At 38.2% G+C, this 136,782-nt stretch overlaps 1 protein-coding gene and 1 pseudogene across 4 annotated transcripts; one reads left to right on the top strand and one right to left on the bottom strand.

The window, feature by feature from the left end:
* Positions 1-4,259: 4,259 nt before the first annotated feature.
* LOC116636101 (charged multivesicular body protein 3) lies at positions 4,260-114,752 on the top strand. 4 transcript variants are annotated; one of them, XM_032410514.1, is made up of 7 exons: positions 4,260-5,004; positions 7,350-7,489; positions 76,376-76,436; positions 94,685-94,864; positions 109,471-109,592; positions 112,288-112,402; positions 113,526-114,752. In XM_032410514.1, the coding sequence occupies exons 1-7, from the start codon at positions 4,779-4,781 to the stop codon at positions 113,669-113,671; spliced, it is 990 nt and encodes a 329-aa protein (XP_032266405.1). In that variant the 5' UTR covers positions 4,260-4,778; the 3' UTR covers positions 113,672-114,752. The 4 variants fall into 4 exon arrangements, with proteins under 4 accessions (XP_032266405.1, XP_032266401.1, XP_032266402.1 ...); XM_032410513.1 differs by lacking the exons at positions 4,260-5,004; positions 7,350-7,489 and adding an exon at positions 53,152-53,308 and having other exon boundaries at positions 113,526-114,136; XM_032410511.1 differs by lacking the exons at positions 4,260-5,004; positions 7,350-7,489; positions 76,376-76,436 and adding an exon at positions 53,118-53,308.
* On the bottom strand, positions 74,645-75,151 carry LOC116636103 (annotated as a pseudogene).
* Positions 114,753-136,782: the final 22,030 nt, after the last annotated feature.

Consider the following 136,782-nt stretch of genomic DNA (forward strand, 5'->3'; position numbering starts at 1 on the left):
CACAAAAATAAAAGGCACAGCACGGGGGATATAGTCAATGATATTATAATAGTGTTGTATGGTGACAGATGGTACCTACACTTGTGGTGAGCACAGCATAACGTATAGAGAAGCTGAATTACTATGTTGAATACCTGAACCTAATGTAACATTATGTGTCAACTATACTCAAATACAAAAATTTTTTTAATTTTTTTTTTAAGATTTTATTTATTTATTTGAGAGAGAGAGAGCACAAGCCGGGTGAGGGGCAAAGGGAGAAGCAGACTCCCGGCTGAGCCAGGAGCCCGATACGGGGCTCGATCCTGGGACTCTGGGATCATGACCTGAGCCAAAGGCAGATGCTTAACTGACTGAGCCACCCAGGTGTCCCTCAAATACAAAATTTTAAAAAATAAATGAAAGTTATAAAAGAAAACAAATTATGATATATATTGAATTGAAACCTTTAAAGCCAGGAACTAGCTTCTATTTTTTTTTCTGTATTTTCATTTGTGCCTCTCAATAGAGTCTGCACTTTATATTGCTTTAGAGAATTTGTATCTGTATTTTTCTTGTATTTCTGCTATTAGGTCTACAAGAGGCCTACATTTTTTTAAATTTAAAAATTTTTTTTTTTTTAGATTTTATTTATTTATTTATTTGACAGAGAGAGCGCACGCACAAGCAGAGAGAACAGCAGTGGGAGAGGGAGAAGCAGACTCTCCGCAGAGCAGGGAGCCCAACGCCAGGCTCGATCCCAGGACCCAGGGATCATGACTTAAGCTGAAGGCAGACGCTTAACCGACTGAGCCACCCTGGTGCCCCTTTTTTTTCATTTTTAAAAAATACTCAATTTTGGAAAGTTTCCCCTACTAGACTTCAAATAACCTGGCAACAAGGTCCTGTTTGACTTCATCCATGCACATGTCTCAGTAACAAAGCTCAGTGACTTGCTCATAAATACTGCTTGAATAAAGGAATGAATGCAAAATACCTACCTACATACATACAAGCAATATGTCTGTTTCAAAGCACTTTTTACCTCCACTGCCTCATTTAATCCTTACAACTGCTTTACGGGATAAATACACCATCCTATTTTACAGATGATAAAAATGAGGTTTAGACAGATCTTGTGACTTTCTAACAAGGTGATACAGCTAGTAGATACTAGGCGACACTGGACCAGGCCCACTAATAATGGTTCCCATGCTCTTGCCACAATATCAAATGATAAGGATTTAAGTCATTCCACAAACAGAACCTGAGATGCAAAATCAAGAACTCAGGTTAATAGTCTGGCTGTTAGAGAAACAGATTATGAAAACCAATGAATAATTCAAACATCCTTTTGTCAGACTGGTCTTTGAACAGAAATTATAATTAGTCTGCCCAGTTAGGCATCGTGGAAACTGAAATCACCCTCATGGAAGGACAGCCCACCCTCCCTTGGAGTCTCAGAGGATGAATCCCTGCTGCAAATCTCCAGACCAAGGAAGCAGTCCTAGTGGTTGTTTTATTTTTCAAAACATATCTTAAAGTTATAAAAACAATGCGTGATTATTTCAGAAAAAAATAATGAAATAGAGATAAAACACAAAATTAAAAAATTTCAATTATCTAAATCCCATCACCTAAAAATGAACACAGCTTACATTTCAGTGTATATATCTCTACCTTTGTCTAACACTGACACAAAAAAATAGGATCATATGATGCAAACTTCTTAGTAACCTGCTTTTCTCCCCCAAACACTCTATTTTGGGCATAGGTTCATGTCTACAGCCATTTGTCTATATGGTTCTTTTAGTAGCTGCTTAGTAGCTCACCATTTAGATTACTGTATTTGACTAATCTTCTGTCACTAGATATTTGGGTTGCTTGTTCTTTCTCTTTTTTTCTATTATTAACAATTAATAATTTTTTTTCCATTATTTCTTTCTATTTTTTTGTTCTATTCTTCTTCTTCTACAGCAACAACAAAACTCTGCACACACATCTCTGCGCACATGTCCAATTATTTCCTCAGGATAACTTCCCTGAAGTGAGATTACTGGGCCAAAGAGCATGTATTCAGGGTGCCTTCTAACTCCTATTGTAAATTGCCCTCCTGAAAAGTTGTACATCCTATTGATAAAGGATGTAAATGCCTGTACCAATGTATCCCACCAACCCTGTGCATTTTTTGATCAGTGCTGTTACCTTTTCTAAGAGTTTAACCAGGAGGGACCAAGGCAAGCGGGTTGAGATCGGAGGCAGTTGAAACAAAAAGAAATGCCAAAAGAGTTCTTTAATTCCTTCTTTGGAGCCCCTCCCACACTCTGGTACTTTTCCAGTTTGAAACTCTAGCCTGGATGGTTCCATCCTCAGCTAACAGCCCAACTTTCCCCACCTGTCCCTCTTTTATATTATTTGATTAGGGGTCAGTCTCTCTTTACTAGTGAGCACATTGCTTTGAGATGAGGGTTCACCTTATATGTCAAGGTTTGGACAGCAACATTGCCCAGTAACAGGGTCACCTTGACATGCCTAAGGATTCCGAAATTTCAGAAACAACCTTGTTAGAATGAACTGTTTAATACAATCTCCCACACTGATCTGCCAGCCATGGAAACAAGGCCACACTGAGGCTGGTTAAGACACAGGATCAGAGGCCTAGAGCTGGTTGTACATTCCTACACCTCCTCCTTTGATTCTTCCTCCCTGCTCCCTGGGCCCATCCCCTCCTAAGTCCTCCTCCACTAGCTGGTCACTGAAATGCCTTTGTGTGCTTTATTTTAAAGGGGTGCCATTCTGAAGTTACATTCTCATGGTCCATTCTTTGCTTTCCATTTCTCATTTGCTCCATGATGGAGGATCACATCTCCATTCTTCCTAACCCCCACCCCCACCCCCCCACACCCAGTTCAGGACATTTGACAGCTTTGCACAATGACTAACGTTTCTCTTGTAATTCCTGGGTCTTTTTTTTCCTCATCAAGGGAGCTGGTAGAAGCCAGCCTCCTCAGTTTAATTATGCAACCCTTTTCTCCCTCACGACTGGCAGAGTTCGGCAGAAAGAGTATGCTCCACTGAGGTTAAATGCAAAACTGGATAGTGCATAGTCACCCACATTACTCACTTTATGTATCTTCCTGTTGCTGGCACTGGCCACACTCAGGGAGGGTAACAAAAGAAAAGACATGTAAACTTTGTACAGGGACATATCAATAGCAACCTTTGTCCTGGAAACTCACCGCCTCAATACCTGGCTTTTAACACCCCTAACAGTGAAGAGGGGGAGGAAAAATTATAACAGGCGGGACAAGTGGGCCTAGTTCTAACTCCCGTTTCGGCCAAACCTCCTCCAATACACGTTGTGCACAAACTACATTCTCACCGAGAAACGGAAAATCATTGTTTTCTACCCGCTCAAACGAGTGCCCCAATTTTTCCAATTCACCAGAACCTAGCATAAACGTACTCATCTAGTTTTACCGATTTTAAGAGGATCACTAACTGCCCTATTTGTACGAAAAATACACAGAAAGTGACAGTCCAAAGTCCAACCCTTAGCCAAAATCATGTACTAAACATCTTCAGGGCAAAAGGAAAGAGAGCGGAGAAGACACCGGAGAAGCAACTTTGGGAGCTGTTCCGAAGCCCAGCCAAGGTTGGGGCGCCGCACTGCTTTCCAGCCCCCTGGCTTAGCCGCCTCCTTCGCCCTCCGCACCCACTTCTCCGGGTCGAGCGCTCCATCTTGGCCCCGCCCCGGCCCCGCCCGAGGCCCCGCCCCGCCGCCGACGTCAGTTGTTATGTCTCGGGCCGGGCAGGGGCCCCAGCTGGTCCTCTGCTCCCGAGGCGACTGTCGCGGCCTCGCGAGGTGGCTGGGGCGTTGGGGACGGCGGCCGAGACCCGCGCCGCCCATCTGAGCGGGGCGGGCGCTCCGTGGCTAGGAAGCCGCCCCGGGGCCGCCGAGGGAGCCGTCTCGGGCCTATTTTTCCTTTTCTTCTTCAGGACCGTCGGCCCGCGCGCCCTGTTTCTCTCTGCAGAGACCGCGACGCCCCCTCCCGGGCCGGGCCGCGGTGCCCGCCCGCCTGAAAGGCGCCGCCCGCCGGCCTGAGAGAACCTGGAGCCGCCGTCGCCGTGCCCGCCGCGCCTCTCGCGGAGCCTGGGCGGCCCGCGGGGCCTGGGGCCTGGGCGCCGGGCGCGGCGCTGCGGCGGCCGCTCCTCCCCGCGCTGGGCCCGGGGCCTGGCCGGGCCGAGCGCCGCGCCCTTCTGACCGGCCGCCGGCCGCCGCCGGCCGGCCCCAACCGCCTCCCCGGCTCGCCGCCCCTCCGGCCCCGGCCTCCCGCCAGGACCCAGCTTCCTTTGTGGATCTGAATGATTTTGGGGGGCCTCCTCCCTCCCTCTTGAGATTACGGTGCTGGAAGGCCGGCCCGCCACCTCGGTCAGTGCCCCCCGCCCGGGTAACGTCCCTCGTTTTGTTCCTCCCCGCCGGCCCTCCCCCGCCCCGCTCCTTTCGGTGTTCGACTGATGGGTTTTTTTAGTTTTTTCCCCTTTATTTTTCTCGTCTCCTGACTGGAAGGCCCCGCGCGAGGCTCTGCGCCCGGGCCCCTCCTCGTCTTTTCCTCACCCTCGCACAAATAGCCAACCCCCCAGCCCCCCGGCCGGCGATGGCGCGACAGTGAGGGCGGCGAGGCCGGACCACGCTGGGACAGTGCCCGCGCCCCGGCGGGCGTGAGCACACACTCCCCCGCTCTGCGCCCCTTTTTCGTCTTCCGAGCTCTCTGAGAAGAGAGAAGACGCAGGGGAAGATGTGGCTGAAGCTCTTCTTCCTGCTCCTCTATTTTCTGGTCCTGTTCGTCCTGGCCAGGTTTTTTGAGGCCATTGTGTGGTATGAAACTGGCATCTTTGCCACCCAGCTGGTGGATCCGGTGGCGCTGAGCTTCAAGAAGCTGAAGACCATTCTGGAGTGCCGGGGGCTGGGATATTCAGGGCTGCCCGAGAAAAAGGATGTCCGGGAGCTGGTGGAAAAGTCAGGCGAGTATCGGGCGCCCCTGGGGTCGCCTCCACCCGGTGGAGGGGGCGACTTGTACTTCCTCGTACTTGGTGGTTCTTCCAGAAGGGTTAAGCAGACTACTCCGAGAGCTGTCCAGGTTTTCTTGAAAAAAAAAAAAAAAAAATGAATCCCAGTTTTGAGAAGGGGGCTGGAATTATTTGCACGGGTGTTGCTGTATCTTTTTAAGGTGTGTTTGTTTTTTAAATAACATATAAGTGCAGCTTCTTAGCATTGTTTACTAAGAAACAATTTTTTAAAAAATAGGGAATGTCAGCCGGTTACAGACAAACTGGAAAGCACTTTTTGTCGGTTGAAATTCACAGGGATATAAGAAAAGGAAAACCCCAAAACGTTGTCTGTAGATAGCAGTATTTGTCACGATAGTAATCATAGCGTAATAACAGGAGGGGGAAATATTGGAATTCTTAATATTAAAGAGGAATTTAGGGCTAAGATTTAAATTTTAAATCATGAGTTTAAATATAGAGAAAGTGTAAACTGTACAGCATTAGCTTTTCATACTTCAAGTTTGGTGAAAATAAAGTGAATATGTTTTGTGAATGCGTATCTTGTTTTGTTTTGGAAGAGTTTATATTTCTTTCAGCGTTTTAAAAAAATCCTTACGTCTTGGATGTAAACTTTTCTTTTTCCTATTAGAAGTCACAGATACAGCTGCATCAGCTTAAGTGGTTTGAGAAATAGAATGGAAATAGTGCTAAGAGAATATTTATTTAACATCTTAAGCAGTGCATTGTCAGTGACTGTTGGTTTGGGGGTAGGATTGAATAAGAAATATGGTTAATTTTTTCACCCCTGGACAAAATATATCTTTGTTTAGGTAAATGTCCTAGAAGGGGAATGTACTGTAACTTGAGAAAGACATTCTGGGTTTCTGTAGGAAGCAGTTGAAACTGATGGTTATCTTTTTTGTTTCAAATATATCTGCTGTGTCTTTTACAAGACAGTTTTTTTTTCCTTATTTAGTACCCTATAGCCATTGTTGTAGGATAGAAGAGAATACTAACTCCAGAGGACTTTAGCACTACATATTTGCCAACCTTGAGGGTTATCAAATTTGTATCTCACTACGGGGGTAGAGGAGGGAACCCTCTGTAGATGCGATGCTTTTTTTAAGAGAAGACATAAAATCCATTTTTTTTCTTGCCTCTTGTTTACTGACTGGTTTATGGTGACTTACTTCTACCACAGGGGTGGGGGATGGGAAATGAAGTAAAGATCTCTAGTAAATGAATTTTTTAGGTTTAGAAGTATCTTAACTGCCAAAGCTAAATCATTTCTCATGGTAAAAAAAAATTTAACAACACTTTTTTCTTTTGACTTTTATTTAGTGTTGCTTCCTTTGGGCCTAAAAATACTTGTCGCTTCGGGTGTACAAGGAATGCACATATCATTTAAAGAATACACATAGCCCACAAAAGTATGACTCAGATCACACATTTTATGGCAGAGAAGTCTTGGTATAGCAATTTAACTTTATAATTTAAATATTCGTTGTGAATGATTTTGCTGCTGTCATGCTTGTTTTCACATTTAAGGCAAAAATTAAAATAATTTGACATTAGTGTTTACTTTTTATTTGATGATACAAGCTCTCAATTTACACAGTAAATTTGAGTATGAATGTGGAGTTTTTTTTCTTATAGGTAATCTTTTGTATCTAACCTTCAAGTCTTATAAACCTTATTGCTATTTTAAGCAGGTGGTAATGGCAAATTCTGTAAACCCATTTCTAAATCTTGTAAGTCAGAAGTATATAAATCATACTGTTTAAAAATTATTTGAAGCCCGGCATGTTATACACAAAACTAAATAATACTGTGATGGCTTTTTGGACTTACCAGGAAATTAAGTAATTTCCTAACAAATTATGTGATGACTCCACTAGAATATAAGCTCCATGAGAAGGTGGATTTTTGTCTGTTCATTTTTGCCTGACACGTAGTAGGTTTTTATGATATTTTTACTGAGTGAATCTTAAATGGGTAGGTATATTCAGGTTCTACTTTACTTTTCTATAGACTGAAATAGAAGTACTGTGACATGATTTTTAACAGTGTAAAATGGAATTAATCATTGAAGTTAGGAATGTAGAATTTTTTTTTTTTAAGATTTTATTCATTTGAGAGAGAGAGAGAGCACAAGCAGGGGGAGAGGCAGAGGGAGAGAGAGAAGCAGACTCCCTACTGACCTGGAGCTCATGACCTGAGCCCAAGGCAGATGCTTAACCCAGATCTGAGCCACCCAGGAACCCTGAGAATGTAGAATTTTTGAAATCTTACTAGTGTTATTTTTTTCCTTTCTTCAGGTGACTTGATGGAAGGTGAGCTCTATTCTGCACTCAAGGAAGAAGAAGCATCTGAATCCATTTCTAGTACCAATTTCAGTGGTGAAATGCACTTCTATGAGCTTGTAGAAGACACAAAAGATGGCATCTGGCTGGTTCAGGTATCAGAAACAGTGACAGAAGTGAAATTATTTTTACCAGACTAGTATTCACCAGCTAGTGACACTTCTGTGTACTTGTGTCATGTTTCTTAAACATAACTAGTCCTCATAGGGAGGCTCCAGTGTCCTCTGAAAGAGGTTTTGCAGACCAAGGAAAATGAACAGTGAAGAGAGGGGGAAAGGAAGCTTTGGGGAAAGAGAGTTGACAAATCCATTGTAGTTGCTGGATCTTCATTAAAGTTAAGAAACACGGATATATTCCTTTTGTTGAGCGATTTGCACTGTTTCAGTTTTGGTTAACCAGTTTTTAATTCAGTGATCCAAATGATTTTTGTATCTAAAGGAAGAACCCTGAAATAGAAGTAAGAAAATCCTGCTATTAGGGAAGTAGCCAACTTTGTGACTATAGAGGACGAGATATTGTGGGGAGTGGTGGGGAGTGCTCATTACTCTGCTTATGAAATTGGTGAAATGATAATTTTAAACCCTAAACTCTTGTGATATCAAAACTGTGAAAATTAATTAGCATATTAGAGTTGTAGAGCTATGAAAGGCCTAAAAAATAGTCTTTTATGCTTCGCAAAGTGTGCTTTATGTACCACTGATGGTAATTGAGTGGGCACACATTATCATTTAAGGATTTTAATGCAAATTAGAAAATTCAATATTATATTGAACATGTAATTTCATAAATATGATTTAGGGCAAGGCTAAAGTTATTTAAATTGTTAAAAATATAAGATCACTTAAAGTAAAATATCAAGTAAATTAACAGCATGATTTTGGCTAACATTATGATTATTGAATCAGGATCAAATCCCAGGACCCCGATTTCTTGTCCAGTACTCTTGTCATTTCACACTGGGGTTAGCTGTTTGATTCAGGGTATAAAAATCAAAATTGCTTCTTTGTATTTCTTTCTGAGGACAATGATGTCAAAATATGGTAGAAAAAGCTAGGAGTTCAGAGAACTTAGATGCAGATCTGGTCCTGTCATAGATTTGCAATGTAATTATGGATAGACAGATTTTCTGTTGTACCTGGCCTCAAATAAAACATATACATCTAAAGAGGATGGAATAATACTGTGGTCCACGGAGCTAAAGATTAAAGAGTTGAGGTTTGGGAATTCTTCGGGTGATTACATTAGCTATTCATCACTTTCCTTTACATGCAGTCTTCCTATTGTGTTTGACCTTTTACCTGCCAAGTAATCTAAGTCTGTAATTTTTAAATTCAGCAAAGGGAGAACCTGGGAGGTTATGGGTATAGTCTATACATTATCCATCAAATTCTACTTTATTTCTCTGTGAATTAATTGGTATTAGAAAATAAACTAGCATCTCCAAAGCTTTAATTTATAAGTAAATAGTTATTCCATTTCCTTTCCCAGATATTTATATCTGATGGTCTGATCAAGAAAGACTTGTTGGCTTTGATAATTTTTAGTTTTATTTACTGAGGTTGAGTTGAATAGCCTGTCCCATTTACCTGTGTTCTCTGTTTAAATGTTTGTCCATACATTGAATGATCCCATAGAGATGAATAATAAATAGATGCTGAACACCTTCCAAACTTGGAAAAGCCATTTCAAAAGTCTAAGTATATTCTTTTGGTATATAGGATTCTACCTATAGATAATTAACACATTCTGGTTCACTAATTAACATATATTCTAGGCTTATAAATGATATACTGTTCATTAATTTTTTTTTTTTTTTAAGACTTTTTAAAAAAAGATTTTATTTGAGAGACAGGACATGCACAAGCAGGGGAGGCGGGGCAGAGGGAATGGGAGAAGCAGACTCCCAGCTGAGCAGGGAACCTGATGTGGGGCTCGTTCCCAGGACCCTGAGATCATGACCTGAGCCCAAGGCAGATGCTTAATCGACTGAGCCACCCAGGTGCCCCCACTGGGGTTCACCTGGGTGGCTCAGTCGGTTAAGCCTCTGACTCTGGGTTTTGGTTCAGGTTATAATCTCGCAGTTGTGGGATCAAGCCCCTCATGCGAACGTGGAGCCTGCTTCAGATTCTCTCTCCCTCTCCTCCTCTGCCCCTTCCTCTGCTCTCTCACTCTCTCTCTCAAATAATAAAATCTAAAAAAATAATAAAGATAAACATGGATTAAACTCTGTTAATAGGTGACAAAATTCAAATAGTTTATTTAGCAGTTAGTTGTATGCCAGGCCCTGGAGATAGACTAGGAACATACACCAGGCTAAGTCCTTGCTCTCTCAGGCAGCTCACATTCCAGTTGAGAGAGGTATGCAATAAATAAGTAAATATTTAATATAGCATCAAGTTAGTAAAAAATGCTAAGAAGAAAAATAAGGAGACAGAGAGTGGCAAAAAATTCTGATAAGGGGACCCTTGAATGAAATGAAGAACAAATAATGAATGATAGTGAATGTTAGCATTATAAATTCTAATCACTAAATTATTTTCCTCTGAAAATATTAAATAAGCCTCACAAGGTATTAGTAGTTGAAAAATGACTCCTAAGAAAAATGGAATGTATGTGGTTTTCCATGTGTTCGTGGTAGTAGGACATACATTTAATTTTTCCAGTGACCTTCAGGATTTGTACTGATCGCCAGTGTCTGGCTTGTGTCTCTTGGAGCCAGTCGCTTACATCTGTCAGATGGCTGGCTTGGGTTAGAAGAACAATCTCTGGCAGGACAACTGAGAAGATTGAGATTGAAACCCTGTCTTCGGGCATTCTGAAGTCACCAGCTAAGCTAAACAGCACAGACAGTGGTGTAAGCACTTAAAAGAGGGCTGTTGGTTTTTTGTTTTTAAATTGAAAATGTCTGTTAGAAACAAGATTAAGTATTCTCTCGGTTGCTTGTCATTCTTTCAGCTTAGGTCATACTTATCTAATCTCTTTTGAAGGATAACTTTTAAAATTCTGTTCTTAGTAATTTGAATTATCATTCTTTTCTATTTATTTTAAAAGAAGCTGACTAATTTCAGCTTGCTCTGTCATTTTTTTTTTAAATTTTTGATTATGCATAGATCCCGGCCAGTTCAATCCTCTTCAGATTGCCTTTATTTTAGGTATCCTGTGTAAGAAATATTTAAGCACATCAGAATTCTTTCTTTTTCTCCCATTTTTCTAATATCACTCCTTACTCCTATGAATTATGGTTTTCTTTTGTATTTATTGAGAAAAAAATGTAGTTAGATGGCATATAGTTGATAATTAGCACTTTAGGCTTCATAAATCATGTCACTGAAAGGATGTCTGGATTTACTTATTTAGAGAAAATGTGACTTTAATAAATGGGTATATGACATAGCTGTTCCATCACATGATCAGCTCATTATTTTTCTGGAATGGATTGGTAATCTAGGTTGATTTTCTTTTTTGGTGACACCAATGTGGAATGGTGATACTACATGAGAAAAATTGAATTTGTACAGTTTATTTAATTCATCCTATATTTCTTATAATTTCTATCTTCTGTGCAATTCACACTTTTATTTTCTGCATGATACATGTTAATGGCCTTTTTATCTTTCTCCCAATTGTTTTAAGATGTATTAATGCTCATAAATTATCCTTACATTGAACCAGAGTATTAGGATGCTCCTTTTCATGTCAAGTTTTTCCATGTCTATCCTATATTCTCTGTAATATGAGGTGAAAAGAACTAATTTTAGTTTTCCAGGCAGCAACACATATGGGACATCTTTATCATCAATATACTATGTAACCCATGGAACAACTGAGTCCTCTTTTTTTCCTAACAGTTCTTTCTAACATTCTAAGTTTTCCTGCTTTGTTCCTAACCTCAGCTCATATCTCTCATCAGTTATTTATCTTTTGGTGTTCTGGATTCTTTGGTTTTACCACCACCCAATCTTCTGAGCATCACAAATTGAAGACGGTTATTTTTTTTTTCTCTCTCTCTTCAGAAAACTCTTAGAGAGGCAGATGGAACAATGGCTAGGCTTCTGAAATGGAAAAGTTAGCACGCTCTTTGGGTTTTATGGGTTCATCCTTGTCTTAACATTTCTATTTTTCCTTTTTGACCTTGTTCAACGAAGGACTGTGGTATTTGTTCCCTACTGTCTTTATCCCCATCATAAGGAATTTACCGTCACTGGAATTGAGGTAGCGGTGAAAAGCATCATGTGATTTAAAGTAAAGCTTTGGGTCAATATTTACTGAAGTATTATGTTACTATATTTCCTGTTTGGCTAAAAAGAGTTAATCTTAAAGAGCTATCTTAAAACTTGTTTAGCTTTGTTCTAGACAATAGTTCTGTCCCGGGAGATTCTAACCTATTTATTCCTTTCTTGACACTACTCTGAAGATGAAATACATGGCAAGCCATTTTATCATTTATTTTGTACGGTGAAAAACTTTTATTTCTGTTTATTCATAAAGAAAGCTAGTGGGGATACCAAGGAAATAATTAAATGCCATTGAATTTTGTTTCTGTCAATTACTTGTCCTCACTTTTAATGATTTTATACAATTTGCATATATTTATTTAAGTTGGTCTGTGATTTTGAAAGTAGAAACTCCCCATTAATAATGAAATATTGGGGGATGCCTGGGTGGCTCAGCCAGTTAAGTGTCTGCTTTTGGCTCAGGTCCTGATCCCAGTGTCCTAGGATTGAGTCCTGCATTGGGCTCCTTGCTCAGCGGGAAGCCTGCTTCTCCCTCCCCCACTCCCCCTGCTTGTGCTCTATCTCCCTCTCTCTCTTTCTCTGACAAATAAATAAATAAAATCTTGGGGAAAAAATAATGAAATACTGAGAGCTGCAGAAAATATCATAGCCCAGCACTCCTGTTCTATGGAGTTTTGTTATTTAATTTAGCCTAGATTTATATGGCAGATGTTCTGATTAGTAATAAAACCCACCTCTAAAAATTAGGCAAAAGTATATGTTTTTTTTTCTTATACCAATGTAACACCTATAATACATGTGGAAGGGAATAGACAATAATCTGAGGCCTAGTTTTTCTTTGTAAGTTTAACTGGACTACACAAGGTTGACATCAGAAAATATGGGCACTTAGCATCACACACTATCCGACACAGTTCCATGCGTGATGTGCTGGAGCCAGCTCATACTGCTTCATGAAGGGTGATTGTTAACATCTCTTCCCAGCTCCATGTTTAGAGATAACATGTTGGATGAGGCGCCTGGTTGGCTCAGTCGGTTAAGTGTATGCCTTCAGCTCAGGTCATGATCCCAGGGTCCTGGGATCGAGCCCCATGTCGGGCTCCCTGCTCAGCGGGGAGTCTGCTTCTCCCTCTCCCTCTGCCTGCCGCTCTCCTGCTTGTGCCCTCTCTCTCTCTCTCTCTCTCTCTGTCAAATAAATAAATAAATAAATAAAAAAGATAACACGTTGGTAACTTGAAATCACCATATGGTAGTATTTATACCAAGGAAATCAGCAAGTAATAGAAATAAGACGTCCCTTTTTCTTTTGGAGAGCTAGTTGTTAAACCTCTACCCAGCAAACCACTGGTTCCATCCATTCATCTAACCATCTAACAAATATTTATTGAAATCTAATGTGTGCCAACTGAACCTTAGGATTAGCACTGAGGGCACAAAGATGAATAACCTATAGCCTATGCCTTAAGACAGCTTATAGTATGGTTTACTAAAATGTGTAGACCAGTAAAAATCTTAGTATATGATTATCTTTCAGCTGAGTTAGATGGCCCGTGATGGTGCTAGCATCTTGAGAGATCCTAAAGAACTCTCTTAGATAGTGAAGTGGGACCTAGGAAAATTGTGGTAGTTTTTTTCTGGAAAAAGTATATTTTTAAATTTGTTGAATTGAAAGTCCTTATGTCTGACCGGGGTCAAGAACATTAATATGCGGGGCGCCTGGGTGGCTCAGTCGTTAAGTGTCTGCCTTCGGCTCAGGTCATGATCTCAGGGTCCTGGGATCGAGCCCCGCATCAGGCTCCCTGCTCCGCGGGAAGCCTGCTTCTCCCTTTCCCACTCCCCCTGCTTGTGTTCCCTCTCTCGCTGTGTCTCTCTCTGTCAAATAAATGAATAAAACTTAAAAAAAAAAAATCTGTTTAAAAAAAAAAAGAACATTAATATGCAATTGCATAGCAAGGTACTATTTATGCTAATGTTTGTCCGGAAAGTATTCCAGATGATAGGTTGCTAGGGAAGGGACTTATAACAGATACCAAAAACTTGGTGGCTTTAGAGAACTTGTATAGTCAGAAGTAGAAGAATGAAGTTACTAAGCTGTAAAAAGCTGAAATAGTTTAGTTAAAGGTAAATATTTAATGAGTACCCAAATGATTTAGGCACTATACTAGCTGCAGGAAATGCAATGGTGAGCAAGTGTAGGGATGCCAGTTAGAGAGGCAGATACCAGGGAAGGGGGGGGGGAAGATTCCTTCACTTCCAGCTTATGCTGCCAACTCTGTTCCAGACTTGGAACTTGGGCTGTACTTTCATCTAGTTTTTTTCTAGTCTCTGAAAATATTCCCCACAGAGAACACAATATCTTTCCTGAACTGCCGAGGAGTATGTCTCTGCTTTTAATAAGACCAGCAATGTGAGTGCCTCTCAGAATCATCGTGCATACTTTTAGATATGAGCTGTAAGTTGGGAACTCTTACTGGTGTGACACAGTAGTAATAGGCTTAGAGTATTTGATTGTGCCATGTGACTCAGCCAGATGGGTTATTTTGTGAAAATACTAGATTTTTAGTAGTGGTTTAATTCAGCCTCTACAAAATTTAATTTATGCTAAACCTTAAGTTGAATAATAGAACTATATAGGGCATTGAACAGAGCAATTTCTAATTGCGTAAATATAACTTCAGAGTCAAATAAAATGCTTTCATGCAATGAATGCCTAGGGGAGTTTTCATTTTTGTGAGGCTCTCTGTGTTAGGGATCATTAAACTCTTCAAAAGCAGGCGTGGGTACAGCTTGAATAAATAAGGCCCTGGGGTTAAACATTGTCATGTACCTGCTCGGATGTCCTACCTCTGATCACAAACTTATGTTTTCTGTGCTGTAACCAGCAGTGCCTGCCAAGGACCCCCTCTCATTCCTACTTCCTTTCCTGGCATTGGAGCTCTTGTAAGTCTGAAAGATACCTGTAAAGTGGTCAGGATATTCACTGAAAGATGCCCCTAGACTTAGGGCCATACCTTACATTGATTAAAACAACCTCTTAATTAACCCCTTGATGCAATGTCATTATAAACACTGACCTGAAATGTTTGGGTTATTTGCAGCCTTGATCAGGAAATGGGAGTGAAAAGAAGTTCTTTAAGAATTCTTTTAAAAAGTAGGGAGTATGGTGGTATGATTGCACAGAGACTTCTTAAACCTTCTCTAATCTGAAAAATAAGTCAAGATTTCTTTGATTACTTGATGGAAACAAGAACTACCATATTGACTCTTGAGTAGTAGGGGGAAAAAGAAAAGAAATGCTTGCCCTGCTTTTTCTTCCTGATTATTCAGATAAAATATATCCAACCCTTTTGGACCATGGAAAAATGAGAGCTAAGGACTTAGTGGGTAACGTAACTGGCGTGAACCTCCTCAGAAAGAGCTTTCATATCCTCAGATTGCCCTCTTCCTGGTTACCTCCACCATCTGAGCATTTGAATAAATAATTCGTGTCTCCCTCAATAAGGTCCTTATTTTCACTAAAAAGCACACAATGAATCATGGAACACTACATCAAAAACTAATGATGTAATGTATGGTGATTAACATAACATAATAAAATAAAAATTTTTTTAAAAAGCACATCAAAACCATTTGTTTAATGCTTTCAATTGTGTATGCGTTTATGTATTTATGAAGCATCAGAGTTCTTACAAAATGTTACATGTAGCATGTATGTCTCTATAGATGTGGGGATGATGGTAGCAATGGTATATGGCAGGGGTTAGTGGACATAAAGTGAATTTCAAGTCATTTGTCACCACCACATGCTCTCTTTCTGCTATCCTTGAAATTTATTAGGCTTCCCAGCAGAGGGGCCACAATGAGGTAGCTATACCACTCTTGTGTCTCCCAGGGGTACATATTGGCACTCATTTCACACACACACCTGGGATTTCATTTCCTGGAGGCTTTGTGAACATGAAAATGGCCCTTCTTCCCAGAAAGGACCCCAGAGTATAGTGTTGTAATTTTGAATAGATAACATCAGTTACATAGCCTTTGTGAAAATAAACTTGGCCTATATACCCTAGGTTTAAAATAAATCAAACAGATGGTTTCATGAAGACTTTAGACATTTTGGCTTTCCTTTAAGTTCCCATTTAGTTGTTTTTGTGTTTTTGTTTTTAACATATAATTTTGTTTTTTACTGGTATGTCTGTTGAAGTCCTGCCTTCATTCAGAGCAGAACGATTAGGGAATAAAAGGAAAAGGTGTTAACGATTAGAAAGGCTAAGAAGCCATGACACATTTTGAAGGTTAACTTACAGTTTTCCTTTTTCCTTTTATTTTTTAAAAAATCTTTTACTTCTCCCAATCTTGGTTGTGTTTGAAAGCTATTTGCAAGTTTGAAGTAGAAGTTCAAGAGTGTAGAATTCATTATGGTAACTTTTTTTTTATATGTTAGATCCTTTTCATGATTGTTAAGAAAAAGCCTTTGAAGTAAGAGTATTCATTTAGTTAAAGCATAGTTTAATAGAAAACATATGTTTGACTCTTGGCTCCATAATTATATTTTTAAAAAGTGAAATTTGAACTCATTGAACCCACATGTGATAATTTCTAGGAAGCTTTATTTACATTATTGTTTAAAATTTTTGGAGCATAGAAATGCCTCCAAAGGCCATTTTCTTCCTGTGTAACTTATTTCTAGAGAATAGGCCTACAGGGTGGAGAATGTGGCTAGCTTTTTAATATGGTTTTGATTCCCCTCGATGTAACTGCCACAGAGTGTGGAAATTTAATGCACTGTATTCAGTGTTTTAAGCCTTTTCAGTTGGGCAGTTGTTCCTTCTACGAGAATTGCAGTGGTAATATAACTGGGAACAGAATCTTTTTGCAAAAGATAAAGATGTATTATAGATAATAACTGGTTGGTTTGACTTCATTTTAGGTAATTAAAGTTTCTGTTTGTTTGTTTTTTTCTGGGCAAATAGGTCATAGCAAATGACAGAAGTCCCTTGGTTGGTAAAATCCACTGGGAGAAAATGGTGAAAAAGGTGTCAAGATTTGGAATACGAACAGGCACTTTTAATTGTTCCAGTGACCCCAGGTGAGTTGATTAGGCAATTCTTAGAATTTGAGTTCTGACCAGAATTGTTTTAACTAATGAAGATAATGATATTAGAAGCCTATTTGAACTGAAAGCTAATTATGTTTAGCACACTGTTAGTTACACAGGTGCTTGATTAATAGTTTTTGATAGATAAACTGGCAGTTACTTACTTTCCTTCTGAGATGACTTTCTCTCTCTATCCCATTCTTCTATATTCTTTCTAGTGGGGGTGACTCTTGAGTATGTCTTTAGTCCTTTTGGTTTCAATTTTCTTCCCAAAAAGACTGTAGCACATTTATAGCTTTGTACTGATTGAAATCTTTTGTCATAATTCTGACCTGTAGTTTGCATGAGGACACTCATTTCCATCTGCCCTACCCCTAGATGTGTCCTTTTCTGTAAACCCAATGTCCAAATTCAGATTTCATTCTTTTTTTCTTTAATCAGACAGATACCCTTTCTACCTTTCCTTTTTCTGTTCTTTACTGTTGTGTTTTGTTTTGTTTTCCCATTTTCTCAGACAATCCTTGCAGGCATTTCTCTTTTCTTTTGTCATCTCCAGTATTTCATCTGTTGTGTTATTTCTTGTTTCATTATTAAGTTATTTCTTTGAAATGCTTTTTATTTCAACTTCTAGTGCCATCAAGTTTTAACTTACATACATTCATTCATTTAATTACTCTTTCAGCAAATAGTTCATAAAAGATTAGCATGTACAGCATGTTCTGTTTAGTGCTGAGGAGGGGGCATATGATGTATATGTAGAAAACCTCACAACATTAGGTAGTTTCTAAGGCAAGAAATACACCTGACTTATCTATGTGCCTTATATGTGGCCCCAATGGGAAGCCCATTAGTGGTAGAAAGCCCTCCTAAACTGTTAAACATCAGATTTTCCTTTCTTCTTTAAGCCCATGTTTGCTTTATTTTACCTCAAGATTGTTTTGCTGGTATTATAGGGTGTGATCCACACCCTAAGGTGTAGAATCCCCTAAGAGTTGGAGATAAGAAGGAAAGTTCTTGTATCTACTAACTCACAGTCTCCTCATCTACCCACAAAATTCACATTCTCTTCACCATAAAATCTTGATCATATTCTAATGCCTTTTGTTGAAATGTCCAAAACAGCCTTAGTGTTAATGTTCTAATGAAAAGGAAATCGTTGTTATTTTTGTCCTTTGTTTATCAAAGACAATTGCATTTGGTGTGATCCCATCATTCCCAAATAGACTCGGAGTGAAAGATCTTTCTCTCCCTTACTAGTGATTGCAATATCAGAACAAATGATAATGCCAATATTTTGATTTTTTTTTCAGGTAATGCCAAAAGTCAGTATCACTATTTTTTTGAAAAATATTCAGAATTGATTTTGTAAAAAATCTGTGAACTAATTAATACATTTCAATACTGTAACTTATAAATATATTAGAAAATATCAAGTAAAAATAAATTTACAAAACATAAAGGTTAAACACATATTACAGTCTAATATAAATTGTTACATAACATTAAGAATTCAAAAATAAACTAAGCAAAACAGAAAATGATAATCTATTAACATGAAAAACTAAAGGAAATAGTAGTGTTTGACTTCTTTTGGTGTAATCTTATAAAGCAAGATGCATCAGAAGTATCATAATTGAGTCTAGCAGATTTTAATGCAAATTTTTCTAGCTTTTCTTTGGAAAAACTCTGAGTCTATACCAGCTGAAGAATGGTAAAGAGATACATATAAGCAACTGCCATTTATTTTCCTCTAAATCCTTCATCTTCAAATAATCTCACCTTTTATTTATGATGGAACGGTCATTTTTTAGCAAATTTTGATTTTTTTTGTTGATTGCAGCTATTATTTTTTGTTACTAAAACACTTTTAGGGGCGCCTGGGTGGCTCAGTCAGTTAAGCATCTGACTTGTGATTTCTGCTCAGGTCATGATCTCATGGATCATGAGATCGAGCCCTGGGTTAGGCTCTGTGCTAAACGCAGAGCCTGCTTGGGATTCTCTGCCTCTCCCTCTCCTCCTTCTCCTCCCTCTGCTTACGCATGTATGGTCTCTCTCTCTCTCTCTCTCTCAAGTAAATAAATAAAATCTTTTTAAAAAACACTTTTACTTCACCTTCATTTTCATCACAAAGGTGAAGATTTTGATGCATAGTTACTCATATCAGTTTCAATATCATCATATTCATGTTTCCTTTTATTGGGAAGGTCTTACAACTAAAGTAAGAACTATTCTTGCCATAGCAGCTGTGCTTAGTCAGGATCATTTTTTTTCTTCTTTTGAGGATTTTGGAGATATAGAAGAACAAAATAGATACAGAAAAGTGTGTTCAGAATGTCAATGCAGGGGCTCCTGGGTGGCTCAGTTGGTTAAGTGTCCAACTGTTGATCTCAGTTCAGGTCTTGATCTCAGGGTTGTGAGTTCAAGCCCTGCATTGGGCTCCATGTTGGGTATGGAGCCTACTTTAAAAAAAAAAAAAAAAAAAAAGAAAAAAGGAATGTCAATGCAGGGTGTAACTGGGCAGGGAATAGTGTTTTTCAGCAAGTGTTTTAATCGTATGTTGAATAATTGAGTCATCATCTTGATTTCACATTTTTAGAAACACCAGACTCTCTACTCCACTGTTTATATTGCTTTCTTTACCAGAGTTCCTTCTCTGGGGTGGCCTCTGGGCAGCCTCCTCCGATGTGCTGGTCACATTGTACAGCAGTACTTTCCTGACTTGGTTAGCTCCCCTAAGAATATTCAGGACCACCACCTCTGGGCAGCACCTGACTCTGTTGGGCAACAGTTTTAATTTCTTTCCCCGCATACTCAGCTTGCCTGGCCCTAATTTCTCTCATTCCCCAACCAAGCAATATAGCTTACAGGGCTAAAAAGCCCTCTGGTATGTCTATTCTCTTTCTTTTCTTTGAGAAAGTAGAAAACATGGTGGGATGTGTATTTAAGGAATTAGAGAGGTGGGGGATAGTAAAGAGCAGATGGAAAACATTGTAATTGCAGGAGCTGAGTGGCAAGTGGGTCAGGAGGGCTTATGGTGAGAGTAAAAGGGTAGAGGGCCCGTGGAATAAACAGAGAAGGGAAAGTGAAGGGGAGATTGGAGAGCAGGCCTGGAAGGCCAACGAGGCCAATAACCTCTGAAGAAACCACATTACGTAAACAGAAGTACTAAGGTTTCTTTTTAAGTACTGAATGTCACACAAGAAACTGGAGTAACAAACTCACTAAACATGTTTTCTATCATTTTTAGTCTTCAAATTCTCTGAGATCTCAAAAGGTTTAGGTTATTTTCATGGTATTACCAGTGTGGAAGGTTAAACCTTAAAGCTATCACCTAACTGTAAACTGAAAAGAAAGCACATGATACATTTGTTTTCTTACATGAAGAAAAGTATGCACTAAGACCCTCTTTGCCTGTTTTACACAGTAAAGTTTTCTGTTAGAAAGATTGGCATTTAATTTACGGCACAACTCAGAAGCCAATATTCTCTGAGGTAGTTATAGAAAGATAAAAGAATGATCAAGAGTAGAAATGTGTCATCACAAGTATCATATGAAGTTTAAAAATTAAAGCTACTTAAAGAAATTTAAGGTGTAAATAAGGCAATTATCTATTTGACTTGTTGCTTTTGGGGGTGGAGGGTAAAAATAGAATTCATGTCAATGAGTTATTACTTTGCATTATACAAATACAGTGTTAAGGGTTTAAAGATACTGTCTTTGTAGGAATTCATAATTCTCAAACCATTTCACTTAAAGCAATATTGATATTAGTGGAATCTACGCTGTTAAGGAAGCAAATCAACTCAGCAAGAAGCTGAATCATGGTCTGTGATTCCGAGTCACCCAGATAGTTTCTCAGAGTTGTTACTAACTTTGTCTTTATGACATAACATGCTATCTTGATTTATCTGAAGTTACATCACAAAATTCCTGAGATACAACTAATTGTATTATCATTATAAAGCCATATGACCTATGTTGAGACTTTCAATCTGATCATATAAATGTGTAATGTGCTTATTTAAATAAAATATAGTCCATGCTGGGACACCTGGCTGGCTCAGTCAGAGGAACATGCGACTCTTGATCTTGGGGTTGTGAATTCAAGCCCCACATTGGGTGTAGAGATTACTTGAAATAAATAAAACTTAAAATATGTATTTATACACACACAAAAACACACACACACACACACAATCCATGTTTACTAAGTAAAGCATAACACTTAGGATTTTATGATTTTTATATTTTGAATAGCAAAATAAGAAATTGAACATTTGTTACCATCCATTTACAAATCTGTAACGAACAAAATGTGCCTGCATGGTAGATTTTCTTTTTTCCATCTTTATTGAGGTAAATTTATTGAGGTAAATTTACATATCATAAAACTCCACATGGTAGGTTTTTGGAAAAAAAATACTTTTTTAAAAAAAGGGAAATGTTGCACTTACAATCTCTCCACTGTCATACAACAACTTTTTATTTTTCAGTATTTCATTTCTCATCTAGTTTTTTAGGGGGAGAGTGATGTCACAAATAATATAGCAAGAACTTGTCCATTTCCAAAAGGATTGGAGTCATGACCACACTGGTTAAATCTAAATAAATGGGGGCATCTGGGTGGCTCAGTCTGTTAAGCGTCTGCCTTCAGCTCATGATCCCGGGTCCTGGGATCGAGCCCCGCATCAGGCTGCCTGCTCAGTGGAGAGCCTGCTTCTCCCTCTGCCTCTCACCCCGCTCATGCTCTCTCTTGCTCTTGCTCTCTCTCTCAAGTGAATAAATAAAATCTTTTTAAAAAAAATCTAAACAAATGATTGAATTTTAAATTCTTCTATACTTACCTACCCTCTAACTGAATCTCTTCTTAATCTGAAAACTTACTTTGTTTCATCTGTATTAAATACTCTTCTTCATGATCTTCATTAAGGAGATGAAAGAATACAAATAAGTATGGGACTTGCTCTTTCTTAGGTGAGCTTTTGTATGGATTACTTTGTAACCGTGCCTGTGTGCATCAGGTATTGGGTAGGTGCTTGGGTTAATAAATGGGTACAGCATGGCACCTACGCTCAAGGTACTTGCATTCAAGTCAGGGACTCAGCATGTAGGATAATCTATTCTCTCTTCTTTGCCCATTTGAATCTAACCACCTTCAAGACCTCATTCAGTTCCCAAACCTTTCAGGAAATCTTCACCAGCTCAAACTCTCAGTGATATTCCTTTTTTTTGAACTTCTTTTTTGTTATTTAGTAATTAATATATATGGTTTTATACTTCTGTTTTGTTTCCTTAATAGGATTTTAAATTCCTTGTGAGCAGGAATTATTTTCTTTCTTTTGGATCTTATAAGCACATAATGAAGTAGTAGGTACATAATAGATGCTGAAGTATTTGCTGATTTCCTTGACTAAAGCCTTTTCTTTAAAAAAAAAAAAAGACAGAGATATGAAACAAAACTACAAAAAGAGAGCTTGCTTTTGTTCTTGTACGACTGCCAGGTATTGGTATTACTTTTGATTATTTGGAGGTTATTTGGTTTTGAGGAGAGAGTATCTTTCAGTGCCAAAGAAATTTGTTAGGGGGAAACAAATTGTGCAACAGTGAAGATGAGCAAGCTAGCTCATCCATGAGCCTACCTTTTACTTACAGTTTACTCTCTTACAGATACTGCAGGAGAAGAGGCTGGGTACGATCCACACTCATTATGTCTGTCCCACAAACGAGCACTTCTAAAGGGAAAGTCATGCTTAAAGAATATAGTGGACGCAAAATTGAAGTAGAACACATTTTTAAGTGGATAACTGCTCATGCAGCTTCTCGGATCAAAACCATTTATAATGCTGAACATTTGAAAGAAGAATGGAATAAAAGTGATCAGTATTGGGTAAAAATATACCTATTTGCAAACCTTGACCAACCCCCAGCTTTCTTCTCTGCACTAAGTATAAAGTTTACCGGAAGAGTTGAGTTTATTTTTGTTAATGTGGAAAATTGGGACAACAAGAGTTACATGACAGATATTGGTGTATATAACATGCCATCATACATTCTTAGAACTCCTGAAGGAATTTACAGATACGGAAACCACACAGGTGAATTTATATCCCTTCAGGCCATGGATTCATTTTTGCGCTCATTGCAACCTGAAGTAAATGATCTGTTTGTTTTGAGCTTGGTTCTAGTTAATCTTATGGCTTGGATGGACTTATTTATCACACAAGGAGCAACCATAAAGCGATTTGTGGTTCTCATAAGCACTTTAGGGACATATAATTCTCTATTAATTATTTCCTGGCTACCTGTGTTGGGCTTTTTACAGCTCCCTTACTTAGATAGCTTTTATGAATATAGCTTAAAATTGTTGCGATATTCCAATACAACCACACTGGCTTCATGGGTAAGGGCAGACTGGATGTTCTATTCTTCACACCCGGCCCTGTTTCTCAGTACGTACCTTGGACATGGTTTACTAATCGATTACTTTGAGAAGAAGAGACGGCGCAACAACAACAATGATGAAGTCAATGCCAATAACTTAGAATGGTTATCAAGTCTGTGGGACTGGTACACCAGCTACCTCTTCCACCCGATTGCTTCTTTTCAGAACTTTCCTGTAGAATCTGATTGGGACGAAGACCCTGACTTATTCTTGGAGCGGTTAGCTTTCCCTGACCTTTGGCTTCACCCTCTGATACCAACTGATTATATAAAAAATTTGCCAATGTGGCGATTTAAATGTCTTGGAGTCCAGTCTGAAGAGGAAATGTCGGAGGGTTCTCAAGATATTGAAAATGACTCAGACAGCGAGAGCACAGACACTTTTAGCAGTGAAAAGGAAGTATTTGAAGATAAACAAAGCATAGTTCACAATTCTCCAGGAAGAGCAAGTCACTGTGATGCTGAGGCTTGTTCATGTGCCAATAAATATTGTCAGACCAGCCCATATGAAAGGAAGGGGAGGTCATATGGATCATATAATGCTAATGAAGATATGGAACCTGATTGGTTAGCTTGGCCTGCTGATATGCTGCACTGTACTGAATGTGTTGTTTGCCTAGAGAATTTTGAAAATGGATGTTTGCTAATGGGGTTGCCTTGTGGTCATGTGTTCCATCAGAATTGCATTGTGATGTGGTTGGCTGGGGGCCGACACTGTTGCCCTGTTTGCCGGTGGCCTTCTTATAAAAAAAAGCAGCCATATGCACAACACCAGCTCTTGTCAAGTGATGTCCCATCTTAACCATGTGCAATTTGTCCTTTATAAGCTTTGAGTATCTTACAGCTTGCCTTTTTAATGTTAGTCACAATGTTTTTGTGGTTTGAAGTTTAGTTTAATGTTAGTGCAGTGACAGGAAATACACATTATGCTAATGTTGATAATTACTTGGTTGCCTTGTGTGTCAATTGAATGCATACTTAATTGTAAAAATTTTTATTTACAACATGGGAAATTCAGAAGTTAATGTTTTTTGTAAGCACAAAAGAAGTATGATAGAAATTTATCCTAGCAAGACTTTACGAGGTAGGATCAAATTCTAATGGAATTGAGGCAGTTTCTTATCCTAAATGTTTCCTCCCTTTTTACAATCTCTGTCCAGCACCTCTTGGTTAAATAATGTATGCTCTGAGACATGAAATTAAAACAGACCTATGAAATAAATTATTTTAAAACCAGACGATTACAGCTTTTCCAATGTTAAATTGTTTTTGATGAGGTGACTGAATGCTATAGGTGTTTTGCTGGTTTGTTAATTTCACAGGTAAGTCAAATGGAATCCTTGACTCATGAGGAAAAACAAAAAGATAAATTATGTTGCTTATACTAGTCAGAGGTGACATTAGTCAGCCTCTTAGCTTGGTTAGCGTTGATGGGAAGGAATTTCATGGTGGGCTCTTTTTTTTAAGTATTAAGTCGTTTATGAGTAGTATATTAATCTAAGTAAAATCAACTATACCATATTAGCCACATGTTGATTACTTATGTTTTTCCTAACTTTGATTTTGAAAAATTAAAAAACTACAGAAAAATTGGAAGCAGTACAGTGAACATCCATTTCTCTAATTCACCAAGTGTTGATATTTTGTTACCTTTGCTTTATCTTCTCTATGTGTATATTTATCTTTTTTCTTTTCTCTGGTTTGTTTTTTGTTTGTTTGTTGCTGATCCCTTTGAAAATAAATTTTAGTCACCCTGATTCTTCTTTACCACTGAATATATCACCATGTATCTCCTAAGAACAAGAACTTCTTTTTACATAACCACCATACCATTATCACACCCAAGAAATTTATTAACATTGACTCAGTAATATTTAATATCCAATCCCTTCTTCCCACTTGCTTCCAAAATATCCTCTATATGTTTTCATTTTATTTTTATTGTGAACCTCAGGCAAGGTTCATGCATTGGGTTTGGGCTTCTTCCTTTCATCCTTCTCTCTAAAAGCAGTTCCCTGCCTTTTTTTTTTTTTTTTTAAGTCTTTCCTGATAAATTTTTGAAGAGTACAGGCTAGTTGGCTTATAGAATGTTCTACATTCTGGATTTGTCTGTTTCCTCATGATTAGATTTAAATTAATATTGCCTGGGTGGTATCTACCTCCCGTTTGTATGACATCAGAAGACATTTTGTATCAGTTTGTCCCATCATTGGTGAAGCTAAATTTGGTTAAAGTAATATCTTTCCATTGTAAGATACTTTTTCACTTAAGAGGGAACCTGTGAGGCCATGTGAATATCCAGTTTTTTTTTTAATTTTTATTCCAGTATAGTTAACATTCAGTGTTATGTTAGTAACCCAATGGTTTTAACATCCACTGATGATTATTAGTCTAAATCAGTTATTAAATAGGAGTTGTACCATGGCGATTTTCTTTTTTTTTTCTTCTTCTTTTTTTTTTAAGAATGGTTGATTTAGAGACTGAGCGTGGGGGCAGGGATGGGGTGGGGTCAGTAGGGGCAGAGGGAGAGGGAGAGAGGGAATCTCAAGCAGACTCCCCGCTGAGCGTGGAGCCTGACTCAGGGCTCAGTCCCACGACCCTGAGATCATGACCTGAGCTGAAATCAAGAGTCAGATGCTCAACCGACTGAGCCACCCAGGCGCCCCATAACGTGGGGATTCTCTAATTGCATCCTTCATTCTACATTTTTTAGCTGGCATTTGTGTGTGTGTGTGTGTGTGTGTGTTTGTGTGTGAAGAACAGCTATGTTTCCATTTTTCTTTCTCACATACTTTGAATATTACTGGACTTACTGTCTTTTTATATTCAATGTGTTAAAATTCATTATTCTTTTTGATTCCTGAATCCCAAATTTGGTAAGTGGGAGCCCCTCTAGGCTCTTCTGTGCTATTGATATATCCCTTTCAATCTTGAAGCGCTTGCTTTTTGACACAAGGTGTTCCAAGCTCACTTTGTATTTTCTCTGGCCCAGCACTGTGATCAGGTCTGAGTTTCATGGTGCACTTTTAAAATCTTTTCTTGACTGCCTCCCAAAATGGTAAGAAAATATAATTTTCTTACTCTGAATTACTGCTGGGTTACTAGCAGAAACTTTCTTTTTTTTTGTTTCATGGTAGACGGAGCCTCATTTTCATACATTAATGAAAATATTAAGGACCAGCTATTAATATTTGAGAGCTCTTTTAAATTTTTAAATAAAAATGCAAACACTGCTCCTTGTGCTTTTAATTTTCCTTTTGAAAAAAGGTAATCATGTCCTAGAGTTCTGCCGTTGGTTCACTGCTCTTTCATGTTTTCAGTGGATGTCCCCAGTCTACATGGCCAAAGTCCCCTCCCCAGGTCTCCAGTTTTATATTCAGCCATCTGCTGAACAGCTTCTCCTGGGTGCATTTCAGTACTTAGTAAAACAGCTTTTCATTTTCTCCCCTAGCCCCAGTCCTCTTAGGGTCCTGATTTCAGTCAATGGGTCATAGACCCATAATATTGTCCCATTATGAAATGTACACAAAAGTATAGACATTTTAAAAGACAATTAAAATTTCTCCATCCTAGGGCACACACATCACACTTTGGAGACTACTACCCTAGAAGATAACCCACAATCTCCTTACAACCAGCTTTCAAGGCCCTTCATAATCTTCCTGGGTGACTTCTTAGAGACATCATCACACTCTGGACTGCTTATCTCTCCAGGCCCATGCTCTAGTTTTTCTCAGCTTGGTGCTCTCACCTCTACCTAGTGTTCTCATCCCTTCTCTGGTTTGTCTGGCTAGATCCCACTTCATCCAGAAATTCTACACCCTCCTACCCATCTTTTCCTTCCCCACCAGGCTTATAAGGAGACAAAGATATCTATACTGAAAGCTCAGGCAGCTGTCATCTTACTCAAGTGAGCAAACTTAGTATCACCAACAATGGAGCAGATTGATATGTGCCCTTCTTCTAATCTTAGTGATATCTTGCCCTTTCTTGATACATGCCCTTCTTACATCCCACTGATACCTTGCACACGTCTGTCATACTTAACTGCATTGTATTGAAACCATGCATGTGCGTCTTTTGGGTGAACTACTTTTTTTTTTTTTTTAAAGATTTTATTTATTTATTTAATTGACAGAGAGAGCGTGAGGGGGAACACAAGTAGGGGGAGTGGGAGAGGGAGAAGCAGGCTTCCAGCTGAGCAGGGAGCCCGATGCGGGGCTCAATCCCAGGACCCTGGGATCATGACCCGAGCCGAAGGCAGTCGCTTAACCAACTGAGCCACCCAGGCACCCCATTGGGTGAACTACTTTAAGGTAGCACCTGTGCACTAGTCATCTAAATATCCACAGTGCAGGGCATAAAATAGATATACATTTTGAATGTTAGAAACCTAGTAAAAATAATACAATGAAATTGGGGAGGAAATAATTGCCAGAGGGTCAGGTCTCCAGGGAAGTTTGACTCATCCCTTAATTGTTAAGCATAGCAAATAATACTTTTGTCAGATTTTCCTGGAGGTGGAGAATTGAAGGAAATATTCAAGGTTGACAGACTCTAAACTTGAACTGTGTTTAAAAAGAAAGTTCGAATTCGTAGAGCAACCTATTGAATTTAATGAACTAAATTTTCCAAGTATGTGGGCTTTGTAGTTACTGAACGCTGGTTAACTGTAATAGTAGGATACATGATTGTGTTCTGTTCAAAAGTTTTTCTACAGTCTTCTCTCATGTTTTTGTGTAAGTCTTTCTTTAAGGATAAGAGATCCCTGAGGGCAGGATTAATGCTATAATCTACTGTTACATCCTTAACATATTAGACCCAGAGTCAACATTCAGTAAGTAATTATTGGCTTGAATTTTAAAAATCTATTTTAATTTTGCCCTTTACCAAACTTTTTACCACCCATCTAATGTAGGTAGAAAAGATAAATTATATTTTTAGTACCCATTAGTACTGACAAAGACCTCGGTATTTATGGCCTGCTCCAAGACAAAAATATTATTATTATTATTATTATTTTATTATTTTTGTGTGTGTAGTCCCATACCTCTTTTCATCTCCAGATTATTTGGGAGCCTGGAAGATTATTCATGTAGTCTTTCTCTTTGCTCCCACGTTTTTTCCCCTTGACCATTTTATTATTACTTAAAACTATCCAAGGGACAGGGGCGCCTGGGTGGCTCAGTCATTAGGCATCTGCCTTCGGCTCAGGTCATGATCCCAGAGTCCTGAGATCAAGCCCCGCATCGGGTTCCCTGCTCAGCGGGAAGCCTGCTTCTCCCTCTCCTACTCCCGCTGCTTCTGTTCCCTCTCTCGCTGTGTCTCTCTCTGTCAAATAAGTAAATAAAATCTTTAAAAAAAAAAAAAAACTATCCAAGGGACAAAAGGTAGCAGAAGTGTTGGGTCCTTTTTGCTATTGGATTTGATTAAAATTTAGAGAAGAAAGAATGGAAATTTAATTGTTAAAATGACATTTTGAATCATCTTTTAACCATTCTATTCTTGTTCTTGTTGCCAAAATTTAAGTATACTGATTAATGTTCAATTTAGGCAATCTCTTTGCTTAATTTTTTGTGCCATCTTCTCACCCAAAGTTTTTATTGATTCGTATATAATAAATCATCCCTGTGCAACAGGTGGACAAGAAGGAATCCCCACTTAATAGGTGATCGAAATTCAGGACAACCAAGGTAGTTAAAGGTATGACTAGGACACAGCTTCCAAATCTGAACGTCTTCAGGGCCCAGTGAAATAGGCTTAAGGAGGAGTGGTGGGGGTAACAGTGTGTTTGCTCCACCTAAACGTACCCAAATACTTTCTTAAAAGATGACGTCAGCAAGTCAAAGCTGTGGTGGATTCTTTAAAACCTCTGGATAAGATTCTATCTTGTTCAAGTCTCTCTACCATATTTTCACTTAGAAATAAGTGCATTTGTGGAAAAGACAATAGGAATAGTCTTTTGTCAAAATTACATTATCCTTTATGCTGATGCTAAATGGTGTACTTGTTACTGTCAAGTTCTCTTAGTTTATGTGATGATGGAATGATAGGTTCTTTATATTATACGCTGAACAAATGGTGCTTGAATATTCTCATTTATAGTCTGTTTTAAAACACACTCTTAGAATTGACAATACCTAACTGAATTTATAACATATTTACCTAATAAGAACAAAAATAAGCTTAAAAGTAGAGAGGCACCCAAACAGATGTCAAAGGTCAGGTACTACCTGAGGGTTTTCTTTTTTTGTTTGTTTGTTTTTTAATTTATTTTTTCCAACTTTATTGAGATAAAATTGACATATAATATTGTGTAAGTTTAAGGTGTACAATGTGTTGACTTGATAGATATATATTGCAGTTTGATGACCATGGTAGCATTAGCTAATACCTCCATCACATCACATGATTTGTAATAACATTTAAGATCCACTCTCTTAGCAACTTTCAAGTAAATAAATACAATATTTTAACTTTAATCACAATGCTGTGCATTAGATCCCCAAAACTTACTCATCTTCTCACTGGAAGTTTATACTCTTTGACAAACATCTCCCCATTTCCCCCACCCTCCAGTCCCTGGTAACCACCCTTCTACTTTCTGTTACTATGAGTTTGGCTTTTTTGGTCTTTTTTTTTTTTTTTTTTGTAGATTCCGCATATAAGTGATATCGTATGGTTTTTGTCTTTGTCTAACTTACTTAGCATAATGCCCTCAAGACCCATCCATGTTGTCAATGATGGCAAGATTTCCTTGTTTCTTGTGGCTGAATAATATTCCATTGCATATATGTGGTATATACAATGCGGTGGTACAAATACAGTGGAATATATACCATATTTTTATCCATATATCTGTTGATGGACACTTAGTGTTTTCTTATAAGCATCTACTGAATGAATGAAGAATCACACAGATGCTTACTCAGAATTTATTCTTACTTTACATAGAACTTGAATGAGCTTGGTGATTTAGCTTCCCAATCTATAGAATAGAAACTACACAGAGAGTTTGAAGTAAGAGGTAGATCCTATTAGAGGCAGGGCAGGCAAAGAAGTCATAGTTACAGTAGTTTGACAGTTAGAGGTAAAAGGTATTAAGAAAAAAAAAAAAAAAGACCCAAACACAAAACAGTAGTTTGTGGCCAGTAAGTACAGTGTCTCCTGAGAGAATATCACTATCTTACCAACCGATTTTGTGTTCGTCCAGAAAAACATTTTACCAGTGCCATTTGCACAAGAAGTCAGAAAAATTCATTTTATTATATTCAAAATAGTTTTAAAACTATTAAATTTTAAAATGTTCTGAAACCTTAAAACGTTTCAACAAAGTAAAAAGTTTCTGTTTCCTGGAAAACCCATTTAGGGAGATGGGGTGGGAAAGAGAGAAATCTTGTTCCTTGCCTCCCTTATAAAAGGTTAACTCCTGGCAGTCTCACCAATTATCCATAACATGCTGCCAGTTCTAGAATAGAAAGATGATGTTCATGTACAATGTATATTTAGTCACCCTCACTACTGTTGGTAAAATTCTATGAGCTCTTCTCATTTGGGAATGTACTTTGAGACCATCACATATTTGTTGATAAAGCAGGGTCTGGTGATATATTTCCACATGGGTAACTTATTTGGGGTTTTATGAAGTCCTTTCACAAAAACAAAGTAGTTGGGTTTCAGGCCAGCAAAACAGAAGTTAGAATTCTGGTATTTTCAGGGCTGCTTTTGTCTTTATTGTTTAAATGCTCCCCATTTAGTTTTACTTAATTCCTGAGTCAAGTGGCTAAAACAGTAGGTTTCTGGAACAAAATGCCTCAAGCTGACTCCCAGCTTTGTTGCCAGAGGCTTGGGTAAGAGACCCCTCTTGCCAAACACAGCAATATTTTGGGCTTTTAAAGCAGTATTGTTCAAATTATTTGTTAGTATCAACATGGTGGACGGTGACCAAACTTGATGTATATTGCTTTGCTTTAAAAGCACTTTATCTTGTCTGATGAGAAGGAAAAAAGAAAGAAGTGTGTCATTCTTAACAGTTTTCCTGTTTGTTTTCCTGTTTAAAATAATATAATCTGAGTGTCAGAAGCAAATGTGTTTTGTCCAATCTTCTGCCTTAATTTAGGTTGTGGATGTCCCTGTCATGAATAAATTGGCACACTCATCATCTAACAAAAGGCATGCTACATTTGCAAAAACCTACAAACAGTCCACCTGCCAGGATTCACAGAAAATCATGCAGTTACCTGGCAATATAGCCATAACAGGTGCTGAATGCCCAGATTTGGATACATCCCACGTCACCATGGGAAGAAGAATGAAATCAGGAGTTCATCTGTTAAAAAAAAGCTAGTTCTAATATAACCTCACTCTGAAATATAATATGATATCTACATCTATTCATCAAAATGGCACATATTTAACCATGATTTTTACTTAGAGGGAAACCTGTGAACTGTAAGGTATTAAAGCCCAGCCTCATGAGTTCAGCGACCAACTCATCCAGTTACCCTGAATTATCTCCAAAACAGGGAACAGGGGAGACATGAGATCAGCTTTTTTCTACTTCCACTGAGCACATTCTCTGCTGTTACTGAATCAGGGCAGATCTACACAGACTACTGTATTTTCATGACTGGGGAATGGTTGAGAGGTAAAAGACCGCTTACGGCATAATATGCACCAGACTGGGTTATATAGAAATTGGAGAAAGGACCCGTCATTTCAGAGTTTTCTGACAGCTAAAAAAGACTACAGGAATTAATTCAGTTATATTCCTTTAATGCTAAGGAGGAATATATGTAATTAACCCATTCTGGGAAAATACATGCATTTTATTTAGAATCTGGTAATCAGACCTAGAGTTTATTCAAACAGCTTGGAGTTCTTGGTCCAGGAGAATGTGGTGTTAGCTATAAGATGCTTGTTTATCTGAGAATTAGTACATAGTTTGAGCGCGGGACTAGTGTTTCTGAAATAATATTCCCAAATGGTGAACCATAGGTAGAAATCAAAAAAGGCTTTTGATGTCTCATAACTTTATTGATTATCTAAAAAAGGGAGAAGTAGGACAAGAGAAGGATGGAACAAATGGACAGTACCTTCTCCATCTATTCCTTCTTTAACCACTTCCAGTCATTCAGGGAAAATACATTCCTTTCTCCATTTAGTTAAAGTTTTTACTGAAAGGCAATACATCTCCATAAAAGTATATAAATATTAAATGTGCAGGTTATTAATTTCTCATAAACTCAACACTCACATAACCCATCACCCATATCAAGAAACAGAGTAACTGTCACATCGTAGAAACCTTCCCTGGTTTCCTCCTTGTCACGACTTTCACCATCCTTCCCAAATTTAATCTCTATGACAACTTCTTAAATCCTGGGGTAGTTTTGCTTATTCTTGAATGATATGTGAATGGAATCCTATAGTATGTTGTATTTTGTGTATAGCTTCTTTCATTTAAAATTGTATTTGTGAGTGTAATCTCTTATGTATAGCAGTACTTCGTTCATTTTCATTACTGCATAGTGTTCTATCATCTGAACATACCACAGTTTATCCATTCTATCAAAATAGACATTTAGCTTGTGCTCGCTTCGGCAGCACATATACTAAAATAGACATTTAGCTTATTTCCAGTTTCTGACCATTGCAAATAGAACCGCTATGAGCATTCTTGTATGTGACTTCGGTTCACATTTTTGTTGAGGGTAGAATTTCTGAATTAGTATGCCTATGTTCAGTTTTGGTAGACACTGGCAGTTTTCTAAAGTAGTTGTATCAATTTGTATCCTCCCCAGCAGTATATGAGAGTCCCAGTTGTTCTACATTCTTGCTAAAATTTGACGTTATAATTTTTTTCATTTCTGAAATTCTGGTGGGTGTATAGAGATATTTGTTTGTGATTTTAATTTGCCTTTCTCCAACAACTAATGAGGCTGAGACCCTTGTCCTATGTTTACTGGCCATTTGAATTACCTCTTTTGTGAAATCTTTTGCCCATTTTTCTATTGGGTTGCTGTTTGTCTTTTTTTGTTGAATTATAGGAGTTCCTCATATATTCTGGATATAAGTCCTTTGTCAAATATATGTATTGCAGATATTTTCTCTCAGTCTGTGTCTTTCCTTTTGGGAAGAAGAGAGGGATTTTTTTAAACTGTTGTGTTTTTTTTTTAAGACTTTATTTATTTATTTGAGAGAGAGCAAGTGCGTGAGCAAGGAGGAGGGGCAGAGGGAGAGGGAGAAGCAGGCTCCCTGCTAAGCAGGGTTGCAGGGCTCGATCCTAGGACGCTGAGATCATGACCTGAGCCAAAGGCAGACGCTTAACCAACTGAGCTACCCAGGTGCCCATAAACCATTTTTTTCCTCAGAAAATTTTAATCCCAGGGGTGCCTGGGTGGCTCAGTCGGTTAGACATCCAACTCTTGGTCTCAGCTCAGGTCTTGATCTTGGGTTTGTGAGTTCAAGCCCCGTGTTGGGCTTCATGCGGGGCATGGAGCCTACTAAAAAAAATTTTTTTTAAATCACATGCAAAAGTGGAGAGATTCATACAATGAATTCCCATGTAGCCAATTTCAACAAGTCTCAACTCCTGGCCAATCAATTTCAGCTATTATCCCCAATAAAATCACTCTCTTGCATTGCCCTAATCTCTCCTTTTGTTTTCATTATTAACCTTTTAGGCCTTTATTTCTTTATTCAACATTCATTTGTTTATTATTCACATATATTTGGATTAATTCCAGTTGAATTTTTTTTAAAGATTTTATTTATTTGAGAGAGCACGAGCAAGCACGGTGGTGGTGAGAGGGTGGAGCAAAGGGAGAGGGACAAGCGAATTCCACGCTAAGCATGGAGCCCCACGAGGGGCTCGATCCCACAACTCCGAAATCATGACCTGAGCAGAAATCACGAGTCCGGGACTTAACTGTCTGAGCCACCCACACAACCCCAGTTGAATTAATAATTAATGAATGCATTTTTGTGCTTATAGTACCTGTGCTTTCTGCATATGGTGACTTTATTGACCACTCCCTCCTTGAAATTCCTTTCCCTCAGTTTGGGAACTACTGAGGTAGTTCTTTGGTACTACTCTACCTGGTTTTCCTCCTACTTCTTTGATCCTTTTTAAAAAATAATTTCCTTCCTGGGATCTTCCTCCCTTGCTTTTTCAGAGTTATTGTTCCTCTAGAGTTCTGTTCCAGTTCTCAATTCATTTGGATGATTTCATCAATACTCATGTCCTTGACTCCTACTTATATGCTGATGGCTTCTGAATCCACATCTCCAGTTCAGAACACTCTATTCAATACCAGGTCCCTTTATAGAGCTATCTGCTGGGCATTTCACTTGGATGACCCATAAGCATCCATGGTAGACTTGCTGACTATTGTTCTCCCCCTACCCTGCTATCTATTCTCCCATTCTTCTGTTACACTAGAATTTTAGCTGAATAAAGTCCCAGCTATCAACCATATTTCTCAGCCCACATTGTAGTTAGGTGTGACCAATGTGACTAAATCTTGACAGTACGATGTAAGCAAAAGTGATACGTGCCACTTTGGGATCTTGACTTAAAACATTGGGTATATGTTTTATCACTTTCTCTTCTCTACTTCCAGCCTGCCAGATAATGGTGATAACTGATGCAACCTTAGAAGTTGGGTGAAATAAGTGCACAGAAATGCCTTACCAGCCTGGATCCCTGAATGACCTCAAACAGAGCTACCTGGCTATGGAGATTACTAGACTCTTCCACAAAACAAACTTCCATTTAATTTAAGTCATTGCATTTTGAGGCCTCTCTATGATAGCAGATTAACCTTTAACTATGACAACATGTCAATCACATCGTATCCAAAATTTGCTGATTATCCTTTCACCTAAATATCCTATGTCTATAGGTCCATTATGAATAAAAGCTCCTGCAGTTACCTAGTCAGTGTTCCTGTCTCAACCAGTTTTCCTAAATGCAGTTCCTACTACTTCTTAAAATAACTCTGGATTTCTACTTCTGACCATGATGGAGTAACTGGTACTGGACTGGTCTTCTTGCCATAACTATAAGTCCAGACAAAAATACATGAGCAATTATTTTCAGGAAGTGGACAACAGGCAATATAAGGCTGAGATTGCTGAGAGGAGGGAAACTGACAGGGAAAAACCCCATGATTACTCAGCTCTCTGCCTAGGGCAATTTCTTGACTGCAGTACACAGAATTCAAGTCCAAACAAAGCACAGTGAGAAGTTCCACTGAGATTCAACTATGATGTTGTATGTATCTACAGTTCATTTTTTGTATTGCTGTATTAATTAGTATATTATTATATGAATATATCATAATTTATATATTCATTTGATTGCTGATGGACATTTGTTTCCAGTTTTTGCCATTATGAATAAAGCTGCTTTGAATATTATACATGTCTTTTAACGGACAAACACTTATGTTGAGTATATAATAAAGGATGGAATTGTTATATCATAAAGTTAACACATATAGTTAGCTTTAGTAGCTACTGCTGAAGAATTTTCCAAACTAGTTGTAACAACGTATACTCTAACCAGCAGTATATGAGTCCCCATATTTTTTCCAGCACTTGATATTGTCAGTGCTTTTAATATTAACCATTCTTGTGGGGATGTAGTAGTATTTACTTATGGTTTTAATTTTTATCTCTCCGATGAATCATGAAGTGGATCATCTTTTCATATTCTCAATAGCAATTTGAAGGTTCTCTCTTGTGAAGTGTCTATTCAGGTATTTTGCTCATTAAAAAATTGGGGTGGGCCTATTGTTATTAATATGAAAAAGTCCTTTATATATACTAGATATGAGTGTTTTTATTTTGAAAATATAAAGCAGTTTTTGGTTTCCCTTTTCACCCTCATCTTTTGATGAATAAAAGTTCTTAATGTTAAAGAAGTCCAATTTAATGACTGTTTTATAGCTGTTTAAAATTTGTGTTCTGTTTAAGTCATCTTTGCCTACCCCAAAGTCGTGAAGATATATTCCTATGTTTTGTTCTAGCAGCTTTGCTTTTTTACCTATCATATTTTAGTCTATGCTCCATCTCAAATGAATTTAGTGTGAGGTAGGGATCAAAGTTCTTTTTTTTTTTCTTATTGGTATCTAAATTGACCTTGTGGAATTTAATGGAAAGAATATCATTTTCTCCACTGAATTGTGGTGGTATTTGTTATAAACCAGGTTCTGCTACTGGATTCTCTATTCTGTTCCATTAGTCTCTATAATAATTTCACACCAACACCACACAACATTAGTTATTAGAATTTTATAATACTGTTGATATCAGGTAGCATAAATCTTCCAATGTTAGTATTTTGCATTTCCAAATAAAATTTTCAAATTAGCTTATCAAAATTCACCTCAGAAAACCCTTCTAGGTGTTGGGATTGCATTAAATCTATAGGTCACTTTAGTGGTGAATTGATGTCTTTCCAGTACTGAGTTCCATTTCATGAATATGGTATATCTCTCCATTTATTTAGATATTCTTTAATTTCTATAAGCAGTGTTTTGTAGTTGTCTATAAAGGAGTTTTGTATATTTTCATTCAATTTATTCCTAATTGATTGACTTTTATGACATTATCAATAATAGTGTCATTTTATTTATTTTATTTTAAGTTTATTTATTTTATTTTTAAGTTTTTATTTAAATTCCAGTTAGTTAACATACAGTATGTTAGCTTCAGGTGTATAATTTAGTGATTCAACACTTACATACAACACCTGGTGCTCATCACAAGTGCACTCCTTAATCCCCATCACCTATTTAACCCAACCCCCCACTGACCTCCCCTCCGGTAACCATCAGTGTGCTCTCTATAGTTAAGAGTTGGTTTGCCTCTCTCTCTTTTTTTTCCCTATGCTCATTTGTTTTTCTTAAATTCCACATGTGAATGAAGTCATATGGTATTTGTCTTTTTCTGACTTATTTTATTTAGCATAATACTCTCTTGCTCTATCCACATCATTGTGAATGGCAAGATTTCATTCTTTTTTATGGCTAAGTAATATTCCGTTGTATTTATATACCACATCTTCTTTATCCATTCATCAGTCAATGGACATTTAGGCTCTTTCCATAATTTGGCTATTGTAGATAATGCTGCTATAAACATTGGGGTGCATGTATCCCTTTGAATTGGTATTTCTGTATTCTTTGGGTAAATACCTAGTAGTGCAATTACTGGATTGTAGGGTAGTTCTATTTTTAACTTTTCAAGGAGACTCCACATTGTTTTCCAGAATGGCTGCACCAGTTTGCATTCCCACCAACAGTGCAGGAAGGTTCTCCTTTCTCCACATCCTCACCAACATCTGCTGCTTCTTGTGTTGTTGACTTTAGACATTCTGACAGGTGTGAGGTGATATCTCATTGTAGTTTTGATTTGTATTTTCCTGATGAGTGATGTTGAGCATCTTTTCATGTGTCTGTTAGCCATCTGTATGTCTTCTTTGGAAAAATGTTTATTCATGTCTTCTGCCCATTTTTTAACTGGATTATTTACTTTTTAGGTGTTGAGTTTTATGACTTTATATATTTTGAATACTAACCCTTTATCAGATATATCATTTGAAAATACCTTCTCCCATTCTGTAGGTTGCCTTTTAGTTTTGTTGATTCTTTCCTTTGCTGTGCAGAAGCTTTTTTTTTTTTTTAGATTTTATTTATTCATTTGAGAGAGAGAGACAGAGACAGAGCACAAGCAGGGGGCGAGGCAGAGGGAGAGGGAGAAGCAGACTTCCCGCTGAGCTGGGAGCACAACATGGAGCTCAATCCCAGGACTTGGAGATCATGACCTGAGCTGAAGATAGATGCTTAACCATCTGAGCCACCCAGGTGCCCCTGTGCATAAGCTTTTTATTTTGATATAATCTCAACAGTTTATTTTTGTTTTTGTTTTCCTTGCTCCGGGAGACCTATCTAGTAAGAAGTTGCTATGGCCAACAACTTTTATTTTTTAGTTGTTGATTGTATATAGAGAGAATGTGTTTTTGTAGATAGCTTTTTTTAAGCAAGAATTGTGTCAAACCTGTATATTTATATGCAGAACACTGATATCTTCACTATGTTGGGTTTCCAATCTGTGAACATTGTATGCATCTCCATTTTATTTAGATCTTTGATTCTTTCATGATTCTGTCAGTGTTATGTAATTTTCAGCATGCAAGTCCTATACATGTTTTGTTAGATTTATACCTAAGTATTTCATTTTTTGAGTGATTGTAAAGGGCATTGTATTTTTAATTTTGGTGTCCACATGTTCATTGCTATATATATAGAAATATCATGTAAAATACTTTTTGTACATTTGTCTTTTATTCTGTGACCTTACTGAAATCACTTTCAGTTCTAGGAGGTTTTTGGTAGATTTCTTGAAATTTCTACATAGATAATTATGTCATCTGTAAATAACAATTTAATTTCTTCCTTTCTGATTTGTATGTCTCTTATTTCCTTTTCTTATCTTATTGCAGTGGGTAAAACTTTCAGCACTAAGTTGAGTAAGAGTGGTGAAAGTGCATATCACAGAGGTTGCTGCCTGTGTTCTCCTTTAGGATTTTGATGGACTCCTGTCTCACATTTAGGTCTTTCAACCATTTTGAGTCTATTTTTGTGTGTGGTGTAAGGAAATGGTCCAGTTTCATTCTTCTGCATGTGGCTGTCCAATTTTCCCAACACCATTTGTTGAAGAGACTCTCTTTTTTCCATTGGACATTCTTTCCTGCTTTGTCAAAGATGAGTTGACCATAGAGTTGAGGGTCCATTTCTGGGCTCTCTATTCTGTTCCATTGATCTATATGTCTGTTTTTGTGCCAGTACCATACTGTCTTGATGATTACAGCTTTGTATAACCTCTTCGACCTCAGCTGCAACAACTTCTTCCTAGAAACATCACCAAAGGCAAGGGAAGCAAGGGCAAAAATGAACTATTGGGACTTTATCAAGATAAAAAGCTTTTGCACAGCAAAAAAACAGTCAACAAAACCAAAAGACAACTGACAGAATGAAGAAGATATTTGTAAATGACATATCAGATAAAGGGCTAGTATCCAAAATCTATAAAGAACTTACCAAACTCAACACCCAAAGAACAAATGATTCAACCAAGAAATGGGCAGAAGACATGAACAGACATTTTTCCAAAGAAGACATCCAAATGGCCAACAGACACATGAAAAAGTGCTCAACATTGCTCGGCATCAGGGAAATCTAAATCAAAACCTCAATGAGATACCACCTCACACCAGTCAGAAAGGCTAAAATTAATAAGTCAGGAAACAACAGATGTTGGCAGGGATGCGGAGAAAGGGGAACCCTCCTACACTGCTGGTGGGAATGCAAGCTGGTGCAGCCACTCTGGAAAACAGTATGGAGGTTCCTCAAAAAGTTGAAAATAGAGCTACCGTATGACCCAGCAATTGCACTACTGGGTATTTACCCCAAAGATACAAATGTAGGGATCTGAAGGGGTACATGCACCCCTATGATTATAGCAGCAATGTCCACAATAGCCAAACTATGGAAAGAGCCAAGATGTCCATCGACAGATGAATGGATAAAGAAGATGTGGTATATATATACACTTCAGCTCAGGTCATGATCTCAGGGTCCTGGGATCGAACCCCATGTCAAGCTCCATGCTCAGCCGGGAGTCTGCTTGTCCCTCTTCCTCTGCCCCTACCCCTGCTCATGCTCTCTCTCTCAAATAAATAAATGAAATCTTTTAAAAAATAAATTTAATGTTAGCTGCAGGGTTTTTTGTAGATGATTTTTATCAAGTTGAGGAACTTCCCTTGTTACTATTTTTTGAGAGTTTATTTATTTATTTAATCACAAATGGATATTGAACTTTGTCAAAATTTTCTTCTGCATTGAGTGATATGGTCATGTGATTTTTCTTCTTTAGCCTGTTACATTGGATTATACTGATTAATTTTCAAATATTGAGCCAGTCCCACATCCTTGGAATAAACCCCTTGGTCATGGTGTTTAATTCCTCTTACATATTACTGAGTTCTTTTTTTTTTTTAAGATTTTATTTATTTGACAGAGAGAGAGATACAGTGAGAGAGGGAACACAATCAGGGGGGAGTGGGAAAGGGAGAAGCAGGCTTTCTGCCGAGCAGAGAGCCCCATGTGGGGCTTGATCCCAGGACCCCGGGACCATGACCTGAGCGGAAGGCAGACGTTTAATGACTGAGCCACCCAGGCGCCCCACGTATTACTGAATTTTCTTTGCTATATTTTGTTAAGAGTTTTTGTGTCTATATTCATGAGGGATATTGGTCCATAGTTTTCTTATTTTATACTTTTTTTTTTTTTTTCTGGTCTGGTTTTGGTATCAGGGTAATATTACCTGCATAAAGTGAATTGGGGCATTTGCTCCTCTTTTATTTTCTTGGAGAGATTTGCTATTTTCTAGGAGAGTTTGCCCCTCTTCTATTTTCTAGGAGAGACTTTGTATAGTTGGTGTTAATTGTTCTTTCTTTCTTTCTTTCTTCTTTCTTCTTTCTTCTTTCTTGTTTCCTTTTTTTAATTGAAGTATAGTTGACACACAATGTTACATTAGTTTCAGGCATACAACATAGTGATTCCACAACTCTATTGATTATCTTATGCTCACCACAAGTGTAGCTACCACCTCTCACCTTACATCACTATTACAGTACCACTGACTATATTCCCTATGCTGTACCTTTCATCCCCATGAATTATTCATTCTACAACTGGAAGCCTGAACCTCCCATTCCTCTTCACCCCTTGGCAACTATCAGTTTGCTCTCTGTGTTTATGCATCAATCTCTGCATTAATTATTCTTTGAACATTTGATAGAATTTTCCAGTTTAACCATCTGAGCCTGAGAACATAGATTGTTTATATTTTATTTTCTGTTTGTTCTCTCTGTTTTCTTTTCCTTTCTTCCTATGGATTACTTGAACATTTTTTAGAATTCCATTTTTACATATCTATAGTGTTTTTTAAAACTGCTTTATTGAAATATAATTCACATATTATATGATTCATTCACTTAAAAATTTTTACAGTACTTACTGCTCACCACAATAAGTGTAGTTACCATTTGTCACTATACAACTTATTACAATATTATTTGCTATATTTCCTATGCTGTACTTTTCATCTCCATATGTACAATTCAATGACTTTTAGTACATTCACAAATTGTGCAACCATCACCATTATATAATTCCAGAACATTTTCATTACCCCAAAAAGAAAGCCCATACATATTAGCAATCACATTCCATTCTGCATTTTTCCCATCTCCTGGAAACCACTAATCTATGTTCTCTCACTATGGATTTGCCGATTCTATACAAAATTATGTGTCCTTGGATTTGGTTTCTTTCCCTTGGCATAGTGTTTTCCATTTTTCATCCACATTGTAGCATGAATCAGTATTTCATTCCTTTTTATGACCAAATAAGATTTGATTATATGGATAATATATTTTATGTATCTATTTATCAGTTGATGGACATTTAGGTTCATTCTACTTTTTTACTATTATGAATAATGCCGCTATGAATATCTGTGTACAAGTTCTTGTGTGGACATATATTTTCATTTTGATTTGTATGTTTCTAGAGTGGAATTGCTGAATCATATGGTATCATATTTAACTTCTTGAGGAACTGCCCAACTGCCTTCCAAAGTTACTGCATCATTTTACATCCCCACTGTCAGTGTATGATATGAGAGTTCCAGTTCTTTGTATCCTCAGGAACATTTACTGTCTGTCCTTTTTTTATTATAGCCATCAGAGTGTGTGTGAAGTCATCTCATTGTGGTTTTGATTTTCATTTCCCTGATGGCCAATATCTCTATGGTATTTTTTAGTGTACTTCTTTGTATAGTTTTTTAGTGGTTGCTCTAAGTATTACATTATATGTATATAACTTATCACAGTCTACCAGTGTTATCATTTCACCAGTTCAAGTGAAGTATAGAAACCTTACTTCTCTTTAGGTCTCTTCCTCCCCCCATTTATAATATAATTATCTTAAGTATTTCCTCTATCTATATTTAAAATCTTATTAGGCAATATTATAATTTTTGCTTCAACCATTGGACACAGTTTAGAAAACTCAAAAGGAGAGTAAAAGCCCATTGCATTTAATCCATACTTTTGCCTAGTCTGTTCTTTTTTTGCTCCCTAGTATTCCTAGATTCCTTCTTTTATTGTTCCCTTTCTGTTTAGAGAACTTCCTGTTTAGAAAATCTCTTTTCTTGAGGCACCTGGGTGGCTCAGTCAGTTAAGCGTCTGCCTTCAGCTCAGGTCATGATCTCAGAGTCCTGAGATCGAGCCCTGCGTCCAGCCCCGCATCCAGCCCCGCGTCCAGCCTGCTTCTCCCTCCCTCTCTACCCCCCACTCCTCACTCGTGTGCTCACTTTCTCTCTCTCTCTCTCTCAAATAAATAAGATCTTAAAAAAGAAACTATTCTCTTAAGGTAGTTTTCTGGAAACACATTCTCTTAGTTTTCCTTCAACTGAAAATGTCTTTATTTCCCCTTCATTCTGAAGAATATTATCTTGGCATATAAGATTCTGGGTTGACAGTTCTTTTCTTCTAGTACTTGAAAAATATTGTGCTATTTCCTTCTGTCTCCCATGGTTCTGATAAGAGATCCATTGCCATTTGAGTTGTTTTTCCCCAATAGATAAGATGTCATTTTTCTCTGGCTGCTTTTGAGATGTTTTTAGTTTTCAAAAGTTGAATTAACCATGCATCTTGGGGTGTATTTCTTTGGCTGTATCTTTTTTGGGGTTTGCTCAGTCTCTTGAATGTGCAGGTTTATGTCCCTTGCCAATTTGGAGAAGTTTTCAATCATTATTTCTTTTCTTTTCTTTGGCCATTCTTTCTTTTTTAAAAATATTTTATTTATTTATTTGAGAGAGACAAAGATAGTGAGAGAGAATGAGCGGGAAGGGGAGGGAGAAGCAGGCTTCCCGCGAAGCATGGAGCCCGATGTGGGACTTGATCCCACGACCCTGGGATCATGACCTGAGCCAAAGGCAGACACTTAACCAACTGAGCCACCCAGGCGCCTCTGGCCATTATTTCTTTAAGTACTTTTTCTGTCCTGCTAGATTTCTCTTCTTCCATGAATCTGCTGACACAAATGCTACATCTTTTGTTAAAGTTCCACAGGTCTCTGAGGTTCTGTTCATTCTTTTTCAGTCTATTTTCTGTCATTCAGATTGGGTACTGTCTTATTGTTCTATTTTCCATTTCACTGATTCTTTCTTCTGTCTTCTCCATTGTATTGTTGAGCCTATTCAGTGAGCTTTTTATTTTGGTTATTGTGTTTTTTAATTCTAAAATTTCCCTTTGGTTCTTCTTTGTATGTTCCTTTTTCCTGAGATTTTTTTTATTTGTTTCAATCATGTTACAAATCGTTTATTGAAGCATTTTAAAAATCATGGAATTTAGGGGCGCCTGGGTGGCTCAGTCGTTAAGCCTCTGCCTTCCGCTCAGGTCAAGATCCCAGCGTCCTGGGATCGAGCCCCGCATCGGGCTCCCTGCTCCACAGGGAAGCCTGCTTCTCCCTCTCCTACTTCCCCTGCTTGTGTTCCCTCTCTCACTGTGTCTCTCTGTCAAATAAATAAAATCTTAAAAAAAAAAAAAAAGATTAAAAATCATGGAATCTAAAAATCTTTATTAGATAATTTTAACATTTTTGTTATCTCATTCTTAGCATCTATATTAAGTTTACTGGGGCTGCCACAACAAATGACCACAAACTAGGTGGCTTAAAACAACAGACATTTATCCTCTCACAGTTCTTGAGGCTAGAAATTAAGGTGAAATCAAGGCTGAAATCAAGGTTTTTGGCAGAGCCATACTTCGCTGATGGCTCTAGGAAATAATCCTTCCTTGCCTCTTCTAGCTTTTGATAGTTCAATCTTCGGTGTTTCTTGACTTGCAGATACACACTCCAATCTCTGCCTCTGTCTCCACATGGTTTTCTCTATTATGTGTCTGTGTCCAAATTTCCCTCTTCTTAAAGGACACCAGTTTTATTGGATTTAGGACCAACCTTAATCCCATATGATCTCTACTCAATTTAATTTATGGGCAAAGACCCTATTTTCAAATAAGGTGACATTCAAAGGTTCCAGTGGACATGGATTTTTGGGAGACCCTGTTCAACGTAGTAAAGCATATATTGATTATATTTTTTTCATTTAGTTTGAGAACTTCCTGGTTCTTGGTAAGATGAGTGATTTTCATTTGAAACCTGGACATTTCATATTATGTTCTGAGATTCTGCATCTTATTTAAACCTGTTTCTGCTGTTTTTTTTTTTTTTTTTTCTGACACTGCTTTGGTAGGAAAAGTGGAGGTACCACGTCATTACTTACAAGTGAACGTAGGAGTCCAAGTTCCTTACTTAACCTTCATTCAGTGAGACTCCTCATGAGAGGAGTTCCTCTTTTTTTAGTTCTTTTTTTTATTAAGTTTTTATTTATTTAAGGAATCTCTACACCCCACATGGGGCTTGAACTCATGAGCCTGAGACCAAGAGTTGCATACTCTTCCATCTGAGCCAACCAGGAACCCTGAGAGGAGTTCCTCTTTAATGCTAGGTAGATATGAGAGTTTCAGTTCTCCACTGACACTATGGGGGGGGTGGTCTCAGTATCACTGGGTGGTGATGAAAGTCCTGAGTCTCCATTAGGTCTCCTCTAACTCCAGTGGGGAGAGGGAGGGTTGCCTTGTGACTACCAGGTGTGGTGGGAGTTCAGGCTCCCCAATTTCCATTAAGATTTATTATTTGACTTATGAGTTACTTGGAAATATGTTTTCACATTTCAAAAATAATTTAAGTTTTCTTTTCTGTCATTGATTTTTAACCCAGTTGAAATGTGGTCTCATTTAGTGGGATGTGTATCAAAATGGTTTCTTCACTTGTCTTATATTTTAGTACATAGTCAATTTTGGTAAACCTTTGATATGTAATAACTTATTCTGTCTGTTGTGCACAAAATATGACAATTAGATTAAATGTTTTCATGTCTTGTCTTCATGTCTTGTTTTCATGTCTTCTGTCTTTATCAAATGTTTGTCTTCTTGATCTATCAATTAGTGAAAGAAAAGTTCAGATTTCCCCCTATGATAGTGGGTTTATGTATTTCTCTTTGAAATTTTCAGTTCTTGGGGTGACTGTGTGGCTCAGTCGGTTGGGTGTCTGCCTTTGGCTTGGGTCATGATCCCAGGGTCCTGGGATTGAGCCCTGTGTTGGGCTCCTTGCTCAGTGGAGAGTCTGCTTCTCCCTATACCCCTCCCCACCACTTGTGCTCTCTCTCTGTCAAATAAATGAATAAAATCTTAAAAAAAAAAAAAAAAGAAATTGTCAGTTCTTGCTGCTGCTTCTTTTTTTTTTTTAGACTATATGATTAGCTTCCTGGTAGATTGAAATTTGCACATTATAAATAAACTTCTTTATACATAAAAAGCTATTTTGCCATAAAATCTATTTTGTCTGATAATAATATAGCTATAACAGTTTTGTTTTGGTTAATAATTGCCTGGTAAATATGTTTGTGCAGGTCTTTCTTCCAATTTTTTTTTTTTTTTTTTTTTGTATTTTATGTTGTAGTTGTGTCCCTTTTAAGTAGCTTAAAACTAAATGTAAAAAAACCTAGTCTGGAATCTCTTTTCAATGGTGAGTTTAGTGCATTTCATTATGAATACGGATATATCTTTATTTCTATCATTGTCTTTTGTGTCTCCTACTTTTCCTGACTTTTCTGTCTCTTTTTTTACCTTATTTATTTAAAATAATTTTAATTATTTATCTGAGAGAGAGACTGAGAAAGCACGAGTGGGGGGAAGGGCAGAGGGAGAGGGAGAAGGGAGCCTGATGCAGAGCTCAATACCAGGACCCCGAGATCATGACGTGAGCTGAAGTCAGACACTTAACCGACTGAGCCACCCAGGCACCCCTCTACCTTATTTAGATTAATATTCTTTTTTAAAGATTTTTTTATTTATTTGAGAGAGAGAGAGCACGAGTGGGGGGAAAGGCAGAGGGAGAGGAGAAGCATACTCCCTGCTGAGCAGGGAGCCTGCCATGGGTTTTGATCCCAGAACCCTGGGATCATGACCTGAGCCGAAGGCCGCTTAACTGACTGAGCCACCCAGGCACCCCTAGATTAATATTCTTAATTCCATTTTTTCCTCTACTATTCTGGAAGTACTGCTTTTTAGTGATTATCCTTAAAATTCTAACAAATTTACTTAATATCTAAAATTATTCAATATCTTTACTCCTTCCCAAAGAGTATTAAAGTATATCTTGTTTTCAGTATCTCACTGTTGTGGGGAAATAAAGGAAGATGTGTGATTCCCCTGTGATCATTTTAATTCCAATGACTTCCCACCCATTTTTTCATATTACTGTTGTGGAATGTCTTAGTTTTACCCTTTTAATCTCCCCCAATTCAATATTATTATCATTTATTCAATCAATTCTTTTCAGATTGACCACAGTATTCACTAAATTATGTTATCATTTCTTTGTGTATCTAAGGCCTTCCTTTTAAGATCATCACTATTATTTGTAAAACACATTCTTTAGACTTTTGTTTAGTGTTAATCTATCAGTTTGTGGATTTTTTTTTTTTTTGTCTGTTGTTAGTCATTTTTACTCCTGAAGATGTCTTTATTTTGCCCTCCTTTTGGAATGATAATTTAGCAGGGTATACAATTACAAGTTAACAGTTTGGTTCCCCCACCCCGCTCAGGTCCCCATGAAGTTCTCAACAGTTTAAATTAGGAACAGTTTAATTGAATATCTAGGCCTAGGATTTGCAACACAAAGGAAGTAGTATAAATTTAAACCCACAGGAAGGCAACCTTATAATTATGGTTTCTTAAGGAAGCCTTCTAATTTTATTTTTTCACCAGATATGTGGCCTGAAACATTTTCTTCTTAGCCCTCTTTGTTAGCAGATAGATTTCTCTCCCTAGTCTGCCTTTCACTGAGGGTGAAGTCTTCAAGGATCTTATATTCGGGGGGTCTCAATTTTGCTTCACCATTTTCCCGGCCTTTAAAAGCCTTGTCTCCTGTTCTTCTGCCCAATCATTAAAACCAAGCATACTATGTGATCTCACTTGTGTGACGTTCAAGAAGAGATAAAACTAATCTATGGAGATACAAGTCAGAATAATGATTATGTTTGGTGGGTATCGACTGGAAATAGGCATCATAGAGCCTTCTAAGATTTTGGAAATTTTTTTTTTTTTTTAAGATTTTATTTATTTGACAGAGAGAGACACAGCGAGAGAGCGAACACCAGCAGGGGGAGTGGGAGAGGGAGAAGCAGGTTTCCCGTGGAGCAGGGAGCCCGATGCGGGGCTCGATCCCAGGACCCTGGGATCATGACCTGAACCGCAGGCAGTCGCTTAACGACTGAGCCACCCAGGTGCCCCAATTTTGGAAATGTTTTAAATGTTGATCTACAAGTGGTTTTACAGATATATACATATGTAAAAATTCATCAGCTCATACACTTAAGACCTGTGCACTTTACCATCTATAAGCTATATATAATTAAAAAAAAAAACCAACAAAGTTCTAAGTTTCTGTTATTGGCAGATATTACTAAATTCTCTTAACATTTTTTGAGATCAACCATGCACAAAAAATAGTTCTGGTTATATTTTATCAAGACTCTCTATGTGTTTGTAGTGACTTTTTCAGAATATTCAGCCTAACATCCATGTTGAATGTGTGAGTCACATGCTACTCTTCCAATTCTGATATTCTGATACTATTTTTGGCAACTTTAGTAAAGTATTGCTTACATGTTCCAGCTGGATTCATCAAAGTCCAGGCTTTGTCCCTGCTATGCTGTGCAGAAATAAGAAAAGTGATGTGAATCTCCCATCAGAGTTTTAATGGTGGAAATGGTGCTTTAGAGGGCAATATGTGATGGCTGTAGTGATTACTGTGATTTCCCAGGGAAAGGTCATCCTTCAAGCTAGAGTCAGGCCTCGGATATCTACTTACCCCTTCCAAGTGGAAACTGTCCCTACTTTGGGGCCGCTCATGGAGGATAGAAGTCTGTTTATTTTGAAACGATTCAGCTAACCAGTCTCCCTCCATCCTCTATCACCTTCTCTCTTCTCTAAAGTGGAGGACTCATGTATAAATGAGAATTGTAGTTTAAATTGTACCCTTTCAAAAGATATGTTGAAGTCCTAACCCCCGTTACCTCAGAATGTGATCTTATTTGGAAATAGGATCATTGTACATATAATTAGTTGGGACAAGGTCATGGTGGATTAGGGTGGGCCCTTAATGTGACTGGTGTGCTTATAAGAAGAGGAAGAAAGACACAGAGGGAACATTGTTATTGACTGAAATGTGTCACCCCCAAAATGCATATGTGAAGCCCTAACCCCCAATGTGTTGGTATTTGGAGATGGAACCTGTGGGAGATAATTAGGTTTAGATGAGGTTATGAGGGTAGGGACCTCATGATGGGCTTAGTACCCTTATAAGAGAAAAAGACACCACAGCTTGCTCTCTCTACCACGTGAGGATGCAGCAAGAAGTCCAAACCAGGAAGAAAGTTCTCTCTAGAGCCTGACCTTGCTGGCACTTATCTCGGAGTTCCAGCCTCCAGAACTGTGAGAAAATAAATTTCTGTTGTTTAAGCCAATTTTTGGTATCTTGTTATGGCAGCACAAGCTGACTCGTACAAACACCACGTAATGACAGAAGCAGATATTGGAGTAATGCAGCTGCCAGCCTAGAAATGCCAATGATTGACAGCCATCGGCAGAACCTAGGGAAAGGAACAGAAGGATTCTACCCACAGTCTCAGAGGAAGCATGTCTGCTGACACCTTGATTGTGGAGTTCTAGTCTCCAGGACAGTGGGAGAATAAATTTCTGTTGTTTTAAACCACCTGTTTTGTTGTACTTAGTTACAGCAGCCCTTGGGAACTAGTACAGGGTAATGGTAAGGTTGGTGGAGGAATGCTGGAAATGGGCAGATGACTCAAGGTCTTTCTCTGCCTTCTCTCAAGTCATAAGCGGTGGCTAGAAGCCCCTGAGATCTGAAGGTTAGTCAGAAATGCAGATAAATCCATCCCCAAATTATTATATAAGGCATGGGAGGGAATTCAATTTTCCAAAGGTCAGTTTATGTCTAACATTTTCAGAGTTCATCTTTTGTATAAAACAAAGTGTATCTTGGTTTTATTAGGCCAAAATTCCTGCTAGGAATTGGGTTGTGATTTTTTCTTTCCCAAAGCATTTCATTTAACAGTCTACCTGGTGAATGGGGAGCAGTTGTGAGCTACAATGCTCCCTAAGATGAGAGATATTACAGAAATGAGCAGGGACAAACTGGGGAATGGAGGAAAAATAGTCCTTTCTATTTTTCACTTCAAATTCAGGGAAATATTTAAAGCATCGGGCATTGTAATACCTTTCAAGTGAAGGACATGCATCTATTTATAATATTTTTCAGGGATCAGGAGAACACACATAAAACCTTTGAAATTGTGTGTGAATAAATGTCTTTGTGAACATATGGCAAGGGAGTGTGATCCTGTTAAACACTTGCTGTGTTTGGCAGGAGCAAAGAGCTAGAATGCCTGCTCACTTAGTTCTTCCCACCCCCTCAGATGTGAGTCTTAGCAAGTGGGAGGATCTGGTGCATGCTTCCTGAGGTCCGTGGATGAAGGACAAACTATAGCTGCAGCCACAGTTTTGTCTAGTGCCAAACCAGTATCAGGACATAAATAGAGGATATGTTGCTCTGGGGGTGAAGCCTGGAGAATGTGTGGAGGATGCACAGTGCCCTTTTAGTCACCGAGGAAAACTGCACTGATGTGTTTATAGGGCTGTGTCAGTAGCTATGGGCTCTGTATTTCAGTTAGATACCACAAGCCCAATCCAACCTTCCTTCACACTCTCTCTGGCCTCTCTGCCCTTGATAACCAGCTTTAAAACAAGTGCAGCTTTAGGAATTGAAGTGCCTGTGGCCCAAAACCCACACCCAGAAACTGGGAAGGGTCTTAGGCACATGCTGTTTCTTTTGTACGGGATACTCCTCATATCTCTGCTGGCTCACCCTTCAAGGCTCACTTATATATCACCTTCAGGGAGGATTCACTCATCACCATGTTCTTCTTATGGTCAGAATTTTGCACATTTGTAGTAATTCACTTAACTTTATGGATCACCATTGTTTAATACCTGTCCTCACCAGATTGTATGAGGTTCTTTTTTGTTCACTATAGTTTTCCCAGACCCTATAGAATGCCTGACCCATAGTAGGCGTTTGAGAAATATTGTTGACTAATTCTAAGTTCAGTGTCTTCCTATATGAAAAATTGCTGCCTTATAGTTCATCCAAAAAGAAAGAAAAAGAAGAGGAGGGATATGGTGAAGAAAACCTTAAAAACATTTCCACAGATTTCTCGTTTTCAAAGTTCCTTCACATTAAAGAAAGGAAGAAAGGAAAGAAGGAAAACAATTCAGTGGAAAATGGGCAAAGGATAAAAGAAGTAATTCACAGAAGAAATTCAAATAGCCAATAAATATACAAAAAGATGCTCATCTAGACTAGTAATCCTAGAAATGGAAATTAAGAACAATATTTTATACCCTCAGATTGGTAAAATTGCAAAGTTTTGATAACATTCATTGCTAGCAAGGACTTAGGGAATAGGATGCTCTCATACACTGTTGGTTGTTCAAAACTAGTGCAATCTGTATGAAGAACATTGGTAGTATTTTTAAAATTAAAACTCTATATTTATTATTTAATAGGAAAAACTGGAAACCATTTGACCTCACACAATAGGGAAATGGCTAAAAAAATTTAGTGCATTCCTGCCACAGAATCCCTTAGCTATAAATATTAACATCAATGAAAATCTATGTCAAATTTTTTTTAAAAGGAGATTGCAAAACAATACGTATAATATGATCCCAACTAAGTAAAAATATATAAAAGCATATTCTCCAAAGGAAAAGATCTCAAACGATTCACACTATGTATAATTATAATAATTTTTGAGGGGCGCCTGGGTGGCTCAGTCGTTAAGCGTCTGCCTTCGGCTCAGGTCATGATCCCAGGGTCCTGGGATCGAGCCCCGCATCAGACTCCCTGCTCTGCGGAAGCCTGCTTCTCCCTCTGCACTCCCCCTGCTTGTGTTCCCTCTCTCGCTGTCTCTCTCTGACAAATAAATAAATAACATCTTTAAAAAAAAAAAACACCTGCTTAAAAAAAAAATTTTTTTTTTGAAAGATTTTATTTATTTATTTGAGAGAGAGTGAGCGAGAGGACATGAGCAGGGGAAGGGCATAGAGAGAAGCAGACTCCCCGCTGAGTGGGGAGCACATCGCCAGGCTTGATCCCAGGACCCAGGGATCATGACCTGAGCCGAAGGCAGACACTTAACCCATTGAGCCACCCAGGTGCCCTTATAATTATAATAATTTAATTACAAGGTCCTTTGAGATCTTTTCCCCTGAGGAACTAAGAATGGGATTTTAATTTTTACAATGAATCTGTACTGCTATTTTTAAAAGAACTTTATTGAAGTATGATTGACATATAGTGCACATATTTAAAGTATCCATTTGTTTTGACATTGTATACATCTGTGAAACCATCACAACAATCAAGAGAATATCCATCACCCCCAAAAGCTTACTCATGTGTCTCTGTAGTCTCTCCTTCCTGCCTCTTCCTAAACTAACCCGTCCCCTAGCAACCACTGAGCTACTTTCTGTCACTATAGACTAGTTTGCATTTTTTAGAATGCTATATATATGTAATCATACAGTACATACTCCTTTTTTTCTGGCTTCTTTCAGCATAATTATTTTAAGATTCATCCATGTTGTTGCATGTATCAATAGTTTGTTCATTTTTATTGCTGAGTAGTATTCTATTGCAAGGATCTATACAATTGATTTATCCATTCATCTTTTGATGGGCCTTTGGACTAGTTCCAGTTTTTGGCTATTACAAAAAAGGGTGCTATGAACATCCATTTACAAGTGTTTGTAAAGACATATGTTTTAATCTCCACTAGCTAGCAGTGGAATGGCATAAGTTAGGTGTATGTTTAGCATTTTAAGAAATTACCAAAACATTTTCAAAGTGGTTGTACCATTTTATGTTCCCACAAGAGATGGAGTATGGGGTTGTGGCACTAAATGAGTGGTCTCTTCACCAAGACGTTTGGTAATGACAGCGACCATCAGCTCACTGCGTAGGTTTAATCAGATTGCCAGGCTAAAATGCGTCTAGTCCTTTTTAATCACAGATGCCGTTGAGAATTTGATTAAGGTCATGGTCCATGTGGCGTATAGGACGACACACACACAAATGCCAGGTAGGAATCATCCACGTTGGAAATGACGATGAACACTGTGACACTTGGGCGGAAAGAAGAGGGCTGGAGTCCAAACACATTGAAAAGTTACCATTGTTGGGACTTGGTAAGAGGGGGAGAGAAGATGATGCCCAGGTTAGAATGATTAGGTGATGGTGGCGACAAGACAGGGGAGGAGTGGGTCTAGAGGGAGGAAGAAGGGGTCATTTCTGGCTTTGCTGCATGCGACGTGCCTAGGCGATACACGCTATTCGGAAAGTGGTTGTAAATGGACTTCGTCTAGGTGGAGATAAAGATTTCCGTGCAAAAACATACAGGTTTAGTGGAAGTATCAGGAGCAGCTGTAATCATCACGTGCAGTTAATAAATTCCTAACTTCCAAAGGAATCACTTCCACGCCTAACTGAAACAAGCCTAATTCGTCCAAAGGATCTACAAATGCCCTCCCAGAAGGTGCGCAATTGCAACAATCTTTCCGACGAAACTCCGCCCCGCCCAATTTTGCGCATGCGCCGGACGCATGCGCACCACCTTCACTGCGGCCGCTCCCTTCTCTGGGAGTCTGGGCTCCTTTCCTATCGCCTGTCCCGCCCAGGCGGCTGCCCGTGACCTGCCTGGGCGCAGGGAACGGAAAGCCGGAAGGGGCAAGACGAGTTCAGTTCGCCATGGGGCTGTTTGGGAAAACCCAGGAGAAGCCGCCCAAAGAGCTGGTAAGGGCTACGGTGATGGCAAAAGAGTCGGGGGATTTGCGTGGGGCGTAGTGGAGTTCGTAAGCGACTGGTCACTGTCCCTCCCGGCCGGCCAGGTGCCGTCGGCCCCCATTTCCGGGGTCTTCCACTCGACCGAGGGACCAGAGGAAGAATCTCTAAGGAGGTGGCTGTGGCTAAAGAGAGCCTTGCTACGTCAGAACTCCATAAGGGGGCCGAGGGCCAGATAAAGAGTTTCTCAGCCCCGGCGCCGAGGTAGCAAGGCGCTCTTGGCCTCTGGAAAGCCTCTCCCCTGCGCGCGTTGGTACGTCCCACCTGGAACCTTTCCCTGGCCGACGCCCCGCCCCTAACGCCCGCCTCCGGACAACTGGCGGACCTGCCCCTGCCCCGAGAGTGGTGCCCTGGAAGCCCCGCCACCGCCGCCCCTTGCACCTAACCCGCTGTAGTAAGTGGGAGGGTCTCTTTCCTCTTTCCCTGTCCTACAACATTATGTTGACTGCAGACACGTTAATTACAGAAGGGACCCGACTCGTGGGAATGGTACTGAGGAGAACTCAGGACCTGGCTTCGAATCATCTGGATCTACCTGTAAACAGAGATAATGGGATAATGTGTAGCGTTTGAGTGCCCTGCAGAGTCAGTCTTCCTAAGTTTGAATCCTGGTTCCCCATAGACCAGACATTGTGATCTAAGAAAGTTCATTTCTCTGTGCCTTAGTCTTGTCAGGTAGGAATGATAATAGTTTCACTTCAGAGTCATGGAAGATGAAAGACTGTTAAGTTTTTTAGTAATGCTAGTTAGGGTTAATTCTTTATATATTCTACAACCTGGCCACCCAAGTGCAGACCAGCCTCGTCGGCATCACCTGGTAGCTACTTCGAAATCTGAGGCCCTACCCAAGACCTTTTTAATCATAATTTGAATTCTAACAAGATCTTCAGTGACTTGTGTGAACATTAAAGTTTGAGAAGCATTGCTTTACAACACCCAGTACAAATTTACCCATAATGAAAAAAAAAACCACCCTGAAATCCTTCATTTAATAAATGATCTCACCTGTTCAGCTTTTGCAGGCATGTTTTTAAAAACCAATGTTCTACATTATGAAGTTGCTGACACATAATGTGTGTGTTAATGTTGGTTATATTTGTTAACCATAGGTCCTAGAACACTACATCCTCTATAAATATTAGTTTCTGTAGGCAACTTACTCAGTTTTACTCCCTGGTAGAATAAAAATTGTGGAGCTTAAATGAGGTAAGACCGTGTGACATTACTTTGTAAGCTGTAGAGCATTATATAGATGCACATTTTGTGGTGTGTATGTATTCAAGGATGCTTGTTATTGTAGAAGTGTATTTTTGATGTTAGGGAAAGATTATTTTCCTTCAGTGTTTGACCTTAGCTTTGCCATTCATAAAATGGGATAAGGTTCTGGGAAAACAGTCTTATTACTATTTAAACTGATCTCTTGTATATGTGTTACTTGCGTAACACTTAGAGTAGTTTTAAATGATAAATATAATTGCTAAGAACATGATGTCAGAATACTCTTCCAGTAGGGTAACCTACCTAGGAAAGTGAATCAACACCAGAAAATTTTAGGGTTAATGCATGAGATTGGTTTTTAAAATATGCCTGCCAGGGGGTGCCTGGTTGGCACAGTCAGTTTGCCATCCAGCTCTTGGTTTCGGCTCAGGTCATGATCTCATGGATCATGAAATCAAGCCTCATGCAGGACTCTGCTGTCAGTGCAGTCGCCTTGGGTTTCTGTGCTTGGGTTTCTCTCTCCCTCTACTCTCTCTCTCTCTCATAAATAAATACATCTTTAAAAAATATATATGCCTGGGGCGCCTGGGTGGCTCAGTCATTAAGCGTCTGCCTTCAGCTCAGGTCATGATCCCAGCGTCCTGGGATCGAGCCCCACGTCGGGCTCCCTGCTCCGCGGGAAGCCTGCTTCTCCCTCTCCCACTCCCCCTGCTTGTGTTCCCTCTCTTGCTGTATCTCTCTCTGTCAAAAAAAAAAAAAAAATACATATATGTATATGTATGCCTGCCAGTGGGATATCATAGTGATGAAATAAACAGCCAAGGAATGTATCATCTAGCAAGTAAAATAAGCATTTCAAGAACAAGTCTGGATTGGGTACTATATAAAGTTACAGGAGCGCAGAGGTTGGAGTGATCACCCCCAGGCTGGGGTGATCAGAAATGATTTGGCCCTTTACTGTCATGTTTTCCACACATCTCCTTCCTGTGAATTGGTTCTTGACTGTTTAGTGGGATTTTTAGTATTATTTATTTTAATTGGTGCTGGAGATACCCTGCTCAAGATTTTCTTTAAGTTCCCTTTCAGAGTACTTCACGCTAACCTTTGAGTTCTGATTATATCTCGTTCTAATTTGTCAGACAGTGTTTCTGTTTGCTTTGGGTTCAGCTTCTACCAAGTTCCCTTTATAACTTGTGATTTATGACCAAGGAAAGTGTTTTGTCACCTTCCACAATTATTTAGTATTGAGTTTGTAATTCCAGAAAGTGCCAATAAAGCAGGAATGAGAAATACCGTTTTTTCTCTGTGGAGCTGCTGACACACAGATAAAGTATTGGGAAACATATCTGAATAAGACATGTAATGTCAGGTATTTTAGTCTTAGTTTGGCATTTTTTTAAGAGAGAGAAGGAGAAAAATTAAGTGTTTAACTTTGTAAAAGAAGTTAAGTAAAGGAAATTAAAACAAAAGATAACATTGGCAAGGAAGAAGAGAGGAGAGAATTGACAAAATGCCAGAGTCTCAGCTGGGCAACTGTTGAGTTAGGATAAATTTATAGTATGCCTTCCACTGGGGGCTGGAAGATGAGGGCATGTGGGTCATGGTCCCAGCATAGGTGCAAAAGGCAGGTGCAGCTGTGCCACACCATCCTGGTTGTCATTTAGGCCATCGTCACAAGCCATTCAGGCAAGTAAAATACATTAGGGGTGGTGTTCCCACAGCTTTGGTACAGTATGCAGCACAGAGTAGGTGCTAAATAAATGTTGAGTATGAATGAATAATGGTAAATTGAATAATGGTCAGAATAAAGTCAAATATTCCTGAAGCCAAATATTCCTAAGATGAACAGTGTTTCAAAGGATACTCCAGGGAAACGTTATAGCTACTTAAGGGGCCTTACAGACTAAAACTATTGCTCCCAGGCATCTCTGATGCATTGCCGGAGACGTTTTAGGGGTGAAACTTGTTCTACCTTAAAGTGCCCACGTGAAGAGTAGATTGGGCCTGCTAAGGATGAAGAAGCCTTCTAATTTACTTAGAACCCTGTGACTGTGTCGTGATGGGAATCAAGAGGACGTGAGATTGTGTTGGAAAGAGATTCTTCTGTTGGATTGAGGTACTGCTGGAAAATTGTGCTGTCCTTACATAGGGATTTCGCGGATTTAGCCTTTGGATAGGGTAGTACAGTCATGGCACCAGAATTCCTGTCATACGACTAACTTATATCCTTAAACTAAGTCATGTCTCATGGTTGTGGGTTGCTATAAGAAAAAAAGAAAATGAGACAGGGAGATGGAGAAAAAGAGAAAGTTTCATTTACTTAGTTCATACAATAAACATTTACTGAGATATTTTAGTGTGTATTGGGTTGGACACCAGGTTTTCAAAAAATAAGACACTGGATGACAACATCAAAGAATACCAAGCTTACTGGGGGACTCTGGCATGTGAATAAATACTCATATTAGAGTAAATAAGGGCAGTGATGTAAGTATATACAAGATCTGTGATGTCACAGTGGAAGGAGTGGTTAACTGTTCAGAGTGGGGAAGAAGACCTGATCAGGTAGGGTATCTAGATCTTATCACAAGGGGCATTAGTCAGATGGATGATGTGGTATAAGATTAGGAAAGAGGGGGCATCCCAAGCACAGTAAACTGTATGTGCAAGGTATGGAAGTGTGGAGCATAGATTGGAGGGACCAGAAAAAACTCAAACGTGGTTAGAGGATGAAATACTGTGAAATCTGAGTGGGATGCAGGCGGAAGTGATGGCAGTGTCAGATATAAAATTGCAGAGGTCGATCGAGGGTAGATTAGCAAAGCCCAGTGTGTCATGCCCGCTAAGGATGAGAGCATTCAGAATAGTGGTTTGGAGCAAGAATTGAAGGGAAGAGAATTAGGTATGGGGGCCAGTTTGTGGCCCAGGTGAGAGATGATGCTGGTCTTAATTGTGGAAATATGGGAATAGAGAGGATAGGATGAATTTTTGAAATATTTAGGAGATATGGTCAGAATTTGCTGATCTGGGTGTGGAATAAGAGTGTAAAGCTGATTCTTAGGGTTGACTGGAGGTGAGGTTAAACAGAAACCTATCATTCCCCTCAGTTTGGTACCCATGAACTGAAAATGAGAGAATTCAGGACAACAGCAGGTTTGATGGGATACTGATGGTGGAGGGGAAGGAACCACAGAGTTCAGTTTTGGACAGAATTCAGGAGATCAAGGAAAACATTAGAGAAAAGATTATCCTGGGAGAATATTTTTCTACTTTGTCCACTCAGCAAAATTGTAAGCTTCTTGAGAGCAAGGATCATGTTTTTTTTTTTTTTTTTTTTTTTAAAGATTTTATTTATTTATTTGACAGAGAGAGACACAGTGAGAGAGGGAACACAGGCAGGGGGAGTGGGAGAGGGAGAAGCAGGCTCCCCGCGGAGCAGGGAGCCCGATGCGGGGCTCGATCCCAGGACCCGGGATCATGACCTGAGCCGAAGGCAGACGCTTAACGACTGAGCCACCCAGGCGCCACCAAGGATCATGTTTTTCTTTATCATTCATTGAGTCAGCATAGTGTTGAACTCCCTTAGTAAGAATAAGGTGCCTATCAGATATTTGCTTGATGAACAAAAGTAGAGGTAGTGAGAGAACAGTTACATATTTGAAGTATAACCTACTTGTCCCTCTTTTGTATATCCATCTGACTGTGATCATAATAGGCACATTTTGACCTTATTTCAGTTATTTGTTCCTTTTGCTGAATTTCTAGTTTTATGTATGTGTTAAATCTTGAAGGAGACACAAAATCCCAGTTTACAGAGATTGCCTTTAGGGAGAGGTGCTAGGTAGCTGAGAGTCAAAAGTGGGAGGGGAACTTAGTTTTCACTATGTATATGCCTGTTGTAGTTTACTCAGGCTGCTGTAACAAAATACTATAGATTAGGTAGCTTACACCCAATAGAAATTTATTTCTCACAGTTCTGGAGATTAAGAAGTATAAGATCAAGGTACCTACAGATTGAGTGTCTGGTGAGGACGTGATTCCTAATTATAGATGGCTGGCTTTACACTGTGTCCTCACATGGTAGAAGGAGGAATCCAGTTTTCTGGGGTCTTTTTTGTAAGGTCACTGAACTCATTCATGAGGGCTCTGCAGTCATGACCCAGTCACTTCCCTAACACCCCACATCCAAATACTATACATTGGGGATTAGGTTTTAACATAGGAATTTTGGGGGGACATATACATTCTGTCTATAGCAGTGTGATTAGAATCTCCCAGCGTGGGACCTGGAATCAGCCATTTCTCTAAGGAGCACTGGTTTCTTTTAGTGGGATTGGTATTTAGGTGCTCATGGTGCTTATTGCTACTGGAGTGTTCTTCCTTCTAGGCCTTTTAATTGAACAGAACTAAGAAATCATTCTTTAAAAAAATCATGAGGTGATTAGAGACTAGGTTGCTTTGAACCAGCCCTTCTGCCAAAAATAACTAGAAGAGCTAGATAAAAAGCATAACTATATGTAATCACTTAAAACTATCTAGGCAGTGAAGAATTGCAAAATCAAAATCCCAGAGAAAAGGGAAGTTCAGTTACATGAGCCCAGTCATTTGGGACCACTTTCCCACTAAAGAGATCCTCTAATTCCTAACGCAGTGGTTAAGAAACTGAGAATTTGAGTGGAGTTCTTCACAGACCCTATGGTTAGATAGTTCAGAGATTAGAGTTCAGGGCATACCAATGGTAAGGGATTCAGGTAAATTTCCAAGGCTCTTGGTTGGGACTCTGAAAGGATACACTTCAGCAGTGGCAGTGATCTGGGAGTAAACTGGCTTTCACAAATATTGAAGTCCAGTTTCAGATCCCTGATTGCATTCATTAAGCTTAATTAAAAACCAGTCGACAGTGCCCTTAGGCTAGGTGTTTGCCAAAAGCAAATGTAAGTCTTCTCTGGAAGGAGATAACATTATCCAGAGACAAATTATCCTGTGGATTTTTCATATACAGTATTCAGAATTCAGGGGAAAAAAATTGACTCCTAGGAAATCTCTGTTCTGAATATGTCTTTATGTATTCTGGATACCAACTCTTTATAAGTGCTTTTTATTTGTTACCATTTATATCTTTAGATCTCAAGATCTCCAAATTTGTGGCCTTTCCCCTTTCTTTAAATGGTGTCTTATGATGAATAGAAATTCTTAATTTCAGTGTAGTTAAAAATATCAGTCTTTTCCTTTATGCTCTCGATTTTTGTCTTTTTAAAAGATTATTTGTCAGAGAGAGAGCATGCGTGAGAGAGGAAGCGCAAGCAGGGGGAGACTTCTATGTACAGAGGTGAATTCTATGTACAGTCAGGTTGAGAACCTGGGACATGGCTGGATAATTTTGGTTGTTCCCATTTCTCCTAAGTATGTTTTTCTTTTGCAAAATCTCTTTTGATTTTTGAAGTTAATTTTTTTTCTTTTTGACAAGATTTTATGAAACTTTCTCTTTGACATTTAAAAACAAATATAGAAAGTTTTTTTAGATTTTTCATTGTTACTAATGGCTCAAATTTTATGCCCCTTCACAACGCATATTCCATGCAGTTGAATTCAACATGTTATTGAGCATCTGCTTTGTGCCAGACATTGTGCAAAGGCTAAGTGAATAAGAAAAGATCTTTGACCTCTGGAGTGGACAGTCTATAAGTAATTTATAAGTATAATATGGTTTATAAAAGAGGGGAGGTATAGCATTGTGTGTAATTATATTGCAAGGGGTTTAATCCATCCTAGAGGTCAAGGAAGGCCTCCTCAAAGTATCATTTAAGCTGAGACTTGAAGAACACGTTCAGAAAACATGTTCTTTAACTATTTTTTCTGACTACTGCTGACATTTGGTGAAAGAAATATTTCCTGCTGGTCATATGAAATTGTTCTATCAGCTAGTTGCCACCTTCTTTTTTTTTTTTTTAAGATCTTTGTCAGAGAGCACAAGCAGGGGAAGCAGCAGGCAGAGGGAGAAGCAGGCTCCCCGCTGAGCAAGGAGCCCAGTGTGGGACTGGATCCCAGGACCCTGGGATCATGACCTGAGCTGAAGGCATACACTTAACTGACTGCACCACCCAGGCGTCCCTAGTTGCCACCTTCAACATAGTTATTAAATTGCTCCAATTCATGCCTCAGTGCTTCTAGTTGTCGAAATACTTCAAGTATAAATAGAAGGTATAATTTATCATATTAAGATGTTAATAAAATGAAAATTGAGCTTAATCAACATTATCTGGAAGATTTGAATTTAGACCATTTAAAAATGAGTTTGCTTCAGTTAATTATAAAGAAGTATTTACTTTCATGTATATAGTTGAGTATATTTGTGTGGGTCAAATTCTAGGCCTCTGTTCTGTTCCATTGATCTATGTGTCTGTTTGTCTCTACATCCTTGCCAACAATGTTTTTTGTTTTTGTTTTTGGGTTGTTTTTTGGTTTTTGGTTTTTTTTTGATAGCCATCTGCTGGGGGTGAAGCGGTATCTCATGGTTTTGATTTGCATTTTTTTAGTGACCAATGAAGTAGAATATCTTTTCATGTGCTTGTTGGCCATTTGTATATCTTTTTTGGAGAAATGTCTATTTATGTCCTTTGTACAATTTTTATTTTTTTATTTTTTTTTATTTTTTTGAAGATTTTGTTTATTTATTTAAGAGAGAGAATGAGATAGAGAGAGAGAGCATGAGAAGGGGGAGGGTCAGAGGGAGAAGCAGACTCCCTGCTGAGCAGGGAGCCCCATGTGGGACTCGATCCTGGGACTCCAGGATCATGACCTGAGCCGAAGGCAGTGGCTTAACCAACTGAGCCACCCAGGCGCCCCTGTACAATTTTTAATTGGGCTGACTTTGTTGTTGAATTGTCGGACTTCATTACATACTTATAGTAAGCTTTTATCAGATACATGATTTGCAAATATTTTCTCCCATTTTATAGGTTATCTTTTTACTTTCTTGATAATATGCTTTACACAATTGTTTTTAATAGATTTATTTATTTGAGAGAAAGAGCATGAGCATGGGGAGGGGTAGAGGGAGAGAGAGAGGCAGAGAAGCAAACTTCCCACTGAGCGCAGAGCCTGACACAGCTCGATCCCAGGACCCTGAGATCATGACCTGAGCCTAAACCAAGAGTGGAGGCTTAACCAACTGAGCCACCCAGGTGCCCCAGTTGTTTTTTCATTTTAATGAGGTTCAGTTTGTGTATTTTTTCTGTTTTTGTTCATGCTTTTGGGACATTTCTAATTATCCATTGCTAAATTTGATACTTTGAGAGTTTTATAGATTTAGCTTCCATAGCTAGGTCTTTGACTCATGTTAATTTTTATATATTGGAGGTAGGAGTACAGCTTGCTTTTTTTTTTTTTTTTAAGATTTTATTGGTTTGAGACAGAGAGAATGAGGGGGGAGGGGCAGAGGGAGAGGGAGAAGCAGACTCCCTGCTGAGCAGGGAGCCTGACATGGGGCTCAATCTCAGGACCCTGAGATTATGACCTGAGTCGAAGGCAGACAGTTAACCGACTGAGCCACCCAGGCACCCACAGCTTGCTTTTGTTTAGTGTTTGCATGGTATATTTCTGTATGCCTGAACCTTTAATCTTAGTCTTTATATTTAAGTGGGTTTTTGGTAGGCAACATATAGTTAGGTCTTGCTTTTTATTCCCCTCTCCCCCACTCTGACACACTTTTAGTTGGTTTATTTAGACCGTTCACATTTAAAACTACTATTGATACAGCTGCATCGTCATCTACAGTGTTGTAACTGGTGTCTATTATATTTCTTTGTTACTTTTTCCGATCTTAAAAACATTTTTTTTTTGCCTTGTGTGGTTTTAATTGAGCATTTTATATAATTCATTTTATCTCATATTTTTGCATATCAATTATACATCTTTAAGAAGATTTTAGTGATTATCCCAGATTTTGAAATACATGTTTGCAATTAACTAACTTAACTTCTAATAACATTATACTGTTTCATGTTTCACATGAAATGCAGGTACCTTCTAACATTGTACTCCCAGTCCTCCCTCCTGTCCAGTATGACCTTGTTCTCATTCATTTCACTTATCTGTATGCTGTCTTCATCCAATACACGTTTATTGTTATTAAACAGTTATCTTTAAATCACTTAAGAATAAGAAAAGTAAAAATTTTGCCTTCATTTATTTTTCTGATACTCTTTCTTTATGTAGATGCAAGTTTCTAACTATATAATTTTTCTTCTCCCTGAAGAACTGTGTTTAAACATTTCTGGTAAACCAGATCTGCTGTGAGGAATTCCCTCAATTTTTATTTGTTTGAGACTCTTTATTTTTCCTTCTCTTTTGAAAGATCATTTTGTTGGGCACAGAATTCTAGGTTGGTGATTTTTTTTCAACACTTTAAATATCTCCATCCTCTTTGTGCTTGCACAGTCTTTAACAAGAAGTCCTTTTTAATTCTTAACCTTGTTCTCCTATAGGTAAAGTGTTTTTTTGCTCTGTCTTCCTCCAGGATTTTCTCTCTGCTTTGGTGTTCTACAGTTTAAATATGATATCACTAGTTGTCATTTTTTGGACTGTTATTCTAGTTTGTGTTCTCTCCGCTTCCTGGATCTTTGGTTTGGTGTCTGTCATTAATTTTGGATGGTTCTCAACCATCATTATTTCAAGTATTTTTTCTGTTCCGTTTCCTCTTTTATCTCCTTCAGGTAGTCCAATTATATATTCTTAGACATTCTTTTCTTTTTGTTTTCATCTTTTTCTTTTTTAAATTTCAGTGGCTTTAAATTCATTGATTCATTTCTTGGCTATGTCCTGTCTACTGATGAACCTATCAAAGGTATTCTTCATTTCTGTTATGATGTTTTGTCTTAAATTTCTAGCATTTCCTTTTGATTCTTAGTGTTTCCATCCCTGTACTTGCCTTCATTATCCATCTCTTCTTGGATAATATCTACTTTTTTTCACAAGAGCCACAAAATGTCAGACTTTATGTCACATCTAATCCTGGTTCTGATGCTTTCTTTGTCTCTTCAGACTGTGCTTTTTCTTGCCTTTTAGAATGCTTTGAAATTTTATGTTGAAGACCGAACATGATATATAGGTTAATAGGAACTGAGGTAAACTGGTCTTCAGTATGAGGTTTTATGTTAATCAGGCTAGGAGTTTGGCTTTGTTACTGTTTGCTCTAGCTATAGGTGCCATAGGCTTAAGGTTATTCTAGTGTCCTTGTTTTTATCTCCTTTGTTATCTTGGATACCCATAAAAACTCCTTTTTAGATAGATAAAACCCACTTCGCATCTCTTTTAGCTCTAATTCATTGTTATACTGGAGCCCTATTGGTGTGGTGGGAAGGAAGATGTGGGGGACTGGAAGCATTCTACAATCTTATTAAGTCTGTGTTTTAGTGGCGTGTGTCCCTGGACTGTGACATCCCCAAGTATTTCGTAATTTCTTGCCCACTTCTGGTGACACAAGAAGACTAAAAAAAGAGCAGAGTCTGGTAAATGCCCTTTCCCAAAGTGGGACAAGGCTCTAGTAGGGTTTATTTCACTGAAGAATAGGCCTTTGTTATGGAGACCAGTCTATGCATATTTCAGAATGGTTACTTTCCCCCTCCTTCTATCAGAAACACAAGGGTGGGGGGGATCTTTCTTTCCTTTTCAACATGAAAAACTTCTGGAATTCTTGGAGGTAAAACCCATGAAATTGTGGTGTCCTCTAGGAGTTTCATTCTCATGGTGATCTATACTCCTCCTGTAGCAACTAGTCAAAATTACCACTTAAATATTCCTTCCAGTGTTCCAGGTAAGCATATCTCAACTGTGATTCTCTGTATTCACCTCTCCACATTTCAGGATAGTAGTTTGCCCTGTAACCTTGGTTTTCTGATGAGTCCAAGAAAATTGATGATTTTTTATTTATTTATTTTTTGGTCGTAGGACAGGAATGATGGCTTCTGAGCTCTGTATATGTCAGAGCTGAATCTGAAATTTGTCTTCATTTTTGAATAATATTTTCACTGGTATAAAATTTGGGATTGAGAGAATTTTTTTTGCAGTATTTTAAAGACACTCAATTGTCTTATAATTTGCGTAGTTTCTTTTGAGAAGTCTGATGTAATTCTTATTTTTGTTCCTTTGTAATTAGTGTGTATTTTTTCTCTCTAGCTGGTTGAAAATTTTATCTCTGATTTTCAACATTTTATTTTTTAAAGATTTTTTTTTTAAGATTTAATTTATTTATTTGACAGAGAGAGAGAAAGCACAAGTAGACAGAGTGGCAGGCAGAGGGAGAGGGAGAAGAAGGCTCCCCGCTGAGCGGGGAGCCGGACACGGGACTCGATCCCAGGACCCTGGGATCATGACCTGAGCGAAGGCAGCCGCTTAACCGACTGAGCCACCCAGGCGCCCCAACATTTTATTTTTTAAAAGATTTATTTATTTTAGAGAGTGGGAGGGAGCGTGTGTGAGCAGGGAAGGAGGCAGAGGGAGAGAGAGAATCTCACGCAGACTCCCCACTGAGTGTGGAGCCTGACGTGGGGCTCGATCTCACGACCTGACCTGAAACCAAGAACTGGAGGCTTAACCGACTGAGCCACTCAGGCACCCCTGATTTTCAGCATTTAAAGTATAATGTGTCTAGGTGTGTGGTGTTGTGTTACATTCTGTTTGTTTTTTATATTTTCCTTGCTGTGGATTCTCTTAACCTTCTTGGATCTGTGGTTTGATATGTTTCATTATTTTTGGAAATTTTTCAGCCATTCTCTCCATAAGTACTTCTGTTTTCTCTCTCATCTCCTGCTGGAGTACCAATTACACATGTGTTAGACCATTTGTTATCACTTATAGCTCTTGCATACATTGTTTTATTTTATTCTTTATTTTTTAGTTTGGGTAGCCTTTATTGACTTCAGGTTTGTTGATTCTTTCCTCAGCTGTGTTTGATATGCCAATGAAGACATTCTTTGTATGTGTTTAAAATTTTTTCTACCATTTTCAGTTAAGACTGAAAGTGGATATGAACTCCCATTGTGCCTGTGGCTTCTGAGGTTCTGTGCTGTCCATACTCGGACTTCATCAATTTATTAAAAATTTTAACTGAATTTTCCTTAATTGCTTCCAAGGTGCCTGCCATCCCATGTAGGGCCACAGATAATTTGTGTTTGTTGTTCCCTCTCTTCTTGGAAGTGAGTCTTTGTTTTTATTTCATTCTACTTTGTTGCTTTGTGACTGGTTTTTGACAGGTTTAGGAAAAGTTATTTTTTAGTTCTTCCAGCTTGTCTTATTGAGTCTTCCCAGCTTTCTATATCTAGGCAGAGATGGAATTCTCGAATTCTTTTTGAAAATTTCCCTCATTAAATTAGACCTATTTATTTTCTAAAAATTTTATTTATTTATTTATTTATTTATTTATTTATTTATTTATTTATTTATAGAGAGCATGCACTAGCAAGGGGAGAGGGCAGAGAGAGAGGGAAAGAGAGAATCTTAAGCAGGCTCCATGCTCAGTGTAGAGCCTGATGTGGGGCTCAATCTCATGACCCTGAGATCATGAGCTTATCCAAAATCAAGAGTTGGACACTTAACTGAGTCACCCAAAAGCACCCTAGACCTGTTTCTTAAGTGTCTTTAAGTTTTTTATTTTTTCAACAAGTGTATATTATATCCTTCTCCATTTTGCAGCCATTTGCGCAATTTTCTTTCTTGGTATTGTTTTCCTATTGCTACCCTATATATTGGTTCTTACGACATTGAGGTCTTTTTTTTTATATATATTTTATTTATTTATTTGACACAGAGAGAGACAGCGAGAGAGGGAACACAAGCAGAGGCAGAGGGAGAGGGAGAGAAGCAGGCTTCCCGCTGAGCAGGGAGCCCGACGTGGGGCTCGATCCCAGCACCCTGGGATCATGATGACCTGAGCCGAAGGCAGATGCTTAACGACTGAGACACCCTGGTGCCCCAACACTGAGGTCTTTTTTAGAGATGAAAATCTATTTTTCACTAAGTCAAAAAACTTGTGACTTTATTTTGCTCTGGTTTGGAAATAAGTGTAGGTAATCCATCAATTGTTATTTTTCCCTGTAATGAAGACAGATTGACTTTAATCTTCAGTTATCATTTGTCATGCATTTTACTTTTTTCAGCTTTTTATTTTAGAAGAAGCTGATTAAATGTCAGTTATGAAACTGAAACAAAATTTGGGTTTAACTATTTTGAAGTTTTGGGTGATTATATAACAGAAGGGAGTGTGGTATCTAAAACAATTTTTTTTTTAAAGATTTTATTTATTTATTTGAGAGAGAGAATGAGATAGAGCATGAGAGGGAGGAGGGTCAGAGGGAGAAGCAGACTCCCTGCTGAGCAGGGAGCCTGATGCGGGGCTCGATCCCGAGACTCCAGGATCATGACCGGAGCCGAAGGCAGTCGCTTAACCAGCTGAGCCGCCCAGACACCCCTAAAACAATTTTTTAAAAAAGAGATTCAGTGAGTCTTCCTAATATTATGAGATAGAATTTTAAAGTATTCCTTCCAAACAAAAATGATTTAAAGCATTTATAAACCGGGTTTTTAAAAAAATCCATAAGTCTTACATTTTAAAATTTTAATTGAAAAATAGTTGATATACAATATCAAATTAGTTTTAGGTATACAACATAGAGATCCAGTGATCATATACAACATTATGAATATCCATGATAAATGTTTTACAATATTATTGACTGAATTCTCTGTTGAACTTTTCATTCCCATGACTTATTTATTTTATAATTGGAAATTTGTACCTCTTAATCCCCTTCACCCATTTTGCCCATCCACCCACTCCTCTTCCCTTTGGCAACTACCAGTACTCTATATTTATGAGTCTGTTTCTCTCTTTTTTGTTATTTGTTTTGTTTTTTTGATCCTATATATAAGTGAAATCATGTGATACTTGTTTTTCTTCAGCTTATTTCATTTAGCAGAATACTCTCTAGGTCTATCCATGTTGTCACGAATGACAAGATTTCATTCCTCTTTACAGCTGAGTAATATTCTGTTTGTGTGTGTGTGTGTGTGTAATCTTTATTCATTTATTTATAGATGGACACTTAGGTTGCTTCTATATCTTCACTATTGTAAAGAATGCTGGAATAAACATGGGGTGTATATATCTTTCTGAATTAGGGTTTTCATTTTCTTTGTGTAAATACCCAGAAGTAGAATTACTGGGTTGTATGGTAGATCTATTTTTAATTTTTTGAGGAACCTCCATACTGTTTTCCATAGCAGTTGCACCAGTTTACATTCCCACCAGAATGCTTGAGGACTTCCTTTTCTCCACATCCTCTCCAATACTTGTTTCTTGTCTTTTTGATGTTATCCATTCTGACTAGTGTGAGATAATATCTCATTGTGGTTTCGATTTGCGTTTCCCTAATGATTAGTCATATTGAGCATCTTTTCATGGGTTTTTTGGCCATCTGTATGTCTTCTTTGGAAAAATTCTATTTAAGTCTCGTGCCCATTTGTTAATCAGATTATTTGTGTCTCTGGTGTTGAGTTATAGGAGTTCCTTATATATTTTGAATATTAACCCTTATTGGATATATCATTTGCAAATATTTTCTCCCACTCAGTTGGTTGCCTTTCCAACTTATTGATGGTTTTCTTCATTGTGCAAAAGCTTTCTAGTTCAATATCATCCTAATTATTTATTTTTACTTTTGTTTCCCTTGCCTGAGAAAAATGTTGCTGTAGTTGATATCCAAGAGATTACTGCCTAAAATTTTCTTTTAGGAGTTTCATGGTTTCAGGTCTCACATTTAGGTCTTTAATCCATTTTGGGTTTATTTTTGTGTATGGTGTAAAGAAGTCCAGTTTCATTCTTTGGCATGTAGCTGTCCAGTTTTCCCAGCAACATTTATTGAAGAGATTGTCTTTTCTGCATTGTATATTCTTACCTCCTTTGTCAAGATTAACTGACCATATATGCTTGGGTTTATTTTTGACCTCTCACTTCTGTTCCACTGATCTATGTGTCTGTTTTTCTACCAGTGCCATATTGTTTTGTTACTATAGCTTTGTGGTATATTTTTAAATATGGGATTATGATACCTTGAGCTTTCTTCTTTTTTGAGTTTGCTTTGGCTATTCAGGGTCTTTTGTGGTTGCATAGAAATTTTAGTATTAGTTCTTGTTCTGTGAAAAATGGATGTTGGTATTTTGATAGGGATTGCATTGAATTTGTAGATTACTTTGGGTAGTATGGTCATTTTAACAGTATTCTTCCAATCCAGAACCCGATATTTTTCCTTACTCTTTTTTATCTTATGTCTTATTTTTAAAAAATATTTCTTGAAATAGATTATATTTGCACATATTATAAAATTCAAAAGGCAGCAAAGTGTATCTTTATGTATACTAAAAACTAAATCTTTCACTCTTGTTCACGAATTACTCAGTTTCCATCCTTGAAAGCAGCCTAATTTCTTATGGGTTCTCCCATTGATATTCTAGAACATATGAACATATAAATATCTCTGTCTTTCCCTTTTTCCACCTTTCTTTTTCTTTCCTCTCTGTTCCTTCCTTCTCTTTCTCCTCTCTATCCTTCTTTCTCTAACATATATGTCATACTGTAAATGTCCTTTACATTGCTATTTTCATTTATATTTTGGGAATTAATTCCATGGGTAGTCCTCATTGCATTGCTTTTTTCTTTTTAGTTAGAGTATAATGTCAGTTTATGGAAATTCTCTAATTTGTTTAGTGTTCTATTGATATATGTCAGGTTATTTTGTAGTCTTTTGCTACTACGAACAGTGCAACAATGCATTTTTACAAAAATCATTTCACCATTGCCATCTAAGGTATTAGATTGCATACTCACCTCTTAAGGAATATGAGCAGTTGGGGCGCCTGGGCGGCTCAGTTGGTTAAGTGTCTGCTTTCGGCTCGGGTCATGATCCCAGGGTCCTGGGATTGAGCCTCATGTTGTCAGACTCTCTGCTCAGTGGGGAGCCACCTGCTTCTCCCTCTCCCTCTGCCTGCTGCTCCCCCTGCTGTGCTCTCTCTGTGTCAAATAAATAAATAAAATCTTTTAAAAATTAAAAAAAAAAGGGAATATGAGCAGTTAAGCACTGTAATGAGAAACTCTGAAACAACCAGGTTTTTTTAATAAAAGATTTATTTATTTTAGAGAGAAAGAGTGCGCACACATGTTGGGGGGAAGGGGTAGAGGGAAAAGGAGAGACAAACGCAAGCGGACTTTGTGCTGAGCTTAGAATCCATTGTGGGGCTTGATCTCACGACCCTGAGATCACGACCTGAGCAGAAACCAAGAGTCAGATGTTTAACCAACTATGCCGCGTAGGCGCCCTGAAACAACCAGTTTTTAATGACTTTTATTTCGAGCTTCTGGATTTATTTAAGCAATGGATAACCTTAAGTTGAAAGACAAACTGTTAAATAGCTGTAATAATAAATAGATAGCTTCTTATCTTTTTGAACTACAATTTTCTCAATACTGGACATGTGAACAAAATATGGAAATAAATTGGATGCTAAGGTGGGTATAACACTGTAACAACTCATTTAAAATTTTATCTTTCATCAAGACAGATTAGCTATTATCATTTATTTACTTTATAGTAGTAAAAATTTTCAATCTGATTCTACGTGTGTGTTGGCATAATACTCCTTGTATTTGTGGAGTTCCATGTTAGATTTATTTGAAAGATTCTGTCACTAAAAACAAGTTTAAAAATCACTGCACTGTTTCATTCTGCCTCGCTTTAAGGTTTGAATTTGAATTGTGAAACTTGTCTTACATGTGGTTCCTGGAATTCTAGTGACTGCTACAGGTTTGTACTCCTCATGGGTGCATTGCTTCCAGCTGATTGGCTGTCCTCAGGGATTAGCAGTTGAAAGCATTAAAAATAATAGGAGCTAATCAGTATTTTGACCCATGAGAATAAAAATCTAAAATTTATGTTTAGCTTTATTATAAACAGGATTAGGAGTAACTTGTTGCCTTATAAGACTCATTGCTATGATATAAAAGATGATAAATATTTTTTCTTTTTTTGCTTTCTTTTAGAGAGAGGGCACGTTGGGGGAGGGGGAGCGGGAGAGGGAGAGGGAGAGAGAATATTAAACAGGTTCCATGCTCAGTGTGGAGCTGGACGCAGGGCTCAGTCTTACAACCCTGAGATCATGACCTGAGCTGAAATCAAGAGTCAGATGCTTAACTGACTGAGTCACCCAGGCGTCCCAGTATTTTTTCTATAAACCTGAATCAAATAGCTTTACCCATCAATGTTGCTAGTTCAAACAGAAATTATTTAACCAAATTCATTTTTGTACCCCATTTGTGCACCCCTTTGGTCTGTATATAGGGAAGGACACTCTTTTGTTTAGGTCCCTTAGTGGTGTTTGTTTTCACTCTGATTAAAATGTTACAGTCCCCTCTTCCCTGCCACCACCCACCGTAGTGGATAGTCACATGGTTCCCTTGCAGACTTTTTGTCTATTTTGTTTTTTGAAGATTTTATTTATTTATTTGACAGAGACACAACGAGAGAGGGAACACAAGCAGGGGGAGTGGGAGAGGGAGAAGCAGGCTTTCCGCCAAGCAGGGAGCCCGATGTGAGGCTTGATCCCAGGAGCCTGGGATCATGACCTGAGCCGAAGGCAGACGCTTAACGACTGAGCCACCCAGGTGCCCCACCTTGTAGACTTTTTGAAGTCTGCTCAAAAGTCACCTTAGCAGTTGAGCTTTCTTCCACAACCCTGTATGAAATAGCAAACCTCCCCCCCCCACCGCCTGCCCTCATCCTATTTTCCTTGCTTCATTTTCTCCCTAGCACTCATTTTGTGACCGAGTATTTACTTGTTTATTTACTTACTTTGTTTCATTAGAATGTAAGTTCATAAGGTGGAGTCTTTGTTTCCTGCTGCATCACTAGCACATTGAGCAGATGCTCAGTAAATATTTGAATTGTATGAGTCTTGAATTTCCTTTCCTGCTGGTTCTGAAAGTTCTGGTTAGATTATAACAGTGTCTTCAAATTTTTTCATATATCTCCTGAAATAATTTTGACTACTCGTGTACCCTTTTGAACAGTTATAAATCAACATTTAATATTTTTTATCATAATTTTAAGTACAATTGCACAGGATGTAATTTTTGACATAATGTAAATATTGTAAAATGGTTACATCACTCTTTTAAAAGTATCATAGCAATTTGATCCCCATCAGTATTCATTTAAAACATACATGCACACATTCTTATTTATAGTCAGACATTTTTAATTATTCTCTTTCTTCTTGAAAGGAGAAATGCCATTTACTTCCATTCTATTTTCACCATATGGCTTTCTCCTAATGTAGCACTTTTATGCTTTAAATAATTTAATAATCATCCTATTATACTTGGAACAAAATATGTACATACCTTTTGTGATTAAAACACTCAGCAAACTAGGGATAGAAGGGAACTTTCTTAACACGATAAAGGGCATTTATGAAAAACTACAGCTAGTTTTATAATAAATTGTGAAAGACTAAGGCTTTTTTTCTAAGATCAGGAACAAGACAAAGATACCTGCTTTTGCCACTGCGATTCAACATTGTACTAGAAGTTCTAGCCAGAGCACTTGGGCAAGAAAAAGAAATAAAAGATACCCACATTGAAAAGGAAAAAGTAAAACTATCTCTTTGCAGATGGCATGATTCCATATATAGAAAACTCCACAAAGAATCCTCATGTACAAAATACTTATAAGTGAATTCAGCAAATTGACAGGTTTTAAGACAAGCATAAAATAATTAGTTGTGTTTTTTATACCTGCAATGAAAAATCTAAAAGGGAAATTAAGAAAATCATTTACAAAGGTATCTAGAAGAATAAAATACTGAGGAAAGAATTTAACCAAGGAAGCAAATCACTTGTACACTGAAAATTACAAAATATTGCTGGAAGAAATTTCAAATTCATGGATTGTGAAACTTAATGCTGTTATGATGGCAGTACCACCCAAAGCTGTCTGCAGATTCGGTACAATGCCTATCAAAATTCCAAAAGAAGTAGTTGACCTTCAAATTCATATGGAATACAACTGGCCCTGAATAGCCAAAACAATCCTGAAAAAGAAAAACAAATTTGGAGGACTCACAGTTCCTGATTTCAAAAGTTACTGTGAAGCTATGGTAATGTTAACAGTATGGTATTGGCGTAAGGGTATATAGACCAGTGGAATAGAATTGTGTTCAGAAGTAAACCCATATATGTATGGCCAGTTGATTTTCTGCAAGGGTGCTAAGATCATTTAATAGTGGAAGGATAGTCTTTTCAACAAATAGTGCTGGGACAAGTGGGTATTCACATGTAGAGGAGTGAAGCTGGACCCCTACATCATTCCATGTACAGAAATTAAAACTCTTATTAAACCATAAAACTCTCAGATAAAAACATAGGGGTAAATCTTCATGACCTCCTATTTGGCAATGGATTCTTAACTATGACACCAGAAGCACAAGCACCAAAAGGAAAAATAGGCAAATGGAAAATTATCAAAATTAAAGCTTTTGTGCATCAAGAAAGTGAAAAGATAACTTATAGAATCAGAGGATTTATTTGTAAATGATGTATCTAATAAGGTTCTACTATCAGAATGTATAAAGAACTCATACAGCCAGCAACAAAAAGACAATTAAAAATAGATAGACATGAATAGACATTTCTCCAAAAATTATTTTCCAGTGGCCAACAAGCACATGAAAAGATATTTAACTTTGTTGGTCTTTAAGGAAATGCAAATCAAAACCATAATGAAATACTGCTTCAGTTGGTCCAACAGATTGACAATTATTAAAAAATTGGAGGATAACAAGTATTGGCAAAGATGTGGAGAAATAAGAACCCTTGAACATTCCTGGAGGGAATGTAAAATGGTGAGACTTCTTTGTAAAATAGTTCTGGAGTTCCTTGAAAAGATAAACAGAATCGTCATATGACCCAGCAGTTCTACTCCTACTAGATACATATTCCAAAGAATTAAAAATAGGAATTCAAATAAATACTTGTATACAAATGTTTATAGCAGCACTATTCACAGTAATTGAAAGATGGAAACAACCCAGAGGTCCATCAAAGGATGTATGAATGAACAAGTTGTGTTGTATACATACAACGAATATTATTCAGCCACGAAAAGGACTGACGTATTGATACATGCTACAACATGGATGAACCCCCAAAACACTATACTAAATAAACACAAAAGACCACATATTGTATGATCCCTTTTATATGAAATAGTAAAAATAAGCAGATCAAAAGAGATAAATTAGTGGTTGCCAGGGATTGGGGAGGGGAAATAGGGAGAGATTATTTAAAGAGTACAGTGTGTTCTTCTGACATGTTAATAAGATTTTGAGACTAAAGAGAGTTGACGATTGCACGACATTGTGAAGGCATTAAATGCCATTGAATTGTATATTTCAAAATGGCTATTTTTATGTTATGTGAATTTTACATTAAAAAAGTATATAAATCTAATGTTAAAATTTTTTAAATTGTATATCCATATGATTTTAAGTACCTTAATATTTCTTCTGGTTGAAGTTATTACAGCTGTTGCAAAATAAGTTTTTTATAGGTTTTGTTAAATAATGATTTTAATGAAATCATTAAGAAGTGAAATTTATTGGAAGTATACTTTCTCTTAATTATATAGTTTTTTTTTAAAGATTTTATTTATCTGTCAGAGAGAGAGAGTGCGTGCACATGCACAAGTGGGGTGAGTGTCAAGCAGAGGAAGAAGCAGACTCCTCACTGAGCATGGAGCCCAATGTGGGACTCGATCCTAGGACCCTGGGATCGTGACCTGAGCCGAAGGCAGATGCTTAACCTACTGAGCTATCCAGGTGTCCCAATTGTATAGATTTTTTAATGCTATTTAGTTCATGTGCCCATGGATGAATTCTACAAGGTTCAGCATCAATTCTATTCCTGTTTTATTATTTTTAATTTTAAATCCCGCAATCATTGTTTCTTATAAAGGTGAATCCTGATCCTCAGGATGGGCTTATTGGTTGGATTTCTGGTAGTGATCACAGGCAAACTTTTGGGATTGCAGTGATGGGAGTCAGCTACCAGCATCGTGTAGTCATACCAGATGAAGATGTCTTTAATCTTCTTGGAAGCCCAACCACCTATTTCTGGTAACAGGCCACCATGGCTTGGAGGTAGACTGAATGTGTGAATCTGTGCCTTATGATGACCACCCTTCATACAGACTGAGGGGTCCGTGCCAGCTAATCACACCTTGCCCAGAAGCAGAACAGGTTTCAGTAGCTTGTATTGCAGCGTACATAGTTGGATCATCTCCAGGGATCACCCATTCACCTCATGAGGCTGTTGCCCCATTTGCAGTGTGCCACAGCTGTGACCATCTTCCTGCCTCCAGAGACCTGCACCAGCTGCAGAGTCTGTGGACTGCATGGCTGTGGGCACACACAAGAGCTCCTCATCACAAGGTGCTGCAACTGGAAGAAAGCCCTGTTTTATGTTTTATTAGACTCCAGTGCCGAGAAACATTAATATAAATAAATAGAAGGTAATGGAAGTTTTATTATGTCATTGTCACTCAGTTCTTTGAAATTCTGTGTCATATGGCAAAGAGCATATAGTTATTTAATGTAAATTTAGTTTTAATGATTATCAGCTGACAACTCAGATTTTCCTTCAATTTCTTTTGAAACTGAAGAATTAGAAAACACTTTAGTTGCATACGAATTTGATAGTCATTAGAGTAGTTCAGTGCTTTCTCAACACCTACACTGATATTTCCATTTGGCCCTATGTTTAGTGCTTTAGAGGTTTTTGCCTCTGAGGGAAATATATCATGGTAATAGACATAGGTCAGAAGAATTTCTGTCCCTTGTAAAATGAAAAAGCATTATTGTGTAAAAAGGGGAAGGAAAAGGTGAACTCTTGACACAGGCAGAATAGGTTTTGAAATAGGTTTCAAAAGATTTTCAACTTTTTTTTTTTTTAAAGATTTTATTTATTTATTCGACAGAGAGAGTGAGAGAGTACAAGCAGGGGGAGCAGTAGAGGGAGAAGGAGAAGCAGGCTTCCTGCTGAGCAGGGAGCCTGACGCAGGGCTTCCTTCCAGAACTCCGAGATCATGACCAAGCCGAAGGCAGACGCTTAACCATCTGAGCCACCCAGGCGCCCCAAGATTTTCAACTGTTATTTATTTACTTTTTTAAAGATTTTATTTGTTTATTTGACAGAGAGAGACACAGGGAGAGAGGGAACACAAGCAGAGGGAGTGGGAGAGGGAGAAGCAGGCTTCCCATAGAACAGGGAGCCCGATGCAGGGCTCGATCTCAGGACCCTGGGATCATGACCTGAGCCGGAGGCAGAGGCAGACGCTTAACGACTGAGCCACCCAAGTGCCCTGATTTTCAGCTTTTAAACATAATTTTCTACTATGCCTGTGCACCTCTGGAAAAATGTTTACGTACCTGCAGGGTCCTGAACTCTCTCTGAGGTCTTGTATAAAGTACTTCTTACTGCCTGCCTTCAGATAAGAATCTTAAAATAGATTGGGACTGCTGTACTGTGAATAAAAAGATGAAAAAAAAAAAAAGAATTTGGCCTTAAAGCTTTTGTTTGAAAATGGATATATTTATTTTTTATCTGGAATAAGTGTAGAATTCATACAAAATACTTTAACATTTGGTGCATTAGGAGTGTTGGCTTTTCTTATAATTATTTTCTAAAATTTTTCCCAGGTCAATGAATGGTCATTGAAGATAAGAAAGGAAATGAGAGTTGTTGACAGGCAAATAAGAGGTAAATTATAATTTTATGTCTCCTATTCCTTACCCTCTTGATAATTTTGTATTCATAAAAATAAACTGCATCTACCCATTGTAAGACATAGTTTATTATTACATTAATTATTTATAGTTGTCCTAATTATTTTGCTTTTTAATCATTTTAAGAAAAACGTTTACATTTTATAAGAACTAAATCTTTCCTCTGGCTTGCAATTCAGCTCTGCAACGGGGAGGGGCCATGTTTTTTTATCTCTGATTTCCTAGAGATCAGGTTAGTGTTGGAAACAAAGCAGGTGGTCACATACTGTGATAGGCAGAATAGTGGCCTTCCAAAGATGTCCCCATTCCAATCTCAAGAATCTGTGAATATGTTACCTTATGTGGCAAAAGGGACTTTGCAGATGTGATTAAATTAGGGATCTTCAGGTGGGGAGACTATGCTAGGTTGTCTGGGTGGGCCCAATGTAATCACAAGGGTCTTTACAAGAAGGAAATAATATGTTGAGAAAAAGTGAGAGAAAAGGAGATGTGACCATGGAACCAGATGTTAGGGAAATGTCCTTTGAAGATGGAGGAAGAGGCCATGAGCCAAGGAATGCAGTTGTCCTCTAGAAGCTAGAGAAGGCAAGAAATTGATTCCTTCCTGAAGACTCTAGAAAACAGCCCTTGCAACACCTTGATTTTAGACTTCTGACCATCAGAATTGTAAAAGAATCAGTTGTGTTGTAAGCCATTGTAAAAAAAAAGAACTAAAGAAACCTCTTCCTACTTAGAAGAAATGTTTTATGAAATTCAAATTAAATAAAGTGTACATAAGGAATGCAATTCCATTTTCACGACTCTGTTTATCTTAGCATGGCTATAAATTGAAGAAAATACATTTCTAAATAGAGTTGATTATTAGGAAATACAATTTAAAATTAAGATGACTTGCACAGAGATAGTAATGTTTAAAACTTTTATGATTTTTAACACTTTAATGATTGGAGAAAATACCATAAGGATATTTCAGCATCACTACCTTAAGAAAGGAATTGGAGAGGGCAATTCTATTCCCAGCCATGATGGGATAATGTTTTTGAACTTGTACTTGCACTCCCAGCATAAATAAAAAACTGGACAAAATCTGTGAAACATTGGCTTTCAAACCTTGGACAACTGACAGTGAAGGATTTTGATCACCAGGAAGAGGGAAACAGAGTCTTAATATGGTCCTGATTTTCAGCCTGAAGAAACTTTCTGGATCATAGCACATGGAAGGAGTTTCTAAGCAGAGCATGGTATTGAGGAGACAGAGATCAGGGTTCAGGAAGGCTATAGTCACTGGAATTTGTGGGGCATCATAACAGAGAGAAGGGCAGTACCCAGAGAAAGAGCTCTAAATGTCTACATAGTGTACCATTGACTCTTAGCTGAATACTAAGCTGTGCATACTTAGAATGAGATTTCAAGAGGTTAGGCAAAGAATGATTACTGGGGACAGAACAAATACCAGGACACTATAAACTAAACAATTCTTAGAGCTAACAAAGAATTGAGAGATGGTAGAGTTCTGATCAGACACAGGAAAGAGACATTGTTGAACATTTTGGACATTAGAGAACCCAGAAAGATCATGCCTTTACTATTAAGGCTAAGGTAGGCCTAGGCTGCCTAAACCCTCACCAACAAAGCTTAAAAATAGTTCTTGAACACTGGTCTGCAGACAGCTTAACTGCCTGTCAAAATAAAGCTGACCCTCTTTAAAAAAGGAAGACCCAGGAAAAGACCCTGAATCACCAGGGGAATGTTGAAAAAGAAAACCAAATCTGGAGGCATCACAATGCCTGACTTCAAGCTATATTACAAAGCTGTGATCATCAAGACAGCATGGTACTGGCACAAAACAGACACATAGATCAATGGAACAGAGCAGCCTAGAAATGGACCCTCAACTCTATGGTCAACTAATCTTCGACAAAGCAGGAAAGAATATCCAATGGAAAAAAGACAGTTTCTTCAATAAATGGTGCTGGGAAAATTGGACAGCCACATGCAGAAGAATGAAGCTGGACCATTCTCTCACATCATACACAAAGATAGACTCAAAATGGATAAAGACCTAAATGTGAGACAGGAATCCATCAAAATCCTAGAGGAAAACACAGGCAGTAACCTCTTCGACCTTGGCCACAGGAACTTCTTGCAAGACATGTCTCTAAAGGCAAGGGAAACTAAAAATGAACTCTTGGGACTGCATCAAGGTAAAAATCTACACAGCAAAGGAAACAGTCAACAAAACTAAAAGACAGTCTACGGAATGGGAGAAGATAGTTGCAAATGACATAACAGATAAAGGACTAATATCTAAGATCTATAAAGAACTTCTCAAACTCAACACCCAAAAAACAAATACTCCAGTCAAGAAATGGGGAGAAGACATGAACAGACACTTCTCCAAAGAAGATATACAAATCGCTAACAGACACATGAAAAAATGCTCCACATCACTTGCCATCAGGGAAGTGCAAATCAAAACCACAATGAGATACCACCTTAAACCAGTTATAATGGCCAGAATTAACAAGACAGGGAACAACAAATGTTGGCAAGGATGTGGAGAAAAGGGAGCCCTCTTACACTGTTGTTGGGAATGCAAGCTGGTACAGCCACTCTGGAAAACAGTGTGAGGTTCCTCAAAAAGTTGAAAATAGAGCTACCCTATGACCCAGCAATTGCACTACTGGGTATTTACCCCAAAGATACAGACATAGTGAAAAGAAGGGGCATGTGCACCCCAGTGTTCATAATAGCAGTGTCCACAATAGCCAAACTGTGGAAGGAGCCGAGATGTTCTTCAACAGATGAATGGATAAAGAAGATGTGGTTCATATATACAATGGCATATTACTCAGCCATCAGAAAGGATGGATACCTACCATTTGCATTGACATGGATGGAGCTGGAGGGTATTATGCTAAGTGAAATAAGTCAAGCATGGAAAGACAGTTATCATATGGTTTCACTAATATGTGGAATATAAGGAATAGGGCAGAGAACAATAGGAGGGAGGGAAAGGAGGGAAACCTGAATGGGAAGAAATCAGAGAGGGAGACGAACCATGAGAGACTCTGGGAAACAAATTGAGGGTTGCAGAAGGGAGGGTGGTGGGGGGATGGGGTAACTGGGTGATGGGTATTAAGGAGGGCATGTGATCTGATGAGCACTGGGTGTTACATGCAACTGATGAATCATTGAACACTACATCAAAAACTAATGATGTACTATATGTTGGCTAAATTGAACTTAATAAAAAAATAAAATACACTGAAAGTAAAAAAAAAAAAGGAAGACCCAAAAATTCAGACACTCAAAAATGGAACATTCAGAGTGTCCAACATCCAGTGAAAAGTGACTAGAAAGAAGCAAGAAAGTCTGACCCAAAATCAGGAGAAGAATTAGGCAATATAAATTAGACCCAGAAAAAACAGAGATGATTGAATAAGCAGACAGGATTTAAACAGCTATTATCAATGTGTTGAAGAAGTTAAAGGAAAACGTGAACATAATGAGATAAATAGAAGATGCAGAAAAGAATAACATGAAACTTATAGAATTTAGAAATAAAATGAAATAAACCAAATAAAGTGAAATAAAATGAACACTTCACTGAATGAGTTTAACAAGCAGATAAGACAGTATAAAAAATAAGATCAGTGAAATTGAGTAGTACAAACTATCTAAACTGTAATACAGAGGGGAAAAAAATGGATATGAATACAGCATCAGTGACCTGCAGAACAATATCAAGTCATCTCATTCATTTGAGTCTCTCTGAAGGAGAGGAGTCTGGAAAAGACCACATGAAATAGTAGCTGATGAAAACTGTAAACCCACGGACCCAAGAACTCAGCTTCAAAGAGGATAACACAAACAAAAGCATACCAAGGCATATCATATTCAAATTACTGAAAGTTAACAATGAAGAGAGAAAACAGTCTGAGAAAAAAAGACACGTTAAATACAGAAAATGGTAAGGATGATGAAAAATTTCTTTCAGAAGCAGTGTAAACCAAAACATCTTTAATATGATGAAAGAAAAGAACTCAACATTATCCTAGAATTCTATATCCAATGAAAATAGCATTCAAAGGTGAAGGTGAGATAAAGATTTTTAAACAAAAGCCAAGAGAATTTGCTGCCAGGAAATCTGCAGTACAAGAAATGGTAAAGGAAGTTGTAAGCTGAAAGAAAATTATAACCAATACAAACTGGGATCTACCCAGAGGCATGAAGCATGCTGGAAATATTAGGTATGTAAGTAACTATATTATTTTTTTTCTTTTTAAAGTTTCCTTTAAACATTATTTACTGTTTTAAGTAAAAATAACGTGAGGCTTGGAACAGGTAGAAATAAAATGTATAGTAGAACAAACAATTGCAGTGTCATCTTTAGAAACCTTGTAAATGCAGGTAGTGTCTCACAAGCCTTGTTTATTCCTGTTTTGTGCTTTGCTCATTTTATTTTACTTTATTATTTGCTCATTTTATACATTCTTATTTATGAAATTATCTTTAAGCCCTATCTCTTTCATGATATTTCCTATTATTTTTCATTTGTAGCAGTTCATTAGTTAACTAACTCTAACATGGTATCAGAAAAAGATCATGGGTTTTGGAGTCAACACTACCAAGTTTAAACCCCGTGTTTGCTGTCAATTAGCCATCTATCCCTATTAAAATTCTTTGAATCTCATAGAATTGTTATGACATTTAAATTTGCAAATGTATGTAAAGTGTTTATGCTAGTACCTGGCATAAAGTAGGGTTTACTACACTGATGGTGATACCAAAAAAAAAGGGGGGGGGGGGTTGCTTTAGACAAAGTCTGACTTTGAAGTAATGTGATTGCTTTAAATATTACTTCCATTTGAAGATTTATCATAGAAACTTTTATTATCTTTCATTTGGTTTTATATTAGCAGTCAAGGTGAATAGATTTTTTTAAAGAAATACCAGTGTAAAAACTAGAACCTGCAAAATTAACCTATGATCTTTAAGTCTGGATATTGGTTACCCTTTGGGGCATGGTGAATTAAGGCGGACATAAAGAGATACTTTGTGATACTTTGTTTCTTGATCTGGTTCCTGGTTACATGCGTGTGTTTACTTTGTGAAAATTCATTTAGCTCTACAGTATGCTTTTCTGTGTGTATGCTATACTTAAATAAAAAGTTTAAAGAGAAAATAGTAACTTCAATAAACCAAAGTATAACTACAGGTAGTTCTCATCTTCTCATGAAGGACTCAAGATATTCCACATTTTTAGCTTTCGGTTAGATGTGAAACACATTTAGAGCACTCATGATGGGCAATATTAGTATGAATTTTGATCATTTATATTGCCCCTCTCTTCAGATAAAAATAGCTTCATTTCTACATCCTTCCCTCATGAGTATAAAGGTAATAATATACATATCGATGCAGAAAAGTATAAATAAGAAAGTTAAAATCACCCTGAAATTCTACCACTCAAAGATAATACCATAAATATTTTGGTAATCATCCCTTCAGATAGGTCTGTTTGTACTTCTATTTATACACACACACTTACTTATGAATGGCTCATACTTCTCTAGTTGCTGTTTCATTGATTTCTTCTTTTTTTTTAAGATTATTTATTTATTTGAGAAAGAGAGCAAGTGAAAGCACAAGCAGTGGGGAGAGGGAGAAGCAGGCTCACCACTAAGCAGGGAGCCCGACGTGGGGCTCGATCCCAGGACCCTGGGATCATGACCTGAGCCGAAGGCAGACATTTAACCGACTAAGCCAACCAGGTGCCCCACATTGATTTATTTCTTATTATAGTAAAGTATACATAACCTAAAACTAACCAGTTTTAAGTATACAGTGACATTAAGTACATTCACATTGCTGTGCAACCATTACCACTGTCCATCTCCAAACTTTTCCTTCATCCCATACTGAAACTCTGTACCCATTAAATAATGACTCTGTGTCTGCCCCCACTACCCCACCCCTGCAACCGACACCCAAGTCCCCTGGTAACCACTATTCTATTTTCTGTCTCTGTGTATAATTTCACTATTCTAAGTACCTCATATAAGTGGAATCACGAATATTTGTCCCGTTGTGCCTGGCTTATTTTATTTACCATAATGTTTTCAACATTCATCCATGTTATATAGCATGAATCAGAGTTAACTTCCTTTTTAAGATTGAACAGTACTTCATTGTATGCATGCTTCATTGTTTATTCATCTTTATACAGACATTTGGGTTATTGTGAATAATGCTGTTATTAACGTGAGTGTACAAGTATCTGTTTGAATCCCTGCTCTCATCTTTTTTTTTTTTTTTGTACCATATACTCTGTAGTGGAATTGCTGGGTCAAATGGTAATTCTATATTTAATTTTTGAGGAAACACCATAGTGCTTTCCATAGCACACTGTACCATCTTACATTCCTAATATCAAAAGACATTCAAAAGCAACCACATATATGGCGGAATAGAAAAGGTCACTATGCACACCCAGGGCAAGCTACTGCTCTGCAAACCTGAGAAGACTTTAAGTTTACAATGTAGATTGATCCCCAACACAGAGATACCCTGCAGCAATAAAAACAAAAAAATAGCAAACCCTGGTGAAGGGGGAGAATCTGACCTCAGAGTTGTAAGATTCAAAGGTCTCATTTTCAACAACAAAATCACGAGATGTACAAACAGGAAAATATGGCCCATCCAAAGGAAAACAAATGAACAGAAAATGTCCCTGAGAAAGACCAGATGACTATTTTACTCAACAGATACTTTGTAAACAACTATTTTAAAGATGCACAAAGAGCCAAAGTAAAATGTGGACAAAGGCAAGAAAATGAAACATGAATAAAGTGGAAATATCAATAAAAAGAGAAAATATGAAAAGAAACCAAAAAGAAATTCTGCTGCTGAAGAGTACAATAAATGAAACGAAAAATTCATTAGAGTTACTTGGAAGCAGATTTGAGCAGGCAGAAGAGTCCGTGAACTTGAAAATAGTATAGTTGGAATTATCAAGTCTGAAGAGAAGGGGAAAAAATTGAAGTAAATTGAGCCTAATGGATCTGTAGGACATCATGAAGTGGACCAGCGTACACTTTGTGGGAGTCCCAGAAGGAAAATAGAGAAAGGGGCAGGGAGATGATTTAAAAGACAGTGACTTTTAGATCATTTTGATCATTTGAGATGATCAATTTTACTCAACAGATACTTTGTAAACAACTCAAATTTTATGAAAGACATGAATATAATCATCCAAGAAGTTCCACATACTCCAAATAATGTACACTCAAAGAGACCCATGCCAATGCACATTATAATGCCCCATTATAATGTCAGACTTTAGATAGATAATGTTTAAAGCAGTGAGTAAGGACTTACCATATATAAGGAACCTCAGTAAGATTTTCAGCAGGTTCCTCACCAGAAGTGTTGAGGGCCAGAAGGCAGTGGGTTGATATATTCAAATGCTGAAAGAAGAACTATCAACCAAGAATCTTATATTCAGCAAAACAAGGGAGAAATCAAGGCATTCCTAGATAAATAAAAGCTGAGGGAGTTTGTTACCACTAGACCAGCCTGCCAGGAAGTCAGGGTGTCACCCCTGTAGGGTGTCCTGGTTGAAATTAAAGTGTGATAGTAACTTGAAGCCATATGAAAAAATAAATATCTCTGTTAAAGGTAAATACATGGGCAATTATAAAAGCTAGTATTTTTGTAACTTCAGTTTGTAACTCCTTTTTTTGTTTTCTACATGATTTAGGAGATTTGGGCATTTGAAGAAATACATTAGGCTATGTTTTTGAACTCACACTACAGAAAGATGTATTTTTGTGACATCAGTAACTGAATGGGGGTAGGGACAGAGCTATGTAGAAATAAAGTTTTTATATGCTATTGAAGTTAAGCTCATATAAATTCAAATTAGTGTTATAACTTTAGTGTATTAACTGTAATCCCTATGGTAACCACAAAGAAAATAGCTATAGATTATACAAAAAAGCTAATGAAATAGGATTTGAAAAGTTTCACTATGAAGAAAAGTAAACAGAAAAGAAGATATTAATGCAGGAAATGAAAGACAAAAAAGCTGTAAGGCTTACAGAAAAATTGGCAAAATGGCAGAAGTAGGCACCTCTTTGTCGGTAATTAAATGTAAATGGATTAAACTCTTCAGTTGAAAGACAGAGCTTGGAAAAATTGATTTTTAAAAATGATCCTACTCTATGCTATCTATAAGTCACTCACTTTAGATCCAAAAGTAGAAATTGGTTGAGGGTGAAAGGACAGAAAAAGATGTCCTGTGGAAATGGTAACCGAAAGAGAGTGGAAGTTGCTATACTAATATAAAACAAACTTTAAATCAAAAAGATTACAAGTCAAAAAGACATGCTATATTACTAATGGTTTCAGTAGAATAAGAGGATATAATAATTAATTATACACATCTGTGCACCTAAAAAGATTGTCAAAATATGTGAAGCAAAAACTGACAAAATTAAAGGGGGAAATAATTCTACAGTAATAGTTGGAGATTTTAATAACCTACTCTCAAAGATGAGTATAAAGCCAGGGGCATCTGAGTGGCTCAGTTGGTTAAGCCTCGATTTTGGCTCAGGTCATGATTCAGGGTTGTGAGATCAAGCCCCGAGTGGGTCTCCACACTGAGTGTGGAGTCTGCTTGAGATTCTCTTTCTCCCTCTCCCTCTACCCCTCCCCCCTGCTCATGTGCACAGTCTCTAAATAAATAAATCTTTTTAAAAATGTGAATATAACAACCGGACAGAAGATAAATAAGGAAATAAGAGTACTTGAACAACACAATAAATCAACTAGATCTAATAGACCTCTATAGAATACCCAACAACAGAATACACATTTTTCTCAAGTGATCACGGGACATTCTTCAGAATGGACCATATGTATCTTGACTCAAAAAGCAAGTCTCGATCAGTTTAAAAAATATGTAAAGTATCTTCTCTGACTACAAGGGTTGATTAGAAATCAGTAGAAGAAGCACTGGAAAATTCACAAATATTGGGAAAATAACACACTCTTAAAACAACAGATTTGTCAAAAAAATTCACAAGGGAAACTACAAAGTATTTAGAGATGAGTGAAAACCACAACACAATATATCAAAACTTGTGGTATGGGGCGCCTGGGTGGCTCAGTTGGTTAAGTGACTGCCTTCGGCTCAGGTCATGATCCTGGAGTCCCTGGATCAAGTCCTGCATCGGGCTCCCTGCTTGGCAGGGAGTCTGCTTCTCCCTCTGACCCTCCCCCCTCTCGTGTGCCCACTCTCTCATTCTCTCTCTCTCAAATAAATAAAATCTTAAAAAAAAAAAAAAAACAAACTTGTGGTATGTAGCAAAAGCAGTGCTCAGAGGGAAGTTATAGCTATAAAAATGCTAACATTAAAAAAGAAGAAAGATCTGAAATCAACCACCTCTAACTTTACATCTCACAGATTTAGAAGAACAAGAAACTTACCTAAACTAGCAGAATGAAATAATAAGGATTAGAGCAGAGATAAATAAAATAGAGAATAGAAAAACAGTAGAGAACAAGAAACCAAAAGTGAGTTCTTTGAAAATTAATTTTCTTTGAAAATTAACCAGTCTTTGGCTAGATTGACTAAAAGTGGGAGGACAGAGAGAGAGAGGACTCAAGTCCCTAAAATCTGAAGTGAAAGTGGGAGTGTTACTATGATTCTACGGAAATTAAAAAATATATATAAGGGTACTATGAACAGTTGTGTACCAATGAATTGGATAACACATTTTGAAATGGACAAATTCCTAGAATCACAAAACCTACCAAGACTGAAATAAAGAGCAAATCTGAACAGACTTGATTGGATCAGTAATAAAAAATCTCCTGACAAAGAAAAGTTCTTGACCTTATGTATTCACTGGTGATTTCTACCAAATATTTAAAGAACTAACCCCAGTTCTTCTCAAACTTTTCCAAAAAATTGAGGAAAAAACACTTCCTTAGTTGTTTTATAAAGCCATCATTACCTTGATACACTACAGAAATAAAGAACCAGGATGCCTGGGTGGCTCAGTCATTAAGTGTCTGCCTTTGGCTCAGGTCATGATCCCAGGGTCCTGGGATCAAGCCCCACGTCGGACTCCCTGCTCTGCGGGAAGCCTGCTTCTCCCTCTCCCACTCCCCCTGCTTGTGTTCCCTCTCTCGCTGTGTCTCTCTATGTCAAATAAATAAAATCTTAAAAAAAAAATGGAGTAGAGAACCATAGACCAATATCCGTTATGAACACTGATGCATAAATTAAAAAAAAAATGCAGACAATTCAAAAGGGTTATACTCCATGACCAAGTGGGATTCCTGGAATGCAAGGATAGTTCAATAGATGTAAATCAACCAATGTAATATAGTATATCAACAAAATAAAGGAAAAAAAACACATGATCATCTCAATTGATGCAGACAGAATTTGACACCCTTTTATGGTAACATTCAACAAACTAGGAATAGAAGGAAGTTGCCTCAATGTAATAAAAGCCATATGTGAAAAATCCACAGCAAACATTACACTCAGTGGTGAAAGATAGAAAGGTTTTTCTCTATGATCAGGAACAATGCAGGGATGTCTGCCTTTGGCTACTTCTCCCCAACAGAGTACTGGAAGATCTAACCAAAGCAATTAAGTAAAAAATAAAAGGCATCCAAATTGGAAAGGAAGAAGTAAAATTACCTCTTTGTAGATAATATGATCTTATGTGTATAAACCCTAAAGATTCCAAACAAATCTATTAGTTCTAACAAAACTGTTAGAACTAATAAATGAATTCAGCAAATTAGCAGGATACAAAACACACAAAAGTCAGTTGCATTTCTGTACACTAACAGTGAACAATCTGAAAAGGAAATATGAAGATAATCCTATTTACAGTAGCAACAAAAAGAATGAAATCCTTAGGAATTTACTTAGCCAAGGAGGTGAAAGACTTGTACAGTGAAAACTATAAAAACATTACTGAAAGAAATTAAAGGTATAAATAAATGGAAATACATTCTGTGTCTATGGATTGGGATAATTAATATTGTTAAGATATCAATAGCACCCAATCTGATCTGCATATTCAATGCAATCTCTATCAAAATCCCAATGACTTTTTTTTAGAAATAGAAAAATCCATTTAAAAATTCGTATAGAATCTCAAGGAAGAGCTAAAACAGTTTCGAAAAAAAAAAAAAAGGATTCACACCCTCTTATTTCAAAACTTACTATAAAGCTATAGAAATAAAACCAGTGTACTACCTGCATGAAGACAGTCATAAAGACCAATGAAATAGAATAGAGAGCCTAGAAATAAACCCTTACATATATGGCCAAATGATTTTTGACAAGGGTGCCAAGGTGGGGAAAAGAGTCTTTTCAACAGATGGTGCTGAGAGAACTGGATATCCACAGCAAAAGAATGAGGTTGGACTCTCACCTAACACCATATATAAAAATTAAGTCAAAACAGATCAAAGACCTAAATGTAAAAGCTAAAACTGTAAATAAAACTCCTAGAAGAAAACATAGGGCAAAAGCATCATGACATTGGATTTGGAAGTGATTTCTTGGATATGACCTCAAAGCCACAGGTTTTGTTTGTTGTTACAAAAATAGAACAAATTGGACTTCATGAAAATTAAAAAGCTTTACGAATCGCAAAACATAGTAAAAAGAATAAATAGAATAAAAAGATAACCCACCAAATGGAAGAAAATATTTGTAAATCATATATCTGATAAGGGATTAATATATATATATATAAATATATTATATATATATAAAATTCTTAGGGCTCAACTGAAAATATATATATATATAAAATTCTTAGGGCTCAACTGAAAAAACAGTCCTATTCAAAAATGGACAAAGGACTCAAATAGACTTTCAAGCCTTTTAGAATATTTCTCCAAAGAAGATATACAAGTGGTCAATAAGCACATGAAAAGATGTTCAGAATTACTAATCATTAGGGAAATGCACATCAAAACCACAATGAGATAACACCTCACACCCATTGGGATGGCTGCTATTAATCAAAACAAAACAAAATAAGTGTTGGCAAGGATATAGAGAAACTGGAACCAGTGATCACTGTTGGTGGGAATGTGAAATGAGGACAGCAGCTGTGGAAAACAGTATGGCTGTTCCTCAAAAAGTTAAAAATAGAATTGCCATGTGATTCCACAATTACACTTTTGAGTATTACTATGGACTGAATGTTTGTTTTGCTCCCAAAATTCATATGTTGAAGTCCTAATCCCCAGTGTGATAATATGGAGGTGGTGGGGGTTTGGGAATAATTAGATCATGAAGGCGGAGCCCTTATGGATGGGATTAGTGCCCTTTTCAGAAGAGACACAAGAAAGATAATCTCTGTCCATGATGTGAGGATACAGCAAGAAGGTGTCTATCTGCAAACTAGAAAGAGGGCTCTCATCAGGAATTGAATTAGCCAGCACCTTCATCTCGGACTTCCCAGTCCCCAGAATGGTTTGAAATGAGTTCTGGAGTTCTGTTGTTTAATTCACCAAATCTGTGGTATTTGTTATAGCAGCCTGACCTAATAAGATACTCATACCACGAAGTGGGGTGCTGCTGTACCAAACATGTAAAAATGTGGAAGCAGCTTTGGAACTGGGTAACGGGTAGAGGCTAGAAGAGTGTTGAGTTGCAAGCTAAGAAAAGCCTACTTTGCCAGGAATGGAACTTCAACGGCAATTCCCGGGAGGGCTTAGGAAAAAAAAAAAAGCTGGAGAGAAAGCCTCCATCTTGTTAGAGAACACTACTGTGTACATAATATTGGTAAAGATATGGATGTTAAAGGCCATTCTGATGAGGTCTCAGCTGGAAATGGGGAATATGTTACTGGACAATGGAGAAAAGGCATTTGTTTATAAAATGGCAAAGAATTTGGCTGAACTGTGTTTGGGGTCTAGTGTTTTGTGGAAGTTAGAACTTGCAAGCAATGAAATTATATATTTAGCTCAAGTGATTTCTAAGCGAAGTATTGGAGGGGAGGCTTGGTTCTTCCTTTTTATAGTAAAATGCAAGGAGAAAGAAAGGAACTGAAGAATTAATTGTTTTTCTTTCTTTTATTGAAGTATAGTTGACACATGATGTTACATTAGTTTCAGGTTTACAACTTAGTGATTCAGCTTCTCTATGCATTATGCTATGCTCACCTTGAGTGTAACTACCATCTGTTACCATACAACACTATTAAAATACCCTACACTGTACCTTTTATCCCAGTGATTTATTCATTCCATAACTGGAAGCCTGTATCTACCACTCCCCTTCACCCATTTTTGCCCCCCCCCCCACCCCCCCCCCCCACCCCTCTGACAACCATAAGTTTGTTCTCTGTGGATCTGTTTCTTTTTGTTTGTTCATTTGTTTTACTTTTTAGATTCCAGATATAAGTGAAATAATACAGTATTTGTCTTTCTCTGACTTAATTCACTTAACATAATAACCTTTAGGTTCATCCATGTTGTCACAAATGACAAGATTTCATTCCTTTTTATGGCTGAGTAATATTCCATTGTGTGTCTATACCCCATCTTTATCCATTCGTGTATCAATGGATACTTGGGCTGCTTCCAAATCTTGGCTATTGTAAAGAATGCTGCAATAAACATAGGGGTGCATATATCTCCTCGAATTAGTCTTTCTGTATTCTTTGAGTAAATAGTAGTGGAATTACTGGATCATATAGTATTTCTATTTTTAAGTTTTTGAGGGACCATACTATTTTTCTCCATTTTCACCAATTTACATTCCCACCAAGAGTACATGAGGGTTTCCTTTTCTCCACATCTTTGCCAACAATTGTCATTTCTTGTCTTTTTTATTCTAGCCATTCTGACAGGTGTAAGGTGATACCTCATTGTGGTTTTAATTTACATTTCCCTGATGATTAGTAATGTTGAGCATCTTTTCATGGGTCTGTTGGCCATCTGTATGTATTTGGAGAAATATCTATTCAGATATTCTGCCCATTTTTTAATCATTGTTTGGGGTGGTTTTTTGTTTGTGTTTGCTTGGGGTTTTTTGGCATTGAGTTATGTAAGTTCTTTATATATTTTGGGTATTAACCCCTATTTGGATATATTATTTGCAGATATCTTCTCCCATTCAGTAAGTTGCCTTTTTGTTTTATTGATGGTTTCCTTCACTTTGCAAAAGCTTTCATTTTGGTGTAGTTTTAATAATTTATTTTTGCTTTTGTTTCCCTTGCCTGAGGAGTCCTATCTAGAAAAATGTTGCTAAGGCCAATGTCCAAGACATTACTGCCTGTGTTTTCTTCTAGGAGTTTTATGGTTTCAGGTCTTAACATTTAGGTCTTTAATCCATTTTTAGTTTATTTTTGTGTATGGTATAAGTGGTGTAGTCTCATTTTTTGCAAGTAGCTGTCCAACTTTCCAGCACCATTTACTGAAAATCGTGTCTTTTCTGCATTGTATATTCTTGTCTCCTTTGTCATAGATTGACTATATAAGTATGGGTTTATTTCTGGGCTCTGTATTCTGTTCTGTTGATCTGTATGTCTTTTTTGTGTGTGGCCAGTACCATAGTCTTTTGATTACTATAGCTTTGTAATAGATCTTGAAATCTGGGATTGTGATACTTCCAACTTTGTTCTTTCTCAAAGTTGCTTTGGCTATTCAGGGTCTTTTGTGGTTGCATAGAAGTTTTAGTACTATTTGTTCTAGTTCTGTGAAAAATGCTTTTGGTACTTTGATAAGGATTGCAATGAATCTGTAGATTGCTTTGAGTAGTATAGACATTTTAACAATATTAATTCTTCCAGTCCATGAGCATGGGATATCTTTTCATTTGTTTGTGTCATCTTCATTGATTTCATCAGTGTTTTATAGTTTTCAGAATACAGGTCTTTCAGAAAGCTCCTTGGTTAAGTTTATTCCTAGGTATTTATTTTTTCTGGTACAAGTGTAAATGGAATTGTTTTCTTACTTTCTCTGTTATTTTGTTATTAATGTATAGAAATGCAGCCAATTTCTGCGTACTATATCCTGCAATGTTACTGAATTCATTTATTATTTCAAAGAAGGAATTGTTAAGCAAAAAGGAACCAGAACTTAAAGATTTGGCATAGCCTCAATCTGTACATATTGCAGAAAATGAGAAAGCATGTTTGGAAGAAGACAACAAGGGTATGGATGACCAACTGTTTGGTAAGGAGATTAGAACGTGTGTTAACCGTGGACTTCTTCAGCGACCCCAGCAAGATCACTGCCAATTTGAACTGAAGGAAATGGATACAGGTTGGAATGAAGGAAGGCTGTCAGACTTAGATTCTACAGGACAGGACGATAAACAAACCATTAGCCTTTGAACCTGCACTATTTTTCAAGGAAAGGAAAGAATGTTCCAAAAGCTGATTCAGAGATCATCAGGGCTGCCATCTTGGTTCTAGTAATCCAGACTGCCTCCAGTCAAAGCCATAGAGTAGGACTGCTGGCAGGGCCCTGGGGGTGTGACCCCCTGCCTGGCAGACCCTCAGGTTGGGTGGGGCCTCCACAGAAAGCCACAGCATGGGGGTGCCCCACCAAAACATGGGGGTGATATTGCCACCTCAGTGGGTCTGGAAGGCAGAGCATTGAGTCAAAGAGGATTATTCTTAAATCTTAAGATCTTGTGGCGTTTGCCTTGCTAGGTTTTGGAATTGCTTGGGACTGTCACCTCTTCCTTCTTTCCTTTTTCTCCCTTTTGGAATGAAAATGTCTATCTTATGCCAGTCATGTGTTCATAGCTGGAGAGGAATTTTGCCTCAGGATCAGTCATACCTTGAGTCTCACCCATACCTGATTTAGATGTTTATTGATTGATTATTTTTCTAGTATAGTTGACACAATGTTACATTAGTTTCAGGTGTAAGGTTTAGATGATATTTAGATGAGACTTCGGACTTTAGAAGTTAAAGTTGATGCTGGAACGAGTTAACACTTTTGAGGTGGTTGGGATGGAATGAATACATTTTGCATTTAGAAGGACATAAATTTGGGTGGAGGCAGAATGCTATGGACTGAATGTTAGTATCTCTTGGCCATGTGAGGATACAGCAAGAAGGTATCCATCTGCAAACCAGGAAACAGGCTCTCAGCAGGAACCAGATTGGTTGTTGGCACCTTGATCTTAGACCTTCCAGCCTCCAGAACTGTCAGAAATAAATTTATGTTGTTTAAGGCACCCAGTCTATGGTAATATAGGTAGGTACACAAAAGATTTGAAAGGGCTTCCAAGAGATATTTGTACACTTATGTTCATAGCATCATTATTCACAATAGCTCAGTTCAAAGCAACCCAAATGTCTGTTGATGGATGAATGGATAAACAAAATTTGGTATTTGGTATATACACACAATGGAGTATTATTCAGTTTTAGAAAGAAAAGAAATTCTGATACATGCAACAATATGGATGAACCTTAAGGATGTTCTGCTAAGTGAAATAAGCTAGTCACAAAAAGACAAATAGTCTATGATTCTATTTATATAAGGTACCTAGAGTAGTCATTCATAAAGGCAGAAAGTAGAATGATGGTTACCAGGGGCTGGTGAGAGGAGGGAATGGCGTGTTATTGTTTAATGGGTGTGAGTTTCAGGTGTCTTGTTTTTGCCACGAAAAGTGTTTCCACATGGTCCAGGGCTTGGGCAAGGGCTCCAGGTGCCTGTAGGGAGAGGCTCAGGCAGAACCCCAGACACCAGAGGGGGCAAGAAGGGCCCCTCAAAGGCTGCTAGGCTCTGCAGGCGCTCTTAGTCTTACATGAGAGATCCTCACCCAGCCTGGTGGCTGGCCAGCCTGCGGAGGTGAGTCAGGTGGTTGCCATCTTCTTGACGAGTGTCACCTCCTTATCTAGGAAGTGGTTCTCCCAGAAGTGGAGGTCTGCATGGGCAGAAGCCGGGGCTTGCAGATGCCAAAGGGCGTGGTTCAGGTTTTTCTCCAGGGGCATGGTGTTTTCTGAGGTATCCAGGACTTTGCCCCACTCATCTTGGGGTGGCTTCTGTACCTCCTGGAAGAGGGCACTGGTTCTGCATCTTCAAGAGATGCTTGGTGCCCACTTGTGGAGGAAGTGGCCCCCTCCCTGCTGAGCCACATCATAGTGGTTGAAATAGAAGCTGAGGAGAGAGGTAGGTATGGGAGGCCTGCAGGTGAATGTTGACCAGGAGGTTGACGGCGGAATAATTCTTATGAATCACAGACCCTCAGTGGAATAATTCTGACCAATCTAGGCACTCACGGTTGATGGCAGTAAAGAGCTAAGATCGAAATAATGATGTTGGCTGGTCCCCTAGGTGGAGGATGGCTGAGAGACGATTCCAAAGATTGCAACTAGAAAGGTGGTTGGAGGCTGTTCTGTCCGCACACTGTTGGAGCAAGAGACAGATCCCCGCCACCCTGGGCACATTGCCTGAGTTTCAGTTTTGAAGGTTATAAAGAGTTCTGGAGAGCGATGGTGGTGATGGTTCACAATAATATGAATGTACTTAATACCACTGAGCTGTGCACTTAAAAATGGTTAAGATGGAAAATTTATGTTATGTGTGTTTACCACAATAAAAATCTCTCTCCTGTTCATCAAACACATAATATAGACCTATCTTACCTCTAGTTGATGATGTTTTGATACTTTTAATATGTTTGGGTTTTCCTTAAGTTGCAGGATTTTATAAATCATTAATGAATGTAGAGATTATACTCCCATAATCGTGGGAACACTATTATTAGAGCAAGCTCTGGAATATATTCATTTACAGTATTTTTAAAGTTCCTTAGTACTAGTACCAACAGATGCCCTTACCAAAGCAGTTTTGAAATTTTGCTATAGTAGGATTTACTTTTAAGTTACTTTAATGTTGTTTCTGGAAAAAATGAAAACCTATTACATTAATTATTTTAATTTTGTTTATATCTTCCTCTCTGTTTTCCTTGTATTTTTAATTTTTTTAAAGATTTTATTTTTAAGAACTCTCTACACCTAACATGGGGCTCGAACTCACAAACCTGAGATCCAAAGTTGCACGCTCCACTGACTGAGCCAGCCAGCTGCCCCTGTTTTCCTTTTAATAGACACAGTTAGGTCACCATAAGAACAGATTTGAGTGCCAATACATTTCCTGGTTTACCTTTAATTTTTGGTGTTTTGTGTTACAATCTAAATTTAGATATCCAAAGAGAAGAAGAAAAAGTGAAACGGTCAGTGAAAGATGCTGCCAAGAAGGGTCAGAAGGACGTCTGTGTGGTTCTAGCCAAGGAGATGATCAGGTCAAGGAAGGCTGTGAGCAAGCTCTATGCTTCCAAAGCTCACATGAACTCTGTGCTCATGGGGATGAAGAACCAGCTGGGTAAGAGAGCAGTTACCTTATAGCTTCCTCATTAATGCTGATGCTCTTGCTCTTGTTATCAGTACTGGCTGGTTTCCTCGAGTAGGAGAAACAGTCTCAGCTCTGGTTTTTGTTCTTTATATTGTCTTCGTTGGGGTGTTACACAAATGCAAAATATAATTATCACTATCATATTAGGATTCATTTTCTTTTGCCAGAGTTGTTATAATAATGGCAAAATATGCATATTAATCTCCTTTACTTAGAATATTTTCCCTCGTGTGAACAGTGTTGTAAAGTGACCTGAGCGTTGAATCATGGGAGTTAAGAAGTGCGTTAGAGGAGGAGGAAGAGTGTTCACCCCACCTGGGTACAGACCACCCTAGGCAGAATTTTAAAATAGTCCACATTTGCCTTTGGCTTTCACACCACCTCCTTTTCTGCCTTATCTCTGGCTGCCTACCTAATGCTTCCTTACATCTTAGGAATCTGTAGACTATGTAATGGGTATTCAGCACACATGTGAATTATCAGTTTAATTTCTAAAAATTTTTATAATATTTAAAATAAACATAATTAAGTTTTCTTTTATTGTCCAGTATAATACTATTGTGATCTTTTACATGAATCAGTCTTCAGGTCAGTGGCAGCTTGAGTCATAGGTTAAATTTTACAACCAGTTGGTTTCTGGTTTTAAATTAAGAAGTCCTAACTCAAAAGTATCATTCCTTGAGAATGGCAGCAAGTGACTGTCAGATATTTAGACTTGAGTACTGACTCAGGAATTACAGTGAAATTTTTCACTAAGGAATGTTTTCAGCTCTCTGTCAGATACGACACTGATGATATATCACACTCAAAAGCGAGGAGGCTTGAATATTTCAGTTTAGAGGCTGGTGCCAAATGAGTACCTAATCCATTATTTGGTTGTGTTTGGCTCTGAAGGTACTCCTTTGTGTTCAATGTTAACATTTAGATGTAGTTGTTAAAAATGCCTAGTAATGAATATATCATCAGTTTCTTTCTCCAGATACTGAAGACACTAATAATGGATTGGGAAGGACCAAAAAAAAACCAAAAAACCCAACCATACCACATCATCTTAACTTTTAAAATCTGTTATTTCAGCTCTAAGTAATTACACACACACACACACACACACACACACACACACACACACTCTTTAAATTTAAATACTGGCTGTGTAATCTAGATACATGCCTTTGAAGAAGCCAGAGTACCATAGAGTACCGGGAAGAAATAATCTAATCTTAACCTGCCAGTTTGAAAGCTTAAGTATACTCTTGCCTTTCACAGCCAGCAAGGAAGGTTTTATATTTACTTATTATTCTTTCTGCAACATGCTGTAAGGGTAAGATACATGTTCAGTTGACCACGGTGAACTTACTTTAAAATTTTTTAGTATTTCCTTTACTGAATCAACATTAGAAAACATCTAGCTTACTCTGCTCCCCCACTTCTCCCATGAATAAAGCACCGTATGCACAGCCTCTTTCGTTTCCCCAGTTGCAAATATAAAAGTACACTGGATAACATAGTAGATGCTTAGGTACCTGTCACCCAGAAGCAATAAAATTTGACATCTTATTATATTTGCTTCAGTTTTATATTATAGAAGAAGCCGTATTACTAAAGTTGAAGCTCCTTTAATATGCCTTCCCAGTTCCAGTCCCTTCTCTCTCAACCTCCCCATGGGTAACTGCTGTCATGAATCTTAAAATGTGTAGAAATGTTTTTATACTATATATACAATTCTGCATTGTTTTTTTCCATTTATCATTGTGTTTTTGAAGTATACCGATAATGATATATTTTTAAACTACTGGATGGTGTTCCATCCGACTGATGTGTCACATTTTTTTCCTTCTCCCATTAATGGACATTTAGGCTGTTTTTAATTTTTTGCTATTACAGTGCAGCCGTGAACGTCTTTTCACTTTCGCACGTGCATTAAGGTTTCTTTAGGACAGTTATATACTCAGAAGTGGAATTGTTGGGTTAAAAATAACTGTGTTTAAATTTTGGTAGAATTGCAAAATTGCTATCCAAACAGGCTTTACTAATTTACATTCCCACCAGCAGCGGATGAGAGTTCTTTTTTCCATACCTCTTCACCAACCTTTGTCAGACTTTGTAATTTTTGAGAAATGTTACCTTGTTAATAGCAGATAACATTTCTCAGGGAACTAGTGTACTTGATCAGGGTCTTCTGTTCACCTTTTCTTTCTGTATACTGATTCCTAAAAACCTTTTCAAACGGTTACAGCTCACAAGCAATATGCCTGAAAAATCCCTTCTTCTGTAGCATGTTCTTTCAGTAGTAAAGGTAACAAAAGCTCTCGTATGTACTGGAGAGAAGTCAGAAGCTTGTTATCCTTTATCCACCCATAATAATATATCTTATCATTGGTTTCAAATATATATTGTTTGTGGTTTTATCACAATGGAAAAGTAAAATATCTGCTGTTTGGTCTTTAAATTTCAAAGTGCTCCAAAGCTCTGTTCTAGATCCCCTGCTGTTTTCCATGTTCTCTGTCCCCCAGGTGACCTCACCTAACCTTGTTCCTCCAAATGTTGCTTTCCACATTTTCATGTGCAAGCCCAACTTTGTCACCTAGCGTATGGGTGGCATCTCCCCTTCTTAGTGGGCATGGCACAGTTGCCGCGCCTGCGCAGAAATCTTGGCGGGTCGGACCTCAGCTGTACACGCACTTCCTGCCTGCATCTTCCCCTGGGAGCCCAAGACCTCACACGCTTTCGTCTGTGAGTAATTCCACATGGATTCCTAAAAGACAGGGGTTCTGTCCCTTCTGTTCCCTGCTCTCTTAGTTCTTGGATGTGTTCATGTGATCACTTCCTTGTCATTTTGTTTTCTGTTTCTTTCTGGAAGCAAAAGATTTTAGTTGTCAGATTTCCCAGACTGATCCTTAAATTTTCTTTTTTTTTTAAAGATTTTATTTATTTATTTGACAGAGAGAGAGAGCACAAGTAGGCAGAGAGGCAGGCAGAGGGAGAGGGAGAAGCAGGCTCTCCACCGAGTAGGGAGCCCGACGTGGGGCTCGATCCCAGGACCCTGGGATCATGACCTGAGCCGAAGGCAGCCGCTTAACCGACTGAGCCACCCAGGTGCCCCCCTTAAATTTTCTTACCTTTCCTGTTTTCCATTTTGAAAATCATAATAGCACCTTCCTCATAGGGGAGGTGTGAGGCTTGTTCACCGCCTGGCACGTGGTGAGTGCTTTATATGTGGGTTCAGAATATCACTGTCACTGATTTTGTCACTGCGTTTTCCTTTCTGAGAAATTTCCTCTACTTTATTTTCCGTTCTTTTCTTGAATGCTTTATTTTGGCTGTCTTAATTTTATTTACAGAAAAGGGTTCTCTGATCTTTTTTTTTTTTTTAAGATTTTATTTATTTATTTGACAGAGAGAGACACAGCGAGAGAGGGAACACAAGCAGGGGGAGTGGGAGAGGGAGAAGCAGGCTTCCCGCAGAGTGGGGAGCCCCATGCGGGGCTCGATCCCAGGACCCTGGGATCATGACCTGAGCCGAAGGCAGACGCTTAACCACTGAGCCACCCAGGCGCCCCTCTCTGATCTTTTTTTTTTTTTTTAAATCATCCTATTCTTATTTCGTGAACACAATTTTTTCCTCATATCGACAGTCTTCTTTCTGAAATGTTCTAGTGTTCCTTGAACTGTTTCTCGGAGCTCCTTCTCTCCACCCCTTTCTTCCCTCTGTCTCCTCTTTTTTTAAGGAAGAAAGGGAGAGGGAGAAGACGGTGGGGAGGCTGGATTAAGTGTAGGCTGCGTCAGGACCTTCCCCAGTCTTCTCAGGCAGATAGACTAAGCTACAAAGAGCGAAATGATAATACATTTAATAAATGCATTTTTTTTTAGCCCCTGTTATGTGCCGGATATATTGCTGGGCACAGGGGATGAAATAATCAACATTACAGGCACAGTCATTGCCCTCTAGAGTATGGGGTGGAAAGCAAATAATCAGATAAATTTAACAAAAATAAAAATACCTAAAAAATAATAAATTTAAGAGTGGATGCCCTGCAAATTTGCAATAAGCACCAGGGGACTGTTCATGTGATCAAGGGAACTGCAGTCAGCGATGGCTCCTTTCAGGGACTGATGGTACCTGCTGGAGGACGTGGGTTGTGGCGGATGGGGGCGGGGCCAACCAGACTGCCGGAAAGCCCTGGGGCCAAAAAGAACTGTGCACTTAAAGCACTGAAGGAAGTTCTGGGCGGTTGGGGTGCCTGAGAGCAAGGGGGAGGGATGGCCAGAGAGGCTGAGCAGGAAGGTGAAGAAGACGGTTTTTACAGCTGTTAGGAGAGCAAGGGTTTTCAGAGACAAGTTCCGGTTGAGACAGGCGGTAGTGATGGCGCAGATAATATGCAAGGGGAGTTCAGAGGAAAAGTATTTTGGGGAGAATCGGAGTCCTCTCAGTTGATTGGTTATGGTGTACAAAGGCACAGGTGAAATATTTCAGGCTGTGTTCAGCAGACAGCACTTGATTCCGTTTGACAAGAGCACATTAAGGGGGGCAGTGGGAGGTAAAGCTCCAAAGGTAATTTGGAGTCAGTTTGATAAGTTAAACTGAGGAGCTGTCATTCATCTTGTAGGCAGTGGAGCGCCGCGGCCGCCTGCGAGCCCAGACTGCAGTGCGCGAGGGCCTGGCACAGCGGGATGGTGGGCAGGGGGACCTGAGCCCCCACGGCAGGCAGGGCCTGAGTAGCTCAGTCCGACGGGATGCAGTGGAAGAGAGGACGCTAGGAAGACCCAGTCTGGATGCAGACTAAATGGACGTAGTGAAGGTATAAATAAGCTGGAAATGCTCTAAGCCCTAGCCTGAAGAATGCAGGGCCATTAAAAGACACTGGAAACCCAGGCGAAGGAGGAGGCTTTGAAGAGAGAATGGAGATTCTGTTTGGGGCTGACCAGATTGACTCCAGCAGGATCGCCCTGCTTCCCTAGCACCTAAGCACAATGCCTGGTAGGAGGAACCCCCAGGGAGGGTTGTTGAGAGGGTCTATAGTAGGATGTTCCTGTTGGCAAATTAATAAATACAGCGGAGAAGGTAACTGAAGGTGGCATCAAGGACAGGGCAGGAGGGAGAAGTCTACATTTTGGAATAGAAAAGAGGAAATTAGGAATACTGTACTGGGAGTTCCTGAGAGATTAGGGTCTTGCCCTCGATGTCCGCCCCCCCTCCCTCCCCCAGCCTGCTGCTGCTTGGAAAAGCCACCATTTGATGAAGTCATTTTCCTTAAGATGTTTCTTCAGTTAAAATGCAGATGTCCTTGGGAAGGGTAATATGTTAAACCTTGTCAGCTATTAATACATTGTCATGGTTAGATGCTTTCCAAGTGATCGCTTTCTGACAGCAGCTTCTTGCAGAATAAGACAGATGATGAGTATGCTTTAATTGGGGGAGTAAATTAAGAGAGAGGTTCAAAGGTGGGGCAGGAAATAGAATTGCCGTGCGATCCAGAAATTCCGTCTCTGGGTGTATACCTAAAAGAATCGAAAGCAGGGACTCAAACAGATATTTGTACATCCATGTTCATTGTCACATTACTGACAGTAGGCAAAAGGTAAAGGTTAACCCAAGTGTCCATTGAAGGATGAATGGATAAACAAAATGTGTGTACACGCAATGAAATATTATTCAGCCTTAACTTAAAAAGGAAGGAAATGCTGACACGTTGTTACAATGTGGATGAACCCTGAAGGCATTATGCTAAGTGTAATAGGCCTGTCACAAAAGGACAGGTAACAACTGTATGATGTCACTTGGGTGGGGTACCTAGAACAGTCAGATGCGTAGAGAGAGACAGTACAGTGGTGGTTGCCCGGAGTTGGAAGGAGGGGACATGGGACATTGAGCGTTTAATGGAGATAGAATTTCAGTTTGGGAAGATGAAAAAAGTTCTAGAGACGGTGGTGACAATTGCACAACAGTGTGAATATGATACTTAAAAATGGTTAAAACAGTAAATTTTATGTTATGCATATTTTGTCACAGTAAAAATAAAGGTGGGCCAGGCCTGGATGCTGAACCATCGTGGAGTCCTGGAGGCAGGGACTGAAAGGGAGCTCTGAGCCCGTGGGTAGTTGGGGCAGAGTGGCCAGAGGAGCAAGAAAGGCAATGAAAAGAGAGGGTCAGGCTAGGGCAGCCCCTCTACCTAGGGACCTGTTCCGATCTCCTTCTGTGGCCTGTTTTCCTTGCTTTGATAGGAGCACTTGAAAGTGAGTTTGCAAAGTATAGATCTTTGAAGTGAAACATAATGTTTGTGAAATTTAAACTGATGTTGAATCAAAAATTTTTAAAAGTTACGCAGGCTTACTGTAAAAAAAAAAATACTGCATAAATATATAAAATAAAAAGTAAGTGTTCACCAATTCCCTTGTTTTGGCCTCAGCTCTCTCCACCAATAACTACTGTTACAGCGCCATCTGGAGTGGCGGGCAGTTTGCTTTGTTTACTCTAATAGTGTGTCATTTTATATATAAATGACATGTATATATAATGAAATACTGTTCTTACATAAGCATATAATTACACGTATTACATACAATGGGCAATACAGTAATAGATATGCATACATACATATTTCTTACCCAGGTCTCCAAGTCCAAGCCCATAAATAAACACATAGGAACAGATTTTTCCCTTTATTTGGAGTTTAAAATGTGATCTAGCATATACAAGATAAAAATTCAATTTCTATAAGATTTGCTGAACAATAATAATCTTCTAAAATATGTATCTGTGTTATGTATTGTCCATGTGTTTATTCAGTGGTTTTAAATGTTTTCCTTCAAAACTTTCACAAATTCAAAATCTATAGAGCAAATTGTCTTTTTCAGATGAAATATTTTTCCTTTGCACAAACAAAATACAGTAATAGAAATTTTTAAAAGGGTAAAAGCATACCTCCCTAACAAATTGCTTCTGTTTGTTTCCTTTTTAATTTTAGTTATTGTTGATATGAATACTTCTTTTACTGAGCTGTGAGTGTACAAGAATATATAATTGACATTAAGTGAATGACATGACATAGTTGTCCTAGAATTTTCCAGGTCCTGTCTGGAGCAAGCTGGATCATCAGAAAGCCACATTTTCATCCCTCTTAGCTTTGCTTCCCACAGAAATGCCTTTCCTGAGCTATATTTGCATAGTATTCCTTTGCTTGTTTTTTTGATGGAAAAGAGACAGCTATATGAAGACTATTTCTATAACTTCTATACAATTACTGGTATAGTCAGTAAAGATTGGGGTATGAAATTTCTGTTAGAACCCAGTGCTGGAAAAAAATGATCTTTCCCAGCGAGACAATATGCTTCTACCAGCCTCCTTACCAAGGCTCAGAACACGGTTAGCCTTTGTGCCCCAGCTGTTGAGATGCTAAAGCTAAATTTATTCTCAGTTGCAGTAGCTCTGCCAGCCTAGGTCACTGATCCCCAACGGAGGGCAGTTTTGCCCTTCAGGGGACATTTGGCAGTGTTTGGAGACATTTTTGGTTGTCACAACTGGAGGATGGGGGAAATGCTACTGGCATGTGGTGGGTGGAAGCCAGGGATGCTGCTAAACACTTAGAATGCATAAAACAGCCACCTACAGCAGAATTGTCCAGCCCAAACCATTCAGCAGTGCCACTATTGAGAAACTTAGGCGTACATTTGTGGAGTCAACTCACCCTTTTTAGCTTTTCTATTTATTTTTTTTAAGATTTATTTATTTGAGAGAGAGAGACAGAGTTAGCAACAGGGATAGTGAGAGAGAGCACAAGCGGGGAGGAGAGGGAGAAGCAGGCTTCCTGCTGAGCAGGGAGCCCGATGGATGCGGGGCTCCACCCCAGGACCCTGGGACCATGACCTGAGCCGAAGGCAGACGCTTAACCGACTGAGCCACCCAGGAGTCCTGCTTTCTCTATTTATTTTATCATACCTGCTAATGCAATGTCTTTGTAATAAACCGTTTCAAATTATTTTTTCAAGTGGTAGCATATAAATTATAAACTAACTTGATTTTAAATTTTAAAAGTTTCCCAAAGGTGCATGGTGCCAATAATTTTTAATGACTGTAATTCTCTTTCATGGCCTTTGGTTGAGTTTCCCATGTTATAGAATGTGTACTGTCTCCTTTTCCTTTTAATTTTTATCTTTCTGTTCTTTATTTCTTATTATGTATCGGATGTTTCTTATAAATCATTTATCTTTTAACTCTTTTTCTGAACCCTATTATAAGGAAGGAGTATCTTACTCTCTTCAAAGATACTTTATTTCTTTTTTTTTTTTTTTTTTTTTTAAAGATTTTATTTATTTATTTGACAGAGAGAGACACAGCGAAAGAGAGAACACAAGCAGAGGGAGTGGGAGAGGGAGAAGCAGGCTTCCCGCGGAGCGGGTAGCCCGATGCGGGACTCGATCCCAGGACCCTGGGATCATGACCTGAGCTGAAGGCAGACACTTAACCATCTGAGCCACCCAGGCGCCCCAAAGATACTTTATTTCTGAGGCTTGAATGTTTTTGTCACTTCTCTGAGCTTTCACTTGTCGTTATTGTGAAATATTGTAAGATTCCATATTTTCTCAAAATTGTATTCATTCTGTTTGTGATTGCCATGTTTGAATTGGCTTTTAAAAATCACAGTCAGTCCAGTTTGTGAGTGTCTTGCTTCCCTGGGCCCTCGATATCAAGGAGCTGCAGAATTTTGGTGTTGATGCCATTTTTTTATATTTATTTTAATTTCCTTTTCTGTTTTTTAAATTTAACTGTAATTTCCACAAGAACCTATGATACGTAGAGTTTTGTGCTTTTGTTGCTTTTATTATTGGTGTCAAATTCTTTTCAGAATATCTACATTAGTTTTTGCATTGCTGATTATGAAGTGAAGCCTGTATTTAGCTACTTTTGTTTCCGTCTTTGGTTATTATAGTAGTATTCATAGCAGAACTTGTATTTTTTGTGTATATCTTTTTTAGTAGGCAGGCATGGGAATATATTATTGCTTTATTTTTATATATTCTTTAATGTTTTATTTATTTAAGAGAGCGTGTGAGAGAGAGAGAGAACATGAACGGGGCAGAGGGAGAGGGAGAAGTAGACTCCCCACTGAGCAGGGAGCCCAACGAGGGGCTTGATCCCAGGACCTTGGGATCATGACCTGAGCTGAAGGCAGATGCTTAACCGACTGAGCCACCCAGGCGCCCCCTACCTATATTGTTTTCCAAGGGTTTTTATTTTTTTTTTAAGATTTTATTTATTGGACAGAGAGAGAGCCAGAGAGCACAAGCAGGGGGAATGGCAGAGGCAGAGGGAGAAGGAGGCTCCCCACTGAGCAGGGAGCCCGATGCAGGGCTCAATCCCAGGACCCTGGGATCATGACCTGAGCCGAAGGTAGACGCTTAACGACTGAGCCACCCAGGTGCCCCATGAGAGTTTTTAATTAAGGTTTTTATTTTGAGATAATTGTAGATTCACATACACGCAGTTATGAGAAGTAATATAGAGAGATCTGTGTACCCTTTGCCAATTTTCCCCAATTATAGTACAATATCCCAACCAGGATATTGGCATTGATATAGTCAAGCTGAAGAATGTTTTCAGTTTCCATCTCTACAAGGATAGGATCCCTCATGTTGTCCTTTTATAACCACACCTACCCACCTAATCTCTGGCATCTCCCTCCCAGCCCATCTCTGGCAACCACTAATCTGTTCTCCATTTTATAATTTTATCATTTCAGGAATGTTATATAAATGGAATCAGACAGTATGTAACCTCTTGGGATTGATTTTTTTTCCCACTTAGTGTAATTCTCTGGAAATTAACTCAGGGTTTGCCTGTATCAGCAGTTCATTCCTTTTTTATTGCTGAGTAGTATTCCATGGTATGGCTGTACCACAGTTTAACCATTCACCTGTTGAGGGACTTCTGGGTTGTTTCCAGTTATCAGATATTTTGAGTAAAGCTGCTCTAAAAGTATACAGGTTTTTGCAAGAACATAAATCTTTCCTCCGAGCTAGAAGCCCAATAGAGCAATTGCTGGGTTTTATGGTTGTATATAAGGAACTGTTGTCCAGAGTGGCGGTACATTTTAAATTCCCACATGCCAGTGTATGAGTGATCCAGTTTTTCTGCATCCTCCACAACATTTGGTAGTGTCACTATTTTTTATTTTGGCAGTTCTGATGGGGGTGTGGAGCTGATCGTGGTTTTAATTTGCATTTCCCTAGTGGTAGATGAGTAGGAATATTTTTTTCATGTGCTTACTTGCCAGCCATATCTCCTCTTTGGTGAAATGACACTTCTCCACTTTTGTGTATGTTAGAAATTTCCACAGTGAAATGCTAAAAGATTAATCCTTTAAATACTTCAATGTTTTTTATGTTTATTTCTGGGTTTTAAATGCTTTTTTTCATTTTTGTGTTTATTTCTGGGTTTTAGTTTCTTTTCTGAGATCATTTGGTCTGTTATTGTCACTAATATGTAGCCATTCTATGTCTGTAATTGAAAACTTGGGGAGAACTACTTTCTGTTGTTGAAATCCCTCCCCTTCTTTTTGCCATATGAAATTGATTTTATTTCTATAAAAAAATGTTCTGGAATTTTTATGGTCAGTACAAAAAAGGAAACACATTTCTGACTTAAATATGTCATTATATGTAGAAACACTTGAGTCTTTTGGGGTGCCTGGGTGGCTCAGTTGTTAAGCGTCTGCCTTTGGCTCAGGTCATGATCCCAGGGTCCTGGGATCGAGCCCCACATCGGGCTCCCCGCTCTGCGGGAAGCCTGCTTCTCCCTCTCCCACTCGCCCTACTTGTGTTCCCTCTCTCGCTGTGTCTCTCTCTGTCAAATAAATAAAATCTTTAAAAAAAAAAAAAAAAATATATATATATATATATATAAAAAGAAGCACTTGAGTCTTTTTTAACCACCTCAGTGTTGTTTGCTATTAAGACATGAATATGTTTAACATTTTTTTGAAGTCGTATTTGAATATTATAGTTTTCCTTGTGTCTTCTGAGTTCATTTGTTGCTTTCTTCAACAAATATTTGAGTGTCAGCTGTGTCAGGCACAATGCTAGGCCCTGGGAGTAAAATCATGAGTCCATTTCAAATAAAAAAAGAAATCTTGTCCTCTCTTGGGCAAGCACATATTACCAGAATGATAACCTTAATGAGAAGAAGATTCGATGATCCTTGCATAAGGATGACATACAAATTCATGTAGCATACCATTAAAAAAAAAAGAAAGAAATCTATCCATCAAGTCCCCACTCTAGAGAGCTATTAGCTGGGGCCTGCACTGCACATTGAGGGAGGAGCATGTGCAGAGACCCCACAGTGGGAGGAGCCTGGAACACTGGAAGAGCAGTGGAAGGCCTCGCAGTGGGTTGGGGAGAGGCTAGCAGAAAGAGCTACAACCAGGAAATGCTGCTTACTTCATGATCCTTTCTGTGTGACTTTGATCTTTATAATTTTAGATGTCAGCTAGTTTTTATAATGCTAGCTTATTAATGTTTTCTGTATTGTTTTAACCTTTTGGAGTTGTTTTTCTTCTTTAGAGAGCATGCGCGCGTAAGTGCATGTGAGTGGGGTGGGGGGCAGAGGGGAGAGGGAGAGAGAGAGAATCTTAAGCAGGCTTCATGCTCCCCTGCTTAACTGAGCCACCCAGGTGCCCCAGAGATTCTTTTGTTATTGTGAAATATACATAGCTAAAAATCCTCTGTGTTCTGCCTCTTCACCCCTTCCTCCTCCAACCCCTGGCAACCACTGATCTTTTTACTGTCTCCCTAGTTTTGCCTTTTCCAGAATGTCATATGGTTGGAATCATACAGTGTGTAAGCCTTTTATTTATTTTTTAAGATTGATTTTATTTATTTGACAGAGAGAGACACAGCGAGAGAGGGAACACAAGCAGGGGGAGTGGGAGAGGGAGAAGCAGGCTTCCCGCCGAGCGGGGAGCCCGATGCGGGGCTCGATCCCAGGACCCTGGGATCATGACCTGAGCCAAAGGCAGACGCTTAACAACTGAGCCACCCAGGCGCCCCTGTGTAAGCCTTTCAGATTGGCTTCTTTCATTTAGTAATATGCATGTAAGTTTCCTTCATTTTTTAATGGCTTGCGAGTTCATTTCTTTTTAGTGCTGAATATTCCATTGTCTGTATGTACCACACTTTATCCATTATTGTTCACTTTCAAGCAACATCTTGGTTGCTTCTAAGTTTTGGCAGTTACGAAGAAAGCTTCTAATCTGCAGGTTTTTGTGTAGACATGTGTTTTAGCTCATTTGGGTAAATACCAAGGAGTACAATTGTTGGATCATATAGTAAGAATATGTCTAGTTTTGTAAGAAATTGCCAAATTGTCTTCCGGAGTGGCTGTACTACCATTTTGCATTCCCACCAGCAAAGAAGTAGAGCTCCTATATAGTTCGACATCCTCGCCAGCATTGAGTGTTGTCAGTGTTTTTGGATTTTGACAATTTTAATACATGTGTAGTGGTATTTCTTTGTTTTAATTTGCAGTTCCCTGATGACATGTTGATTATCTTTTCATGTGGGTTTTGGTGGTTGTGTTTTGGTTTGCTCTTTTTTTGTTTTTGTTTTTTGCCATCTGTATATCTTTTTGGTGAGGTATCTGTTTAGGTCTTTTGCCTATTTTTAATTGGGTTGTTCATTTTCTTATTGTTGAGTTTTAAGAGTTCTTTGCATACTTTGGATAACAGTCCTTTCTCAGATATGTCTTCTGCAAATATTTTCTTCCAACTTATGGCTTGTCTTCTCATTCTCTTGTAGGGGTGACTATTTTTATTATAAAATAATTTTTATCTGCCCCACCTGCTTCTTTCCTTGTGGAACATAGAAAGTACATCTTAGTCTAGTCTTTTATTTTTCTCTGTATATGTATCTTCTTTGAGTTTCCATTGTAGCACATACATATATTTTTGGCCTTTTAAAAATCCACTTACCCCAGTCTTGATTGGTTATCAAATTAAATTTTTTGGAATTAGTTTTATTTCTAAGTTTATTTTTGCTTCTTCTTTTCCCCACTATATTGACTCTTCCCTTTCTTGTTCAACAATTAGAAATTTATACCTCTTTCAAAGTACAAATGTTTTAGTATTTTAACACTTGTCACACCATTTTTTTCTGTCTCCCATCTTTTTGTTTTTACTAACTCAGCTCAAAAAAGTTTATTGAACACATGTCACATTCAGGCACACACTCTGGTATAGACTCAGGATCCAAATTAGGATAAAACATGGGCCTGTGTAGACATCAAACATTATAGTTCAAAAAGAACTATATGGAATTAGCTTTACTTTTGCCCTTCTTCCCATCACTTGCCTTTTTACAATAATCAATAGTAACTTTAATATTTTAGAACTTTTTTGTACCATTATAATGGCATATATAATTATTTCAACCATACAGATTCTTGGTATTTCTGCTATAATTATAATAATCTTAATCTTTTTTTTTTTAAAGATTTTACTTTTTGACAGAGAGACAGTGAGAGAGGGAACACAAGCAGGGGGAGTGGGAGAGGGAGAAGCAGGTTTCCTGCAGAGCAGGGAGCCCGATGCGGGGCTCGATCCCAGGACCCCGGGATCATGACCTGAGCCAAAGGCAGACGCTCAATGACTGAGCCACCCAGGCACCCCAATAATCTTAATAAATAGATCAATATTTTAGTTTTCCATTCTAATGTTAAGGGAAATGAAGTATTCTCTGCAACTAGCAAACTTCCTGACTCCTTTGGAAAAATCATAAAATTGTGTGTATGTTAGACAGTCATTTCCTGGTCACTCTTATTTCCTTGCCTCTCATCTTCCTTTAGATGTGAAAGCTGTTGTTGAACAGCTCAGAACTTTAAGTCTCATGAAATTCCAGAACAGATTTGGAGGGGTGCTAAATCTCTGTTTTGACATGTTAAAGATGTGTGTGTGGCCGGGGGGCAGGGCAGAGGGATGATCAGTTGCTATTATTGTGATTTCTTAGATAGAATATATAGTATGGATATGATCAGACTAACAAAAATGTTTCCTTAACAAGGAACAGTAACCACCATATTGCAACACATAGACTCACTGTGTATCTTATCCTGATTTCTCTCATTTTCCTGAGGACCAGTGACAGGTCTCTCACAGAGCAGTCGCCATCCATAAGCTGGTCTATGGGGAGCACCATGTTGGGTATCCTGAAGTATTGAATTTTCCACTGTGGCCTGGCAAGGTCTAGAGTTGTTCCTCCCATGTGTGACTTGTCTTGGGTGTCACAGTCATTCCTAGCTGACTTCTTCCTTCAAGATCAGATGCATGCCTTCAGGCAGCTTTCTAGATCAGCCGGTTTGTGTGCATGCTCAGAGAATGTGTACCTATTGTAGCCAAAGTCACATACAATTTGGAAAAGTCAGTCTCTTGGTCAACTAGCAGAGTAATGTAGTCTGCCAGTTCATAAATAGCTTTGGGAGTCCACCTATTACTGATCTCTTTTATAAGAATACCTTATGACTGTTACTCTTTATACCAATTCTGCGTCACATTCTGTTAAAGAGTCCTGTTACTTTTCCCTCTCAGCGGTTTTGCGAGTGGCTGGTTCCCTGCAGAAGAGCACAGAAGTGATGAAGGCCATGCAGAGTCTTGTGAAGATCCCAGAAATCCAGGCCAGCATGAGGGAACTATCCAAAGAAATGATGAAGGTGACCTGGGGCCACCCCTGCATCCCATTCCTAGCAGTCACTCCCAGCAGATGGTAGGCGGCTAGGGCCAGGGGTGGGCAGGAATGAACGGACCACTGTTGCCAGACAGAAATGATTTTGAAGACAGAGGAGCAGCTCTTAACACTGGTTGAAACCATCTGAGCTGACGAGAGCAGAGGCTGGGTCAGATTGCCAGTGTCCCAGGATCAGGCCCTAGAAAGGTCTTCTGCTGGTGGCCTTCAGACAGGGATAAGGCTCAGGAGAACACCGTTACTGAGCCCCTGCAGCCCGTGCTATGTCACACGTGCTGTCCTAGAGAGTCCTCCCGGTGACCCTGTGGGGGAGCTGGTTTTTTACTCCATTTTACACAGGAGGAAGTCGAGTCTTCAAGTTGCCAGGTAATTTACCTAAGTGACCTTGGCAGTAAGTGACAGATCTGGGGTTGGAGCACACGTCTGACCTTATTGCCTGAGCTGTGTTAGAGGTGGTGACAGTAAGTTCCTCAGACAGGTGTGTTTCTCACTTTGGACTTGTGACCTGAGAGCCAACATTGTACACCTCAGATTCTTATATATTAGCTTATGTATAGAAATTGCCTTTCTTCCTCCTGGGGAATTTCATTTATGAACTTGAATTCTGTGTGGGGCTCTAGGGCGTGGGAGAGAGGAACGAGAAAAAATTGATGGAACGACAACATAATGCCCAGAACCCAGGTCTTTGGAATGAGAAGTGCTTGGGCAGTAGTAGGGAGGAAATGGGGTCAGGAGCGTGTGTCCTTTAAAAGTGGTGTGTGGATCTTTTTTCCCAAGTTGTGATGACTGTCCATGTAGAACTGGATAAAAAGGTAATTCTTAGAATGACTTAGGCCTGCTCATTCTAACTTATGTAGCCACCAGAATCTGAGGGGAAGACCCTTTTAGAATCTGGGGTCTTTTCCACAGTGGTTTCTGAATGCTGAAAGTAATATAGATTGGGAGGAAGGCTTGCATGTAATACATAATAAATATTTACTGAACTCATTCCAGGATACATCCCCAAGTACAAACTGAAGCCTCTGGGAGGGGCCCAGCTCCTTGAGGGCAGGGACATGATGTTAGTCATTCCATTTGTTCCCAGACCCTGGCCTGTTGTGTGGCACAGAGCAGGCATTTGATGAATGGTTGCTGACTGAATAAGTGAATAAATGAGTGAATGACTTCTACCTCCAGGATGTGGAAGGCTATTATAGTCAGGATTCCAGTAGGCTCTTTTAGCCAGTTACAGAGCATGTCCTGAACCTCCTCTACGGTAGCCTCCAACAGTAAGATGACATCCATTCATTCAGGTCAGAAGGCTCCACCTGTGTGAATTGAATTTGTTTATTTGTAAATTTAGGTTGGGAGGAAAAGATCTGAGAGTGGGTAGAATATGGTTATTAGTCTGATTCATGTCATTAAGACATGAAAGGCAGGCAGGAGAGAGGGCTTGCTTTACATCTGATGCCATCAGCATGGTCAGTGAGCGCCGTGCCCTGCTAAGTGCCCTGCTAAGTGCGGGGGAGCCTGGGCCAGAGCTGCCACAAGTGCCCCTCTGCTCCTTGAACCCCTGGGTCAAGGTACAAAGCAAGGGGCTCAGCTCTTGCAAGTGGCAAAGCAATTAGGATTTTTCTCTTCTGGCAGCTTCTCAGAAGCCTGAACCCATACTTTGCTTCTGCCTCTCAGTCCCTTCCCATCTCTTCTACTCAGGGATACCAGGAGCCTCTTTCTGTCACTGGAGGGTGCTGTTAGGACCTTTTGCTTCAAAACCAAACAAAAAACAGTCAGTAGGGTCTTACTTGGGAAGACAGTGGGTCCGGCTTGTGTTGGGCAGTGTTCGAGAATGGTTTTCTTGTGCCCCATACTGAGGACACAGGAGGCTGAGTGGCTGGCTTCAGGCTGCCAGGCACGGGGCTTGCAGTAAAGTCTGGGCGTTACCTTGTTGGGTCCAGAAACCTTCTTATCAGTTCTCTCAGGAATGGAGGATCAGTCTTTGGTGAATTGTTTGATCCTTGCCAGAACCCCTTGGACTGGCCCTGTACCGGCAGGTGTAACCTGGACACGCTAAGTACTCTTCAGGCCTTTTCAGGGGTCCATAGAACCCCATCTGCTCTTAGTACTTGTTAATCATAGTGTCCATGAAGACTCCACTCCATTTTTTTTTTTTTTTAAGATTTAATTTATTTATTTGACAGAGAGAGAGAGAGCACAAGCAGGAGGAGGGGCAGTGGGAGAGGGAGAAGCAGGCTCCCTGCTAAGCAGAGAGCCTGACGGGGGCTCAGTCTCAGGACCCTGGGATCATGACCTGAGCTGAAGGCAGACGCCTATCTGACTGAGCCACCCAGGCGCCCCAGGGTGCATGCTTCCTAAGAGAGCTCAGAGCACACTCATTTTCAGTAGGTTGTTTCCCAAGTGCTGTCATTACAGTCTGGGTTACTATGTGAGGCTCTGCTGAGAGAGGGCCCCCACCAGCCCTGGTACTGAATATGGAGAACAATTTCCCTGGGGCCTTTGCTTTTCTTCAGAGAGGAGAGACAGCATCAGTGTTTCTAGTGGCCATCTGTCTAGGTACTAGCCCTCAGAAGGGTGGTCTAGACTTGGAGACACTAGGGCTCGGGTGGAACTGGACCCACAGAGGAGTCTCTGGGGAACAGATTTGATGTGATCTGTTCTGTCTTTAGGCTGGCATCATAGAAGAAATGTTAGAGGACACTTTTGAAAGCATGGATGATCAGGAAGAAATGGAAGAAGCAGCAGAAATGGAAATTGACAAAATTCTGTTTGAAATCACAGCAGGTATGGCCCTGAGATTCTTCCTCTTTCTCCCCTCCTTTTGTGGTCATTCTTCTTGCAGTCACTAAGTTATCTAGTAGCTTTTTCTTTTGGACTCTCTTACTTCTACATTTTTTAGATTATAAAGTTAGTTCTTGAAAAATAAACACAATATCCATCACATCTTTTTAAAAATTCCTAGAGTTTTCAAAATGGTAAGGAGAAGCACTGCTCTCACAATACTGCCGTTGGGAGCTTACATTGGTATAGACTTTCTTGAAAGCAGTTTGGCGATAGCTGTCAAAAGCCCTGGACCTAACAGATTGATTTCCGGGAGTTTATTCTGTAATTAAGGATGTGATGAAAGATTTAATTCAAGGATGTCTGTAGTATTATTTATCATACTGAAAAGTTTGAAACAAGCTAAATGCCTAATAATAGAGTATTGGTTGTATTGTGTTATATCTGTTTTAATGGAATACTTTATAGGTGTGGTAATGTGGAAGTACATTCATTGACATGGAAAGATGTCCACAATATAATGTGTGAGAAAAGCCTTGTTACTGCAATCCATACTCTTGTGTAAAAACCAGGCCTATAGAAAAAGTCTGGAAAGGGAATAAACAAAAAATAGTAGTTATCTCTGAAAGTTAATGAGGTTTTAAACTTTATTTTTACTTCTGGATATTGGGTCTTAGGCTTAATAAAAAAAATGGTGACATTTAATTTTTATGTTTGTTTTAAAATTGTTTCTTTGTTTTAAAACTATTGGGAGAAAGACTAGTTGCTTCAGGAAAACATTTTGTGAAGGTTTAGAAACAATTTAGTTTTACTGAGAGACATTTAACATCTTCATCTTAACACTTAACATCTTGAAAATTAAGTATTCAGTAGTGTTTAGGAATTTAGACTAAGAGTGTCAGAACCAAAATTCTAAAAACCGGAATCCTCAGTTACTGTAACCTTGGTCTCATCACAAGCTGGTGTTTGCATATTTGTCATAGTGAGCAAAACCTCATGCAAACAGCTCGTTTTATTGCCCCTTTACTGTTTCTTGTTGGACTCTTCCAGGCACGAAAGGCAGAGAGGATGAGGGACCACTTCTTTAAAATGATACTTGGTTAATTTATTTGCTGTTTCTTTTCAGGGGCCTTGGGCAAAGCACCTAGTAAAGTGACCGACGCCCTTCCAGAGCCTGAACCTCCAGGAGCGATGGCGGCATCAGAAGATGAGGAGGAGGAGGAAGAGGCCCTGGAGGCCATGCAGTCCCGTCTGGCCACACTCCGCAGCTAGGGGCCGCCCCGCTGGGCCCTCGGGCTCTTTCCCAGCCCACCTGCCAGGAGCGGGTACACCCCTCTGAAGCAGCAGCATTTTATGTACCTCTTGCACTACACCTCTAAATGAGGCACTGCATTCTGAGAAGGTTCTCTGCTCCTATCTTTTCACTCTTTGCAGAGGTTTTGGGATCTCAACAGGATTGTCCTTGAGAGGTGGGGTTATAAATGCATCATTTTCAGGGGTATAAATAGAAGTATCTTTTGGGGGGGAGGGCAAAGGAATCTGTCTTCTCACAATGCATCATTTTCAGGAATATAAACAGAAGTATCTTTTGGAGGAAAGGGCAGAGGAATCTGTCTTCTCCCGAAGCACTTCTGAGGATAGAGTTGACTGCCTGAATGTTGAGGACTCTACCTTTTTTTGTCCCTAAAACACTATTATATAAAATGGATTTTAATAAATTTCTGCTTTAACACTTGGTCTCATTGTAGATTGTCATGTGCAGTGAATTTTCAAGGTGTTTTGCAGTTTCAAATTATATGTTGACCTTGGAAGAGGAGGTGCTATAGCCAGTCGTACGGGACGTGGACGCTCAGCACAAGAGGCTTCTGCTCCGAGGATGCTGTTCCCCAGCCTTCACAGATGTGGTGTGGGAGCCACACTTCTTCTTTGTCATCTGTTTAAGCAAAAGGATCCTCGAGAATTATGACTCCTTGTCCTGTTGTCTGGATGGCTGTATTATGTCCTAACAGGTGTGTGTATGTAGTTTTCCTTGCCCTCCTTCCCAATGCAAGTTGGACCCAGAGCAGACAGCTGTGAGATTAGGATTCTCTCATCCTCTGATTGCTTTTCTCTGCTGTTGCTGCTGTTGTTGTTCAGCTCATTTGGGTAAATACCAAGGAGCACAGTTGCTGGATCACTGGTAAGACTATGTCTGCTTTTGTAAGAAACTGCCAAACTGTCTTCCAAAGTAGCTGTGCCATTTTGCTTTCCCACCAGCCATGACTGAGAGTTCCTAATCCTCCACATCCTTGCAAGTAGTTGGTTATCAGTGTTTTGGATTTTGACCATTCTAACAGGTATGTAGTAGTATCTCACCGTTGTTTTAATTTGCAATTCCCTAGTGATTTATGATGCTGAACATTTTTTCATGTGCTTATTTTGTCATCTGTATATCTGTTTTGGTGAGGTGTTTGTTTAGGTCTTTTGCCCATTTTTCATTGGATGGTTCATTTTCTTATTGTTGAGTTTGAAGAGCTCTTTGCATACTTTGGTAATAGTTCTCAGATATGTCTTTTATGAAGATTTTTCTCCCAGTTGTGGCTTGTCTTCTCTTTCACATTATCTTTCACAGAGCAGTTTTCAATTTAAATGAAGTCCAGCTTCCCAGTGATTTCTTTCATGATCATGCCTTTGGTGTTAGATCTTAAGTCATGGTCATACCCGTGGTCACCTAGATTTTCTCCTGTGTTATCTCCTAGGAATTTTGTGTTTTACATTTAGGTTTTGATCCATTTTGATTTAATTCTTGTAAAGTGCTTAAGGTCTGTGTCTGGATTATTATTTTTTGCATGTTCCAGCACGATTTGCTGAAAAGACTGTCTTTGTTGCATTGTATTGTGCTTACTCCTTTTTCAAAGATCAGTTGACTGTATTTATGTGAGCCTGTTTCAGGCTGTCAGTTCTGTTCCATTGATGTGTTTGCCTCTTTTTTCACCAATACCACACTGTCTTAATTGCTGTACCTTTATAGTAAGTCTTGAAGTCAGAGAGCATCAGTCCTTCAACTTTGTTCTTCAGTATTGTGTTGGCTATTTTGGGTCTTTTGCCTATCCATATAAATTTTAGAATTCATTTGTCAATATCCACAAACTAACTAACTTGCTGTGATTTTGATTGGGATTGCTTTGAATCTATAAATCAACTTGAGACAAACTGACATATTGACAGGATATAGTTTCATGATTGCATTTATCTGGCTAGTTTATTCACAGAATGATAATGGAATTAAGGGATGCTCATAATCCCTGAGCATTTTTGTCTTATGTGGATAATCAAAATTTATTCAGGTGGATGGATGGACAGAATATTTACAACCACTCTTCCAGCCATTCAAATAAAATGATCTAAATGTAGGGTTGGTTTGTTTTCATTGTTTGACGAGGTCCTGTTTTCTCCATTCCTGCTTTCAGGTTAAGGAAAGAGCATTGTTGGCTGATTATCATGTCCTGTAGTCCATTTTCCCTCAGTATTCTTTTGGGCATCATTGGAAACGAGGAGAGTTAGATACTGTCCTGGCCCTGGAAGGTCCACAATCTAGGAAGGGAAATAATGGTGTAAATACCTGCAGTAAAAGTTCTCCTCTATCCTCAGCCTCTCAACTTAGGTCCAGCACTAGCAGCACCAGCTACCACTCTTTCCACCCCAACTGCAGACTGAATCTACTTGGTGCCCTAAAAAAAATAATCAGTGTCAAAAGTACCCAAAATAACATCCCACACCACCAATCCATTTGTTTTTTTTTTTTGTTTGGAAATATAGCTTACTCTAAAAATAACCATCCAGCTTGTGATGATCACTCACCATTTCCCTCTAGACAGGTTGTGACCTCCCTTTCCCCATCCCTCCCCACTCTCCCCATGTTGTCTGTCATGCCTTCCTGAGCACTTACCACTTCTACAGCTCACATGACCTTAGGCCTCCTTGTCATATATTTCCATGTCTGTCTCAGAACTTCTGGAGAGAAGGGGTTATGACTTATATTTATTCCTAAATAGTATTAACCATGCCTGCCTCTGGACCTCTTCCTGCCACCCAACTCCCAGCTGAAGAACTAGGACCACTTTTCTTGTCCTACTGTAGTGACACAGATATTCGTCAGATGCTAATTGTCAATAGGAAAGGCTCTTAAATGAAATAAATGGGAAATTTTGGGTTCAAATAAACATAAAGCAGGTTTCTTTACAACTTTTCAGAGCCTTTCATGTGCTTTTCCCAAATTTATTCGACCAAAACAGTTTTCTTTTGAGATGCCAAACAGCATTTTCTTAGCCACTGAAACCTTTTCAGAAATGCAAATCTAAACCACAGTAGGGAAATACCTTTTTTTAAGCTAATGAATTTCTCTTCTACATGTAATTAATTATAGTTTTAAAAAATATAGAGTGACATCAGCAAAATGGTGGAGTAGACAGCTCCGTACACCCATACCCAGAGAAACATTTTTAAAAAGTACTAGAAACTGTCAGAACCAACCAACTTTGTCAGAACTAGAAAGCAAGGGTTTACCTCAACCAAGTGAACACTGTATTAGAAAAAAGAAACTTAAAAACAGTAAGAAAGCCTTGTGGCATTTTACTTGCCCTTGCCAAATCCCTCTCCCAACTTGGTAGCTGTCTTGAAGATAAGACAGATAGGAGCTCACTTTCTCAGTGTATGATTCTGGTCCCTAGTTCCAGTGAAACAGAGTAGACTTAGTCACAAATTATCTGAATTCCCTTACCTATGGGCCATCCTGAAGGGCTAACACAAGGTGCTCATCTCTGGTTTGCCTATCTTGTAACTTACTTACTCAGGGTGGAAAAGCAGCAAGCACTGCTTGAAAACATGTTAAGGAAACAATTTTTAAAAAGTGAAACCACCTGGGGCAACATATTACAGTTGAGACATACAATAGCTTGCTTAAAACCTGGGAGGAAAAGCCAGAGAGAGGATTTCTTTGGGATATTAGGACATTCAAAAGCATGTAGAAAGCCACATGCATGTCCAGCACAGGAAATATCAGAAAAGATCTGAGAAGACCCCAAACTTTCACCACTGGCTGATCTGCAGGCTTGGTGCAAACAGGAACTGAAGGCTGAGACAGAATTGTCAATAGTCTGGCTAAGTGTTAAGTGTGTCCCAGCACAGGGCCAGTCTATAAAGACTGGGACAGGTGTCTTTGTTGGTTTGTTTTTTCAGGTCCTGGCATTCAAAGAGATCTCTGTCAAAATACTGACTGAACACAGCAAAGCCTTAAATTAAGAAGTACAAACCCTGGGAAAGGGGGAGATTCTGATTTCCAGAATTATTCCAGAATATTCAGACGTCCAGTTTTCAGCAAAAATCACAAAGCATACAAGGAAATTGGAAAGTATGGCCCCTTCAAAAGAAAAAATTAATTAGAAACCATCCTCAAGGAAGCCCAGACACAGCACTTCCTAGACAAAAACTTTAAACCAACTGCCTTAAAAATACTCCAGAGGTAAAGAAAACCAGTAAGACAATGAACAAAAGAATATTAATTAGAAGTTATTAAAAAGGAAACCACAGGGGCACCTGGGTGGCTCAGTCGTTAAGCGTCTGCCTAGCCCCGCATTGGGCTCCCTGCTCCTCAGGAAGCCTGCTTCTCCCTCTCCCACTCCCCCTGCTTGTGTTCCCTCTCTCGATGTGTCTCTCTCTGTCAAATAAATAAAATCTTCAAAAATAAAAATAAAAAGGAAACCACATAGAAATTCTGGACCTGAAGAGTACAATAACTAAAGTGCAAAAATACACTAGAGGGATTCAACAGATTTGAGTAGGCAGAAGAAAGAATTGGTGAACTTGAAGATAGAACAGTTGAAATCTAGTTTGAGGAGGAGAAAGAAAAGCGAACAGCCTAAAGGACCTGTGAGACCATCAAGCCCACCAACATATGCATTATGGGAGTTCTAGGAGAAGAGAGAAAGAAACAATATTTAAAGGAAGAATAGTTAAAACCTTCCATATCTGAAATATATCAATCTACACATCCAAGAATCTCAACAAATTACAAACAATAAAATTAAGGGATCCACACTGAGACACATAATCAAGTTGTTTAACAGTAGAGACAATGAATAATGAAAGCAGCAGAAGAGAACCAACTCCTCATGTGCTAGGGGAGCCTCAGTAAGATTAATTTCTCATCAGAAACCATGGAAGTCAGAGGCAATGAGATGACCTGTTTAAGGTTCTGAAAGAAAAAAAAGTGTAAATGAAGAATTCTATATCCAGCAAAATTATCCTTCCAGAATGAAGGAGAAATTAAGGTATTCCCTGATAACAGGAGTCCTTCAGGCTGCAATGAAAAGACAATAGACAATAACTTAAAGCCATATGAATAAAGAACACCAGTAAAGGCAACTTCATTGAAAAATAAAAGCCAGCTTTATACTTTTGGTTTGTAACTTTTCTTTTTTCGTATGAGTTAAAGGCAAATACATATGAAATAATTATAAATCCATGTTAATGAGCACACAATGGATAGAGATATAAGCTGTGACAATAACAATATAGAGGGACAGAGATATAGAAGTGGAGTTTTTGGATACTATTGAAATGTAACTGGCATTATTCAAACTAGATAGTTATAAGATGTTAATTGTAATCACAAAAGTAACTACTAAGACTATACCTAATACAGAACAAGGGAATAAAAATGGCACAGTACAAAGTTTCAGATAAGTATGAAAAAAAGGAATTGAATTACATACACAGAAAACAGCTACACAGGAGAAGTAAGTCCTTTATGAGTAATTAAATATAAAGGGATGAAACTCTCCAACTAAAAGGCAGAGTTTGGGAGAACGGATAAAAAACATCTATATGCTGACTCATTTTAGATACAAAGAAAAGATTAAAAGTAAAAAATGGAGGGGGTGCTGCCAGGGAAGATGTTGGAGTAGGAGGACGCTAAGCCCACACTGTCCCACAATTACAACTATATTATCACTCACATCCAAGTCAATAAACCAGAGTGTGATTTGAAGACTGGCAGAATAAACTCCATAACTAAAGCTAGAGAAGAAGCCCCATCAGAAAGGTTAGGAAGGGCAGAAAATGGTGGTTGGGAGCTGCCCACAGCAGGGAGAGAGCTGCAGTCACAGGAGAAAGCACCAGGGAGCCCACACAGGGAAAAGGAATCCCCATAATGACTGGCCTTGAAAACCAGAGGGGCTGAATTCCAGGAGTTGGTATAACCAGTGTGACTTGGAGCCTGGAACTTTAAAAGTCAGCCAACTCAGCCCTGGGTAAGCTGGGAGAGTGAATGACAGCTGGGGGTCCCAGCCCAGTGAAAGAGACAACAGCCCAACAAGAGGCAATGTAGAAGTGATAGCTTCCACAACGGGAGTGAGATATTTTATACTGATTTCAGAGTGTGTTCTATCAGACAAAACACATGTCAGAACAAAGCCTGTAATAGACAAAGAAGGACACTATATAATAATAAAGGGGACAATCCATCAAGAAGATGTAACAATTGTAAATACATATATGCACCCAACATGGGAGCACCCAAATACATAAAACAGTTAATAACAAAGGAACTAATCAATAGTAATACAATAATAGTAGGGGACTTTAACACCCCACTTACATCAATGGCTAGATCATCCATAAACAAAAAGGAAACTGGCTTTGAATGACACATTGGACCAGATGGATCTAACACATATATTCTGAACATTCCACCCTTAAAAAAGCAGAATACACACACGTTCTTTTCAAGTGCACACAGAACATTCTCCAGAACAGATCACCTATTAGGCCACAAAACAAGCCTCAACAAATTGAAAAAGATCAAAGTCATACCATGCATCTTTTCTGATCACAATGCTATGAAATTAGAAATCTACCACAAAAAAGAATCTGGAAAGACCACAAATACATGAAGGTTAAATAACATGCTACTAAACAATGAATGGGTCAATCAAGAAATCAAAGAAGAAATCAAAAAGTACATGGAAACAAAAATGAAGACACAATGGTCCAAAAGTGGTTCTAAGAGGGAAGTTTATAGCAACATAGGCCTATCTGAAGAAGCAGGAAAAAGCTCAAATAACCTAACCTGACACCTAAAGGACCTAGAAAAAGAGCAAACACCACCCAAAACCAGCAGAAATAAGGGAATAACAAAGATTAGAGCAGACATAAATGATACAGAAACAACAAAAATACCAAAAAACAAAACAAAACAAAAAAACAAAAGAATAGATCAATAAAACCAGGAGCTGGTTCTTTGAAAAAAATCAACAAAATGATAAACCTCTAGCCAGACTCATTGAGAGAGAGAAAAAGAGAGGACTCAAATGAGCAAAACCACCAATGAAAGAGGAGAAATAACCACCACTATAGAAATACAAACAATATGAAGAACTATATGCCAACAAATTAGACAACTTTGAAGAAATGGACAAATTCCTACAAACCTGTAACTTCCCAAAACTGAAACAGGAAGAAAGAAAATTTAAACAGACCGATTACCAGCAATGAAATTGAATCAGTAATCAAAAAAACTCCCAACAAACAAAAGGCCAGGACCAGCAGCTTCACAGGTGAATTCTACCAAACATTTAAAGAAGAATTAATACCTATTCTACTCAAACTATTCCAGAAAATAGAAGAAGGAAAACTTCCAAATTCATTCATAGGCAAGTATTACCCCAATACCAAAAACAGATAAAGACACCACAAAAAAGGAGAACGACAGGCCAATATCCCTGATGAACATGGATGCAAAAATTCTCAATATGAGCAAACCAAATACAACAATACATTAAAACAAATTTCACCACGATCAAGTGGGATTTATTCCCAGGATGCAAAGGTGGTTCAATATTTGCAAATCAGTGTGATACATCACAGCATTAAGAGGATAAAAAACCATATGACCGTCTCAATAAATGCAGAAAAATGCATTTGTCAAAGTACAACATCCATTCATGATAAAAACCCTCAACTAAAGTAGGTTTAGAGGGAACATACCTGAACATAATAAAGGCCATATATGAAAAGCCCCATCAAACATCATACTCAAATGGGGGAAAACAGAGCTTTCACCCTAAAGTCTGGAACAAGACAAGGATGTCCACTCTCCCCACTTTTACTCAACATAGTGCTAGCAGTCCTAGCCACAGCAATTAGACAACAAAAAGAAATAAAAGGCATCCAAATTGGTAAGGAAGAAGTAAAACTTTCACTATTTGCAGATGACATACAATGTATTGAAAACCCTAAAAATTCCACACAAAAAAATAGAACTGATAAATGAATTCAGTAAGGTCACAGGATACAATCAACATACAGAAATATGTTGCATTTCTATACACTAACAATGAAGTAGCCAAAAGAGAAATTAAGAAAACAAGCCCATTTACAATTGCACCAAAAATAATAAGATACCTAGGAGTAAACCTAACCAAAGAAGCAAAAGACCTGTACTCTGAAAACTATAAAACATTGATGAAAGAAACTAAATGACACAAAGAAATGGAAAGACATTCCATGCTCATGGATTGGAAGAACAAATATTGTTAAAATATCTATACTACCAGAAGCAATCTACAGATTTAATGCAATCCCTATCAAAATACCAACAGCATTTTTCACAGATCTAGAAGAACTAGGAAAAAAATCCTAAAATTTATATGGAACAACAAAAGACCCCAAATAGCCAAAGCAATTTTGAAAAAGAAAAGCAGGGGTGCCTGGGTGGCTCAGTCATTAAGCATCTGCCTTCGGCTCAGGTCATGGTCCCACGGTGCTGGGATTGAGCCCTGCATCGGGCTCCCTGCTCCACGGGAAGCCTGCTTCTCCCTCTCCCACTCCCCCCTGCTTGTGTTCCTGCTGTCGCTCTCTCTCTCTCTGTGTCAAATAAATTAAAATCTTTAAAAAAGAAAAAAGAAAAAGAAAAAGAAAAGCAAAGCTGGAGGTATCACAATTCCAGACCTCAAGTTATATTACAAAGCTGTAGTAATCAAAACAGTATGGTGCCGACACAAAAACACACACATAGATCAATGGAACTGAATAGAAAACCCAGAAATAAACCCACAATTATATGGTCAATTAATCTTTGACAAAGCAGAAAAGAATATCCAGCGGGAAAAAGTCTCTCCAACAAATGGTGTTGGGGAAACTGGACAGCTACATGCAAAACAATGAAACTGGACCACTTTCTTTCACCATACACAAAAATAAACTCAAAATGGGTTTAAAGAAGTAATGTGAAACCATGAAAATCCTAGAAGAGGGTACAGACAGTAATTTCTCTGACATTGGACATAGCAACATTTTTTTGGATATATCTCCTGAGGCAAGGGAAATAAAAGCAAAAAATAAACTATTGGGATTACATAAAAATAAAAAGCTTCTGCACATAAAGCTTCTGCTTTATGAAGGAAACAATCAACAAAACTAAAAGGCAACCTACTGAATGGGAGAAGATATTTGCAAATGACATATCAGATAAAGGGTTAGCATCCAAAGTATGTATGTATGTATGTATGTATGTATTTTTAAAGATTTTATTTATTCACTTAGAGCACAAGCAGGGGGAGCAGCAGGCAGAAGGAAAGGGAGAAGCAGGCTCCCCACCAAGCAGGGAGCCTGATGGCGGGGCTCAATCCCAGGACCCTGGGATCACGACCTGAGCTGAAGGCAGACGCTGAACCGACTGAGCCATCCAGGCACCCCAGTATCCAAAGTCTTTAAAGAGCTATTACAACTCAACACCTACAAAACAAATAATCCAATTAAAAAATGGGATGGCATGAACAGACATTTCTCCAAAGAAGATATCCAGATGATGGTCAACAGACACATGAAAAGATGCTCATCATTCAGGGAAATGCAAATCAAAACTATGAGATATCACTCACACCTGTCAGAATGCCTAAAATCAAAAACACAAGAAACAAGTAAGTGTTGGTGAGGATGTGGAGAAAAAGAAACCGTCTTGCACTTTGGAAATGCAAACTGGTGCGGCCACTCTGTAAAACAGAATGGAGGTTCCTCAAAAAGTTAAAAATAGGACTACCTTATGATCCAGTAATTGCACCACTGGGTATTTATCCAAAAAATACAAAAACACTAATTTAAAAAGATACATGCACCCCTGTGATTATAGCAGTGTTATTTACAATATCAAATAACGGAAGCAGTCCAAGTGTTCATCAATAAGATGAATGGATAAAGATGTGCCATATATATACACATACACACACACACACACACACACACACACAATGGAATATTAACTCAGCCATAATAAAGAATAAAATCTTGCCATTTGCAATGACATGGATGGAGTTAGAGGGTATAATGCTAAGCAAAATAAGTCAATGAGAGAAGACAAATACCATATGATTTCATTCATATATGGAATTTATGAAACAAAATGAACAAAGGGAAAAAAAGAGACAAACCAAGAAACAGACTCTTAGCTATAGAGAACTGATGGTTACCAGGATGGGTAAAATAGGTGATGGGAATTAAGAAGTACACCTACGATGAGCACTGGGTGATGGATGGAATTGTTGGGTCACTATATTGTAAACCTGAAATGAATATAACATTGTATGTTAACTATAGTGGAATAAAAGAAAAAAACTCAGTGTTGTGTTGAACAGTACAAATGTTAAAAAAAGGCAAAAAATGGAAAAAAAATAATCCATATGAATAGTACTCAAATGTGATACACTATGGGGTACCTATATTATTATCAGACTGAAATTTTAATTTGGGGTGCCTGGCTGGCTCAATTGTAGAGCATGTGACTCTTGATCTTGGGGTTGTGAGAGTTCAAGCCCCATGTTGGGTATAGAGCTTATATTAAAAAAATAATAATAAAACCAAGTCATTAAAAGGATGAAAAATGAATATATAATAAATGGTGTTATGAAAACTTGACAGCCATAGGCAAATGAATCAGACTGGACCACTGTCTTACACCATACACAAAAATTAACTCAAAATGGATTAAAGATTTGAACATAAGACCAGAAGCCATAAAATGTTTAGAAGAGAACATAGGTGGTAAGCCACTTGGCATAGGTCTTGGCGAGGATTTTTTTTTTTTTTGAATCTGACATCACAAGTAAAAGGAACAAAACAAAAATTAATAAAACAAGTGATGAGGGGTTTTAAAAAAACCTTGCTATTGATTTCACTCAGCACACTTAGTATATGAACTAGTATCTTTTTTTTTTTTTTTTAAAGATTTTATTTATTTATTTGAGAGAGAGAGAGCATGAGAGGGGGGAGGGTCGGAGGGAGAAGCAGACTCCCTGCCAAGCAGGGAGCCCGATGCGGGACTCGATCCCGGGACTCCAGGATCATGACCTGAGCCGAAGGCAGTCGCTTAACCAACTGAGCCACCCAGGCGCCCTATGAACTAGTATCTTAGTATCTGAACTAGGTTACTCCTCTTGCATCTTCCACACATAGCACACTTGTTAAGTGATCAAACTTAGTTTTCCCTTTAGAGAAAAAAGTAAAATAATTTCCCAGCCTCAGGTCCTAGAGAAAGAAAATTGTTTAACCAGACACTGAAAATCAAGATGATAAGATGGGAAACTGCAAGTCTAGGGGCACCTGAGTGGCTCAGTCATTAAGCGTCTGCTTTCGGCTCGGGTCATGATCCCAGGGTACTGGGATCGAGCCCCAAGCGGGCTCCCCACTCAGTGGGAGGTCTGCTTCTCCCTCTCCCACTCCCCCTGCTTGTGTTCCCTCTCTCTGTCAAAAAATAAATTTAAACAATTAAAAAAAAAAAAGGAAACTAAGTCTGGGAGGAAAAAAAACAAAAACTATGGGATTACAAAGTTAAGTGCAAAATGGAGTCCAGAGTTAATCCTCCAGGGAAACAGCCTTCCTAACTGTCTGAAATAGGTAAGAAAGTGTGCCACAAAAATACAGGGAAAAGAGCAAGGGGAGAGCTGTTTGGATTTATTTGGATATAAGAGCATGAGCAGGAAAGCAAAAAAGGATCACAAGACAAGGAACGCCTGCTTTGAAGTACTTTTATTCAACTCAGAACTGGAAGTTCTAACAAGAGCAAATAGGTAAGAAAAAGAAAGTAAAGGTACCAAGATTGAAAAGGAAGATGTAAAATTATCTTTGCTCATATGATCTTATATGTAGAAAACTCTAAGTATTCTACACACACACACACACACACACACACACACAGTCAGAACTGATAAATTCAGCAAAGTTGCAGGACACAAAATCATGCTAAAATTGGTAGAAAGAAAAATCAGTTGCATTTCTATATACTATCAAGGAATGATCCGAAAAGAAAATTACTAAAACAATTCCACTTTTAATAACATCAAGTAGAATAAAATACGTAGGAATTAAATTAACCAAGGAAGCATAAGACTTGTACACTGAAAACTAGAAAACAGTGCTGAAAAAAGTTAAAGACACCACTAGGTAATCACTTAGGAATATGTAAACAGATCAACACCTCACACATCTTAAACTTACACAATATATCAATTATGTCTCAAAAAAGCTGGGAGGGAAAAGAAGACACCAACAAATTGAAAGACATCTCATGTTGATGATTGCAAGGCTTAACATTGTTAAGATAATACTACTCAAACCAATATATGTAGTTTCAGTGTAATCGCTTTCAAAACTCAGACAGGTTTTATTTTTTAGAGATGGAAAGACCTAACTCAACATTCATGTGGAACTTAAAGGGACCCTGAATTAAAAAAAAAAAAAAAAAATCTTAAAGAACAACAGAGTTAGAGGATTTATGGTTCTTGATTTTAATACTTACTACACAGCTACAAGAATCAAAACAGTGCACCACTGGCATAAGGATATATAGTCTAATAGAATATACTGGAAGCTTAGTAGTAAACCCTCACATCTATGGTCAACTGTTTTCTGAATGGGGTGTCAAGACCATTCAATGGGGAAAGAACAATCTCTTCAACAAATGGTGCTAGAAAACTGAAATATCCATATTCAAAAGAATGAACTTTGAACCTTACTTTACTCAAAATAGATCAAACCTAAATTAAGAGTTAAACTATAAAATTCCTAGAAGAAAACGTAAGAGCAAATGTTATGACCCTGAATTTGGCAATGTTTTCCTAAATATAACACCAAAAGCACAGCCAAAAAAGTAAGAAATAGGTAAGTCAGACCTATTCTTCTGTTTGCATCAAAGGACACTAGCAAGAGAATGAAAAGACAACCCACAGAATGGGAGAAAATTTTTGCAAATGGCATGTCTTAACTGTTAATGGTTTAATATCCAGAATACATAAAGAACTCATAACCACAAAAAGACAACCCAGTTAAAAAATGGGCAACGGACCTAAGTAGACATTTCTCCAAAGAAGATATTCAAGTGGCCAATATGCACACAAAAATATACTCAACATCATTAGGGAGGAGCAAATCGAACAATGAGAGGACATTTTACACCTATGAAGATGGCTACACTTTGAGAAAATGGAAAATAGCACATGTTGGTGATAAAAAAAAAAAAAAAAAAGAACCATCATGTACTGCTGGTGGGAATGTAAAGTGGTACTGCCACTGTGGAAAACAGTTTGGTGGTACCTCAATAAGGTGAATATATAATTACCATTTGATTCAGAAATTCCACTCACAGGTTATAGTCTCCAAAGGATTGAGAACACGGACTCAGATACTTGTACATAAGTGTTCACAGCAGCATTATTCACAATAGCCAAAAGGTGGAAACAACTGTTATGCAATGGATTATTCAGCTATACAAAAGTATGAAGTTTGGAAACATGTTACAATATGGATGCATCTTGAAACATTATGCTGAAGTAAAATAAGCTACACACAAAAGCATAGATATTATATGGTTCCATTTATAAGAAATATCTAAAACATACAAATTCATAGATAGAAATTGATTAGAGGGTTGGGGCGCCTGGGTGGCTCAGTCGTTAAGCGTCTGCCTTCGGCTCAGGTCATGATCCCGGGGTCCTGGGATCGAGCTCCGCATCGGGCTCCCTGCTCGGTGGGAAGCCTGCTTCTCCCTCTCCAACTCCCCCCTGCTTGTGTTCCCTCTCTCGCTGTGTCTCTGTCAAATAAATAAAAATCTTTAAAAAAAAAAAAAAAAGAAATTGATTAGAGGCTACCAAGGGCTGGAGGTAAGGGAGAAAAGGGTTATTGCTTAATGGGTACAGAGTTTCTGTTTGGGGTGATGAAATATTTTGGAAATAGAAAATGGTGCTGGTTACAGAGATCTGTGAATGCCACTCAATTGTACAATTAAATATAAATCTATGTTGAATTTTACTAAATTTTTTTTTGTGTATTTGAGATGATCACATGGATTTTTGCCTTCTTCTGTTAAATGTGGTAAATATCTAAATATTCTGATGTTAAACTAGACTTTTATTCCTTAATCTTTTTTTTTTGGTAATGACACACCATTTTTTATACATGCTAGATTTGAACTTGCCAATAATTTATCTAGGATTTTTTCCAGTATGTTTATAAGTAATATTGGCCTGTAATTTCCTTTTCTTTTACCACTCTTGTCAGATTTTGGTATCAGGTATACTAGCCTTATAAAATCCACTAAGTAGTGTTCTCCATTTTCTATCCTCTAGGCTATTTTACATAAAATAAGGATTGTTTTTTAAGCTTGGTACAAACTCCCTTGTAAAACTCTCTGTGCCTGCTGCCTTTTGGGCATATGGATGGTGCAAAATTTTTAATTAACAATTCTGTTATTTTAATACTATTTATCCAGATTTTCAGAGTCAATTTTGGTAATTTTTTTAGAATACTATTTCATTTGTTTTAAATTAAAATATTAACAATAATTCACTTAAGATTTTTAAAATCTCCATATTTGTAGTTATATTTTCATTTTCATTCTTAGTATTGTTCACTTGTACTTTTTCTTCATCAGTCTTGCCAGAAGTTTGTCTATTTTACTAATTTTTCTCAAATTCAGCTTCAATTTTGTCGTTCATTCTATTTCTTAACTTCTGCTTGTATTAACCTCTTCCTTTTGTGTACTGTGAGATTACCTTATTTTTCTAGTTTATTGAGTTAAATGTTTAACTCTTCTTTTTTACTGTCCTTTTTGTTTTCTAGTAAGTGCTTTTAAAGTGACATATTTTCCTTCTGTGTAATTATTCAGCTGCATTCTACAAGTATCTTACCCTATGTACACACTAACCAGTAAGCCTGTCACATTTTCATGGATGCTAGTAAAGGATTTGAGACTCAATATTCACTTTTTGGGGGGGGGGTGGGCAGTGCAAGTCCCAATTCCCACAGTGATGTCAAGAGGGCCAGATGATACCTCCATATACAGAGGTTTTTTTGTTTTTGTTTTGTTTAATAGGAGAGGGATACTGAGCTTAGGGAATCCAAATCTTTTATAATGGGCAGTTTTCTTTCAGAGGCATGCAGTCTCTCTCATAAGGCTTTTCACTATCAAACAGCTTTGAGAAGATAGTCCCAAAGGCAGTCAGTGCCTCACTCACAGTGTATGCAGAAACACGAGAGAACCAGAAAGTGTTGTCTTCTAACAATGTTGGGGGAAACTGACATCTGAACAACACTGAGTCTTCTAACCCAGGAGCATGGTATACTTTTCCTTCTACGTAAGTCTCTAATTTTAGTCATACTTATAGTCTTCAATGTAAAAATCTGGCATGTCTTTCATTATATTTCTTCTGAGGAATTTTACTTTTATTTTGCTGCTATTGTAAATGTCATTTAAAAATTTCATCTCAGGGGTGCCTGGGTAGCTCAGATGGTTGGGCGTCTGCCTTCGGGTCAGGTCATGATCCTGGGGTCCTGGGATCGAGCCCCACATCGGGCTCCTGGCTCAGCGGGAAGCCTGCTTCTGCCTCTCCCACTGCTCATGCTCTCTCTCTCTCTCTGTGTCTCAAATGAATAAATAAAATCTTAAAAAAAAGAAAAATTTCATCTTAAACTGGTTTATTGTTAATATTTAGAAATACAACTGATTTTTATATATTGTTATTATGACTTCTAAATTAATTTATTGTAGTTTATAGTTTCTTTTGGATTTTTTGTGTACACAGTCATGCCATCTGTGAATAAAGACAATTTTACTTCCTTACTTTCAAATATTTTTCTTCCCTCATTGAACTGATTAGGATCTCTAGTACCATACTGAGTGCATACGGTTAGAATGAGAATATAACTGATTTATTCCTGCCCTTGGGAGAAAGTGCAAAATATTTTATCATTATGTATCATTTTAGCTGTAGTCTTTAATAAATGCCCTTTATCATATCTAGTTTACTGAGAATTTTTATCAAAAAAGGCTGAATTTTATCAAAAGCTTTTTCTGATCTACTGACAATAGTTTTTCCGCTTTCTTCTGCTAATGCACTGATTTTCAAACATTAAACTAGTCTTGCACCCATGGGATAAACCGCACATGGTCATATTACCCTTTAAATATATCTATATGTAATACACACATAGATATAATTAATATATATTATATTAATAATTATATAATATATTACACAATAAAAATACTGTAATAAGAGACAAAAAGGGCATTACATATTGATAAAGGGGTCAATCCAACAAGAGGATATACATTCGTAAATATTTATGCACTCAACACAGGAGCACCTAGATATATAAAGCAAATATTAACAGATCTCAAGGGAGAAATAGGCAGCAATACAATAGTAGAAGGGGACCTTAATACCCAACTTACACCAATAGATATATCATCCAGACAAAAAAATCAATAAGGAACACATCAGTGTTCAACAACACATTAGACCAGATGGACTTAACAGATATATACCAGAAACTTTCCACCCAAAAGCAGAAGAATACACATTCATCTCAGTGTACATGGAACTTGTCCAGAATAGATATGTCAGGTCACAAGGCTTAATAAATTTAAGATGATTGAAATCATAAGCTTCTTTTCCAGTGACAATGGTATGAAACTAGAAATCGACTGCAAGAAAAAAACTAGAAAATTCACAAATGTGGAGATTAAACAACGTGCTATGAACAATGTGTCAAAGAAGAAATCAAAAGATAAATCAAAAAATAACTGAGACAAATGAAAATGGAAATAAATCCTACCAGAACTTATGGGATGCAGCAAAAGCAGTTCTAAGAGGGAATTTCATGGCAATAAATGCCTACATCAAGAAACAAGAAAAATCTCAAACAACCTAACATTACCTTTATACCTTAAGGAACTAGAAAAAGAACAACAAATAAAGCCCAAAGTTAGTAGAAGGAAGGAAATAATAAAGATGAGTGGAAATCAATGAAATAAAGACTAAAAAGACAATAGAGCAAAATCAATGAAACTACGAGCTGGTTCTTTCAAAAGACAAACAAAATTGATAAACCTTTCTTTAGCTAAACTCACCAAGTAAAAAGAGAAGACTCAAATAAATAAAAATCCAAAATAAAAGAGAAAATGTTACAACTGATACCACAGAAATGCAAAGGATCATAAGAGACTACCATGAACAACTATTCACCAACAAATTTTACAACCTAGAATGGATAAATTCCTAGAAACATACAACCTACCAAGACTGAATCATGGAGAAATAGACATCACGAAATCAAAACAGACTGAATACTAGTAAGGACATTGAATTAATAATCAAAAACCACCCAACACCACCAAGTCCAGGACCAGATGGGTTCCCTGGTGAATTCTACCAAATATTCAAAGAAGAATTAATAATCCTTTCCAAAGGATTATCCTTTGGAAACATTATCCTTTCCAAACTCTTCCAAAAAAATAGAAGAGGAGGGAACACTTCCAAACTTATTTTACAAGGCCATCATTACATTGATATCAAAAACAGACAAGACACCACAGAAAATTACAGGCCAATATTCCTGATGATCATAGATGCAAAAATCTCAATAAAATATTAGCAAACCAGGGCACCTGGGTGGCTCAGTTGGTTAAGCGTCTGCCTTCAGCTCAGGTCATGATCGCAGGGTCCTGGGATCGAGCCCAGCGTCAGGCTCCCTGCTCAGTGGGAGCCTGCTTCTCCCTCTCCCTCTGCCATTCCCTCTGCTTGTGCCTGAGCTCTCTCAAATAAACAAATAAAATCTTAAAAATATTAGCAAACCGAATTCAACAGTACATTAAAAGGATCATACACCATGATCAAATGGGATTTATCCTAAGGGTACAAGGGTGATTCAACCTCTGCAAATTGACGTGATACACCACATTAACAAAATGAAGCTTAAAAATCAGATGATTATGTCAATAGATGCAGAAAAGGCATGTGATAAAATTCAACATCTATGTATGATTAAAAACTCTCAAGCAAGTGTGTATACGGAGAATATACCTCAACACAATAAAAGCCATATATGACAAGCCAGTAGCTAAAATAAAACACTATAAAATATGAAACCTGAATAGTCCTAAATCTGTTAAATTTAATCCATAGTTAAAAAGTCTTCCTACCCCATATTTTCACTAATGAAGTGCTTCTACTAAATATTCAAGAAAGAAATATTACTAGTACAGTCAAAAATCTGCATATAACTTTCAACTCTCCAAAAACTAATACCTTACTGTTGACTAGAAGCCTTATAATGTAAACAGTTGATTAATACAGATTTTGTATGTTATTTGTATTATATACTACATTCTTAGAATAAAGTAAGAGAAAAGAAAATGTCAAGAACATCATTAAGAAAAAATACACATACAGTACCATACAGTATTTATGGATACTGTAAACTTGTCATCTGTTTACAAGATGGGATCATTTGTCAGTACTTACATCAATATTCTTTCATATGATACACAACACTGTAAATGTTATACATATTACTAACTTTAGATATAAAAAATGAAACGCTGTGAAAAATTCATATATATTTACAAGTATAACAATTCATGCATTGATAATGAAGCAGCAATATGATTGCTTTATGGTCGCCTAGTGTAATTGATACAAATGCTTCACAATACCCTAGCTTACGCACTAATGAAGGAATCACTATAAAATTTTCATGACATAGAGTATTATAGTCATATTCATAGTATTGGGAATGTTACATTAAAACCATTTACCTGTGATGATGGGCTGATACACAGTTTCTCAAATTACAGGCATACTATACAGTAATGTAAGTCTTTGAAAGCAGTTATAGAACAGTAAAAAAACTAACACATTAATTTCATATTAAATATTACTCACCTTATGCCTATGTAAGGAGAGGCTGTCCACTTCCATACAAGTCTTACACGTGACATTCTACGCAATGCGTACTTGATGATGATGACTCAAGAACGCCTAATACCATTCTTGGCATGAGGTTATTATATTCTCGAATACAGACACAGACACAACAGATAAGCTTATTAACTGTGTGGCATGCTTACTTACTACTGACGAAGTGAAGTGGATCATCATAAATGTCTTCATCTTCATCTTCATGCTGAGTCGTCTGAGGAGGAGGAAGAGGAGGTGCTGTTGCTGTCTCAGGGGAAGCAGAGGGGGACGAGGGGGAAGGGGAGGCAGGGGAGGCAGGCACACTCAGAGTGACTTTATGGGTATACATCACAATGTCTAACTTGTTATTTCATTTCTCTAAATGTTTCTCTTTGGTACCAATCCTTCTTCCCCCATTTGCTTTAGTTCCAGTGCCTGTATCATCAAAGGGTCCATGTCACAGAAGGCGGCAAAATTAGTCTTGAATAATCAGAACCCTTCCGGCAAATTGTCTTAATGTCAATTTGTTTTCTGGCATTGCTTTGTCTGCATCTTTTTCCTCAATGTCTGGCACTGTTAATTCCTATCAAGTCTTCAATAATTTCTCTGATGCAGGATCTGTTAGCTCTTGAATTTCTCCAACACCCTTATCTTGACACCCTTCAACCCCTACCATGTTTGCCATATTCACAATCTCTTTTATAATTTCCTTGATTGGCTGGCATAAATCCCATTAAGTCATGTACAACATCTGAACAGTTTACTCCAGCAAGAAGTCATTATTTCAGGCTTGATGGCTTTCACAGCTTTTTCGGTAACAACGATGGTATCTTCAATGGTGTAATCCTTCCAGACTTTATGATGTTCGATCAGGGTTCTCTTCCATAGCATTGACAATCCTTTCCATAGAGTGCCATGTGTAATGAGCCATAAATGTCTATACCTCCCTGATCTACAGGCTGAATTAGAGACGTTGGGTTTGGGGGCAAGTAGACACTTCAGTGCCTTCAGTGTTAAACTTGCAGAGTTCTGAGAGGCCAGGGGCATTGCCCAGTATCAAAAGAACTTGAAAACCCAGTCCCTTGATGGCAAGGTACTTCCTGACTTCAGGGGCAAAGTATGAATTAACCAATCCAGAAAAAGGGTTCTCATTTGTCCAGACCTTCTTGTACAACCAAAAGACTGGCAGTTGGTATTTATCTTTTCCCTTCAATGCTTGGATGTTAGGAGCTTTAAAGGTAAGGGCAGTCCTGATCAGAAATCCAACCACATTTGCACGTAACAGTAGAGTTAGCCTATCTATCCCTTCCTGCCGTAAATCCTGGTCCTTCTCTTCCTAATAAATGTCCTTTGTGACTTTTCCCCCCAGAATAGTGCCATTGGTCTACACGAAAAACCTGCTCAGGCAGATATCCTCTCTCAATGATCTTCTCAATGACTCCTGGGAACTCCTCTACTGCCTCTTGGTCAGTAGAAACTGCTTTTATCTTGATATATATTTTTTTAATTTTATTATGTTGTGTTAATCACATCATTAGTTTTGATGTAGTGTTCCATGATTCATTGTTTGCGTGTAACACCCAGTGCTCCATGCAGAACGTGCCCTCCTTAATACCCATCACTAGGCTAACCCATCCCCCACCCCCCTCCCCTCTAGAATTCTTAAGGCCAAACCTTTCTAAAACTAAAACCATCCTTTGCTGGCACTAAAGTCTCCAGCTTTAAATCCTTTGCCTTCCTTTTGCTTCCTTTTGTCGTCAAATGATATTAGTCTATAGGTATGCCTTTCTTATAGCAATCCTGCACCCACATAAATGCTTATTTTCAGTAAGCTAAAAAGGTATTTCACAAAAAATGTTTTGCACAAGCTGGTGTAGCACAACCATGACTTCATGAATTTCCTTTTCTTTCTCTTTTAACAACAGTCCCAGAAGAACCATGAGAGACGATGGACTCTGAGAAACAAACTGAGGGTTCTAGAGGGGAGAGGGGTGGGAGGATGGGTTAGCCTGGTGATGGGTATTGAGGAGGGCACGTTCTGCATGGAGCACTGGGTGTTATGCACAAACAATGAATCATGGAACACTATATCTAAAACTAATGATGTAATGTATGGGGATTAACATAATAAAAAAATTAAAAAAAAAAAACAAAAAAACAAAAAACAAACAAAAAAAAACAACAGTCCCTAAGCTTGAGTCGTTTATCTTGAAATGGTGGGCATCTGCAGCAGATCTCAGTCTACAGTACATAGCAAGCAATTCAACTTTTCCTTGTAATGTCATGACTTTGCTTCTTGGGAGCACCTCCAACATCATTAGTGGCACTTCATATGGGTCCCCTGGTGTTACTGTTTATGGTATTGCGCTAAACACAAAAATACGTGGCAACTCTGAGAGCACTTTGTAATACAATATACAATTTACTGAAGACATGAACTGCTCATGCAGAGAAGACCAGTGTCACGTGGTGTTTTAGGTGAGCTCACCTCAACAGCAAGAGGAGGCAGTTACAAAATTATTAAAGTAGTACAATACCTACAACTAATTTTGTGCAGTTAGTTTCATACTGCATCTTTATGTTTACTTTTCTTGACTGGGAATGGCAGCACGTACAGTCTGTGTCTATGTGCCTCAGTTTTAACTTTTCATAATAGATTTGTGTATATTTTATGGTAATAAATGAAAAAATAGACTAGTACCTACATATATTTTATGCATTTATGACAGACCTTTTTAATTTTTTTTATATTTCTAGTCTACAGGGTTTATCTGAGTTTTTAAAAGTGTTGCAAATCTCCAAAAAATTTTCCAATATAATTATTGAAATAAACCCATGTGTAAGTGGGCATGTGCAGTTCAAAGGCTGTTGCTGTTCAAGGGCCAACTATATTTTTTTCAGAGAGTAGCTAAAAACATTTCCCAACTTGTTTTAGATGATCACAACTTTGATATCATAACCTGACATTACAAGGACATTTCAAAATGTTAGACCGATACGCTTCCATTAACAAAGATGCAAAAATCTCCAAAATATTCTATATTACTTATGTGTAATTTAAGGCTTCTTTTTCTAATATATACACTGAAAACTATACATTCCTAAGCACTGCTGTGACTGAATCCCACTATTTTTTAAGTGTTGTATTTTTATTATTCAGTTCCAAATATTTAATCTCTATTCTGATTTCTTCTTTGATCAATGGGTTACTTAGAAGTAAGCTGCCTATTTTCTCAGCATTTGGGAATTTTGCTGATTAAAAAAGTAAATCTTTTTACTGATTTTTAGTTAAATTCCATTATCATCACATTAAGAACATACTCTATACAATTTCAATTTACATAGTCCTTTGAAATCTATTTACAGTGTATGGTCTTCCTGGGTGAAGAATCAACATGCACTTGAAAGAAATGTGTTATTTATAGCACTGGCTTTAGTGTTCTAATAAATGTTGATTTGGTTGATAGGTTCAATTATTTTGTACTTACACTGGTTTTATGTCTGATTATAGCAACTACAGAAAGAGGGAGAATCACCAACTCTTTTCCCCTTTAATTCTGTCAAATTTTGCTTCATTTTATTTTGAAGCTCTGCTATTAGGTGTGTACCCAGTATCTTCCCACTGAGTTGACCCTTTTATGATTGCTAAAACTTTTTCTCTCAAGACAAATACCTTACGACTTCACGCATATGTGGAATCTAAAAAACAAATGAATAAAACAAAAAGAACCAGACCTATAAATACAGAGAATAAACTGATGATCCTCAGAGGAGAGGGAGGTGGGGGATGGGCAAAATGGGTGCAGGGGAGGGGGAGATACAGGCTTCCAAGCTGTAGAATGATTAAGTCACAGGAATAAAAGGGGTAACACAGGGAATGTAGTCACTGATGCTGTAATAGCGCTGCATGGTGACGGACACAGCTACACTGGTGGTGAGCACATACAATGTAGAGAGTTGTCCGATCATCATGTTGTACACCCGAAACTGATGTAACATTGGGTCAACTATAAGCAAATTTAAAAAATTTCTAAAAGAAAAAAATTTTTTTTTCTAAAAACCAAACAAAAAACACTTCCTCTCTGGTAATACTCTTCATCTTAAAATCTTAAAATT

This window comes from Phoca vitulina, unplaced genomic scaffold (assembly GCF_004348235.1).
Source record: "Phoca vitulina isolate PV1807 unplaced genomic scaffold, GSC_HSeal_1.0 scaffold12, whole genome shotgun sequence".
Taxonomy (NCBI): Eukaryota; Metazoa; Chordata; class Mammalia; order Carnivora; family Phocidae; genus Phoca; species Phoca vitulina.

What these genes read in the sequence shown, in the direction of transcription:
- LOC116636101 (XM_032410510.1), top strand. Translation starts at nt 4,779, where the DNA reads ATGTGGCTGAAGCTCTTCTTCCTGCTCCTCTATTTTCTGGTCCTGTTC. An exon ending in GGAGCTGGTGGAAAAGTCAG is followed by an intron (nt 5,005 to 7,349) that starts GCGAGTATCGGG and finishes TCCTTTCTTCAG; the next exon opens with GTGACTTGATGGAAGGTGAG. An exon ending in AATTGTTCCAGTGACCCCAG is followed by an intron (nt 16,719 to 22,394) that starts GTGAGTTGATTA and finishes ACTCTCTTACAG; the next exon opens with ATACTGCAGGAGAAGAGGCT.